The sequence below is a fragment of the Ranitomeya imitator genome, chromosome 5 (assembly GCF_032444005.1).
Source record: "Ranitomeya imitator isolate aRanImi1 chromosome 5, aRanImi1.pri, whole genome shotgun sequence".
NCBI classification, from domain to species: domain Eukaryota; kingdom Metazoa; phylum Chordata; class Amphibia; order Anura; family Dendrobatidae; genus Ranitomeya; species Ranitomeya imitator.
In genome coordinates this window covers 75,211,014-75,355,192 of record NC_091286.1, presented here as the reverse complement: position 1 = coordinate 75,355,192, position 144,179 = coordinate 75,211,014, and positions in this window count along the sequence as shown.

The following is a 144,179-nucleotide window of genomic DNA, read 5'->3' as shown; positions in this document are numbered from 1 at the left end:
AGCTTCCTGAAAGAAAACGGTATCTGCTAAAAGTGCTGCTCGTCCACAACTCATCTCACCAAGGATTGCAAGGTCAGTGTGAAATGCACAGAATGTGGCACCACAGATCATAACACTGCTCTACACCCTGGCCCAGCTCCATGGAGTACACAAAACACGCCAGCTGACAGTGAGAATGGCGGGGAGGAAAGGAGCACTGATACAGCTACGCCAGAGATCCCTTCACAATGTACAGAAGTCTGCAAAGGGACAATAGACAGTAGGTCCTGTTCAAAAATATGCCTCGTCAGAGTATACCCGAAGGGCCATAGAGACCAAGCTGTAAGACTGTATGCTATCTTGGATGATCAAAGTAATCGATCCTTGGCTAGATCAATGTTCTTTGACCTATTCAACATCAAAGGGCCAAGCACTCCCTACTCCTTAAAGATGTGTGCAGGTACTGTGACAACAGCAGGCAGGAAAGCTACTGACTACCAAATCGAGTCTTTAGACGGACAATTCTGCCTACCGCTACCTATGATCATCGAATGTAACCAGATCCCAGACAACAGATCTGAAATCCCTACACCAGATGTAGCAATCCATCACGCTCACTTAAAACGAATAGCACACTTTATACCGGAACTCGACCATCAGGCCCAGATAATACTGCTGTTGGGGAGAGATATCCTGCAGGTTCATAAAGTGAGACGTCATATCAATGGACTCCACAACGCTCCCTATGCCCAAAGGCTAGACCTAGGATGGGTCATAATTGGCAACGTATGCTTGGGACGCATGCACGCCCCATCTTCTGTGACAAGCATGCTGACAAATACATTGGAGAAAGGACGACCATCTCTGTTTCAACCTTGTAACAATGAGTTCCATGTCAGGGAACTGCCACACAGCATCCAACTACCTGATCATTTAATAGACTTTACTCATGACAGCAGTATAGTGTCGGGAAGCTATGAGGATCAGTTAGGGTGCACAGTCTTCCAGAGAACTAAGCAGGACAACCAAGTGGCAATGTTGGTAGAGGACAAGTTGTTCTTAGAGGTAATGGACAAGGGACTTGTTAAAGATGAGACCAACAGCTGGGTCGCACCTCTTCCCTTCAAAACCCACAGACCACGTCTACCGAACAACAGAAATCAGGCATTACAACGTTTCTCCTCTCTCAAACGTAATCTGCAAAAGAAACCAGAGATGAACGATCACTTTTTCTCCTTCATGTCAAAGATTTTTGAAAACTGTCACGCAGAACTAGCTCCCACTCTCAAAGACTCTGAAGAATGCTGGTTCCTACCCATGTTCGGAGTATACCACCCTAAGAAACCAGGCCAGATCAGAGTCGTGTTTGATTCCAGTGCTAAATTTAATGACGTCTCCTTGAATGACGTTTTTACTGACAGGACCAGACCTCAATAACAAACTATTGGGTGTACTTATGCACTTCCGTAAGGATTCCATTGCCTTCATCGTTGACATCCAGCAAATGTTCTATTGTTTCCTTGTGAGAGAGAGAGACATGAACTTCCTAAGATTCTTCTGGTACAGAGACAATGATCCTACTAAAGAAGTCACAGAGTATTGCATGAGAGTGCACATCTTTGGCAACAGTCCTTCACCTGCAGTCACCATTTACGGACTCAAAAGGTCGGCTCAGGAAGGAGAAGCAGAATACAGAGCAGATGTCAGACAATTCATAGAAAAGGACTTTTATGTCGACGACTGTCTAAAAGCCATGCCTTCAAATGAAACTGACATCAGTCTTCTCAGGAGAGCAAAGGACATGCTTGCCTGCTCGAACCTTAGGCTTCATAAAGTACCCTCAAACAGCCAAGAACTCATGGAAGCGTTCCCTTCTCAGGACCTATGTAATGGTCTCAGAGACCTGGACCTGGGGTCAGACCCCGCACCAATGCAACGCAGCCTAGGGCTTCTCTCAAATCTACAATCAGACACTTTCACCTTTCAGGTCAGCCAGGAAGAAAGGCTTTTCACACGTAGAGGCATCCTGTCTACCATCAACAGTCTGTACGATCCCTTGGGTTTCGCAGCTCCTGTTACTATACAAGGCAAGGCCCTACTAAGAGACTTAACTAGGGAATCATCTGACTGGGATGCACCTCTGCCACCTGATAAGAGGATCCAGTGGGAAGAGTGGAAGAACTCGTTAGCAGCACTCTCCAACCTGCATGTGCCGAGACCATACACCCCTGTGCCATCTACTGAGATACAGAGCCAAAGACTATGTATTTGCAGATGCTTCTATCAAAGCAATTGACGCTGTTGCCTACCTCAAAACTGTAGACTCCAAATGTCAGTGCCACATTGGTTTCATTATGGGAAAGGCCAAACTCGACCCATTCATCGACAACAGCGGCCTACTGAGAGTAGGAGGCCGACTCAAAGAAGCTGAGATGGAGTTTGTGGAGAAATTCCCTCTTATACTTCCCGGAAAATGTCACGTTGCCTACCTAATCGTACAACATTACCACAATCTGGTCAAGCACCAAGGAAGACAATTTACAGAAGGAGCCATCAGATCTGCTGGCGTGTGGATCATCGGTGCAAAAAGACTCATCAGTAGTGTCATCTACAAATGTATTACCTGCCGTAAGCTTCATGGTTCAACTCAAACCCAAAAGATCGCTGACCTACCAGCAGATAGACTCAGCCCAGACCCTCCTGTTACTAGCATTGGTCTCGATGTGTTTGGACCTTGGTCAGCTGTTATACGTCATTACGAGAGGCGGCCAAGCCAATAGTAAACGTTGGGCAGTCATGTTCACTTGCATGTCAATCAGAGCCGTCCACTTAGAGGTCATCGAGTCCCTTGACACGTCAAGCTTCATCAATGCCTTAAGACGTTTTATGGCCATCCGTGGTCCTATCAAGCACATACGTTCAGACAGAGGTACTAACTTCGTCGGTGCAGCAAAGAAATTAGGAATACCTTCAAATCTAAACTATAAGACTCTCGAGAGGTTCCTCAGTGACCAAGGCTGCACATGGTCATTTAACCCACCTCACTCTTCACATATGGGAGGATTTTGGGAACGAATGATTGGTCTAGTATGGAGAATTCTTGACTCCACTCTTCTTCAAGAAGGAGCAGCGAGGCTTACCCACGAAAGCCTAATCACCTTCATGGCTGAAGCTGCAGCTATAATCAATGCAAGACCCCTGGTTCCAGTTTCTAACGACCGTGAGGAGCCCTTGTTATTGACTCCATCTACTTTACTTACCCAGAAAACGGGACTGTCCAGTGCCCCTCCAGGAGGATTCGACGCTAAGGACCTCTACAAGTGCCAATTGAGACAGGTACAAAGTCTTGCAAATACTTTCTGGGACAGGTGGCGCAAACAATATTTGTCTACCCTGCAGCCACGTACAAAGTGGCAATCTACTAAACCTAATCTGAACATAGGTGACCTTGTTCTTGTGAAAGACTGTCAGATTCACCGGAACCAGTGGCCACTTGGTCTAGTTACCGCAATGTTCCCGAGCAAGGATGGCAACGTCCGCAAAGTTGAGCTAAGGATGACCAAAGGGAATGAACCTAAGACATTTTCCAGACCGGTATCTGAACTGGTCCTATTGTTGCCTTCAGAAGAAAGGAGTAGTGACATCCGTTGATGCCAGACGGGGAGTGTTCTGTCTCCGCCATCTAATTTGTTACCCTGATTATCTGTTTGCATAATTGCAGGTTTCTCAGTATTGATATATTCATACCTTTATTTGTTTGTAGTGCTTTGGCTCCCTCTAGCGGTCAGAGTTATGTTAGCAGTTCCATTTTCTGTTTTTGGTATTTTCCATTTCTCATTCTCCTCCCCCTTTGCAATGCATTATGGTAGCTCAGCCTCCATTTCCCTCCATTTCCCTTTCACTTCCTCGAGTTTGCTTCCAAGGAAAGACGCTTGCACTTCATCCCCTTTGCGATTGCATTGCCGGTATGTCTTTATGCTTTCTGTAGATATTTCTGCTCTATATTAGCCTAATTTAACCAGTTGTATGTTGTGAGTTCTGTTTTTGGGCTCCCTCTGGTGGTTACTGGTGGTACTGGGTGACTTGTGTTCTCTGCGGTCTCTGGTGTCCACCTGTTCCATCAGGATATGGGAGTTTCCTATTTAGCCTGGCTTTCTTGTCATTTCCTCGCCGGCTATCAATGTAATCAGTGTGTCTTTTTTCCTCTGCTACCCGCTTCTGTAATCTTCAGGACAAGCTAAGTTTTGATTTTCCTGTTCCACGTTTTGCTTTATTTTTGTCTTGTCCAGCTTGCAGATATGTGATTTCTTTTTGCTGGTTGCTCTTGTGGGCTGAAATTACTCCTCATGTTCCATGAGTTGGCACATGAGTTCAAGTAATTTCAGGATGGTTTTTTTGAAGGGTTTTTCGCTGACCGCGCAGTTCACTTTTGTATCCTCTGCTATCTAGCTTTAGCGGGCCTCATTTTGCTGAATCTGTTTTCATAACTACGTATGTGCTTTCCTCTCATTTCACCGTTATTACATGTGGGGGGCTGCTATTTCTGTGGGGTGTTTCTCTGGAGGCAAGAGAGGTCTGTGTTTCTTCTAATAGGGGAAGTTAGTTCTTCGGCTGGCGCGAGACGTCTAGAATCATCGTAGGCACGTTCCCCGGCTACAGCTAGTTGTGTGTTAGGTTCAGTATCGCGGTCAGCTCAGGTTCCATCACCCTAGAGCTTGTTTTGCTTTTGTGCTTGTCCTTTTGTGATCCCCTGCCATTGGGATCATGACAGTTGTACTCCTAGTTCAGTTACTAGCTTTCTAAATGTTATGCATAATGTACATCATGTGTAGCATGTATCTGTTCTATACCATGCACTGATTCTATGTATATCATTGTTCACAGTTTCACCGCATCAATATACCACTACGTTTAATAAAGCACAGACTCAACCACAGTCTCCTTATTGGACCCCGGGTATAGCGGTTTAGCTGACTGTATAGCTACGTATGAGCCTGCCTCATCTAGTGAGGACAGAACAGTGTGTTTTATGGCAGCTATGGTAGGAAGGAGTCAGAATACAGAGTAAGGCCGGGGTCACACTAGTGAGTTTTACGGACGCATGAGCGCAGAAAATACGTCCAGAAAATACGCATTGCACACGGCCCAATGATTCTCTATGGAGCAGCTCCTATCTGCCATATATTACGCATCCGTAATAAACGGTATGTTACGAGCGTAGAAAATCGCAGCATGCTGCGTTTGTCAGCGCATTGCGCAAAAAATAAATACGCCAATGAAAGTCTATGGGGGCGAGAAAATTACGGATTACACACGGACCATGCGTGTGACTTGCGAGAAATACGCAGCGGTGTTCTATAGAAAAGCCGGCAATTCAGTGCGGTGTACAGTAAAATCACACTGACAGAATAAAATAGAATAGGTAGAATAAATGTGTACACATAGTATAGGGGTATATAAATATATATGTCAGTGAAACACATATATATATATATATATATATATATATATATATATATATATATTTAATTCAGCGCTAGATAGCAGAAAAGCCGGTAATTCAATTGCTGGCTTTTCCTATCTCCTTCACAAACCCGACGTGATATGAGACATGGTTTACATACAGTAAACCATCTCATATCCCTTCTTTTATTACATATTCCTCTTTAGTAATGTAAGAATTGTCTTTGTGTCAAATTTGGGGTTTCTAGCTATTAAATTAAAGGGTTAAATCCCAGAAAAAATTGGCATGGGCTCCCACGCAATTTTCTCCGCCAGAGTGGGAAAGCCAGTGACTGAGGGCAGATATTAATAGCCTAGAGAGGGACCATGGTTATTGGCCCCCACCTGCCTAAAAACATCTGCCCCCATTCACCCCAGAAAAGGCACATCTGTAAGATGCGCCTATTTTGGCACTTAGCCACTCTCTTCCCACTCCCCTGTAGTGGTGGGATATGGGGTAATGAAGGGTTAATGTCACCTTGCTATTGTAAGGTGACATTAAGCCAGGTTAATAATGGAGAGGCGTCAATTATGACACCTATCCATTATTAATCCAATAGTACGAAATGGTTAATAAAACATACACACATTATTAAAAAGTATTTTAATGAAATAAAGACACATGGTGTTTTAATATTTTATTATACTCTTAATCCACCTGAAGACCCTTGTCACCTGAAATAAAGTTAAAAAAAACAAACAACAATATTCCATACCTTCCGTCGTTACAGTCTTGTCCCACGCTGTAAATCCATCTGAAGGGGTTAAATAATTTTACACCCAGGAGCTCTGCTAATGCAGCTGTGATCCTGACTGTAAAATTTGGTGAATGCATGGAATACAGGGGAATGTACTGTAGTTACCTCGAGTCGCGGTGATGCGCCCTCTGCTGGATGAACTCATATGAACTCGAGCATGGGAAAATATTCTGAAAAGTTCCCAGGCTCGAGCTTTGGTAGAAAATAGTTGGAACACACATAGCATGGCAATGCAGCGCCCCCACGTCTGGGCAATAGGGTACTCGGTAGCGGGTCCTTAGGTTCGGGGGATGTCACGGTGGCCCGACCCGGCCCATGGCTCTTTGAGGGGCGCACAAATAAAAGGGAGAATGTTTATAAGAATAATGTTCGTGATGCCACCTGTGGTATTCGGTCAGGTTGACCGACGCTGCTTAGGAGTCCGCTGGGATGATGTTATGGCAGCCAGATGGTATACCTTCCCACTGCTGAAGTGTTTCCCCAGGGCTTCCCAGAGGTGTAGATGTTGGATAGTGGATGATGTAAGGCACAGTGAATAATGAGGACACAAGGTTGCAGTCTCTTTACCTTTACTGAAGGCTTCAGCATCCACAGTCCAGGGTAGGGACCGCAGGGTAGGCAGAGTCCGGCCGGTCTGAAGGCAAATCCAGAGTCCCCTTATCCAGGTGGAATTCAATAGCCTTCCTCTAGCATCTGGGCATTGTAGTACCCCCTGCTGAGCAACTCGGTAAGGTCCTCACAACTATTGGAGATGTTAAGTCTCTTCCTCTCTGTCCCCCTGACGGACAGGACAAAACCCGTATGACTGGTGGCCTGGGGCTTTTTATAGGGACCCTAGAGACGCCCCGGCCCCCACAAGTTGCCACCGTGCCTCCTGGGTATGTGTTCGGGCAGCCAACGTGCAATCAACTGTCCTGCCAGTCTCTGAAGTAATGCATAGAGATCCTTACTCCCTCGGTGTTCTGGCTACCGGAACTGCGCTTCAGAAGGAGGCAGCCTGCTTCTAGCTGGTCCCCCTCTGATATTCTCCTTTTGCTATGACTTTGTTTCTCACTTACTGCAACACAATTCCTTTTAATGTGTCTTTCTTGGGATGCTGCCGCACGTGGGGAAGGCGCAGCTCCATGTACCCTCGTCTTCCGCAGACCGCAGTCTGGAGCTGGCTGGAACCCACTCCAGCCAACCTCTGCCGAACTCGGTCGGGATCTGACTGACTCTCTGTCCTGACCACCAGTTTTACCTATATGTGAGGAGTGCCCTAATAGATAGAAGCTTAGCTCCCCCTGGCGGACTGGAGTGTGAAGTGTGTTATGTGGTTGTGATACCTGGACAGAAGATCTCCTTCATTGCCTTCAGAAGTATCATCACTCCCCCTGGTGGAAGAATAACATTACTGCAATGACCAGGACTCTGGGGCGCTGCAGCAACCATGGTAGAAACAAGTCAGGACGCACAGAGCATGGCAGCTTCCTTCCTACCAAAACGCTGATTCTTGCAGTACCAGCAGGGTGGAACCACTCACTGGACCAAAAATTCATAAAACAAAAGTTTAAATGAGTGAAACACAGGTTATACTGAGTCTTGCCTCACAAAACTATGTAGCAATCTGCTCCCCCTGCCCTATAAGGCCGGCCTCACACTCAGCGTATAAAAATATGGTCCGTATTCTACGGTCGTAATATGCCTCAAAATTCGAAATACGGTGATCCGGAAGTACTCCGTAGGCAAGGTGTGGTCGCGTATTTTGCGCATGTAATGTTGCGTATGTAATCCGTATGCCCACCGTAATGCGTATTTTTCACGCAACCTGACAAAATGGACATTTAACGGTTTTGGAGGGTGAAATTGATTTAAATTACCCTCATCAACCCTATTTAAGGCCTCTACAACAGGTGGCTCACTCCCATATGGTCATTTTGTGGTTTGACATCTGTTGTAGTGTTGTGGTAACATTTTTACCATGTCTGACCACCTGCAGTTCACTCCAACACAGCGGGTTTTGTTTAACTGGCTATTGTCTCGTCGGTTTGGGCACCCATACCCTGTGATTGTGGATCCGCGAAGGAGGAGCAGAAGAATGTGGGTGCATCCTCTTTTGACTAAACGCCTCACTAAAGGCCATTTTCATAGGCTATATACAGCTCTGTGGGAACATCCAGAAAAGTTTTCTCTCTACTGTCGCATGTCAATCCAAAAATTTGACAGATTGTTGGAGATATTACGCCCAGGTATCCCATTTCAGGACACCAGGATGCGCAAAGCCTTCTCCGCCGAGGAGCGTCTTCTCCTTACGTTACGGTATGTATTCTACATACTCACATACTGTATGATGATGATCTTTTTTCTTTTTTTTTTGTTTTTCAATCTGTTTTTGGCCGGAATATGTGTACATTATGTCCCAAACAGATGTGACAAAGTGACGTAACTGTTATAGTTAAGCACCTTAAGGACATTTTTCCCTTTCCAGCGTTAATCTAGTATCCAAAAAATGCAAATATGATTGTGCTTATTCATGTTTTGTGTTCACTCTTGAAACATACCTTATTTTTTTTTTGTGTGTTTCACTTTCAGATTCCTGTCCACTAAATTGTCCTTTGCGGGACTCCACCTGGAATTTTTGATTGGCCGGTCCACAATTTTTGGCATTGTGCGGTTAACCTGTCAGCAAATATGTGATAGACTCAAGGACCTTGTGATGCCTGAGCCAAAACAGGCTGATTGGCTCAAAATAGCCCGTGGGTTCCAGGTCAATTGTGACTTCCCAAACTGCATTGGAGCGGTGGATGGGAAACATATCAGGGTGCGTAAGCCGCAGAACTCTGGCTCCCAATTCTACAATTATAAGCAGTTTTTCTCTGTAGTTCTGTTAGCTGTAGTTGACAGTAACTACAGGTTTATAATTGTAGACATTGGGGCCTATGGCCGAACTGGAGAATCTAGGGTCTTCAATTCGTCTATAATGGGTCGGCGGCTACGTGACAACCAGTTACATCTCCCACCACCACAACAACTCCCAGGCTCCACTGCAGAAGCACTGCCTTTTTTTTTTGTGGGAGATGAGGCGTTCCAACTCACCAGACACGTCATGAGGCCTTATCCCCGGCGCAACCTGGACCACCGTCGGAGGATCTTTAATTTGCGGCTTTCTAGGGCGCGGAGACTGGTGGAGTGCGCCTTTGGTATTCTGGTGGCCAAATGGCGTGTCCTACAGACTGCCATACAGCTCAGTGAGGCTACAGTAAATTAAGTTATCAAAGCATCAGTAATTTTGCACAACTATACCCGCATACATGATTGCTTCTCAGAAGGTAATGATGAACACATGTTGCGTAGTGTAATTAGGCCAACACCACATGGCCCTCCTCCGCGCCGTCCCCTTTCTGGACTAAAAGTTAGGGATGTTTTGACAAATTTTTTTGTTTCTCCTCAGGGTTCTACTACCTGGCAAGATTATGCTGTTTCTCAGTTGTGATTTCATTTTTTTCAACATATCTTTGAGAAATATACTATTTTCATCCACTGAAACAGTACTGTGTGTGTGTTGTGTTTCCTTAATGACCATATGTTTATGTTTTCGGAATATGTGTGTTATTCAAAAATGATTAATCCACAAACATCAATTGGCTTTTGTGATAACTTTTTAGTAACATACCAAGCCTTTTTTTGGTAACTTTAACCCCTTTACCCCCAAGGGTGGTTTGCACGTTATGGACCAGGCCAATTTTTACAATTCTGACCATTGTCCCTTTATGAGGTTATAACTCTGGAAAGCTTCAACGGATCCTGGTGATTCTGACAATGTTTTCTCGTGACATATTGTACTTCATTATAGTGGTAACATTTCTTTGATACTCTCTGCATTTATTTGTGAAAAAAATGGAAATTTGGTGAAAATTTTGAAAATTTCACAATTTTCCAACTTTGAATTTTTATGCAATTAAATCAGAGATATGTCACACAAAATACTTAATAAGTGACATTGCCCACATGTCTACTTTACATCAGCACAATTTTGGAACCAAAATTTTTTTTGTTAGGGAGTTATAAGGGTTAAAAGTTGACCAGCAATTTCTCATTTTTACAACACCATTTTTTTTAGGGACCACATCTCATTTGAAGTCATTTTGAGGGGTCTATATGATTGAAAATACCCAAGTGTGACACCATTCTAAAAACTGCACCTCTCATGGTGCTCAAAACCACATTCAAGAAGTTTATTAACCCTTCAGGTGTTTCACAGGAATTTTTGGAATGTTTAAATAAAAATGAACATTTAACTTTTTTTCACAAAAAATTTACTTCAGCTCCAATTTGTTTTATTTTACCAAGGGTAACAGGAGAAAATGGACCCCAAACGTTGTTGTTCAATTTGTCCTGAGTACGCCGATACCCCACATGTGGGGGTAAACCACTGTTTGGGTGCATGACAGAGCTCGGAAGCGAAGGAGCTCCATTTGACTTTTGATTGGAATTGAGATGGGACGCCATGTTGCGTTTGGAGAGCCACTGATGTGCCTAAACATTGAAACCCCCCACAAGTGACACCATTTTGTAAAGTAGACCCCCTAAGGAACTTATCTAGATGTGTGGTGGGCACTTTGACCCACTAAGTGCTTCTCAGAAGTTTATAATGCAGAACCGTAAAAATAAAAAATCATTTTTTTTCACAAAAATTCTTTTCGCCCCCAATTTTTTATTTTCCCAGGGGTAAGAGAAGAAATTGGACCCCAAAAGTTGTTGTACAATTTGTCTTGAGTATGCTGATACCCTATATGTGGGGGTAAACCACTGTTTGGGTGCATGACAGAGCTCGGAAGCGAAGGAGCTCCATTTGACTTTTGACTGGAATTGAGATGGGACGCCATGTTGCGTTTGGAGAGCCACTGATGTGCCTAAACATTGAAACCCCCCACAAGTGACACCATTTTGTAAAGTAGACCCCCTAAGGAACTTATCTAGATGTGTGGTGGGCACTTTGACCCACTAAGTGCTTCACAGAAGTTTATAATGCAGAACCGTAAAAATAAAAAATCATTTTTTTTCACAAAAATTCTTTTCGCCCCCAATTTTTTATTTTCCCAGGGGTAAGAGAAGAAATTGGACCCCAAAAGTTGTTGTACAATTTGTCTTGAGTACGCTGATACCCCATATGTGGGGGTAAACCACTGTTTGGGCGCACGGGAGAGCTCGGAAGGCAAGGAGCGCCATTTGACTTTTCAATGCAAAATTGACAGGAATTGAGATGGGACGCCATGTTGCGTTTGGAGAGCCACTGATGTGCCTAAACATTGAAACCCTCCACAAGTGACACCATTTTGGAAAGTAGACCAACGAAGGAACTTATCTAGATGTGTGGTGAGCACTTTGACCCACCAAAGTTTATAATGCAGAGCCGTAAAAATAAAACAACTTTTTTCCACAAAAATTATTTTTTAGCCCCCAGTTTTGTATTTTTTCCAAAGGTAACATTAGAAATTGGACCCTAAGTATTGTTGTCCAATTTGTCCTGAGTACGCTGATACCACATATGTGGGGGGGAACCACCGTTTGGGCGCATGGGAGGGCTCGGAAGGGAAGGAGCGCTATTTGGAATGCAGACTTAGATGGAATGGTCTGCAGGCATCACATTGCGTTTGCAGAGCCCCTAATGTACCTAAACAGTAGAAACCCCCCACATGTGACCCCATATTGGAAACTAGACCCCCCAAGGAACTTATCTAGATATGTTGTGAGAACTTTGAACCCCCAAGTGTTTCACTACAGTTTATAACGCAGAGCCGTGAAAATAAAAAATCCTTTTTTTCCCCACAAAAATTATTTTTTAGATCCCAGTTTTGTGTTTTCCCAAGGGTAACAGGAGAAATTAGACCCCAAAAGTTGTTGTCCAATTTGTCCTGAGTACGCTGATACCCCATATGTTGGGGTAAACCCCTGTTTGGGCACACGGGAGAGCTCAGAAGGGAAGGAGCAATGTTTTACTTTCTCAACGTAGAATTGGCTGGAATTGAGATCAGACGCCATGTCGCGTTTGGAGAGCCCCTGATTTGCTAAACAGTGGAAACCCCCCAATTATAACTGAAACCCTAATCCAAACACACCCCTAACCCTAATCCCAACGGTAACCCTAACCACACCTCTAACCCAGACACACCCCTAACCCCAACCCTATTCCCAACTGTAAATGTAATCCAAACCCTAACCCTAACTTTAGCCCCAACCCTAGCCCCAACCCTAGCCCTAACCCTAGCCCTAACCCTAACCCTAGCCCTAGCCCTAACCCTAATGGGAAAATGGAAATAAATACATTTTTTAAATTTTTCCCTAACTAAGGGGGTGATGAAGGGGGGTTTGATTTACTTTTATAGCGGATTTTTATGATTGGAAGCTGTCACACACTGAAAGACGCTTTTTATTGCAAAAAATATTTTTTGCGTTACCACATTTTGAGAGCTATAATTTTTCCATATTTTGGTCCACAGAGTCATGTGAGGTCTTGTTTTTTGCGGGACGAGTTGACGTTTTTATTGGTACCATTATCGAGCACGTGACATTTTTAGAGCGCTTTTTATTCCGATTTTTGTGAGGCAGAATGACCAAAAACCAGCTATTCGTGAATTTCTTTTAGGGGAGGTGTTTATACCGTTCCGCGTTTGGTAAAATTAATAAAGCAGTTTTATTCTTCGGGTCACTACGATTACAGCGATACCTCATTTATATCATTTTTTTATGTTTTGGCGCTTTTATACGATAAAAACTATTTTATAGAAAAAATTATTATTTTTGCATCGCTTTATTCTGAGGACTATAAATTTTTTATTTTTTTGCTGATGATACTGTATTGCAGCTCGTTTCAGCGGTACCATGGTTATTCATATCTGTCTTTTTGATCGCGTGTTATTCCACTTTTTGTTCGGCGGTATGATAATAAAGCGTTGTTTTTTGCCTCGTTTTTTTTTTTCTTACGGTGTTTACTGAAGGGGTTAACTAGTGGGACAGTTTTATAGGTTGGGTCATTACGGACGCGGCGATACTAAATATGTGCACTTTTATTGTTTTTTTTTATTTAGATAAAGAAATTAATTTATGGGAATAATATATATATTTTTTTTCATTATTTTGGATTTTTTTTTTTTTTTTTTACACGTGTGGAATTTTTTTTTTTTTACTTTGTCCCAGGGAAGGGGGACATCACAGTTCGATGATCTGACAGTTTGCACAGCACTCTGTCAGATCACCGATCTGACTTGCAGCACTGTAGGCTTCACAGTGCCTGCTCTGAGCAGGCTCTGTGAAGCCACCTCCCTCCCTGCAGGACCCGGATGCCGCGGCCACCTTGAATCCGGGTCTGGAGCAGGAAGGGAGGTAGGGAGACCCTCGCAGCAACGCGATCACATCACGTTGCTGCGGGGGTCTCAGGGAAGCCTGCAGGGAGCCCCCTCCCTGCGCGATGCTTCCCTGCACCGCCGGCACACCGCGATCATGTTTGATCGCGGTGTGCCGGGGGTTAATGTGCCGGGAGCGGTCCGTGACCGCTTTTGGCACATAGTGCCGGATGTCAGGTGCGATAGGCAGCTGACACCCGGCCGCGCTCCCCCCATGAGCGCGGCCGATCGCGCTGGACGTACTATTCCGTCCTTGGGAAGTAGGAACCACCCCACATGGACGGAATAGTACGTCTAATGGCATTAAGGGGTAAACCATATTTTTGGCATATGGTTTTTTAAAACCTTTTTTTTTGGTATTTTAAACAAGGAACCACTACAAAGTGGAAATGGTGCCCAAACACAAAACGAACATGGTAGGCAGCTCACAAAAAAACAACATAATGCAGCCAAAAAAAAAAAAAACATTACAGATCCTTGTAAGGTGGTGGGGGAGATGTTGACAGCTCTGGGTCCTGGTCAGGGGGCCTTTGTTGGGCCGATGGGACTTCATCCTGTGAGGATGCAGTGGCTTGTGGGCCAGAATACTGGCCTTGTCCATATTGGCCAGTTGTGTGGTGACCATAAGCCAATTGTCTCTGTGCCTCATGCTGACGGACATATTGGCTTGCATCATACCCCAACCCAAAATGGCCATGTTGTCCAAACCCAGGTTGGGACCAGCCAACATCACTGGGTCTGGAAAAGTGGCCATATTGGGATTGGGGGTTGTAGCCTGCCATTTGGTAGGCTGATGGCCTTTGTAGAGGCATACGTGGAGTAGGTGCTGCAAATCCTGATTGATTCTGCTCCTGTTGAGGGAATTGAAGGCGCAAGAGGTTGGTTTGGCCAAGCTGCCTTTGCCCAAGATATTCAAACACCTCATAGGGGTTATTTGGAGGGGTGCTTAAATCAATCAGGATTTGCATACACCCTCTCACACGTAGCCTCACCTCATGGGGAAGGGGTCTAAGGTAACGGGCAAGGCTGCGGGCAAAGGCCTCCTCTCCATCATCTGTGGCTGCCCTGGCCAAATAATTGAGGACCCCAGCATCAACATCAGTTCTTCTGGCTTCCAGCTCTCTCCTTCGGCGGGATCTCCGTAAAGGCCCAGCTGCCTGTGGGGATGAGACCAGTGGGCCTGTAGGGCTGCTGCTCTGGCCATGTTCCTCAAGTCTTTCGGCATCATGTGCTGCTGAGGGTGCTGGTGTTGCATCTTCCTCACTTGCTGCTGCCTGCAGTGATGATGATGCTGATGGGTCCTCAAGGATGGATGCTGAAGAATCCAAAGATGGGCCTGCCACCTCTTCGTCCACACTTACAGGATCTATGAGAGCCTCAGATTCCAACCCTTTTTCCCTCTCTGTGAAGTTAGACTTTGTTCTGTTAGTAAAACAATAAAAGGTTATTTTTTGTGGCCATTGTTTAATTACACATCTAATAATAATAATAATAATTTTTATTTATATAGCGCCAACATATTCCGCAGCGCTTTACAAATTATAGAGGGGACTTGTACAGACAATAGACATTACAGCATAACAGAAATACAGTTCAAAACAGATACCAGGAGGAGTGAGGGCCCTGCTCGCAAGCTTACAAACTATGGGGAAAAGGGGAGACACGAGAGGTGGATGGTAACAATTGCTTTAGTTATTCGGACCAGCTATAGTGTAAGGCTCAGGTGTTCATGTAAAGCTGCATGAACCAGTTACCTGCCTAAGTATGTAGCAGTACAGACACAGAGGGCTAATACTGCATAAAGTGTATGAGAACATGATGCGAGGAACCTTTTTTTTTTTTTTTTATTATAAATAGGCCACACAGGGATCGTTAGGTTAATGCATTGAGGCGGTAGGCCAGTCTGAACAAATGAGTTTTTAGGGCACGCTGAAAACTGTGGGGATTGGGGATTAATCGTATTAACCTAGGTAGTGCATTCCAAAGAATCGGCGCAGCACGTGTAAAGTCTTGGAGACGGGAGTGGGAGGTTCTGATTATTGAGGATGCTAACCTGAGGTCATTAGCGGAGCGGAGGGCACGGGTAGGGTGGTAGACTGATACCAGGGAGGAGATGTAGGGTGGTGCTGAGCCATGGATTGCTTTGTGGATGAGGGTAGTAGTTTTGTACTGGATTCTGGAGTGGATGGGTAGCCAGTGTAATGACTGGCACAGGGTAGAGGCATCGGTGTAACGGTTGGTGAGGAATATGATCCTGGCTGCAGCATTCAGGACAGATTGGAGCGGGGAGAGTTTTGCAAGAGGGAGACCGATTAGTAGAGAGTTACAATAGTCCAGACGAGAATGAATAAGTGAAACAGTCAGAGTTTTTGCAGAGTCGAAAGTAAGAAAAGGGCGAATTCTAGAAATGTTTTTGAGATGCAGGTAAGAAGAGCGAGCCAGTGATCGGATGTAGGGGGTGAATGAAAGGTCAGAATCAAGGATGACCCCAAGGCAGCGGGCATGTTGCTTTGGAGTAATGGTGGAACCGCACACGGAGATGGCAATGTCAGGCAAAGGTAGGTTAGTAGAGGGAGAGAACACGAGGAGTTCAGTTTTTGACAGGTTTAGTTTCAGATAGAGGGAGGACATGATGTTAGAGACAGCGGTAAGACAAACACTGGTGTTTTCTAAAAAGGTCGGTGTGATATCGGGAGCAGAAGTGTATAATTGGGTGTCGTCAGCATAGAGATGGTACTGGAAACCAAATCTACTGATTGTTTGTCCAATAGGGGCAGTATACAACGAGAAGAGTAGGGGGCCTAGGACTGATCCTTGAGGAACCCCAACAGTAAGGGGAAGGTGAGAGGAGGAGGAACCAGCAAAACATACAGTGAAGGATCGGTCAGAGAGATAGGAGGAGAACCAGGAGAGAACGGTGTCCTTGAGGCCGATGGAGCGGAGCATAGTGAGGAGGAGCTGATGATCCACAGTGTCGAATGCTGCAGAGAGATCCAAGAGAATTAGCATGGAGTAGTGACCATTAGATTTAGCTGTTAGTAGGTCATTAGAGACTTTAATGAGACTTTAATCTGTGAACAATATTCCCCCCCCAAAAAAACACACACACAACCTCAGATCAGCACAACATCTCCTTCTCTACTCCCCTCTTATCTCATATTCCCACAAGAATATACAAGATTTGTCTTGGGGATCACCACAAATGTACCAAAGACTATCACAACACATCATAATGATGCATATCATTTCAAGCTACAACAAAACCAAGAAGACCCACCTCTTCAAACAATCAGATAACCCGCAGGAACAACCCATCCAACAAACCACTACATGAACATCTCTAAACTCGCATACTACATTCTCACCCATCCCTTGTTGTAGCTTGGGATGCTTTGCAGGCAGGGTCCTCTCTCCTCCAGGACCCTTTTGGAATTTATGCTTGTTTACATTATTGTTTGCACTATATTGACACATCCTTACATGTAATTCGCAATCATGTATGCGGGTATAGTTGTGCAAAATTACTGATGCTTTGATAACTTAATTTACTGTAGCCTCACTGAGCTGTATGGCAGTCTGTAGGACACGCCATTTGGCCACCAGAATACCAAAGGCACACTCCACAAGTCTCCGCGCCCTAGAAAGCCGCAAATTAAAGATCCTCCGACGGTGGTCCAGGTTGCGCCGGGGATAAGGCCTCATGACGTGTCTGGTGAGTTGGAACGCCTCATCTCCCACAAAAAAAAAGGCAGTGCTTCTGCAGTGGAGCCTGGGACTTGAACCCCTCGACTGAGTTCGTCATCACCACCTCCTCAGGCAAGCAATTCCAGATTCTCACTGCCCTAACAGTAAAGAATCCTCTTCTATGTTGGTGGAAAAACCTTCTCTCCTCCAGACGCAAAGAATTGTGTCTGTCACCTTCCTTGGTATAAACAGATCCTCAGCGAGATATTTGTATTGTCCCCTTATATACTTATACATGGTTATTAGATCGCCCCTCAGTCGTCTTTTTTCTAGACTAAATAATCCTAATTTTGCTAATCTATCTGGGTATTGTAGTTCTCCCATCCCAGTTCCATTATATCCTTCCTGAGCACCGGTGCCTGTTGTGAATTCTGCTCTTGGGTTCCCTCCAGTGGTTGTAGGTGGGAATGCAGTTGCCTCTGAGTCACAGTCCTGGCCAGGTGTATCTGCTAATTGCTGTTCGGACTGGGATATTTAAGTGTGCAGGATTCATTAGCCCTTGCCAGTTGTCAATGTTTCTTTGGAAGTATTGGATCTCTGCCTGGCCTCACCTGCTTAGCTGCCAGTTCAGCAAAGATAAGTGTCTGTTTCTTTTTCTGAAGCACACTTGCTGTGTACTTATTTTCAGTGCTGATCTTTTGTTTCTATTTGTCCAGCTTAGACTGTGTCAGCTGTTTTTCTCAGTCTGGTTGGATTCTCTGGAGTTGCAGTTATACTCTCCACGTCTTTAGTTAGATGGTGGAGTTTTTGTATTTTGTGCTGTGGATATTTTGGAAGGGTTTTAATACTGACCGCACAAAACTCTGTCCTGTCCTTTTCTATTTAGCTAGTAGTGGCCTCCTTTGCTAAGCCTGTTTTCTGCCTGCGTGTGTCTTTTCCTCTCCAACTCACAGTCAATATTTGTGGGGGGCTGCCTATCCTTTGGGGGTCTACTCTGAGGCAAGATAGTTTTCCTATTTCCATCTTTAGGGGTATTTAGTCCTCCGGCTGTGTCGAGGTGTCTAGGTTTTGTTAGGTACACCCCACGGCTACTTCTAGTTGCGGTGTTAAGATCAGGGTTTGCGGTCAGTATAGTTACCACCTACTCCAGAGAAGGTTTTCATGCTGCTCCAAGGCTACCTGATCATAACAGGTGCCCAAAACTGGACACAGTACTCCATGTGCGGTCTTACTAGGGATTTGTACAGAGGCAGTATAATGCTCTCATCATGTGTATCCAGGCCTCTTTTAATGCACCCCATGATCCTGTTTGCCTTGGCAGCTGCTGCCTGGCACTGGCTGCTCCAGGTAAGTTTATCATTAACTAGGATCCCCAAGTCCTTCTCCCTGTCAGATTTACCCAGTGGTTTCCCGTTCAGTGTGTAATGGTGATATTGATTCCTTCTTCCCATGTGTATAACCTTACATTTATCATTGTTAAACCTCATCTGCCACCTTTCAGCCCAAGTTTCCAACTTATCCAGATCCATCTGTAGCAGAATACTATCTTCTCTTGTATTAACTGCTTTACATAGTTTTGTATCATCTGCAAATATCGATATTTTACTGTGTAAACCTTCTACCAGATCATTAATGAATATGTTGAAGAGAACAGGTCCCAATACCGACCCCTGCGGTACCCCACTGGTCACAGCGACCCAGTTAGAGACTATACCATTTATAACCACCCTCTGCTTTCTATCACTAAGCCAGTTACTAACCCATTTACACACATTTTCCCCCAGACCAAGCATTCTCATTTTGTGTACCAACCTCTTGTGCGGCACGGTATCAAATGCTTTGGAAAAATCGAGATATACCACGTCCAATGACTCACCGTGGTCCAGCCTATAGCTTACCTCTTCATAAAAACTGATTAGATTGGTTTGACCCTGTGTCCCCTTTATTGACTGCACCTCACACCATCACCATCCACATTACTGGGAAGTGGTGTGAATTCTGTGGTCGAACTCCCTCCTGTGGTCGTGAATGGTACTTCGGCGAGTTCTGTCCATGGACTCCCTCTGGTGGCTGTGAGTGAAGCTGCTGCTTCTGAGGTTCCTTACACAGGTGACGTGGTTTATCCTTTGGTTGGCTGCTCTATTTAACTCCACTCAGATCGTTACTCCATGCCAGCTGTCAATGTTCCTGCATTGGTTCAGTTCGCTCTTGGATCTTTCTGGTGACCTGTCTTCTCCGCAGAAGCTAAGTTCCTGATAGTTATTATTTGTTCATTGTTTCCTTGTCCAGCTGGTTATCATGATTTTGTCTTGCTAGCTGGAAGCTCTGGGATGCAGAGTGGCATCTCCGCACCGTTAGTCGGTGCGGAGGTCTTTTTGCACACTCTGCGTGGTCTTTTGTAGTTTTTTTTGCTGACCGCAAAGATACCTTTCCTATCCTCTGTCTGTTTAGTAAGTCTGGCCTCCTTTTGCTGAAACCTGTTTCATTTCTGCGTTTGTGACTTTCATCTTTACTCACAGTCAATATATGTGGGGGGCTGCCTTTTCCTTTGGGGATTTTCTCTGAGGCAAGGTAGGCTTTACTTTCTATCTCTAGGGCTAGCTAGCTCTTAGGCTGTGAAGAGGCGTCTAGGGAGAGTCAGGAACGCTCCACGGCTATTTCTAGTGTGTGTGATAGGATTAGGGCCTGCGGTCAGCAGAGCTCCCACATCCCAGAGCTTGTCCTGTGTGAGTTTAACTATCAGGTCGTACCGGGTGCTCCTAACCACCAGGTCATAACAGGGAAGCCCTGGGGACATACTTCACCTGTGGGAAGGTATACCATCCAGCTGCCATTCCATCACCCCAGCGGACCCCACAGCAGCTTCGGTCACCCTGACCGAACCCCACTGGTGGCGTCACGAACCCCTGACAGGCTGCACCACCTTTATTGGACGCCCCTTAGCAGGGTCTCGGACCGGGTCTAGCCACCGTGACAGCCTCAGAACCGAACCAGAGAGGTCTGGTACCGAGAACTCGTGGCCCTGTGTCTGGGGGCGATCCAACTTGGCGTCACGAACAGCATCCTACTTAAACCTGAGAAGCAGGTCATGTGTGCCTTAGAACTGTGATTGAAACATGTTGGACTGTGATTTGTTACAAGAACTGTGTATTGCTATCTGCCGCAAGATTCCCGCCAAAACTGCCGCCATTATAGCGCCACGAGGAGCGCAAGAGAAGAAGAAGGGCGTGGAAGTGGGCGTGAGTAAGCTGAAGAGCGCGAAAGATAATGGTCGCCCAGTCTAAGCATTGCTGTATCCTGAGGGCATGTCCGTCAGCGGCTGAGGTCCGCCTTCTCATTCTCCATGGAGGGTGGAGACAATGGAGACGGGACCGCCCTCGGAAAAGAGCCCGGGATGAAGACCCAGAGAAGGAGACAAAGATGGCGACGTCCAGGCCACCGCATGGCGACAACCCGGCCAGGCAGAGACCTGCACCCCCTGCAGCGACCTCGGAGTCATCACCGCTGCAGAGACTTCCCATCGCGGAGCAGCCGGAGGGAAAACCCGGCGGATGGATGCCCGACGGTGGGATGTCCGCGGCTGAGGCCTGGGAGCTGGCGCGCTGCCTGAAGGCCCAAGCTCGTGTGAGTTCCCGATTGGGCCACCCGACAGATTTGCCTGTCGCCCATGTCTCCTCCTTTACCCGTTCCGGCCACGGCGGACCCCCGAACCCGGCCAGGGGATCGTGTACCGCAGGGGTCGGATCTGAAGATCTTGACGGTGATGGAGCATCAGCGACACCTGGTGGCGGCCCGGAGGAAGCAGCCTCAACCCGTGACCGTAGTCGACCTCACGGAGGAAGTGGAGGTCTCGCCGTCGCACTGGGGAGTGGTGGTCCTTTTTGATCCCAGGGAGGAAAGAGGAGCTATCCAGGAGATCGGAGAGCCCGTGCAAGTCCATTTCAACCGGAGCGAGGTGGAGCCGTGTTATGGGACGGTCGAAGACCGCGACCTAAGACCTGGAGATGCGGTAACCTATACCCGATGGTCGAGGGGGACCGGCTGGATGGCCAGGGGCGTTCAGCGGTGCGCAGTCCTTCAGGTCGCAGCTGGGACTCCGGAAGATAAGGTTCCCGCTGTGGATCGCCGGGCTGACCAGGCCCTGTGTGCGACTGTGGATCCCACCCATGCTCAACGGAGAGGAGTGGTCTGCGAGGTAAGACCACAACCTTCACAGAACTAAACCTCGAAAACCCGAATATGTAAATAGTTGACTATTTCCTGCTTTTGCTGCTGCTTTAAACCCGACCAGGGTTATTTCTTAAAGGGATTCTTTGTTTACCCGGGATCCCTATTGTTTATAGTTCTTTTTCTACTTTTGCACAGAGTTATCATTGTCCCAAAGACTGCCGGATCATGGACGGTGAATGATTCAAAACTGTTTTTGTATATAGTTTGCACCTTCTCAAAGGTGCTCCCTACTGGTTTTACAAGCGAAAGAAGACTTTGCGAAGATAATGCTTCTGGACATGATGCAGAAGGTCTTGCTTTCAGTGGACTTGCAGACAGAGAGAATCTGCACTACCTCCTGGAGACTTGGGTCCCTCTTAAAGGGAATGTTTACATGATTGCTTTAATAAAAGTTGAAACGTTAATAATGTTGAAATTTAGAAAGTTTGATAATGTTGATAGAGACTGAGGACAGGAAAGCTTGAAAGCGAACCCATAGGGGTTAGAGAGAGAGTCCTCCTGAGAACTGTAGAAAGATGGTCGGCACAATGACAGTAGGCCCAGCCAAGGAGCTAGGCGGTCCTGCATTGGGAAAGTTAGAACGGAAAGAAAAGTTGAGTTATTTATATAGTATTTTATAGTAGGCCTTTAGTGGGTTCAGCTTATACGCCCTTAAAGGAAAAAGTTAAATTATTGTTCAAAGTTTGCACTTGGTAGAATACCCGGCTGGGTACTGAGAGTTATTTATAGTCAACATGTTATTTAAAAATATTTAATTTTGTTTGTAACGTTCAAGTGTACTCACCTCCCATAAAGGGAAGCATTGTTCTATTTACTTGTTTTAGCATTTCAAAAAAGTTGTATGTCTTTTGCTGCAATGTATTGTTGTTCTTCTTCCCAGTCCAGGAGTACTGGATTTAACCGGGGGTAAGTGCAGCGCCCCAGAGATCTGGTCGTTGCAGTATGACGCTCTGCCACTAAAAGGAGTGATGGTACGTCTGATGGCACTAAAGGAGTTCTCCTGACCAGGTATCACCAGAACACTTTACACTTCACACTCTGGCCACTAGGGGGAGCAAAAGGCTTTATTTATTGGGCCACTCCTCACACTGGTAAAACTAGGGGTCGGGGAGGAAGTTAGTCAGAAGCTGACTGGGTTGGATTCAGGCAACATCCCGTGGCAGGGGGTGTTTCAGGGAGAAGGGGGGTCCCTGTCAGGCGTGGGAACCTGGCAGGTGCCTAGCGAACAGAAAAGAACGTAACGGAACCGCGCCTGCACTACCTTGCGGCGGTATCCTAAGAAAGAGACACGAAGGGAAGGATATTGTGGAACAGTGTAAACGAGATCAAGCACAAAGGATAGCCAGTAGGAGTCGTGCCGTGAGACCGAGGCAACATCCTACTGAGGTGCGTAGGCCGGAACACCGCGGAAGTAACTGACTCTAGGCCTTACTTCGAACTCCACAGGACAGTTAATTATAGGTTGGCTGTCTACCTTAAATTTCCTACAAAGACATAGGGGGCAACAGTGGGAGAGGGGCGTCTCTAGGGTCCCGGAAGAGCTCCGAGCCTTCCCGTCATACGGGTGCCTCCTAGCCATAACATATCTGGGGGACGAGAAACTAGCAACATCTGGAACTAAAGAGAGAGAGAGCTGTAGAGAACGACGAACGAGAACAGCAGTTGTGAGGACTATTCCGAATGCTCAGCAGGGTAGGACTACAACACAAACAGGCGCTAGTGGTAGGCAACGATTTCCATCTGCGAAGGAAACTCTGGAAGTGCCCATCGGACTGGCCGGTCTCAGATAGCCCTGCTAAACATGCTCTGGGTTGAGGATCCTGAAGTCTTCAGTAAAGAGGTAAAGAGACTGCAACCCTGTGTCCTCGTTATTGACTGCACCTCACACCATCACCATCCACCTTACTGGGAAGCCCTGGGGCCATACTTCACCTGTGGGAAGGTATACCATCCAGCTGCCATTCCATCACCCCAGCGGACCCCAAAGCAGCGTCGGTCACCCTGACCGAACACCACAGGTGGCGTCACGAACCTGACAGACTGCACCACCTTTATTGGACGCCCCTTAGCAGGGTCGCGGACCAGGTCTAGCCACCGTGACAGCCTCAGAACCGAAACAGAGAGGCCCGGTACCGAGAACTCGTGGCCCTGTGTCTGGGGGCGATCCAACTTAGTTTCATTAAAAATGTGTTGGGAGGTTTTTACTTACTGCCTAAGATCCATACTGACATCCAAAAAGGAAAGATGGTCATAGTAAATATATTTGCGCTTCTTCAGTGGGGCTGCTGACCCACTTCTAGCCCGCTGCTGTCTTTCCCACTGATATTGGTCCCGGATGCTGCGCCATCGTGTCATAACATCATCCACTGCAATTACATGGTCAGAAATATTGTTCAATATCATTCAGAACATAGCTTATTCCAGTTGTCAGTGATTTTTTTGGGGGGGGGAAAATTTGTTTCTAGCACCATTATTTCCATGGTGCTGCAGATGATAAAGGGGTTACATGCAGAGGTCTATATATCGGCCACAGTTATTAACTTTACAGTCAGACTGGTAGAGAGGGGAGAGAACCCTGTTCTGGCAAACATACATTAGGTAAGATTTGGGATAGGAAAGGAAAATGCCTTGTGCAATAATGAGCCTAATGTGCGAAATTATGTCAAAATAAGACAAGGGTCAACACCCCTCTGGACGGGGTATGAGGCCAAGAAAATATTTAGCAGGGCAAGATCAAGATTACCTATGTCCAGAAACACTTTTGCATGTTACTCAGCTTTAGAAATTTCCAAAAATGGCCATAAATTACATATATAGATAAAAATGATTGCTCAAGTAATCATGTAGGGAAAGCATCTTGTAAAGTTCAATCTTGTGAATACATGAGTGTACTTACATAGACTTGTCTGCTCCGCACGTGGCCGTTGGGCATAATCGGGGAATAGGAGCCCACAGATGGCCCTCCAAGCTGCCTCTTTCTTGGCCCAGTTGGAGTAGTTGGGATCCCGCTGGTCCCATATTTCTGGCCTTTCTTGGACCAGGATGAGGAGCATATCCACATTTATTATGCTGGCCATGCTGCTTGGAACTCCGTGGAGGCGAGCACCAGACTTCCGGGATGTCTGTGTGGCTTTTTGAGCTAATTAGCATGTCTAAGATTCATGATTGAGGGTTTGGCTCAATTCCTTGCACCTGGCGATGTCTGGAGAAGTCATACTGTTGGTCCGTGTGTAATCCGTATTTTTCTCGCCCCCCATAGACTTTCATTGGCGATTTTTTTTGCGCAATAGCTCTGCTAATGCAGCTGCTCCTTGCTGCAAAACCCCGGAGAATGAAGGTAAAGTAGGTCAATGACCTATATTTACCTTCATTTGCGGTGAGGCGCCCTCTGCTGGCTGTTCCTGGAGCGTGGGAACTTTCCTAGAAAGCTCCCAGGCTCAAGTTCATATGAGGACAACCAGCAGAGGTGGAGCCGCCTATTCATTTCTGTAATGAGCGGTGCCATGTGACCACTCAGTACAGGAAGAATCTGCAGCGCCGGGGAAGCCAGGGACTGCAGGGACCGCGCCGCAGCAGGTAAGTATAACTACACAGCCCCCGCTCCCCCTCCCCCTCCCCTGCCGACCCCGGGTATATGACTCGAGTATAAGCCGAGAGGGGGACTTTCAAAAAAAGCCCAAAAAAATGGGCTGAAAATCTCGGCTTATACTCGAGTATAATATATATATATATATATATATATATATATATATATATATTGTGAGGATACGCTACCTGAGTGTGTTGGGGGACACTCGCTTGGCATAAGATTCAAGCACTCAGGCACGGTACCTCACATAAATCTGGTTTATTACACATCATAAACCACATGACGTACAGTCCATTGTGTTACATTTCATGAACTTATCACGACCCCCGGTCAGTTCATACAGCCAAAAGGCTTCTCTGTTTGTATATTACAATTCCCCCCGTCCGGGGTTACCTTTCAGGAGTCCATTGCTCAGGCTGACTTCATGTCAGACCCAGGTCCTCAACACAGACTGTCCAGGTCTACGGACACTAGGTGCTTCCAGGGTGACCCCACTCCTAGGAGTCTCCAACACCGACCGTCCAAGACTTACAGCACACAGGCCAGTCTGTAGTGTCCAGCCAGGACACATGGAAGTCTGTCCACAGTTGCATAAATAAGGCAGCACACTGCAGCGCTAGAACATACAAACTTGAAATACGAAATTTGAACTGCATTACTGCACTAGAAATATGAAAAATGAGAGCGTTTAGCGCATAAAAATGGCCAATTTTATGTGTACCTGGTAGCCACTTTACGGCATCTCTCTTATACCAGGTCCTACGCTTGCCTTACCTCGCTGAGAATAAACGTCTACATCTGAATGGGTACATGTGAAACCTCTTCCTAGACTAAAATTCTCTCTCTCTATGGAGGGGTTTTGGACCTGCTGTAATTAAAACACCTGTGGCTAGAAGGCGGAGTGCACGATCAGAAGGCTAGAGAATACATTTCAAAAACCTGACCTGCACATCCAAACATAGACTCAGTGTGAACAGGTGCTGAACCTAGAGTCGCCAACTCGTATATAGTTAAATAAATAAGGCAGCACACTGCAGCGCTAGAACATACAAACTTGAAATCCGAAATTTGAACTGCATTACTGCACTAGAAATATGAAAAATGAGAGCGTTTAGCGCATAAAAATGGCCAATTTCATGTGTACCTGGTAGCCACTTTACGGCATCTCTCTTATACCAGGTCCTACGCTTGCCTTACCTCGCTGAGAATTTTAGTCTAGGAAGAGGTTTCACATGTACCCATTCAGATGTAGACGTTTATTCTCAGCGAGGTAAGGCAAGCGTAGGACCTGGTATAAGAGAGATGCCGTAAAGTGGCTACCAGGTACACATAAAATTGGCCATTTTTATGCGCTAAACGCTCTCATTTTTCATATTTCTAGTGCAGTACTGCAGTTCAAATTTCGTATTTCAAGTTTGTATGTTCTAGCGCTGCAGTGTGCTGCATTATTTATTTAACTATATACGAGTTGGCGACTCTAGGTTCAGCACCTGTTCACACTTAGTCTATGTTTGGATGTGCAGGTCAGGTTTTTGAAATGTATTCTCTAGCCTTCTGATCGTGCACTCCGCCTTCTAGCCACAGGTGTTTTAATTACAGCAGGTCCAAAACCCCTCCATAGAGAGAGAGAATTTTAGTCTAGGAAGAGGTTTCACATGTACCCATTTAGATGTAGACGTTTATTCTCAGAGAGGTAAGGCAAGCGTAGGACCTGGTATAAGAGAGATGCCTTAAAGTGGCTACCAGGTACACATAAAATTGGCCATTTTTATGCGCTAAACGCTCTCATTTTTCATATTTCTAGTGCAGTAATGCAGTTCAAATTTCGTATTTCAAGTTTGTATGTTCTAGCGCTGCAGTGTGCTGCCTTATTTATTTAACTATATACGAGTTGGCGACTCTGGGTTCAGCACCTGTTCACACTTAGTCTATGTTTGGATGTGCAGGTCAGGTTTTTGAAATGTCCACAGTTGCAGTCTCCCAAACACTGCCTCCATGTGCTACACACACCTACTTTTCATAGGTGTAACCACACCCAGGTACCTGTCATATGGCCAGTCAGGTGAGCGTGACATCACCACAGGTCCTTCAACACAATTATGTCTCCAAGTGCATCCCGAAGTGCACATGCAGCGCCCCCTGGCTGCAACATTGGTCACTGCATCACATTATATATATATATATATATATATATAGACAGTATATGTTTTTTTTTTTTTTTACACATGGATCCCTTGTATATCCGTATGTCGTTTTTGCAAGCCTGCGAGAAAAACACGCAGTACGGATGCCATACGGATTACATACGGAGGATGCCATGCGCAAAATACGCTGACACACCCTGCCTATGGAGGAGCTATGGACCACTTTTTGGGGACTTTACAGCGTATTACGGCCGTAATATACGGACCGTATTGTCTTACGCTGAGTGTGACTCCAGCCTTAGAGTTTTTCTCCACACATACATTATTCAATAGCTTAGGTAATACATATATTAGCGCTTTTACGGTCACATAAAGCAATAAACAAAACAACAAACTTTGCATACAAGTCTGTACAATGCCAAAAATCCATCCTGCTAGGCCATTAAACCATCTTGCTGGATTTAAAAATGAGAATGTGTGACCCCACCAGGAGTCTCTGTTTGCACTGTGCTGCTTTAACCATTGGGCCGGGATCACGCTACAGCGAGTTACGGCCGAGTCTCGCAGGTTAAAACCAAGTTCTGGCACCGGTACTCCGGAGCGGAGCGGCCAGCTCCATGTATTGCTATGCGGTCGCATGCTCCGCTCAGGAGTGCCAGTGCCAGAGCTTGGTTTTAACCTGCGAGACTCGGCCGTATCTCGCTGTGTGTGATCCCGGCCTTGGTCTCTAAGTTCACCTATTTTCTCTATACCGGCTCTGGTCCGGAGATTGCCAGCAGGGTCAATGTAATTGCAACAGGTGGGACCAATTATTTGACACATTCCTCCTTCTTTTGCTGTCAGATAATCTAGTACTATAGTACGTTGGTTAGTAACTATGATTAATTGTCTCTGTATTGTATTAGTTTCATTAAGAACTTCAAGAACCTGGAAAATCTGATCATCCAGGTAGTCGGTAGCTTCCACTAATTTATCCCACATTTGTGTTATGAAGGGGTACATTAGCATACTACTGAATATTTTATTTGTTATCCGCATTTCTACCATTTGGATGGGGCTTATTGTCTGCAGCGCTTCTATACAAGGTGTGAATTGGGACCGCAGCTGTGTCCATTTTACTATACAGAACTATGAAAGTGGCTGGTGTCAGCTTGGCAAGAGTGCAAACCCCTCTAATGTTCGGGCTCACCCACCTGTAGGCATGATGTCCACAAACTAAGAGTACTCCTTCGGGGAGAATACAAATGTGACCAGGGGTCTGTATACATTGGTATAAACTCAAAAGTCCCAACATAGCTTTATGGGCACACCAAGTATTATTCATTTGTTTTCCATTTATACTAAATGTACATTTACCCCTTTCTTTCCTTAGTATTTTACCCATAGATGCTATACAGCCTTCAACACCATCTTGTTAAACCGTCTCATTGACCTGTGTTTGATCATGAGTGTATATACGGAAGCAATTATTGTCCTCACCACAGGTATTTGCTCCAGTGTGTTGAAGACTGAACCACAGTCCACCACTGGGAATGGGGTCTGAATGAGGGATTTCAGTCCTCCTCCTGGCGACCTCATTTCCGACGTCTGAATCATACTTCTGCCACCACATTTGTACCTTAGGCCGCGTTATATTAAACTGAACCAGGGATTAGCAGCCCATCCGATAATAGCCAATGAGGCAGATATGTCACGAGGCACAACTTTTCCCCAAAACCTAGATTGAGTCCAAGTCTCATTGTGTATGCAGTGTGGGGTTAATATCTTCCACGGTTCCAGAGGAAAGGTGAAGTATGGCATAGTCCTTGCAGATACTGGGCTGTGTTCAGATTCAACAGTCTTTCGGATTCTGTCCTCCCATATCCTTTATAAGAACAGCATGATGTTGTATAAGTTTGTTGTCCCAGTCAACATTTAAGAGTTGATAAGGTGTCTCTGTAGAGTGCAGTAAGGCTACGTTCACATTTGCGTCGGCGACACAACGCACAACGCAAATAAAAACGCACCAAAACGCACGCAAAAACGCTGCGTTTTGCGACGCATGCGTCGTTTTTTGCCGAAATTTGGACGCAAGAAAAATGCAACTTGTTGCGTTTTCTGCACCCGACGCTTGCGGCAAAAAAACCGCATGCGTCGCACAACGCAGCACAACGCATGTCCATGCGTCCCCCATGTTAAATATAGGGGCGCATGACGCATGCGTCGCCGCTGCGTCGCACGACGCAAACACGCAAAACGCTAATGTGAACGTAGCATTATCCTGTCACTGCCAGCAAGGTGATTAGGAGAACAGTCATTCTGCTGGTGAAAGGACCTTCTTGCAGTGACTGGCGTGGATCCAGGTGGGCTTTCCCTCAAGTTTTACTGAGGTGGATGTGATCAGCTGGGCTTAGAAGGTGCCGTCAAATCGTGGCTCCAGGCTCCTTCTTACGTGTCTGCGTATAACCACCCAATCACCTGGATTCAGCTGGTGCACATCTCCACTTTCATTAGGATCTGGAACACATGTTTATGTACCACATTAAGTCTTTCCTGTAAGGCCTGGACATAGGCTGTCATAGACCCGTGTTGTATTTGTAGCACCTATGGGAAGTACAGACCAGTCTTTGGTGCACTACCAAACAGGACTTCAAATGGAGACAAGCCTGTCTTTCTATTTGGAGTGTGTCTGACTGAAGAGAGTGCAAGAGGCAAGCACTCTACCCAGCTCTTTCCTGTGTCTGCCATGGCCTTTTGAATGTTCAGTTTAAGTGTCCCGTTTAGTCTTTCCACTTTCCCACTACTTTGTGGTCTATATGGTGTATGAAATGCTTGCTGTACTCCCAGGACCTGCATGACTTCCCTCATTATTTCTCCCGTGAAGTGTGTGCCCCTATCGCTTTCTATGGTTTCTGGGACACCATACCTGCAGATCAGTTATTTCATCAGTTTGTCTGGAGTCGTTTTAGCATTTGCACATTTTACTGGATAGACCTCCGGCCAACCAGAGAAGAGATCTACACATACTAGGACATTTTCATACACTCCTACCTTGGGTAGCTGTATGTAGTGAATCTGCAGTCTCTGAAACGGGTAGAGGCCTAGGTGTCGCTTTCTTAAGGTACCTTCACACATAACGATATTGTTAACGATATCGTTGCTATTTGTGACGTAGCAACGATATCGTTAATGAAATCGTTATGTGTGACAGCGACCAACGATCAGGCCCCTGCTGGGAGATCGTTGGTCGCTGAATAAAGTCCAGAACTTTATTTCGTCGCTGGACTCCCTGGAGACATCGCTGGATCGGCGTGTGTGACACCGATCCAGCGATGTCTTCACTGGTAACCAGGGTAAACATCGGGTAACTAAGCGCAGGGCCGCGCTTAGTAACCCGATGTTTACCCTGGTTACCATGCTAAAAGTAAAAAAAAACAAACAGTACATACTTACCTACCGCTGTCTGTCCTCCAGCGCTGCGCTCTGCACTCCTCCTGTACTGTCTGTGAGCCGGAAAGCAGAGCGGTGACGTCACCGCTCTGCTTTCCGGCTCCCAGACAGTACAGGAGGAGAGCAGAGAAGCAGAGCGCAGCGCTGGAGGACAGACGGCTGTAGGTAAGTATGTACTGTTTTTTTTTTTTTACTTTTAGCATGGTAACCAGGGTAAACATCGGGTTACTAAGCGCGGCCCTGCGCTTAGTTACCCGATGTTTACCCTGGTTACCGGCATCGTTGGTCGCTGGAGAGCGGTCTGTGTGACAGCTCTCCAGCGACCAAACAGCGACGCTGCAGCGATTCGGATCGTTGTCGGTATCGCTGCAGCGTCGCTAAATGTGAAGGGGCCTTTAGGGACTTTTACTGTTTTACCTGGGTTGTGCTGTGCTGTGCACAGATGAGGCATAACTGTACGAGTTTCGCGGCTGCAGAACTGAAACCAGAAGCAATCCAGAAGGCATTTTTCCATGGCACACATGTGACTCTTTGAGGTCTGAGTGGGGCCATGTTTTGCTGGCGCCATGATTGGGGACAGGGATCTTGGTAAACGCAATTTCTCCTTATTCTCCCATACTCCATTTGAGTTCAGCTCAGCTCCCATTCTCCCCCATTGTTCCTTCTCTGAGGGGGAGGCTTGTTGCTGGAGGGATTTCAGGACATCTAGGCTCAGTGTAGCTGGAATACGCTGATTCCCATCCACTGCTCCCTAGGCCGCCTTGCTGCTACGTTAGCAGCCTCGTTTGCCCTTCTGTTGCCCTCTACCTCCACGGAGACACCGTTTGTGTGTGCTTTCACCTTTATTATGCCAATCTGGACTGGTAACATCAATGCCGCCCTTCTTTCACCAGCTCTGCATTTTTAGTGGGCTTACTGGCTGATGTAAGAAACGCTCTGCTTCTCCAGATAGGGCTATAATCATGGGCTATTCCCCATGCATAATCTGGATCTGTGTAAATATTAGTGACTTTACCTGCAGCAGCTCTACACGCCTCAGTGAGTGCCTTCAACTCTGCCTCCTGCACCGACTTGTGAGGAGGCAGCGGTTCACCTCATGTGAGGATCGCCCATGCTGGTGGTATCTGGAGCCATCTACAAAAACTCAAAATCTGCATTAGGAACAGGTTTTTCATGAACGTGTGCAAACCCACTGTCTCCTGACTCATCAGTTCTATGTAGTCATGTTCATGCGTCATGTCAAAGTACTCTTCCTCACTTGCTAATGCAGTCACCAATTCCCCCTTTTCTGAATCCACAGGTAGGAGGGTGGCTGGATTCAGAATATTACATCTTTTTAGGGTGACATATTCAGGAGTTAGTAGAGCACATTCAAGTTTGAGCTGTCTGGCCATAGACAGATGTTTCGGTTGAACTTGTACGAGTTTGGAATGGATGTCATGTGGGGAATAAATTGTCAAAGGAAAAGTCAGTGTGATCTCACATGCCTTCCTAGTAGTAGTGCAGCTGCTCCTACCGAACGGACACACGTAAGTGAACCTCTGATCACTGGGTCTAATTGTGCTGAGTAGTAAGCTATTGGTCTCCGTTTCCCTCTATGTTGTTGTGTCAGTACTATGGTAGCATGTCCTCCCTGCTCTGTGCAAAACAAGAAAAATGGCTGATCATAGTTTGGAATGCCTAAGGCCAGGGCTGACACAATGAGCAGTTTGAGAGAATGGAAGGAATCAATTGCTTCTTGAGCGAGATTGCAGGGGTCTGACGACAAGCAGGCATAGAGTGGTTGCATCATTTGTGAAGCAGACCTTATCCAAGGCCTACAGTAGATCACCAAGCCAAGGAAAGTGCATAGATGCTGGTGTGACCTGGGTAAAGGGAGATGTTGAATTGCCTGTTTTCGGTCTTCAGTCAGGTGTCTTGTACCTTCAGCAATACAACATCCTAAAAATGTCACCTTTTGTTTGCAATACTGTAATTTGTCACATGAGACCTTGCAACCCTTTTCTGCCAAAAAGCATAGCAAGGAAACTGTAGCTTCCTTGCAGGACATCTGATCCGGGCAGCAGAGCAAGAGGTCATTCACGTACTGTAATAGTACAATCTGTGGATGAGGTGTTGCCCCTGCTCAAGGATCCCTGCCATTGCGGTTGACTAGATGGTAGGGGAGTTCTTTCACCCCTGTGGGAGGACCGTCCAACAATATTGTTTACCTTTGCGAGTAAAAGAAAAAAAGATACTGACAGTCAGGGTGCAGGGGTACAGAAAAGAATGCATTTGCCAAATCAATGACTGTGAAACATTTTGACGTCGCTGGGATCTGGGACAGTACGGTGTGTGGGTTAGGGACAATTGAGGTCACACTCTCTATAACATCATTAATAGCCCTTAAGTCATGAACCATTCTGTAAGTGGAAACACATGGGCTACTTGCACATTGAACAAGTCTGTAGGAACATGTTCACACCACCAAGAAACTTGAAGACACAAAAGAGCACAGTGAGGTCAAAAATACTCTGTAGTAAAAAAAAAAAAAATCACAGTAATAAGCAAGTGCTAGTCAAAAGATAGAATAAAACAGGGTATTTAGTTGATACTTTTTTTGCAAAAAAATGTACACTAAGCTGCTCCACCAATCGTCAAGGTATACCCATATAGAGCAGTCCTAACTAATATATAAAATCCCTATCTGATGTATTTAAAAACCTGATCATCTGTATAGTACCTGTATAAGCAGGGTTCAGAGAGGGAATATCCATGTGGACCTGCTAGATGGAACAGCTTTAGTGCAAATGACCCACAAAGGAGTGGTGGACTCCCCAGTCTTGTAGAAACAGGAGAACAACTATAGAACCAGAAACACATGGGCTACTTGCACATTGAACAAGTCTGTAGGAACATGTTCACACCACCAAGAAACTTGAAGACACAAAAGAGCACAGTGAGGTCAAAAATACCCTGTAGTAGGAAAAATCACAGTAATAAGCAAGTGCTAGTCAAACGGTGGAAAAAAACAGGGTATTTAGTTGATTCATTTTTTTTGCAAAAAAATGTATACTAAGCTGCTCCACCAATCGTCAAGGTATACCCATATAGAGCAGTCCTAACTAATATATAAAATCCCTATTTGATGTATTTAAAAACCTGATCATCTGTATAGTACCTGTATAACTATCAACTAAATACCCTGTTTTTTCCACCTTTTGACTAGCACTTGCTTATTACTGTGATTTTTTTTTTACTACAGAGTATTTTTGACCTCACTGTGCTCTTTTGTGTCTTCAAGTTTCTTGGTGGTGTGAACATGTTCCTACAGACTTGTTCAATGTGCAAGTAGCCCATGTGTTTCTGGGTCTATAGTTGTTCTCTTATTTCTACAAGACTGGGGAGTCCACCACTCCTTTGTGGGTCATTTGCACTAAAGCTGTTCCATCTAGCAGGTCCACATGGATATTCCCTCTCTGAACTCTGCTTATACAGGTACTATACAGATGATCAGGTTTTTAATTAGATAAGATAGGGATTTTAGATATTAGTTAGGACTGCTCTATATGGGTATACCTTGACGATTGGTGGAGTAGCTTAGTATACATTTTTTTGCAAAAAATCGTATCAACTAAATATCCTGTTTTTATCCACCTTTTGACTAGCACTTGCTTATTACTGTGATTTTTTTTTTTACTACAGAGTATTTTTGACCTCACTGTGCTCTTTTGTGTCTTCACCATTCTGTGTCAGGGGAACCCTTGGTTCCTTTTTTCTTAATGGGATACAAAGGGGTGTTACAGGGGAAAGATCTTTGCACCAGAATCCCTGCCTTAACATACTCTTTAACCCCTTCATGACCAGGGGTATTTTCATTTTTTTGTTTTTCGCTCCCCTCTTCCCAGACCATAACTTTTTTATTTTTCCGTTAATATGGCCATGTGAGGGCTTACTTTTTGCGGGACAAGTTGTTCTTTTGAACTACATCATTGGTTTTTGCATGTCATGTACTGGAAAACGGTAAAAAAAATTCCAAGTGTGGTGAAATTGCAGAAAAAAGTGTAATCCCACTCAGATTTTTTGTTTGACTTTTTTGCTAGGTTCACTAAATGCTTAAACTGACCTGCGATTTTGATTCTTCAGGTCATTATGAGTTCATAGGCACCAAACATGTCTAGGTTTTTGTTATCTAAGTGGTAAAAAAAAATTCCAAACTTTGCAAAAAAAAAAAAAAAAAAAGCGCAATTTTCCGATACCCGTAGCATCTCTTTTTTTCGTGATCTCGGGTTGGGTGAGGGCTTATTTCTTGCATGCTGAGCTGACATTTTTAATGACACCATTTTGGTGCAGATACGTTCTTTTGATCTCCCGTTATTGCATTTTAATGCAATATCGCGTCGACCAAAAAACCGTAATTCTGGCATTTCAATTATTTTTCTTGCTACGCCGTTTAGCAATCAGGTTAATCCTTTTTTTTTTGTTGTTTTATAGAACGGTCGATTCAGAATGTATGTGTATATTTGATTTTTTTTATTGTTTTATTTTGAATGGGGCAAAAGGGGGTGATTTGAACTATTATATTTTTTTTATTTTTTTCATATTTTTTTAAACTTTTTTATTTTTTATTTTTCTCATGGTTCAATAGCCTCCATGGGAGGCTAGAAGCTGGCACTACTCGATCGGCCCTGCTACATATGAGCATATACGACTATAATAATCCAATATATATGCACAAAAATTTTATTGCATATATAAGACAGAACAAAGAAGGGGATTCATGGGAAGCATGTGCAAAAACAAGCAGAAAGTGCAATCGTGAAAAAAATGCTCCCTGATGAAGGAGCAAGTCTCCGAAACGCGCGTCGGGCAGACGTGTAGAACAGGACTTCCACACCCTGTCGTCTGTGAGGTAAAATAAAAACTTTTATACTTCTATGGAAAGCTCTCTATATAGACCATGTGAGGGACAATGTGTATAATTCATGACACATCCTAAGTGGCGTGACCATAGGGGTATTTTGTCTATAGGAGACATGAATACAATGGCCATATGATCAGGCTATTAATGTAAGCGATTTCATTACTGGGCAATGCCCTTCACAGATAGCTTAATTTCAGGCATGGGATACTAAAACGTCTGGACACTTGTCTTATGAGGCGCATGTTAGTACTATTATGACACATTGTGGTCTTTAGTCCACCCCCTATACGTAAGACATATCACCTCTTTTGAATGACAATTTGCCGACCATTTGACCTAAAATCCATGATATGTGGTTCCTCTATTTAAGTACTACTGTATTTGTGGTTTGTCCTGGTCTAAAACGTCTTTTTTGCACGATTGCACTTTCTGCTTGTTTTTGCACATGCTTCCCATGAACCCCCTTCTTTGTTCTGTCTTATATATGCAATAAAATAACATTTTTGTACATATATATTGGATTGTTATAGTCGTATTTGTGGTTCCCACATCCCTCCCTCTTTGTCTAGTTTGGCGACCGATCTATATAATGTCCAGGATTGATAGCATATCTATTTTGAAAACATAGGTTTAATAAAATGTGATTGACATAATGCTGCGACATACCACTATCTTTTTATTACATCTGAGCGAAGCATAGATCGCTCCTCTGTAGCTAAATGACTGCATTGCTATGAGCGCCGACCACAGGGTCCATTGCTGCAATCTTACACAAGTGTTTCTCTGAGAGGGGACTTGTGACTGTAATTCCCTCAGGAGAGGACTGTATGGTGGCCTGGATAACGCAACACATCTGCTCCCAGCAAATTCATAGGGGTATTGTCACTAACAGTAAGTTTTGTAAGCAGCTCATGGCTATCTCGTAATTTTAGGCTTCTGTCACTTGTCCTTCTACCCCCACACATTCCACAATCTCGTCAGTAATTATGTCTGACATTATCAAGTCTTTGTGCCATTTCTGTACATCCAAACATCCACACTCTGGCACGTTTGCATTTTTCAATATCGGCCCCACATCTTTCACTGCAGACAAATTGTCTCTTCAGAGAGGAAGAGAACTAGAACTCTGGTGCCACCTATTGGAAGGTAGCAAACCTGCAAGGTCGACCCTTGACTTGTAGGATTGCTACCATCCAATAGGTGGCACTCGAGTTCTAGTTCTCTTCCTTTCTGAAGAGACAATTTGCATAATTAGCATATTTCCCAGAGGAGCATTGCGGCTTTAAGTCTCCTCATCTCGCATGCTTAGCATGTCAATCTCTGCAAGCAGAAATGATGCTTCTTGAAATACTGATATAAAATACTGACCAAATACTGAACTGAGGTCTCCACAATAAATAAACACATGCAATCAGCCCAGATTTTGCAGCAGTTTAGTGAGGGAAGAATCATCCACATCAAATATGCAATGTGTGATCTTACCCTTATAGAGACCATGTGAAGCTGTCACTGTGGCAGTGGTCAGGGTAATCAGTACATTTTGGGGTTGCCACTGGTGAAAAGTTTAACGTGAGTCTTTCAGCACATTGCACATTACTAATCCAGTAACAATCCTGGATAAGCCACATCCAACAAGTCTGAACATGCCCAATGTGACATTCATATTAATAAAATAAATGTGAATTGCGTCACATCTCAGGTCATGCTGGCAAGTGTCAAATGGGCGTGGCCAAGGCACAGAACAGTCTTTTCTTCAGTAATCCCGCCTCTTGCAACATAACCGACTTTGCTTAAAGGGCTTTTACAAAATTTTACAAAGTAACAAATTGTGCCCTAAGCTGGTAGGTTATGGATATTAATATAAAATTATCATATCTCTCGAATCCACATAACTCCCAGGACGGCTGCTCCCAGCTATACCAGTAGTTATAACATCCCATTCATCAAGCTTCTTAGGCCGGCGTCACACTTGCGAGTTTTACGGACGTAAGAGCGCAGAAACTACGTCCGTAAAACTCGCAAAAAATACGTCCCAATTATTCTCTATGCCCCTGCTCCTATCTGCCGTATTTTACTGATCAGTATTATACGGCTTTCTACGGCCGTAGAAAATCGCAGCATGCTGCGTTTGTCACCGTATTGCGCAAATAAAACGCCAATGAAAGTCTATGGAAGCCCCAAAAATACGGATTACACACGGACCAGCAGTGTGACTTGCGAGAAATACGCAGCGCTGTTAGAGAGAAAAGCCGGTAATTCAGCGCGGTATACAGTAAAATCACACTGACAGCTTCCAGTAGAATAGGTAGAATAAATATGTACACATAGAATAGGTATATATATATATATATATATATATATATATGTCAGTGAGACACATATATGTATATATATTCTTACTTCATACAGCCGCAAAATAGCAAAAAGCCAGTAATTCAATTACCGGCTTTTGCTTTCTCCTTCCTAAAACCCGACATGATATGAGACATGGTTTACATACAGTACAGCTCCCAGGCTTTCTAGGAAAGTTCCCACGATCTATGAACAGCCAGCAGAGGGCGCCTCACTGCAAATGAAGCTAAATATAGATCATTGACCTATATTTAGCTTCATTCCCCGGGGTTTTGCAACAAGGAGCAGCCTGCATTAGCGGAACTCCTTGCTGCAAAATGTTTTAACCCCTTCAGAAGGATTTACATCGTTGGACTTTACAGATCTGCGGAAGGTAAGTATATTGTTGGTGTATTATGTTTTTTCTTTTACAGAACGATGGTCTTCAGTAATTGGATTGGGCGTTAAATAAAATATTACAACAACCTTTATTTTTTTTTCATTAAAATAATTTTTAATAATGTGTGTGTGTTTTTTTTTAACCCTTTCATTCAATTGGATTAATAATGGATAGGTGTCAGAATTGATGCCTCTCCATTATTAATCTGGCTTAATGTCACCTTACAATAGCAAGGTGACATTAACCCTTCATTACCCCATATCCCACCGCTACACGGGAATGAGAAGAGAGTGGCCAAGTGCCAGAATAGGCGCATCTTCCAGATGTGCCTTTTCTGGGGTGGCTGGGGGCAGATGTTTTTAGCCAGGGGGGGCCAATAACCATGGACCCTCTCCAGGCTATTAATATCTGCCCTCAGTCACTGGCTTTACTACTCTGGCGGAGAAAATTGCGCGGGAGCCCACGCCAATTTTTTCCGCCATTTAACCCTTTATTTTAAGAGCTAGAACAGCCAAATTTTGCAGATACACACTACTAACATTAGTAGTGTGGATTATGCAAAAAAATGGTGATATGAGATGGTTTACTGTATGTAAACCAGGTCTCATATCATGTCGGGTTTTAGGAAGGAGAAAGCAAAAGCCGGTAATTGAATTACCGGCTTTTTGCTATATCGCGGCTGTATGAAGTAAGAATATATATACATATATGTGTCTACTGACATATATATATATATATATATATATATATATATATAGACAGTATATATGTTTGTTTTTTTTAACACATGGATCCCTTGTATATCCGTATGTCGGTTTTGCAAGCCTGCGATAAAAACACGCAGTACGGATGCCATACGGATTACATACGGAGGATGCCATGCGCAAAAAACGGTGACACACCCTGCCTACGGAGGAGCTACGGACCACTATTTTGGGGACTTTTAAGCATATTACGGCCGTAATATACGGACCGTATTTTCATACGCTGTGTGTGACGCCGGCCTTACTCCTGCAGCCAATGACTGGCCTCCGTGATTACATTCCAAACTATGATCCTGCGTCACTATGCAGCGTCAAACACGTAGCGTTTACTGCACGTGGAAACATACCCTTAGGCTACGTTCCCACAATGAACTTTTGATGTTTCGATACTTGTGGTTTTTCATCGTTTTTTATCGAGTGTTTGACGCTGCGTTTTTTGTCTCTAGTTGATATGTCGTGTTTTAAATAAAGCTGCTTTGTTTTGATACTTCCTGGTATTTGGCTATGACAACACTTTATTAGTATACGTATGTGCGGATTATATGGGGTTTTATGTGTTTCCGCAGTGGAAACGCACTTTAAACGCATGCGAATTTTAGAACTACTGATTTTCTGCATCTAATGCAAGTCTACAAGGAAAATCTGCACAGAAAACCCAGCGTACAGGAAAAGAATCTGACATGTTGTGTACTTGAAACACGCACCGCAGGTCAGTTTACACAGTGCTAAAAAGAAGCACAGCAAGCAGCAAAAATACACAGAAGCAAAAACTCGCCAAAAGCTCATTGTGGGAACGAAACCTAAATCTCTGCATATTAAAGGCAAAAAAATGCACTAAACTGAGCAGACTGTGTGTTTCAGTGCAGACACCTGTGGAAAACATACAGAAAAAATGCAGGATTTCTGCTAGTGTGAACTTGGCTTAACAGTTCAAGTAAGTAGATGAGATTTCATGAAGGATCAAGACGCTGTGGAACTGTGGGGGTTTATTTGCCTCTATGGAATTCCATGGGGAGCCTGAAAACACATGCTAAATAACAACTGTGCTTTTAAGTGCAGAATTGCAGCATTTTCTGTACTAAAAGAAATGCATTGAAATATAACGCTGCGTCAAATCAAACCAAAAAAGGATCATAAAAGGGGAAACTGCACAAAACAGCAACAAGACACAGGGCAAATAGCTATTCTGCATTTTGTGGGAAAATGGCCTTAAAGTCATAACATTACATGAACCCCCTCCGCTCACAGTCATCAGTCTGTTTTTTTATATTAAAATACTATGCAATGAAAAATGATGAGTTTTAAAAGAACAGCACCTATTATTGGTAATGTTTTCACGTACAGCGCACTGACAACCACTATTTGTAAAGAAGTCGTTATAACCTTACACAGAAAGGCCCTGGGGCTGTATCTCAGTATTGTCAATGTTGTCAGGTATGTTACAACAACTGCCTGCGGCCAAAGGACATTCATAGGGAATTACGACATATCATCCAGGTTCAGGAGGTCAAAACTGCAGAGGTCAATAAAGGGTTAAGAGACATTAAAAAAAAAACTGAAAAAACCCTGCTTATTTCTTTTCTACAGCCGTGTCATTTTCAGATATGAACAGTAGATGGCGCCAATCAGCAGTGCAGAAGTTTAGATTTATGTCTGGGAGCAGTGGACAGTGGGGGGCTGGGGACGCTGCAGCCTGAGGCCAGCGTCACACTTGCGAGTTTTACGGACGTAAGAGCGCAGAAACTACGTCCGTAAAACTCGCAAAAAATACGGCACAATTAGTCTCTGTGCCCCTGCTCCTATCTGCCGTATTTTACTGATCAGTATTATACGGCTTTCTACGGCCGTAGAAAATCGCAGCATGCTGTGTTTGTCACCGTATTGCGCAAATAAAACGCCAATGAAAGTCTATGGAAGCCCCAAAAATACGGATTACGCACGGACCAGCAGTGTGACTTGCGAGAAATACGCAGCGTTGTTACAGAGAAAAGCCGGTAATTCTGTGCGCTGTTCAGTAAAATCACACTGACAGCTGACATTAGAATAGGTAGAATAAATGTCTACACATAGAATAGGTATATATATATATATATATATATATATATACTGTATATATATATATATATATAAAAGAAAAAAATTGGAACAGCACAATGCTCACCGATGGGTGCCTGGCCTCCTGGGTCAAGTGGTCCGCTATCCCCAAATGTATACAAAAAAGCAAAGGAAGGCAGCACTCCAAATATCATAAGGTGAAAATAGTGAGGTTTATTCAGCCCACATCTTCATGCAGCGACGTTTCGGCTCACACTGAGCCTTTTTCAAGCAGTGAATGATACCAACAACCTTGTTTTTATATACATAATCTACAATCAATTACATCACTATTCATAAAATTTCATTGTATATACAATCAATCGATGTATAATAAAATCCCATATCTGTGCCGTAATTAAAGTGCATTGTGCTAAAGTGTTAATGTTGTTACTGTTATATGTCCTCCCATCCATAATCACAACTTTCTTCTTATACAGTTAGGTCCATATATATTTGGACAGAGACAACACTTTTCTAATTTTGGGTATAGACATTACCACAATGAATTTTAAACAAAACAATTCAGATGCAGTTGAATTTCAGACTTTCAGCTTTCATTTGAGGGAATCCACATTAAAATTGGATGAAGGGTTTACGAGCTTCAGCTCCTTAACATGTGCCACCCTATTTTTAAAGGGACCAAAAGTAATTGGACAATTGACTCCAAGGCTATTTCATGGACAGGTGTGGGCAATCCATTCATTATGTCATTCTCAATAAAGCAGATAAAAGGCCTGGAGTTGATTTGAGGTGTGGTGCTTGCATTTGGAAGGTTTTGCTGTGAAGTAAACATGCGGTCAAAGGAGCTCTCCGTACAGGTGAAACAAGCCATCCTTAAGCTGCGAAAACAGAAAACACCCATCCGAGAAATTGCTAAAATATTAGGAGTGGCAAAATCTACAGTTTGGTACATCCTGAGAATAAAGAAAGCACTGGTGAACTCATCAATGCAAAAAGACCTGGGCGCCCACAGAAGACAACAATGGTGGATGATCACAGAATAATCTCCATGGTGAAGAGAAACCCCTTCACAACAGCCAACCAAGTGACCAACACTCTCCAGGAGGTAGGCGTATCAATATCCAAATCTACCATAAAGAGAAGACTGCATGAAAGTAAATACAGAGGGTTCACTGCACGGTGCAAGCCACTCATAAGCATCAAGAATAAGAAGGCTAGACTGGACTTTGCTAAAAAAACATCTAAAAAAGCCAGCACAGTTCTGGAAGAACATTCTTTGGACAGATGAAACCAACATCAACCTCTACCAGAATGATGGAAAGATAAAAGTATGGCGAAGGTGTGGTACAGCTCATGATGCAAAGCCTACCACATCATCTGTAAAACACGGCGGAGGCAGTGTGATGGCTTGGGCATGCATGGCTGCCAGTGGCACTGGGTCACAAGTGTTTATTGATGATGTGACACAGGACAGAAGCAGCCAAATGAATTCCGAGGTATTCAGAGCCGCCATACCGTGTGCTCAGATCCAGCCAAATGCAGCCAAACTGATTGGTCGTCGTTTCACAGTACAGATGGACAATGACCCAAAACATAAAGCCAAAGCAACCCAGGAGTTTATTAAAGCAAAGAAGTGGAATATTCTTGAATGGCCAAGTCAGTCACCTGATCTCAACCCAATTGAGCAGCATTTTACTTGTTAAAGACTAAACTTCAGACAGAAAGGCCCACAAACAAACAGCAACCGAAAACCACCGCAGTGAAGGCCTGGCAGAGCATCAAAAAGGAGGAAACACAGCGTCTGGTGATGTCCATGAGTTCAAGACTTCCGGCAGTCATTGCCAAGAAAGGGTTTTCAACCAAGTACTAAAAATGAACATTTTATTTAAAATTATTGAATCTGTCCAATTACTTTTGGTCCCTTTAAAAACAGGGTGGCACATGTTAAGGAGCTGAAACTCCTAAACCCTTCATCCAATTTTAATGTGGATACCCTCAAATGAAAGCTGAAAGTCTGAACTTCAACTGCACCTGAATTGTTTTGTTTGAAATTCATTGTGGTAATGTCTATAACCAAAATAAGAAAATTGTTGTCTCTGTCCAAATATATATGGACCTAACTGTATGTTTCAATTAGTTCATCCACTTATCCATCACATGTTGTTATTAATATGCATATTTATTTCTATTACGCTATCTTACCCTGCCGCCCACAGAGCACACCACATGGAAGACGCTGATCGCCATTCACGGCGTTCACTGATTCCTACTGCGCATGTCTCAGTGTCATACTGTTCTGTCATAGCTTGCCAGCCAATCCAAACGCCTCCTGCAGCCATTTCCACTCGCGCCTGCGCACTCTGTTTCTATCAGTGCCGCGACGCCATCTTGAGTGTGGCAACCAATTCAAAGCTTCCTACGGGCACTGCATTTACGCCTGCGTTTTCAAGTTCCATCAGTGCCACCATCTTTAGTGTGGGTATATTTCAATATACCACTATATATCCTCAAAGACACTCATACGGCTAAACAGTTTACTATTGCACCATGGCACAACGGACGACACCTTACTCAGGCTGTCTCCGCTCACCCATGCCCCTTTGAGCTAGTTTAGTAGCCCATAAAGGCCAAAAAACCTCGCATCAGGGTACACAAAAGCGCTTTTATATTGCCAAGTGTCTATACTTATGAGGAAAAGACAGCTCCAATGGATTTCATTATGCTTTACTTTATTAGACTAAGCTATTGGCAGACAGTAGTGACACAAAAAATAAAAATTATAATGCTTAAGGAAAAAATAATAATTCAATATCCGCCTCCATGTGGTTGTGCTCCATACGCCGCAGGGGTAACCATGTTGTACATCTCCATAGATATGAGGACACATCTAAAAAACAAAAAAACGTTAAAAATTGGAATAGCATTATGAGACCCTGTCTCTACAATACATTCCAAATACTAAACTAGGAGTCCATATACACCTGATTCCTAGGTATACTTCAGTGGGACTAATACATACTAGGATTAATTCTAAATTCTACATTGAGTCCTTTTGGTTTTAAAGTATTTAACTCATGAATCCACTTCAGTTCCTGTTTCTTCAAGAGGGATACTCTGTCCCCTCCTCTTCTCTGTATAGGGACCTTATCTATTATTCTAAATTTTAAATCCTTCTCTGCATGGCCTAGTTCAGTAAAGTGTTTTGAGACCGGGAGGTAAAGCCGCTTTTTTCTAATTGAGTGTCGATGATTATTAATTCGTACTTTTAGCTCGCATGTTGTCTCCCCCACATACCACAATTTGCAGGGACATTCCAACAAATATATTACATGGTCAGAGTTACATGTTAGAAACTGTTTAATTGTATATTTTTTATTCGTCTCCGGATGCTTAAATGTGGAACCTTTTAGCATATAAGCACAGTTCACACACGACAAGCATGGGAAGCAGCCCTTTTGACTTATTCCAGTGAGTGTACTTTGACAACTGTTCTTTAAGGGACCAATGTCAGATTTGACCACATGATCTTTAATATTTCTACCCCGACGGTATGAGAATAGTGGGGGCTCTCTAAATTCTTTTATGCCTGGTAGGCAGTTTTTCAGCATCCCCCAATGTTTTTTAATTATCGCTGCTATTTTATCACTCTCCTCCGTATATGTCATGACACATGGTATTCTATTTGTAGATTTCTTATTGTTTTGTTGTCCTCCCCACAGTAATTCTTTCCTATCTTTATTCCGGACCACATTTTTTGATCTATAGAGTATATCTCGTGGGTAGCCTCTCTTCAGGAACTTTTCAACCAACATATCCATAACCTCATCTATCTCTTCCCTTCTTTTGACAATCCTTCGTACCCTTAGCAGCTGACTCAATGGAATTGATATAACCATACTATGAGGGTGCTGACTGTCATACGTCAATAAATTATTTCTGTCGGTTTCTTTAACGTATAAGGTGGTTATAAGCTCCCCATTCATTTGTCTAACTAGAACATCCAAGAACTGTAATTCAGTTCTGGATGAGGTCAATGTAAATTTAATAGTTTCATCTATTATATTAAGGTATTGATGGAAATCCTCAAGTTCCTTTTCCGTGCCACTCCATAGGAGGAAGACATCGTCTATGTACCTCCACCACACCAGCACATGCCGGAAGTGGTGGGACACATAGACGAGGTCCTCCTCCAAGGCACTCATCACCAGATTCGCATACGCGGGGGCCATATTGGCCCCCATCGCCGTACCGCGTTTTTGTGTACAAAATGTGTCACCAAATAAGAAGTAACTCCGCTTCAAAATTATTTCCAACAGATTGATAACAAACATTTTACCTATGTCTGATATTTCGACAGTTTCCAACTTCTTTTTTACCACCCTTATTCCAGAAGAGTGTCCAATTGAGGTGTAAAGTGAAATGACATCAAATGATGCCATAATCACCTCCCCCCCCAAATCAACCAACTCTAATTTTTTTAAGAAGTCCGTAGTGTCTTTAATAATATTAAAGAAATTAACACACACACACATTATTAAAAATTATTTTAATGAAATAAAAACAAAGGTTGTTGTAATATTTTATTTAACGCCCAATCCAATCACTGAAGACCCTCAAGGAAAGCTCCCACGATCTATAAACAGCCAGCAGAGGGCGCCTCACCGCAAATGCAGGTAAATATAGGTCATTGACCTACTTTACCTTCATTTCCTGGGGTTTTGCAGCGAGGAGTAGCGTTGCATTAGCAGAACTCCTGGCTGCAAAATGTTTTAACCCCTTCAGAAGGATTTACATCATTGGACTTTACAGATCTGCGGAAGGTAAGGATATTGTTGGTTTATTATGTTTTTTTTGTTACAGAACGAGGGTCTTCAGTGATTGGTCCTCAGAGCGGGAAGTGACCAGCTCCTCCCCCCACTCACCCCATACCCTCTCCAGTCCAGCATTAACCCTCCCCTAAGAGCTAGACTCCACGCCCCCTTTTTCCCTGCTCCAAACCCCCTGTCATGTCGGCTTTCACATATGCCGCCCGGGGAAGGGGGTGGGGCGGCTCGCTCCAGCCTGGTCTTGACATTGGTATTGTCGACCACTGTGAATAAGTGTCGCCCCAAGGGTCTCCGACCCCTTTCCTTCCCAGCATCTGGGAAGGGATCCTTGAAGCCAAGTCTGGTGTCAACCATAGTATAAACAAGTGGACAAGAGACCAACCGTAGATTACTCTCAGCCGTTACCCCACAGGATCGAGAGCACCAAAATACCCCGAAGGGTTACCCTTATCCACTTCCAACTTAGGAATCTGGCCCACCGTTACCAAGATTCCCCCAAATCACCAGACCCGCAACCAAAACTTATACCAACTGGAGAATCCGTATCCCGACGGACCCCCCAGGCCAATTTAGCACCAACTCCAATGACCCCTCCCCCCACCACCACGAGGATACTTGACCCCCTCAAGTATCCGAAACCCCACCAACCAATCGCTATGGCCCGCTCAATTCCAGACTGCAGCCCAAGGGCCCACAAGTTCAGATGAACGCCATCACCTAAAAGATATTGGTCACCACCACCCTCCAACTCAAAATGACGCACGGCAAAGCCCCCATTCCGTACGACAAAACCAGACATGGCCCGATTCACCTTGATGCGGGCCTTATTAATCTTGTCCACCGACCTAGCGTACCTCCAGGATTTCCGTGGAACAATCTCCAACCACACAATAGACATGTCCCGAAAAGAGACCCATAACCATAGCAAGTCATGTTTAATGTCCCGGATCAACTCACGGCAAGGACGAACTCCCAAGTCGTTTCCCCCAGTGTGTAAAACCAAAATGTCGGGAGGCTTGTCCAACCGCACGCCATTGTGTGCCTCCTCCAGGACACTGTTCCAACCTAAGCCCCGAAACCCCAACCACCTGATGACGGCCACGTCCCTAGAAAATCCGAGCTGTCTTCCATCCTGTCGGACGTCTGCTCGCTTTGCGCCCCAGTACACGTAAGAGTGGCCGACAATCCACACCAACAGCAAGGATGAACCTGAAAAACATAAACAACTTAGGCATGCGCCAACAACAGGAACAAAAACCGACAGTCACCAGCCTCTCACGGCCTCACGTAACTCCGATAACGACCAGACTCCCACCGCCCTATCCTCTGTACCACCGCAGGAGCCAAACCGCGCCGCCTCCGTAGCGGCCCCGATCCGAAAAGAATGCAAGGCGAACCTGGAAGAATCCACGCCAATGGCCTCTAAAGACTGCCGAAAAACCGCTACAAACTGGTATTTAGACAGAAAAGACCCGTCCTCATGACGTAACAAAGGCCCATCACCCCGCGGGTGAAGCCTATCAAAATCCTGCCAGCAACGGACAGGTCACATAACGGACCCGGGAACGGCGCCCCAAACCACCCTTTTACCCCATCCCGTCTGATCCGTCTTAGACTTCCGAATCCAGAATTGCAATGACCCCTCGGAAACAAAAAAGTCCCCCGCCCAAAGGCCCCCCTGATGAACTGTAGTGGCGGACACCAACTCCCCCACCCTCAATGCCCCGTAAAAGGCGCAACCTCAAAACCGGAAACACATATATCGCCCAGACGTGCCCCCAACCGCTCCAATATCTCAAAAGACACCGGGCGCCTGCAATCGCCACGGCTACCCATTCTTCTCAACCCCTTCGCAGCTTGCTTTACCAAAAAGGACTTCGTCAAGTCCCGCAGACCTCGGAGCCTGAAACCAAAAGCTAAAGCCGCTATCCTCCTATCAACCTTTGCTGCTGACCATCGCTGGTCCGCCCCGTGCCTCATCCACAACAACAGCGCCCCCACTTGTTCCCGACCAGTACCCGCAACGCCGCAAGACGCCAACCAGCTCTCCCACGAACTCCATACCGCCTGATAACACGACCACGTACTAGGTGCCAAGGACGCTTGAATTAAAGGTTCTGCAGCCCGGACACCACGCTCCAAAGCTCCGCTGGGCATTCAAGCCCCGTCTCCTTGGCCTCCGGAGCCAGCAACCGAAAACGCTCCCACTGGAAACGAGACAGAGAATCGGCAATGCAGTTATTAACACCGGGCACGTGTGATGTCGTGAAATAAGCGTTCAATGATAAACAAGACAAAACCAACTGCCGAAGAACTCTGATCACGGGGGGCGACGCTGTCGTCAAACTGTTAATGGCACACACGACCGCCATATTATCACAGTTAAAGTGCACCCTTTTGTTTCGAAAATCGTCGCCCCAAAGCTGCACCGCCACCAAAATTGGAAAAATCTCCAACAAAGTAATGTTCCGTACCAACCCTGTTTCAAACCAAGCTTCCGGCCATCGAGCAGCACACCAACGGCCCCTGAAAAAGGCCCCAAATCCAATACCGCATGACGCGTCGGTAAACAAATCCAAATCCGCGTTACCCACTGCTCCTCCATCAACAATGTACGCCCATTGTAACAGGACAAAAAACGGTCCCAAACCTCCAAGTCGGCCTTGTGTTCGGACGACAAATGAACAAAATGATGTGGGCCGGTAATCCCGGCCTTAGCGCTAGCCAATCTATGTGAAAAAAAATCCTCTCCATTGGGATAATTCGGCATGCAAAATTCAATTTTCCCATAAGCGACTGCACCTCTCGCAGCGGCAATTTCTTCAAACGTCTAGCACGGGCCACCTAGTCTCTCAAACCCAACACCTTGTCAACCGGCAACCTAAACTCCCACTTCACGGAATCGATAACAATACCCAAAAAAGACAGACTCGTGCACGGACCCTCAATCTTGCCCGGTGCCAGCGGGACCCCAAAATGCTCCGCAATCCAAACAACCATCCTCAACAGGACCTCACAACATTGCGACTGATCAGGCCCTATGCAATAGAAGTCGTCCAGATAATGAATCACTGAATCCAATCCGGACACATACCGCACCGCCCACTCCAAAAAAGAACTGAAGGCCTCAAAATAAGCGCACGACAGCAAACAGCCCATCGGCAAACAACGGTCAACATAAAACCCGCCGTTCCAATAACAGCCTAACAACCTCACGCTATCAGGGTGAACCGGCAATAAACAAAAGGCTGACTCAATATTGGTCTTAGCCAACAGTGCCCCTCTACCACAACTGTGCACCCACCTGGCTGCCTCATCAAACGACGTATACACCACCGAACAAAGCTCTGGATCGATCCCATCATTCACGGACCTCCCTTTCGGGTAGGACAAATGCTGAATGAGCCTAAATTTATTAGGCTCCTTCTTGGGGACCACACCTAAATCGTGCAAGGGAGGAGTGGGAAACGGTCCAGACATCCTACCCAAAGCCACCTCTTTGCCCAACTTTTCTGACACGACTGATTCGTGCAACAAGGCCGATCTGAGGTTCTTTAAACTCGGTGGTACCACAAAGGCCCCGAGGTATACGAAAACCAACACTAAAATCAACCCAGAGCAACTCCGCCCTCTCCCTGCCAGGAAACCTACTTAGATAGGGGGCCATCGCGTCCAACCTCACCGGAGTCACCCCCTTTGGAATTACCCTCTGGCTTCCCTTTTTTCTTAAAACACTTGGCGGCTCCGTGCGAAGCGCCGTTGCAGTTCGAGCACAAATGCTTGAACTTACAAGTCGCTCCGAACTTGCACTGGCTCTCATTGAACTGCTAACAAACCCCGTGCTTCTGGCCGCCGGATTGTCCCGACTGACCCCCGGCTCCTGAAGAGGAACCCTGCGAAGCGCTTTGGCCAGAAGTTCTGGCCCCGCTTTGAAAGGAGTGACCAAACTTTGTTGGCGCCATCACCCGTAACCACAAACCAATGTCCTTCTGATCCCATCGGATCGCCGGACGGACCGCCTTCTGCTGCCGGAACTGCTCATCGCATCGTAACTATGCTTGCCCACCATAGGCCCTATGCGCCTCACCTATGGAATCCATATAACAAAACAAGGCGGAGCAGTTCTTGGGAGCCTTCTCGCCAATAACGCTTGCCAAAATCGCAAACGCCTAAAGCCAATTCACAAACGTCTGAGGAATAAGGCGCCATCGCCGCTTTTCCTCGTCCTCCTTCTTACTATCTTCCTTTTTACTCTTATCAAGGTTAAATTTTTCCAACGGCAAAAGCGAAAATATCTCGACATACTCGTCCTTCCAAATCTTCTCATGCACCTCCTTTTTCAAGTGCGCCCCCAATGGCCCTTCAAAGCAAACATGCACCTCGCCCCGCGCCTTATCATCCAACCGAATGCTCCCTTCCTTCTCTTTCTCAGTCTGCACAGATACCGAGACCGGCTCGGTAAACCTGCCCGATTCGGCAGACCCGCTGCCGGATAACGCCAACCCCGGACCAGACGATCTGACCCAAGCTGACAAAGGGGATGGCCCTGGCCTACCATTGCCCAACCGTGACAACAGCTCACGTACACCCGACAACAACTCCCCCACCCCCTCACGACTCGCATCAGCCCGCATACCGACTCCATCACCCTGCTCCACATACCCCTCAACCCGATTCACAGAAGTCAAAGTCGGCGTCGAAAATGCCGGGGACAAACAATACATAGATGGATTATCAGAAGGCAACAAGGGAGCTGTGATCCCCCCAGCCGCAGACGCTGTCGCCGTCCAGCCGTCTCTCGATCCCGAAGCAGTCCTTGGGCCCTCCCGGATGTGAACTTCGCTCCGCAATACCGCTCCAACCGATCCGCCCCCTGCAGAGGGGACCATGCCGAATCCGTCAGCCGAGGTGACCGCCTGATGTCCTGTAGGCCCAGACCCGGACCCGCCGTCCGAAACGCTGCCATCTGACTCCCCCACCCGAAAGGATGCAGGCCCGGTCGCCGGTGCTTGAAGGGAATGGTGCCCCCCGGTCGTGTCCAGCAGCCCCGCTGGGTCTGGGGCGCTGCCCGCCGCTGCCGCTGGGATGCTCCCCCGCCATCTCGCGCTGCCGCAGGAAGCAGGCCGCCTGGCCTGGTCATCACCGCGGCGGCCCGCCATGACGTCGCTCCGGCCGTTAGGAGCTCTGGCGCGCATAGGCCCCGCCCCCCGGAGTGCTGGGGAGAAGGCCTAACTGCCGCCGCAGGCCTCAGTGCAGCTGGCGGATTCCTCCCAGACCGCGGCCTGCTGGGGCGCTTCTGAGCAGGCACGTGGCCTGGAGGGTACCCCAAGGGGCTCCTGCGCCGCCGCTGAGACACCGGGGTGACATCGGGGATAAGCGCTCCGGGGGCCGCACTCGCCTGGACCGCCGCTCACCGGGCCCGACCGCCAGGGGATCCACACCGCTGCTGCCGCTGCCACCGCCGAGGATGCTGGACACCTGAGCTTCCAACCAGCCTGGAGGCTGTGACGCCGCCCGCAGCTGTGACAGGACTCCTTCAATGGCTGCCATGGTAAGCTGCTGGTGCTTGGTGCTTCCTGCTCACAGGTCCTCAGAGCGGGAAGTGACCGACTCCTACCCCCCACTCACCCCATACCCTCTCCAGGCCAGCATTAACCCTCCCCTAAGAGCTAGACTCCATGCCCCCTTTTTCCCTGCTCCAAACCCCCTGTCATGTCGGCTTTCACGTACGCCGCCCGGGGGAGGGGGTGGGGCAGCTCGCTCCAGCCTGGTCTGGAGACGTGTCCATTTTTTATCGACGTCATGGATGAAAATCACTAATACAAGTCTATGGGTCGGTGAAAATCCCAGAGCTCGGATGTCATCAGTGAACGATCCGTGTCCTGTCCATGATTAACACTGTAATGTACAGGAGAAGCTATGTACTGATGGTAAAAACTGGCCAAAGTAGTGATGAAGCTCAGATCCAAAACACTAATAATACTCGGAATGTTTCTTTTATGTATGTGAAAAATCATGTCCGTCTGAATGAGGCCTAAGGCCACGTTCAGTATTTGGTGAGTTTTTTTACCTCAGGATTCGCAAGCGAAAACCAGGAGTGGGTGAAAAATACAGAAGTGCTGACACGCTGCTATTATACTTTTCCTCTGATTGTTCCTCTACTGATTTTGGCAAATACTGAGGTAAAATACTGACCAAATACTGAACCTGTGACCATGGCCTTAAAAGAGCTGTCCAGGAAAACAAATGAATAAGGAGCTGATCGGTGGGGATGCCAGTTATTGGATTCCAACCAATCACATTGATGATCTTTATTAATACTGGACAAATCCATTAACTTATGTAAAAAAGAAAAAAAAAGGGTTTCTCATACCTTGCACCACATGTGTTTAAGACACTTTTTTCTTATTATAATGCCCAACAAAGGGGTGTTGTCCATTTAGTCAGTGGCTGAAGAAAGGGCGCAGCCTAAACTACAATCCCGTGCACAACCATTTGAGCCAAAGAGGGACACAATTTGGTGAAGCTTAGTTGACTAATTTAAGCCAATAGGTGGTGTGAACTAAAACTAGACCATGCATCAAAAACATGAGCTACCCTAATAAATAAGGTGCATTTTAGGAATGTCTAGTCTGAGTTTCTATAATGTAAAAGTCAGTTATAAGAAATCTGCCCCACTGAGTGTATGATAAGGAAACAGATCGCTAAGAAAATTAGCAAAGAAAATAAAAAGGTTTATAAAAAAATTATCATTCAATTACTGGATTTAGATATTAAATTAAAATTTTTTTTCCCTACCATCGACTTCAGAAAGCAAGCCTATTGTCATCATATCTCATACACCTCACTGAAATCTGGAGTGAAGGGTTAAGCTCTCTGGTACTATGGACAATTATTCCGAATGCTGAAGAGTAACTATATATTTGGCACATACAGTCAAGCTGTCCGATGTGCTCAGTTTGCCTCCTGCTGTCTCCTCCACAAGATGAGCATTTCATTTCTCCAGCACCAAAATGGCCACTATGCTGACATGGGCTGCACAGATCTAAGGCTGAACCTTGTCTCCAGTCTTTTCTGTGCTGTGGAGAAGTGGTTTAGATTTATCACTGAAGCTGCCAGGATTAGAGTTGAGCGACTTTTAGTCAACTTTTAGTTTTTTAGGGTCGAGTCGGGTTTCTTAACAGTCGAGTCGAGTGGAATCGGCCGATTATCGTGAAAAGTCGGGGATCGACCGAAACACGAAACCCAATGCAAGTCAATGGGGGAGCATAGTCGGCAGTGAGTGGAGGCCAGGAAAACATGTACAGTGCCCATTTTAATGGCAAAAACATCCATTCTTGTTACTGAAGCTTGTCAATCTTAATTTACCTTATAATAATAGTAAGGCATTGGAAATTGGGGGTCATTTGGCTACAGTTTGTGGGGGGTAGGGCTGGTTCAAGTATTTAGTGGGCCCAGGAAATCTGGACCACGTCACGGCAGTGGAGCAGGGAGAGGTAAGTATTTCAACTTTGCAAGTGCTGTGATCCTGAGCAAGCAGGGGGGGCCCACTCGTTGGCATTGGCACTGGCACAGGGCCCCTCAATGTACGGCGGTGTGTTTGCACGGCGGGGGCGCCTCCCACCGGCAGCGACACTTTTGCGTACTATGAGGGGCCCTGTGCCAGTGACATCGCCAACGAGTATTCCTCCCCCCACCTGATGAAGGAACCTGCACTTTCATCTGCACCTTCCTCTTTGTCCCCGTGTAAGGTGGTATGGTATGCGGGAAGAGGAACCTGACTTTCAGCAGCGTCACAATCTTGCTGTGTAGCGTACACGGGGAATGTTGCGTTATGGGTCAATGTACCAGCAGACTCATCTATCACTAGCTGGGCAATGGGCAGGATAAGGAGGAAACACAGATATAGGCCCAAAGAATAAAGTGGGCTAAATGCAGTTCAAAATTGGTAACAGGACTAACCAGGGGGCATTGCAGTGGAGGACAACTGTAATGAGAGGCTGACACAGAGAGTAGGCCCAAATCAGTAAGTAGTCTAAATGCAGTTCAAAATTGGCAACAGTAGTAAACAGGCGGCACAGCTTTGTTCAGTGGAGGAGAACAGCAAGGAGAGGCAGACACCGATAGTAGGCCCCAACACAACTAGTAGGCCAAATGCAGTCTAACATTAACAACTACTTAACGAGAGCCTGAAAATGGAATTTCAGGACAGGAACCCAGGAGAACAGCAAGGAGCGGCAGACACTGTTAGTAGGCCCCAACCCAACTAGTAGGCCAAATGCAGTTGTTCCTTTAACAACTATTTAACAAGAGCCTGAAGATAGAAGCTCAGGAAAGGCAACCTGGAGAACACCTTGGAGTGGAAGACACCGTCTCTACAACCCAGACCCAACTTGTAGGCCTAATGCAGTGTTGTTTCAACAACTACTGAACGAGAGCTAGAAGATCGAAGCTATGGAGAGTCAACCTGGAAAACACCTTGGAGAGGCAGACACCGTCTCTACAACCAAGACCCAACTTGTAGGCCTAATGCAGTGTTGTTTCAACAACAACTGAACGAGAGCTAGAAGATCGAAGCTATGGAGAGGCAACCTGGAGAACACCTTGGAGCGGAAGACACCGTCTCTACAACCCAGACCCAACTTGTAGGCCTAATGCAGTGTTGTTTCAACTACTTAACGAGAGCTAGAAGATCGAAGCTATAAGAGGCAACCTGGAGAACACCTTGGAGCGGAAGATACCGTCTCTACAACCCAGACCCAACTTGTAGGCCTAATGCAGTGTTGTTTCAACAACTACTGAACGAGAGCTAGAAGATCGAAGCTATGGAGAGGCAACCTGGAAAACACCTTGGAGCGGCAGACACCGTCTCTACAACCCAGACTCAACTTGTAGGCCTAATGCAGTGTTGTTTCAACAACTACTGAACGAGAGCTAGAAGATCGAAGCTATGGAGAGTCAACCTGGAAAACACCTTGGAGAGGCAGACACCGTCTCTACAACCAAGACCCAACTTGTAGGCCTAATGCAGTGTTTTTTCAACAACAACTGAACGAGAGCTAGAAGATCGAAGCTATGAAGAGGCAACCTGGAGAACACCTTGGAGCGGAAGACACCGTCTCTACAACCCAGACCCAACTTGTAGGCCTAATGCAGTGTTGTTTCAACAACTACTTAACGAGAGCTAGAAGATCGAAGCTATGGAGAGGCAACCTGGAGAACACCTTGGAGCGGAAGACACCGTCTCTACAACCCAGACCCAACTTGTAGGCCTAATGCAGTGTTGTTTCAACAACTACTGAACGAGAGCTAGAAGATCGAAGCTATGGAGAGGCAACCTGGAGAACACCTTGGAGCGGCAGACACCGTCTCTACAACCCAGACCCAACTTGTAGGCCTAATGCAGTGTTGTTTCAACAAGAACTGAATGAGAGCTAGAAGATCGAAGCTATGGAGAGGCAACCTGGAGAACACCTTGGAGCGGAAGATACCGTCTCTACAACCCAGACCCAACTTGTAGGCCTAATGCAGTTTTGTTTCAACAACTACTTAACGAGAGCTAGAAGATCGAAGCTATGGAGAGGCAACCTGGAGAACACCTTGGAGCGGCAGACACCATTAGTAGGCCCTACCGAAGTAGTAGCCCCAATGCAGTTTTCAAATTCCTATAGGCTGAAAACCAGACTATTGATGCTCAGCTTTTTTCAGAGGAGGTCAGCTGTATTGAGTGGCGTAGACAGACACAGGTAGTAGGCCTTAAACAAAAAAATTGGCTCAATGCAGTTTAAAAAAAGGTTACAGGGGTACACAGGCAGCATTGCTCTGGTCAGTGGAGGACAATTTCAATTATGGACCGCAGACAGACTTAGTACGCCTACAATTAAAAAAAGGATGCTCTATGCAATTTAAAATAGGTTCCAGGGGTACACGGAAAGCAGTGGTGTGGTCAGTGGAGGAGTATTGGAAGGAGGGACCGCAGACAGGCTTAGTAGGCCTAACATAACAAAAGTAGGCTGTAGGCACTTTAAAATAGCTTCCAGGGGTACATGGGCAGCAGTGGTGTGGTCAGTGGAGGACTATTGGAAGGAGGGACCGCAGACAGGCTTAGTAGGCCTAACAACAAAAGTAGGCTGTAGGCACTTTAAAATAGCTTCCAGGGGTACAACATGTCGTATGCTGGACAAACAGCTGCTGCAAATTACGAGATTGGAAAACTCAGTCAGAGCAGTCCACAAGCAAGACCTTTTCATTGGAAAGCTAGGTGTCAGCCGGGAAAGGTGGTGCAAAATAATTCGAAATCCAGTAGTGGTTCATTTTAATGAAGGTTAGATCATCAACATTTTGGGTAGCCAGACGAGTCCTTTTTTCGGTTAATATTGAACCAGCAGTACTGAATACTCTTTCTGATAGCACACTAGCTGCTGGGCAAGCAAGCTCCTGCAATGTATATTCTACCAATTCTGGCCAGGTGTCTAATTTGGATGCCCAGTAATCAAATGGGAATGACGGTTGAGGGAGAACATCGATAAAGGATGAAAAATAGTTAGTAACCATACTGGACAAATGTTGTCTCCTGTCACTTTGAATTGATGCTGCAGTACCTGTCCTATCTGCGGTCATAGCAAAATCACTCCACAACCTGGTCAGAAAACCCCTCTGTCCAACGCCACTTCTGATTTGTGCACCTCTAACACCTCTGGTCTGCTGCCCCCTGCAGCTCGTGTGAGAACGATCACCGGCACTGTGTGCTAGGAATGCCTGAATCAAACGGTCAACAAGAGTTGATTGTTTGGTTGCTAATATTTGTTCCAAGTTCTCATGTGGCATAATATTTTGCAATTTGCCTTTATAGCGAGGATCAAGGAGGCAGACCAACCAGTAATCGTCATCGGTCATCATTTTAGTAATGCGTGTGTCCCTTTTGAGGATACGTAAGGCATAATCCGCCATGTGGGCCAAAGTTCCAGTTGTCAAATCTGCGGTTGTGCTGAGTTGAGAGGCAGTTTCAGGCAAATCTACGTCACTTGTGTCCCTCAAAAAACCAGAACCCGGCTTTGCCACGCCACCAATTTCCAGTGGCCCCGGAGAAGCTTCCTCATTAAAAAAAATACTCATCCCCATCATCCTCCTCGTCCTCCTCCTCCTGTTTGCCCGCTACCTCGTCCTGTACACTGCCCTGACCAGACAATGGCTGACTGTCATCAAGGCTTTCCTCTTCCTCTGCTGCAGACGCCTGCTCCTTTATGTGCGTCAAACTTTGCATCAGCAGACGCATTAGGGGGATGCTCATGCTTATTATGGCGTTGTCTGCACTTACCAGCCATGTGCATTCCTCAAAACACTGAAGGACTTGACACATGTCTTGTACCTTCGACCACTGCACACCTGACAACTCCATGTCTGCCATCCTACTGCCTGCCCGTGTATGTGTATCCTCCCACAAATACATAACAGCCCGCCTCTGTTCGCACAGTCTCTGAAGCATGTGCAGTGTTGAGTTCCACCTTGTTGCAACGTCGATGATTAGGCGATGCTGGGGAAGGTTCAAAGACCGCTGATAGGTCTGCATACGGCTGGAGTGTACGGGCGAACGGCGGATATGCGAGCAAAGTCCGCGCACTTTGAGGAGCAGGTCGGATAACCCCGGATAACTTTTCAGGAAGCACTGCACCACCAGGTTTAAGGTGTGAGCCAGGCAAGGAATGTGTGTAAGTTGGGAAAGGGTGATGGCAGCCATGAAATTCCTTCCGTTATCACTCACTACCTTGCCTGCCTCAAGATCTACAGTGTCCAGCCACGACTGCGTTTCTCTCTGCAAGAACTCGGACAGAACTTCCACGGTGTGTCTGTTGTCGCCCAAACACTTCATAGCCAATACAGCCTGCTGACGCTTGCCTGTAGCTGCCCCATAATGGGACACCTGTTGTGCAACAGTGGCAGCTGCGGTTGGAGTGGTTGTGCCACTGCAGTCTGTGGATGAGCTCTTGCTTCTGCAGGAGGACGAGGAAGAGGGGGGGCGAACGGCTACAGCCAACTGTTTCCTAGACCGTGGGCTAGGCAGAACTGTCCCAATATTGCTGTCCCCTGTGGACCCTGCATCCACCACATTCACCCAGTGTGCCGTGAAGGACACGTAACGTCCCTGGCCATGCCTACTGGTCCATGCATCTGTTGTCAGGTGCACCTTTGTACTCACAGATTGCCTGAGTGCATGGACGATGCGCTCTTTAACATGCTGGTGGAGGGCTGGGATGGCTTTTCTCAAAAAGAAGTGTCGACTGGGTAGCTCATAGCGTGGTTCAGCGTAGTCCATCAGGGCTTTGAAAGCGTCGCTTTCAACTAACCGGTAGGGCATCATCTCTAACGAGATTAGTCTAGCTATGTGGGCGTTAAAACCCTGTGTACGCGGATGCGAGGATGAGTACTTCCTTTTTTTAACGAGAGTCTCATGTAGGGTGAGCTGGACTGGAGAGCTGGAGATCGTGGAACTAGCGGGGGTGCCGGTGGACATGGCAGACTGAGAGACGGTTGCAGACGGTATTCTTGCCGGTGCCCTACATGCAGTGTTTCCTACTACGAAACTGGTGATTCCCTGACCCTGACTGCTTTGGCCTGGCAACGAAACCTGCACAGATACTGCAGCTGGTGCGGAAAATGGTGGCCTTACAGTGACGGAGGGATGTAGCGTTGTTGACTAGCTTCATTGGCTGAGGGTGCTACAACCTTAAGGTAGTTAGTCCAGGCTTGCAAATGCATGGTTGTTAAATGTCTATGCATGCAACTTGTATTTAGACTTTTCAGATTCTGACCTCTGCTTAAGGTAGTTGAACATTTTTGACAGATGACTTTGTGCTGATCAATTGGATGTTGTTTAAAAAATGCCAGACTGCACTCTTTCTACCATCTGATACCTTTTCAGGCATTGCAGACTGAGCTTCTTTAACCAGATGGCCACGCTGTCCTCCAACTGGTTTTGGCTTTGCCACGCGTTTTGGGCCAGATACGGGCCCGGCAGATGGAACCCGCTGCGATTTTGATGCCTGCTGCGGCCCTCCCCCTCCGCTTCAGAACTACTGACACCTGCACCCTGTTCCCCTAATGGCTGCCAATCGGGGTCAACAACTGGGTCATCTATGACCTCCTCTTCTATCTCATGTGCAACTTCGTCTGTGTTACCGTGTAAGCCGGTGGTATAGCGTTTGTGACGGGGCACCATAGTCTCATCAGGGTCTGATTCTGGATCAGTACACTGTGAGGGCAATGTGGTGGTCTGAGTCAAAGGAGCAGCATAGTAATCTGGCTGTGACTGTGCATCTGTGCACTCCGTGTCCGATTCAACTTGTAATGGGCATGGCCTGTTAACTGTTTCACTTTCTAACCAAGGAACGGTATGTGTAAAGAGCTCCATGGAGTAACCCGTTGTGTCGCCTGACGCATCCTTCTCTGTTGTTGTTTTTGCTGAACAGGACAATGGAGCGACTTGTCCCTGAGCGTGAACATCCACTAACGACGCGCTGCTTTTACATTTACCAGATTCAGAAGAGGAGGCAAAAGAGCTAGAGGCTGAGTCAGCAAGGAAAACCAAAACTTGCTCTTGCTGCTCCGGCTTTAAAAGCGGTTTTCCTACTCCCAGAAAAGGGAGAGTTCGAGGCCTTGTGTAGCCAGACAACGAACCTGGCTCCACAGCTCCAGACTTAGGTGCTATATTGTTTTTCCCACGACCACCTGATGCTCCACCACCACTACCATCATTACCAGCTGGCAATGAACGCCCACGGCCACGACCTCTTCCACCAGACTTCTTCATTGTTTTAAAAACGTAACCAAAGTAACGGTATTTGCTACTGTAAAACAACTTACAAGGTGAACTCAAACTTCTGTAGGATTTAGATATCCCTTTATAGGTGGGTGAGACTGCAAGGAAAATCAGGCACAATGTTACACACTCGGTTTTCTGTGGCACAAAATGAGACAGATGCCACACACGCAGGACTGGCGCTGAAGCACAAATGCCAATATTAATCTAACACTTTTGGTTTTTAAATTCTCCCTGAAAAAAAAACAAACCAGACACTAGGCTTTCTGTGGCCCACAATTTGAGAGAGATGGCACACACGACTGGCACAGAAGCACATATGCCAATATTAATCTCCCACTATTTATTTTTTTTCAGGGAGAATTTAAAAAACAAAATAAAAAAAAGGCACTAGGCTTTCTGTGGCCCACAATTTGAGAGAGATGGCACACACGACTGGCACTCAAGCACAAATGCCAATATTAATCTCCAATTTTTTTTTTAAAGGGAGAATTAAAAACAAAAAAAAAAACAGTATTGCAGACACTACGCTTTCTGTGGCCCACAATTTGAGAGAGATGCCACACACGCAGGACTGTCACTCAAGCACAAATGCCAATCTTAATCTCCCACTTTTTTCTTGTTTCTGGGAGAATTGTCAAGAAATCAGGGCCAGTATTATACACTAGGCTTTCTGTGCCCCAAAATTGGAGAGAGATGGCACACACAGGACTGGCACTCTAGCAGAAATGCCAATCTTAATCTCCCACTACTTTTTTTTGTTAGGGAGAATTGCCAAGAAATCAGGGCCAGTATTACACACTAGGCTTTCTGTGCCCCAAAATTGGAGAGAGATGGCACACACAGGACTGGAACTCTAGCAGAAATGCCAATCTTAATCTCCCACTACTTTTTTTTGTTAGGGAGAATTGCCAAGAAATCAGGGCCAGTATTACACACTAGGCTTTCTGTGCCCCAAAATTGGAGAGAGATGGCACACACAGGACTGGCACTCTAGCAGAAATGCCAATCTTAATCTCCCACTACTTTTTTTTGTTAGGGAGAATTGCCAAGAAATCAGGGCCAGTATTGCACACTAGGCTTTCTGTGCCCCAAAATTGGAGAGAGATGGCACACACACGACTGACACTCTAGCAGAAATGCCAATCTTAATCTCCCACTATTTTTTTTTAGGGAGAAGTAAAAAAAAAAAAAAAAAACAGGGACTGTCCTACAATTACTATCTCCCTGCAGTAATCTCAGCAAGGTATGGCAGGCAGCAATAACAAGGAGTGGACTGCTGCACAAATTTAATAAAAGTGTGGACAAACAAACAAGATAGCTGTGCAGAAAGGAAGGAACAACAGGATTTGTGCTTTGAAAAAAGCAGTTGGTTTGCAGAGCGGCGTACACACAGCAATGCAGCTATCAGGGAGCCTTCTAGGGCAGCCCAATGAGCTACAGCGCTGAGGAAAAAAAATGTAGCTTCCACTGTCCCTGCAAACAAAAGGTGGTGTTGGACAGTGGAAATCGCTACAGCACAAGCGGTTTGGGGGTTAATGGACCCTGCCTAACGCTATCCCTGCTTCTGACGAAGCGGCAGCAACCTCTCCCTATGCTCAGATCAGCAGCAGTAACATGGCGGTCGGCGGGAACGCCCCTTTATAGCCCCTGTGACGCCGCAGACAGCAAGCCAATCACTGCAATGCCCTTCTGTAAGATGGTGGGGACCAGGACCTATGTCATCACGCTGCCCACACTCTGCGTCCACCTTCATTGGCTGAGAAATGGTGCTTTTCGCGTCATTGAAATGCGACTTTGGCGCGAAAGTCGCGTACCGCATGGCCGACCCCACACACGGATCGGGTCGGGTTTCATGAAACCCGACTGTGCCAAAAGTCGGCGACTTTTGAAAATGAACTATCCGTTTCGCTCAACCCTAGCCAGGATGAATGAGACCCAAAAATGGTGTCAAGCAGAGAAAACAGCAGAAGCAAATAACGGGCACGAGGTAGGGTGCATGACTAACGCATGGTCTCTTCAGGTGGACGCTCGCATTAACTGATAACTTTAGGAACAGATACAGAGTCTTATTATGTGGATAACAAACTTTAAAGGACTTGTCCAAGAAATTAATTAACATACCTGTAGGAAGTGACAAAGTAACATATCAACTATTACTCGCTTCTCAAATCTAGCACCGACGCTCTAGTGGTTCCCACCGGTATTCTTATTTACTGCAGCAGAGACAGGCCACGCATCCACTTGACTTCTGCAGCCAAAATCTGATCTCAGCGGTGGTCCTCACATGGACGTTATGAGGCACTGGGACCAGTGATCGGCTGTGACGTCACGTGGAAGCAGCTCTGTAGGAAAAATATAGAGAATGAGAACCACCAAAACTTCAGTGCTGGATCTTGGGAAGTGAACAGAGTAGTTATGGTTCATGCACTTTATTATCATTTTTTCCACATTTCCTGTACTCTCAGACAGCCCCATTAATGGTTTGGGTCAGAACTCTATTTCTACTGAAGGAATCTAGTGCTCCGATGCTGATGATGACGTTTAGAGAGAATTGTGGCATCCATTCAGTAATGATCCTCAGAGAACGGAGGTGATGACATCCTTCTCAGGACTCCATAATAAAGACCATAGGTGGTCTGGAGCGACACACAGATGTAATGGGCAAGAAGAGAGATTGTAGAATCCTGGATGTCACTCATTAATGTAAAGTATATCCAACTTTGTAACAGAAATCTTACCCGGATCCATCCTGATAAGTGAAACAGGCCGGCCATCCCAGACATCCTGCAAAGGACAGAGTCCACATTACAGACGTGACACACAATCAATAGTCACAATTTACAGCTAGTCTGGATGTGGCCAGAGACAGGGGCTAATGTGACGTCCTGGGCCCGGCAGACATGGATTACAACAACTCCCACAGCTGCCGTCTGACTTGGAAACACACAGTACCGGCATCTTTGTTAATTCACAGGACTAGACATAAAGGGAAGTTCCATCAAGAAATAACCTAATGTTTATTCTCTGGCATTTATGTTACAAGGATTTTCTATAACATTTCATCTAAAGCTTGTTTGCCTCAAAAGGGCGTTTTCAAAGAATAAGGCCTGCACTCACCTCCCTGAGGATCACCGCTCTTCTGTTCTTACAGGTTAGGGTCACATGACAGCTGCAGACAATCAGCGGTCACTTGAGTGGTTGCAGCCTTTTCATCCTGTCAATCTTGGCTCAGATAGAATCAGAAGGCAGCAGGTGCTGATTGTCTGCAGCCGCCTCGTACCACCCGTATTGGATGTTGATGCCAGCAGAGCGACAGGGGACACGGTTGCGAGTTAGAGCACAATAGTAGCGATCTTCAGGGAAGAGAGAGAGAGAGCGCATTTCACATGTCAGTTTCATCCGTTTATCGCTGGAACCGTCGCTTGGCGTTTTTTTGCCGGACAGAAAGAAGGTTCCTATGAACGTTTTCTCCGTCCGCCGAAAAACTAATTTTAGACAGAACCGGCAAACAACGGATGAAACGTGTGGCCTTCAGGTGCAATCCGGTGCTAATACAACTCCATAAGAAAAAAACTGATCCGGCGGAAAAAAAACAATCCGGCGAGTTTTGAAAAAAACGGATGTGCCTGATTGCAAAAACCTGATGTGTGAAAGTAGCCTTACTTCATTACACCCCTTAGCCCAATGATATTTAAACAAAATGTAATGGAAAACCCTTTAAAAATGTTTCTTTTCAGTTTTCACATCTGTCACCAGTAGACTTCATGCAAATTGATTCTCTGGACACGACTCATCGGCCACGACAGTTACCAGTGGCCACTGGATGTGAACCCTGCAAACCACTTATGTTGCACAGAGCGCCAGGCAGGCTACCAAAAAAAGAGCCGCAGATGTGGTCAGCTAGACGGAGGCTCTCGGGCTCCAGTCCAGATTAGTGATGTGGCTGATGGTCCAGGTCTGGCACATCAGTAGGCACTAGGCCTAATACTAGACTCATACTTCATTCATGTTCTGTAAAGAAGATGGAGTGCCCCCCCCTTCCCCAGTAGGGCAATGGGGTACTCGGAGCCGGGCCCTTCGGTTCTCGTCAGGGATGTCACGGTGGCTGACCTGGTCCTTGGCCCTAGGGGAACGTTCGTTGTAAATGGGGAAAGGTCTTTAAAGGCATAGTGTTTGTGAAGCCACCTGTCCAGAGCACCGGGTCACAGGGCAGGCAGAGTCCGGCCGGTCCGAAGGCAAATCCAAAGTCCCCTTATCCAGGTGGAAATCAGTAGCCTTCCTCTAGCGCCTGAGTGTTGTAGTTCCTCCCTGCTGAGCTTCTCGGTGAGGTCCTCACAACTATTGTAGATGTAATGTCTCTTTCTCTTTGTCCCCCGGATAGATAGGATAGGACAAACCCGTATGACTGATGGCCTGAGGCTTTTTACAGGGACCCTACAATGCCCCAGCCCCCACAAGATGCCACCGTGCCTCCTGGGTATAAGGTCAGGCAGCCAACGTGGAATTAACTGTCCTGCCAGTCTCTGAAGTAAAGCATAGAGATCCTTACTCCCTCGGTGTTCTGGCTACCAGCTTCTGCGCTTCAAAAGGAAGCAGCCTGCTCCTGGCTGGTGTCCCTCTGATATTCCTCTCTTTTGCTATGACTTCGTTTCTCACTCACTACAAGACAATTCCCTCCTGATGTCTCTTTCTTTGGATGCTGTCGCACGTGGGGCAGGCGCAGCTCTGTGGACCCTCGTCCTCCGCAGACCTCAGTCTGCATCTGGCTCCCTCTCACTCCAGCCAGCTTCAGCTTCCATCTGCATCTGCCTAACTTTATGTCCAGACTCCCAGTTTTACCTAATTACCCCTGGTGACCTGGAGTGTGAAGTGTGTTGTGTGGTTTGTGATACCTGGTAAAGTGATCTCCTTTATTGCCTTCAGACGCAACATCACTCCCCCTTGTGGAAGAACAACATTACTGCAACGACTAGGACTCTGGGGCGCTGCAAAGACTTTTCAGGAGTCTTAATATCATCACAGACAGGATTACAATGAACGGTAACATCTCTATATAAAGCGGATAACAAAGGATCCACTATTCACAGTAAGGGACGTGACAGATCACCTACACCCCCTGCTTGTATCATGACTTCTGCCTGAATTACAGCATGCTCAGATAATGCATTTATACAAACAAATAGGGTCTCATCCTATTGCTGCTAATGCTCACATTAAAAAGAAAAAAAAACAAGATGTAGGAGTCTATTATTATACATAGTGTCAGTGGGAATATTGCAAGATTTTTCTTTATAAAAAAAAAACCATAAAAACCTAATTTAAATAAATGATCTCCTGATGACACATTTCCTTTAAGGAGAACATCCTGTCAAAATGATCATCTGGTAACACATCACGCCTGACCACGGACCCCGACAACATAACTTCCTCTTCTGTAATTCTGGCACGAGGTTCTGAGCAAAATGTAATTGTTCTGAATATGGCTCAGTGCCGTATCCAATACTGAATGACAAAAATATCTAAACCGTGTCACAGGGGTTTCTAATCATTGATGGAGTCCTTTCCTTTATAAGTGATGAGCTGATGTTACCGCACCATATAATAATAATAATAATCTTTATTTTTATATAGCGCTAACATATTCCACAGCGCTTTACATTTTTGCACACATTATCATCACTGTCCCCGATAGGGCTCACAATCTAAATTCCCTATCAGTATGTCTTTGGAATGTGGGAGGAAACCGGAGTGCCCGGAGGAAACCCACGCAAACACGGAGAGAACATACAAACTCTTTGCAGATGTTGTCCTTGGTGGGGTTTGAACCCAGGACTCCAGCGCTGCAAGGCTGCTGTGCTAACCACTGCGCCACCGTGCCGCCAATGTGGCATCGTTTTGTCACTTTACCAGTCATAACAGTTTTGGAAATCTTTGATACATTAGTTGTGTATCTGCCACTTGGCCTGGACCATGTTTTACAATGCACTGAATACTCAATAATCAAACTATATAGGTTTAGATCCCTCGTAAACTGCTCGCTGCAAGTGACTGACAAAATGAGCGCCAGGAGGGTCTTCAAGTGCCAGAATGACTTCAGCCGGCGACTCTGAGCTGTGTGATATTCACCATCAGCCCCACCGCTGCATTAGGCCGGCGTCACACTAGGTGTATGAAAATACGGTCCGTTTTTTACGGCCGTAATACGCAGAAGTGTTCCCAAAATAGTGATCCGTATGTCATCTGTAGGCAGGGTGTGTCAGCGTATTTTGCGCATGTCATCCTCCGTATGTAATCCGTATGGCATCCGTACAGCAAGATTTTCTCGCCAGCTTGCAAATCGGACATACAATGGATCCATGGGCTCAAATATTCGTTAAAACATATATACAGTCTATATTTGTATATATATATATATATATATATATATATATATATATATATGTCAGTGAGACACACATATATATATATATATATATATATATATATATATATATGCACATTTCATACAGCGCTATATAGCAGAAAAGCCGGTAATTCAATTGCCGGCTTTTGCTATCTCCTTCCCAAACCCGACAGGATATGAGACATGGTTTACATACAGTAAACCTTTTCATAACCCTTATTGTTTTACATGTTCCTCACTACTAATGTTAGAAGTGTATGTGTGCAAAATTTGCGGACTCTAGCTGTTAAAATAAAGGGTTAAATCGTGGAAAAAACTGGCGTGGGCTCCCGCACAATTTTCTCTGCCAGAGTGGTAAAGCCAGTGACTGAGGGTAGATATTAATAGCCTGGAGAGGGTCCATGGTTATTGGCCCCCCTGGCTAAAAACATCTGCCCCCAGCCACCCCAGAAAAGGCACATCTGTAAGATGCGCCTATTCTGGCACTTGGCCACTCTCTTCCCACTCCCGTGTAGCAGTGGGATATGGGGTAATAAAGGGTTAATGTCACCTTGCTATTGTAAGGTGACATTAAGCCAGGTTAATAATGGAGAGGCATCAATAACACACCTATCCATTATTAATCCAATAGTAGTAAATGGTTAATAAAACACACACAAATTAGTAAAAAAGTATTTTATTGAAATAAAGACACAGGGTGTAGTAATAGTTTATTATACTCTCAATCCAATTGAAGACCCTTGCCACCTGAAACAAAGTTAAAATAAAAAACCAACAATATCCCATACCTTCCGTCGTTCAGTCTTGTCCCACGCTGTAAATCCATCTGAAGGGGTTAAATCATTTTACAAGCAGAAGCCTGCTAATGCAGCCACCCCTGCCTGTAAAAACCCGGGGAATTAATGAAAAGCAGGGGAACGTAGCTACCTAGACTTGCGGTGCTGCGCCCCCTGCTGGCATAACCTCAGATGAACTCGAGCATGAGAAAATATTCAGAAAAATTCCCACGCTCAAGTTCATCTGAGGTATGTAAACCATGTCTCATGTCATGTCGGGTTTGAGAAGGAGATAGCAAAAGCCAGCAATTGAATTACCGGCTTTTCTGCTATCAAGCACTGTATGAAATATAAATTATATATATATATATATATATATATATATATATATATATATATATATATATACACATGATTTTCTCCCATGACTGAATCGCAGCACAGGAGCAGAGTAGATGGAGAACCTAAGATTTCCATTGTCTGTGTCCGCGATAATCGGACTGCAATGGGATGACATCCGAGTGCAGTCCAATGTTTCACACGCACCCATAGACTTCTATGGGTGCGCGTGATCCAAATATCCGAGCCACATGCAGCATCGTTCGACTGTTTTCTCATGCCGAATTGGCATGAGAAAATAATCGCAGATCTGAACATCCCCGTAGTATAACAGTGGACGGAGTGCTATCCCTCATTGTGACATCTAACATTATTTTGTCCAGGACTCAGATACAGGAAAAAATTGTCAATATCAGATCCATTGGGGTCCGACAACCCGGTGACCACCTGTCTGCAGGTTCCAATTTAACATTGATGACCCAAGACCCGGACAAGCCCTTTATATTCCCCACCAGAGGATTTTTGAGCATTTTTCCTCCTTGGTTAGATTAGATTAGTAGAGGATTTTTGGAGGTGCGGTTCACTTGCATCACAAAAATCTTGAATTCATCCCAACTTTGTCCGCTTCCTAAATATAACTCGGGATCCCATTCTTTCTGCCGTTTGTCTTTTGTCTGAAGATTACAATCAATTTGTAAACTAAAATAAAGTCCTGCTGATCATAATTGTAGGAAATGCCTGAGAGCGGTCCGGGCCAACTATGAGCGAGACGCATGCAGTTACTACAGGCTGTTATTACTGTAAGTTATTATTATATGACCGGTCTTAGATATTGGCCACATAAATGTGTATGGAGACTATGGTTTATCCTCACGCTTTCTTCTCTCTGCCTAAGTACAGACCAGAAGACAAGTCCTCTCTAAATCTGACAGATGACTTTGTAGAGAAAAGTCTGGGCCAGCAAGTCATTTTCCCCATAGCGTCTGAAAGGACATGAGACCACTGCAGCCAATCACTGGATGTAGCGTTAATGTGTTATTCACTACTGTGGCCAGTAAATGTCCAGCAAGTGAACCAGAAAGCAGTGAAGCAGGAGGAAAGGTGATCAGTTTGGCAAGTATTATTACTACTTTTATTACTTTCCACCATATAAAGCAGGAAAAACCCTTACCCAAGGGAAATGTATTGCTTCACTATCAATTAATTCCTACATTTCCATGATTAATAATAACAGAGGAACAGCATAATTAATTAATTTTGCTAGGGAATGCTAGTATTTACTAAATCCGGTTACACACATCCATGTTTTGGGCTCAGAGTACAGACCACCGTGCATGGAAGGACTGTAGATCTCCTGACCCAAGCTTGACAGCTCCATATATGCCTATGAGGAAGTTAAGCTTGGGTCAGACCGGTCATCGCAGCCAATACTCGGACCACAAAACTTGGATGTTTGAATCCAGCCTAACACAGACATGTCAGGGGCCAAATATACAGGTGAGACTTGGTACACACTGCATTCAGCACTGGTATTGATGGCTTCCATCCACGCCCTGTGTCAGAATCCCTGAAAAACTGGATTCAGATGTGGCCCTGATGGAGCCACTTATTATCATGAGACAAACCGAATTTGAATGTGCAGCGCCCCAGGGTCCTAGTCGTTGCAGTAATGTCATTCTCCCACCAGGGGGAGTGATGCTACGTCTGATGGCAATAAAGGAGATCACTTTACCAGGTATCACAAACCATGCACCACACTTCACACTCCAGTCCACCAGGGGGAGCTTTGCTCCTATCTATTAGGGCACTCTTCACAATTAGGTAAAACTGGTGGGCTGGATAGGAAGTTAGGCAGAAGCTGACTGGGCTTCACTTAGGCAGCACCTGTCAGGCAGACAGGGGGAAAGGAGGAACATCTAAGAGCTGCAGACAGAGTGGTCCCTGACAGGGGTGGGATCCTGTCAGAGGCCTAGATAGAAGACCACAGAGCTGCGCCTGCCCGACGTGCGGCAGCATCCTAAGAAAGGACTCAAAGAGAATTGTGTTGTAGCGGGTGAGAAATGAAGTCATAGCACGGGAGAGGAAACCAGAAGGAGTTCTGCCCTGCAAAAGGTTGCCTCCTTCTGAGGCACCGAAGCAGGTAGCTGGAACACCGAGGGAGCAATCGTCTCCAAGCCTTGCTCCAGAGACCGGCAGGACAGATAATTCCACATTACCTGCCCGCACCTACACCCAGGAGACACGGTGGCAACTTGTGGGGATTGGGGCGTGATAGGGTCCCTGTAAAAAGCCTCAGGCCATCAGTCATATGGGTTGTTCCTATCCATCTGGGGGAGAGAGAAAGACTTAACATCTACAATAGTTGTGAGGACCTCACCGAGAATCTCAGCAGGGAGGGACTACAACACTCAGGCGCTAGAGGAAGGCTACTGATTTCCACCTGGATAAGGGGACTCTGGATTTGCCTTCAGACCGGCCGGACTCTGCCTACCCTGTGATCTGGTGCTCGGGACTGTGGACGCTGAAGCCTTCAGTAAAGGTAAAGAGACTGCAACCTTGTGTCCTCGTTCTTCACTGCGCCTCAAACTATCCACCATCTAATCTCTGGGAAGCCCTGGGGACATAATTCACCTGTGGGAAGGTATACCATCTAGCTGCCATCACATCACCCCAGCGGACTCCTAAGCAGCGTCGGTCACCCTGACCGAATACCACAGGTGGCGTCACGAACATTTCCCCTTTAAAAACCTTTCCCCTATTTATTTAACGGACGTCCCCTAGGGCCACGGACCGGGTCAGCCACCGTGACATCCCCCTCGAGAACCGAAGGGCCCGGCTCCGAGTACCCCACTGCCTTACTGGGGGGCGATCCAAACAGACTGTGTTAATGCTCCTTCACTGACGGTGCCGAACTTCTCGCCACCCCCTCCCCCCCCCCGAAAAGAAAAACACCGCCTCTAAGGAGCACAAGTGGGGTCCAATCCTGTTTGTCTCAATGTAATGAGTGGCTCCATCAGGAAGACAACCGAATCCTGTTTTCAGGGATTCTGACAGAAGGACATCGAACCACTGCAGAATGCATTATGTACCAAACGTTACCTCGAAGAGACAATTTGCATATTTCCTAGAGGAGAATTGCAAAGCTTAAAAGTCTCCTCACATTGGTATGTCACTATCCGCAAAGGAAAACATGACCCCTTGCATCCGTTTCATACAAGGACACACCGGTCCCAAGACTCTGCTCAAAAAAGCCACTGGTGGGAATTTATAGGGCTTGTCCAGGACTAAGGTCATCAATATTAGATTAAAACCTACAACAGCTCGTCAGTGGCAGTGTCAGACCCCAATGGATCTGATACTGACGATCTCCCAGAGAGATAATCTATGAGCTCGGTCATCTTACTTACGCACTGAATCTGGAGGTCTGCATGAGAAAAGGTAAAACAAGAAATCAGAGCAAAATTTTGGACCTACAAAGATATGGTGTTAATCTGGACTGTTACTTTATGGGAGGCTTTTAATTTATTTTTGTCTTACAAGACAGATGAAGGCGATTGCCATCCTGCCACCGGCTCTATTGCTTTCCATTTCTGCTCTACAATGAATGTATGAAGGTCTTCGGCCATCCTTGAGCCATGATAACGTCGGAACGCTCCATCCATCACACTAGGAGGCAAAGGTTACATATAAGCCACAGCTGCAGAATGCTCACGGATCAAGTTCATCTCCATCTTTTATATTTTAGATTTATTTCATCGTATAAAACAATTTCTGAACATTGAACTGAAAAGTAACAACTACATCTTATGTTATCATCTTTAAGGACATGTTCACGCAGAGGTCTGAAATATCTGCTATGTGCAGTGAAATCTGAAGCAGAAATATGAGGCTGAGCCTCTGATTTCTGCTACGGATGTGCACTTCTCACAGATGGTCCTCACGAGAATTAGCCAGAAAAAAATTGTGCCAAATAGGTCGGTCCGGTACAGTAACATTACAGAGGTCATCATGGCATAGAACCAAGTATAGGTAATCAATATCAGATCTGTGGCTGTCCGGTACCCACACCGATCAGCTGTTATCAGCTCTGGTAGCAGCCGAGTATAAACAGTGAATGGAGCGGCACGACGTAGTTCTTTACAACGTGTAGAGGCCGCTGATGGTTACTGCAGATCAGCTCCTATCCTCCTCTTTTATAGCAACTGATCTGCAGTACTCTGCAACGGTCACTACACATTACACCATCTGCTACTGCCGGAGCTAGTAACAACTGATCGGTAGGGGTGCGGACGGAGGTCAGATTCCCACCGATCTGATATTGATCACGCATCCTGAAGTCATCAATATGCTCGGGAATTTCCTTAAACCAGTAATATACCTGGGAACTTTCTTAAATCTTTGGATCCTAATGCTATCGCTGTTAAAGTAAAAGAACACAGGATGTTAATATTACTGCTGCCATTTTATGTGGCAGAGGATGCTCAGTGTGCCTTGATTTTAGGAAGAATCATTATGACATGTATACGTTTAGTACAAGTATATTTTAGAGATATACGGCACCACCCCCCCCCCCCCTCTCCCCGATTAGGGGATGAGGTGCTCAAGTAAGGTTCCAACTCTTTAGCAAGCGAGTACTAGTAGATGCCCTTTTTCTGGGTGACTGTGTGCTGCTATTTTTACGCTGGGGATGGCAATATTCAAGGCCCCTTGCCAGCCTGAGAATACCAGCCCAAAAGCTGTCTGCTTTAGCTTGGTTGGTTGTCAAAATGAGGGGGGAACCCAATGCCGTTTTTTTAATTATGTATTTAAATACTTAAAAAATGTGGTATGAGGACCCCTCTATTCTTGATAACCAGCCTTGCTGAAGCTGACAGCTGAGGGTTGCAGCCCCCAACTGTGGGTTTTGCCAGGCTGATTAGCAAAAACACAGGGAAACCCACACTTTTTTTTTTAAATGATTTATTTACAGAACAGGAGCCGACTGATGAATACTCTCATCAGCCACTCATGCTCTCACTATTATTAGCAGCAGCAGGGGTCGGCTGATGGGAGCAGTAGTCCCATCAGCCGACACCAGTGACCGAAGGTAAACTTTATACCTCTGATCACAGCTGCCTGTTCACGCTGTCTTTTGACAGCATGGGAACTGCGGCTGTCTGACCGGCGGGGATGATTTTACTGCCAATCAGAAGCTGTGTTTGCCGCGCTATCATGCACATGACAGCGTGGTAAACATTGGATGTTCGGGTCCTCATTCAAGTGAATGGGGTCCGGGTACAGTCCTGGTACCAGAACCCGAACTTTTGGAAACTGTTCGGTCGAACCCGCAGGACCCAAACATCCAGGTGTCTGCCAATCTCTAACTACAAGACATAAGGTGATGTGCTTGATACACAATGAGGGGTGCTGTATGTGCCTCCATCGTTCTGCTAACTTCAGTGTTGAAACTACCACTGTACTGATTATGGTCTATCCTAAGAACAGCTTAAAGTCGATCTGTCACCAAAATTCACAATACAATGATTATGAAATAGATATCTTACACCTGAAGAGGCTGGTGCACTTACTTTGAAAATACAAAGTCAGAATAGCTGTATAATCCATATAGTCCAGGTACTGAGTGAGAGCTTGTGAGTCCAAGTGTATTCAGTCTCTGTCCATCCAGCCTCACTGATAGTTGCAGCTTGTACTGAGCATTGTGAAATCTCCGCAGCTGCAGGAAGGAGGGACAGTAAGGAGCTGTCAATCAGGCTGAGTGGGCGGAGACTAAGATTAACATTTCACAATGGATTATACAGCCAGTCTAACATGGATTTTCAAAGTAAGTACACCAGCCTCATCAGGTGTAAAAGAAAATCTATTTTAAGAATATATGTAATTTGTAGTGAGAAATCTGCTAATAGATCTGCATTAATCCAGAGAGGGGTCTGTTGGGCCACCATGGCACATTACAAGAATAAAGTAGCCAGCGCTAGGCATTACATGGGGCAGATGTAATATCCTTGGCATCGTAGCTCTGCAAGCAACTATAATGGTAGGTTCACACTAGGCATTTTTTTAGCATTTTTTTGTGCAGAAAAACCTGATCCCTTGGGAAGAAACAAGCATTTTTCCCTTGGTTTTCCTTGCGTTTTTGCGGCGGTTTTGGCATGCTAGATTTGTCTCTTGTACATGCTGATAAAGTTTAGTGTTGGAAAAAAGTCATTTTCTATAGAATCAGGTTTTGGCACAAAAAAAAAAGCAGCAGAACTTGATAACTGAGTTCTTGGGGCGTTTTTAGTGCGTTTTTGTCACCACCCATTCATTTCAATGGGTCAAAAATGCTGAAATACGCTAAAAAAAAGTGACATTCTCCATTGTGCAAAAAACATGCAAAGCACAAAACCCTGATGACAAAAAAAAAAGCCGTGTGCATGAGATTCCTGAAATCTCATTGACTTTGCTGGCACTGTAAAACGCAGCAGAAAATTTGCATTAAAAAAAGCACAAAAAAACGCTGCAAAAACACCTAGAGATAACCTAGCCTAAGTGCCACGTAACACAAGGCTGAATGTGAACACAGCAAGCACACACAAACCTAAAATGGACAACAAGTACAGATATTGCGGGCAGAAATGTATAGGAGCGCATTACTGTACGAGCGCATGCACCTGGCTCTTCAGTCACATCCACCTTTGCCACATTTATATCAAGGACAGGACTTCTCCTTGCAAAATCTTCCCACTCAGGTTTCATCTGCTGACATGCCGGGCACCATGGAGCAAAGCTGAAATGAGACACAAAGCATTGTTAATGCAATAATACATTGTTTTATTAGTCTATGAAGTGCCACCGCATTCTGCAGCACATTCTGCAGCACATTCACATGCAGCCTACTTTCCCTCTTGAGTTAACAGCGTGAAAAACCAAATAACCTATCAGTATAAAAGAATCCAGAGTGTGATGACAAAACCTACACAAGCAAACGCACAAACAACACACAGAATAGGCGATAATTGTATAGACTGTGAGGGTCAGACTGATGAGACATCTACCGGCCCCAACAATGGAGGGGTAGTGCGCATGCGTGACCACCGCTCCCGTACACAGGGAAGGCAGTAGTGGTTAAGCATGTGCACTACTGATTTATAAGGCTCTCCTAAAAGTCAGCTAGGATCACAGTGGTTTAGACCCCTTTGATCATACATTTATCACATTGATTAACACATCGCCGATTCATCAACGCAATTTCCGGAGAAAATTGCTTTGAAAAGTCGAAAAATGTTGTGCCTTTTAGCGTTTTCAAAATGGGTGGATTTGTGGCATTCCTCAAGCCAGAAATCTTCCTCCAGTCTCCAGCACATGGAGGTGCACACCACTCGTAAGATGCTCCCGATTCCTTAAAAGGTGTGCGCCTCTCTTACTGAATCATTCGCATCTGCTGTAACTGTGCCCCCGGAACTGACCGACAGCCGGCCTTAATGCAGAATGAGTTTTCAGTCAGAGCTGGGGACACAGTTACAGCCGCCGGTCTCTACACAGAGCGAAGACTGAGCATGTGTTGAGAATCACACAATCTCAGAAGTGGCCATCTTTAAATAGTGTGGAGCCCACATGGGCACCAATCACCATCAAGGGGCGGCCTTTATTAAATATACATAAAAATAAAAAAAATAGTGCTTAAATCACTTTCGACATCTAATCACAGACCCAATGATACCCCAATCACATAACCCATAACAGAAAATATATACAGAAACAGAACAGAAAACATAGCATCCATTCACAGCCCAATAGCTGTGTTCGTTGCTCCATTGTCATGGTGAGGCTTCATCCAATCATATGCATTTGATAGGGCAAACCCCTTCCTTGTCCAATCACCAAGTGTTAAAGAAAAGTGCGCAAAGTCTATGACCCTCCAATCATAACCAACCTGCAGGAGAAAATCCACATGGCCATAGAACGCCGGCGCATGCGCACGAAGCACACCACACGGCCGATCATGTGACCACCCCGTGGTGTCGCCCAGCGCGCACGCGCCAGACATCACAGGCCAGGCGCCGGCGCTGGAGAGAGAAGGCACAGCGAACGCCGCATGGCCGACCCGGAGACACCACAGCGTATCAACGCCAGGGTCTCCGGTCCGCCCACACGTGACACTGCGCCTGTGCTCCCAGGATAACCGCGGACATAGCCAAATCCATGGCAACTACATTCCCTGCATAAAACAATCAATGGTTACATAGCGATTTTGACAGACAAGGAACACAGGGAGGAAAAAACACCCAAAAAGAAGGGAGAATTTACACAATAATGATAAGCAACCTCCGTCTGTTCCCAGGATGCCAAATCTCAGACTTATCTGTAACAGAAGAAGGGAGAGGGGGGGAAAAAAGGGGGGGGGGGAGGGGAAAAAAACAAAGAAGAAGAGAAAAAAGGGGGAAGAAATATAAAAATTAATAAAATTTGCAAAAATAGCACACAATTAAAAATACAAAGAGGGGAAACACATACCCTAAATGAGTACGGGGGAGCAAGATCATCATTTATTGAGACTAAATCTACAACCTACCTCATATACCAGATATCTATCTTATTCAACTATGTCATGCAAATCGGTAGGCTATAATCTAATCTTGGCTATGTCCGCGGTTATCCTGCGAGCGCAGGCGCAGTGCCACGTGTGGGCGGACCGGAGACCCTGGCGTTGATACGCTGTGGTGTCTCCGGGTCGGCCATGCGGCGTTCGCTGTGCCTTCTCTCTCCGGCACCGGCGCCTGGCCTGTGATGTCTGGCGTGTGCGCGCTGGGCGACACCACGGGGTGGTCACATGATCAGCCATGTGGTGTGCTTCGTGCGCATGCACCGGCGTTCTATGGCCATGTGGATTTTCTCCTGCAGGTTGGTTATGATTGGAGGGTCATAGACTTTGCGCCCTTTTCTTTAACACTTGGTGATTGGACAAGGAAGGGGTTTGCCCTATCAAATGCATATGATTGGATGAAGCCTCACCATGACAACGGAGCAACGAACACAGCTATTGGGCTGTGAATGGATGCTATGTTTTCTGTTCTGTTTCTGTATATATTTTCTGTTATGGGTTATGTGATTGGGGTATCATTGGGTCTGTGATTAGATGTCGAAAGTTATTTAAGCACTAATTTTTTTATTTTTATGTATATTTAATAAAGGCCGCCCCTTGATGGTGATTGGTGCCCATGTGGGCTCCACACTATTTAAAGATGGCCACTTCTGAGATTGTGTGTACTTGACAAAGGCCACCATGGCCGAAACGTTGTAACCTTTGATGGCAGAATAAATCGTTTCTTGGATCTCTATCACCCGGTATGGATGCTGCTCTTCTTTTCTATTTGTGACTATTTGGTCCGATTGGATCCTTGGACTTTGGAGCGCGCATCCCCCAAGCTGAGTGCTGATGGTTGATTTTCTTGTATTTGAGCATGTGTTGAGGTCGCCCCCAGTACCGAAACCTGAACACTACCGAGATGCATCAGGGGTCTAAGTGCCATCACCAGGCATTTTAATAACCCTATTAGCCTGCAGAATAACGGCTTATCTGCAGGTTAATAGCACTTTTTCAAGTGACAAGTTCCCAATAATATGTAAATATATATTTTATCACCTATTTTATTAGTAACTTTTTTTATTTTTAGAACTATTGTTTTTTTTCCATTAAACAGGACTACCATATAACACAGATAACTGACATGAGTATAGAAGTCATCTGTATTATCATTAATGTTCAGAGACATAAAAGCTGATAAGTGTAAAATGTGACTTTCCTGGTCAACAACACCAAAATAAACACCGATCTGTCCCCAGTGCCGCATTATAAATCCCGATGCATGTAAAGAAGCTGCGGAGACACCATCACGTGTTTCTCGACGCAATCAGTGAATAGCCAGGCCTTTCCCCGGGAAGGAACAACCACGGGAAGGGCAGCATCCTATGAAGGAAAGCCACCTATGCCAAGCATGGTATCCATCCACAGACAGCTGTTTCGGGGTTTTTGCCCCTCATCAGTGTGGAGTAGGAATCTGGCTATTAGGAGCAGTGCCTAGTAAAAAGGCTATAAAGGCACAGATGATTGGCCTCGGGGAGACCAAAACATCCAACACCGCGGAGACACCATCACGTGCATCTGCATATTTCCCATAAGGGATGGGGGCAGTGTTCTGGAATCACTGCGTTGAGAAACACGCCCTCTGTCTGCAGCTTTGTGGTGTTCCTCCCTTTCCCGCTTTCTGCCTGACAGGAACTGACTGGGTAAAGTCCAGTCAGCGTCTGACTAACTTTCTATCCAGCAGTGACTGATAGCAGATTTCCGCTACCACTATAAATAAATTGTTGAGTGACATAAATCAAATCTGTTTGCAAAATATAATCAACAAGCTTTGAAAGTGAGATTTCTTTTTCTGTGATGCTGTAAGGGCCGATGAGCACAACATAATTAAATGTCTCCCAAGGCTCTAACATCTCTGCAATCTGCCCTTTGGATTATGAATGTACATCTCCGAGATAAAACAATTTGTGCGACTTTAGGGGAGAGGAGAAAAGGCAGAAAAGAAAACAATGTACTTCAATTTTGCTGAATCTTAATCATACTCCCAAAAGTAGCTCCGAGCAAGACATTTATTACAAGAACAATGCATTATAATCAGCCACGGAAAGGTCATTGGTCTCTAAAGTCAGATTAGGCCTTAAAGGGAATCTGTCACCCCCAAAATCGAGGGTGAGGTAAGCCCACCGGCATCAGGGGCTTATCTACAGCATTCTGGAATGCTGTAGATAAGCCCCCGATGTATTCTGAAAGATGAGAAAAAGAAGTTATATTATACTCACCCAGGGGCATTCTCACTGCTGGTCTGGCACCTCCTATCTTCATCAGATGACGTCCTCTTTTTGTCTTCGTCTTCAGGCTGCGACTGCGGCTCCGGCGTACTTTGTTTGAGGGCAGAGCAAAGTACTGCAGTGCGCAGGCGCCAGGCCTCTCTGACCTTTCCCGACGCCTGCGCACTGCAGTACTTTTCTCTTCCCTCAACAGAACAAACAAAGTACGCCTGCACCAGAGCAGCAGCGTGAAGACCAGAAGAGGACGTCATCGTAAGAAGATAGGAGGCCCCGGACTGTGACGGCCATCGGATCGGACGGCCCACCCAGGTGAATATAATTTAACCTTTTTTCTCATCTTTTAGGATACATCGGGGGCTTATCTACAGCATTACAGAATGCTGTAGATAAGCCCCTGATGCCGGTGGGCTTAGCTCACCAATAATTTTGGGGGTGACAGATTCCCTTTAACTCTTTCTCCTCAGAATGGATGAAGAATATATGGTAATTCTATGTCCAGAAAAGTGTCCACCAAAATGTAGAAAAAGCAAACATGGCTTCCTAATACTGCATTTATTATGTATGGGCAGTACAGCTTCAAGAAAGCCTCCGAAACTTCAAGAAGAGACCAAAATATAAAACTTCCTCAAATACAGACAGTATATTATTAGGAAACCAAAAAAATCCTGCCAAATACAGTGATAATGGCTCTGGCCCTTTAAGAAAAAGACTGAAATGGACAGGTCCACAGCTGTGGGAGACTTCATGCCCATGAGCATGAAATACTACTGGGGGTTGGCAGTGGGAAACCCAGTGGATGTCGGCTGCTGCGTTAGCACTCGCTCAGAGGAGCGCATTACACAGCTGGGTGCTCTCTGATGTTTCATCAGAGACCATTCGGCCCAATCTTATACTATGGGGGAGTGCAGATCTGATCTTCAGATCACGTGCAGCCATAAGGGTATGTGCACACGTTGCAGATTTGCCTGCTGATTTTTCTGCACTAAATCCGCAGCTCTTGGCAGAAAACGCAGATGCGTTTTTATGCACGGTTTTGATGTATTTTTTGATGCGGTTTTTTATATGTTTTTGAAAGCTAAATAAAGATGTACTATTGAACCAAAAAAAAAAAGATTTGTGATGTCATGTCTTGTCCAACCTCCTCTTTTACATTTGTCCAACCCACACTCCATTACAAACATAGGTAGACAGGTAGATAAATAGATAGATAGATAGATAGATAGATAGATAGATAGATAGATAGATAGATAGATAGATGGAATGAGATAGATAAATCTAGATACATATATGGATAGTTAGGCTACTTTCACACATCAAGTTTTTGCCGTCAGGCATAATCTGGCGAGTTTTGAAAAAAACGGATTTGGTTTTTTTTTTTTTTGCCGGATCCGTTTTTTTTCTCATAGAGTTGTATTAGCGCCGGATTGCGCCTGATGGCCACATGTTTAAACCATTTTTTTGCCGGATCCGTCAAAAGAAACTGTTTCCAGTGGACGGAGAAAACGTACAGAGGAAAGTTTTTTCTGCCCGGCAAAAAAATGCACAGCGACGGATCTGGCGAAAAACGTATGAAACAGAGATGTGAAATGATGAATCCGGCCTCCGAATCCGGTTTTTCATGCATTTTTTCCATTGAAATCATGCACATTTTCCGTTCTCTCTCTCGCGCTCTCTCTAAGAAAACAAACGGATCAGTTGCATCAGTTTTTCACTATTTGCAACGGATCCGTTTTTTCAAAAATTCGCCAGATCCTGCCTGACGGAAACAAACTGATGTGTGAAAGTAGCCTAACTATCCATATATCTATCTACATCTATCCGTCAGGCAGGATCCGGCAAATTTTTGAAAAAAAGGATCCGTTGCAAATAGTGAAAAACTGATGCAACTGATTTGTTTTTTTGAGAGAGAGAGAACGGAAAATGTGCATGATTTCAATGGAAAAATGCATGAAAAACCGGATTCGAAGGCCGCATTCATCATTTCACATCTCAGTTTCATACGATTTTTGCCGGATCCGCCGCTGGAGGTTTTTTTGCCGGACAGAAAAAAAACGTTTTTCTGTACGTTTTTCTCCGTCCGCTGGAAACAGCTGTTCTGACGGATCCGGATCTCTTCAACCTATCGCTATCTTCTGGTACTTTCCCCTCTGCCTTCAAACATGCCACCATCACACCCATCCTCAAAAAATCTAACCTTGACCCAACTGCTATGCCCAGCTATCGTCCCATATTACTGCTCCCATTTACTTCTAAACTCCTTAAGCAGCATGTCCATGATCAACTTTCCTCCCACCTCTCATCTAACCCTCTCCTTGACAACCTCCAATCTGGCTTCCACCCCCACCCCTCCACCAAAACTGCTCTGACCAAAATAACTAATGACTTACTCACAGCCAAAGCTAACATACAGTACAGTTCTTCATCCTCCTCCTTCTCAACCTGTCCTCTGCTTTCGACACAGTCGACCACTGCCTACTGCTACAGATTCTTTCTTCCCTCGGCATCAAAGGCCTTGCCCTGTCCTGGATTGCCTCATACTTTTCCGACAGCACATTTAGCATTTCCCACTCCCATACTACCTCCTCAACCCGCCCCCTCTCTGTTGGAGTCCCTTAAGGCTCTGTTCTAGAGCCTCTACTTTTTTCATCTATACCCTTGGCCTTGGACAACTCATAAAGTCCCATGGCTTCCAGTACCACCTATATGCGGACGACACTCAAATCTACCTCTCTGGCTCAGATGCTGCCTCTCTTCTGTCCAGAATCCCGGAGTGTCTGTCAGCCATATCTTCCTTCTTCAACTCTCGCTTCCTAAAACTCAATGTAGACAAAACCGAACTCATCATCTTTCCCCCATCTTGCGTATTCCTCCTACCTGATCTATCTATTATGGTAAACGGCTCACGCTCTCTCCTGCACCTGAAATCTGCTGCCTCGGGGTAACTCTCGATTCTGCCCTGTCCCTCAAACTGCACGTTCAAACTCTTGCCACCTCCTGTCGCCTCCAACTCAAAAATATTGCCAGAATCCATCCCTTCCTCAGCCCACAATGAAATAAAACTCTTGTGCATGCCCCATCATCTCCCGCCTCGATTACTGCAACACCCTCCTCTGTGGCCTCCCCGCTAACTTCCTTGCACCACTCCAGTCTGTCCTCAACTCTGCTGCTCGGCTAATCCACCTCTCTCCTCGCTACTCCCCTGCTTCACCCCTCTGCAAATCCCTCCACTGGCTCCCAATTCCTCAAAGAATCCAGTTCAAACTACTAACACTGATCTACAAAGCCATCCACAACCTGTGCCCTCCCTATATCTCTGAACTAATTTTCGATCCTCCCAAGACCTCCTACTCTCCTCCACACTTATTCGTTCCTCACACAACCGCCTCCAAGATTTCCCCCGAATATCCCCCATCCTCTGGAATTCCACGCCTCAACACGTCCGATTATCCACCACCCTCGGATCCTTCAGACGGAACCAAAAAACCTATCTCTTCAGGAAAGCCTACAGCCTGCAATAACCACTCTACTGCCTCACCAACCACCCGAGCTGCAGCCTCGCCAACCACCTGAGCCACTGCCTCCCCACCAACCACTCGAGCTGCCGTGTCGCCACCGCCAGAGCTGCCGTGTCACCATCACCAGAGCTGCCTCCCCACCACCACCAGTGCTGCCGCACACCAACCTCCTGTCTCTTCCCCATTATCCCGAAGAATGTAAGTCCGCAAGGACAGGGTCCTCTCCCTTCTGTACCAGTCTGTCATTGTAAATTTGATTACTGTTAACGATATCTATAACCCTGTGTGTAACCCCTTTTCACATGTACAGCACCATGAAATTAATGGTGCTATATAAATGAATAATAATAATAATAATAATTTCAGGTTTATGTAGTCGTTTGACCTTTATTGTTCTTTTCATTACAGATATTTTTGAAAGATTACTTTACAGCTGTAGTGCTTGGATTACGTGACTAAGTCAATTCTTAAATATTAATCCTTGTAAAATGCAGGACAAGATTTTGGAAGTCCAGGGTCACATACATGGAGCCAAATACATAGAGTTACAAGCTGTCACTGAAAGCATCAAGCGTCATCTCTCCCAGAATACACTGATGCATGAGGCATCAATAATTGTGATTACTAAGGGGTGCTGCTGTGACTTCTAATTTGGGGGGGAGGGGAACTACCAGGTCTAGTATGGAGATCCTCTGAATAATGGGAAAAGTAGAAAGAGCTTCTGTGATTACTGGAAAGCGGGTCCTCCTAGGACTACTGGAGACATAAGGCAGGGGCAGCTGTGATTACTGGGAGAGGCAGCATAGACCTGCTTTGACTACTAGGGAGATAAGAAAGTCTACTACATAGGCAGTGTTATATACTATGTGGGCTGTGTGATATACTCCGTGGGCTGTGCTATATACTGCGGGGGCTGTGCTATATATTACATGGCCACTGTTATATACTGCGTGGGCAGTGTTATATACTACGTGACTCGGCAATATACTACGTGACTGGGTAATATACTACGTGGCTGGGCAATATACTACGTGGCTCTGTGCTGTATACTACATCACTGTGCAATATACTACTTGGCTGGGCAATATACTGCGTGACTGGGCAATATACTATGTGGCTGGGCAATATACTACGTGGCTCTGTGCTGTACACTACGTGACTGGGCAATATACTACGTGGCTGGGCAATATACTACGTGACTGGGCAATATACTACGTGTCTGTACTGTATACTACGTGGCTCTGTGCTGTATACTACGTCGCTGTGCAATATACTACGTAGCTGGGCAATATACTACGTGGGCTGTGCAATATACTACGTGGACATGCATATTCTAGCATACCCGATGCGTTAGAATCGGGCCACCATCTAGTATATATATATACACATATATATATATATATATATACAGTACAGTACAGACCAAAAGTTTGGACACACCTTCTCATTTAAAGATTTTTCTGTATTTTCATGACTAATACAGAATTTTCTGAAAATACAGGCATATCTTTAAATGAGAAGGTGTGCCTAACTTTCGGTCTGTACTGTATATATACATGTACATATATATATATATATATATATATATATATATATATATTTAATACAGGCTAGATAGCAGAGAAGCAGAGAAGCCGTTAATTAAATTGCCGGCTTTTGCCATCTCCTTATCAAACCCGACAGGACATGAGACATGAATTACATACAGTAAACCATCTCATATCTACTACCATAAAGGCAACAGGTTTCTGCTAATAACCAAGAAAAATTATCTTTCACAATTGGTGCAGAATCCAACCAGAGGAGCAGCACTTTTAGACCTAATACTATCTAATAGACCTGACAGAATAACAAATCTGCAGGTGGTCGGGCATCTAGGAAATAGCGACCACAATATTGTGCAGTTTCACCTGTCTTTCACTAGGGGGACTTGTCAGGGAGTCACAAAAACACTGAACTTTAGGAAGGCAAAGTTTGACCAGCTTAGAGATGCCCTTAATCTGGTAGACTGGGACAATATCCTCAGAAATAAGAATACAGATAATAAATGGGAAATGTTTAAGAACATCCTAAATAGGCAGTGTAAGCGGTTTATACCTTGTGGGAATAAAAGGACTAGAAATAGGAAAAACCCAATGTGGCTAAACAAAGAAGTAAGACAGGCAATTAACAGTAAAAAGAAAGCATTTGCACTACTAAAGCAGGATGGCACCATTGAAGCTCTAAAAAACTATAGGGAGAAAAATACTTTATCTAAAAAACTAATTAAAGCTGCCAAAAAGGAAACAGAGAAGCACATTGCTAAGGAGAGTAAAACTAATCCCAAACTGTTCTTCAACTATATCAATAGTAAAAGAATAAAAACTGAAAATGTAGGCCCCTTAAAAAATAGTGAGGAAAGAATGGTTGTAGATGACGAGGAAAAAGCTAACATATTAAACACCTTCTTCTCCACGGTATTCACGGTGGAAAATGAAATGCTAGGTGAAATCCCAAGAAACAATGAAAACCCTATATTAAGGGTCACCAATCTAACCCAAGAAGAGGTGCGAAACCGGCTAAATAAGATTAAAATAGATAAATCTCCGGGTCCTGATAGCATACACCCACGAGTACTAAGAGAACTAAGTAATGTAATAGATAAACCATTATTTCTTATTTTTAGGCACTCTATAGCGACAGGGTCTGTTCCGCAGGACTGGCGCATAGCAAAGGTGGTGCCAATATTCAAAAAGGGCTCTAAAAGTGAACCTGGAAATTATAGGCCAGTAAGTCTAACCTCTATTGTTGGTAAAATATTTGAAGGGTTTCTGAGGGATGTTATTCTGGATTATCTCAATGAGAATAACTGTTTAACTCCATATCAGCATGGGTTTATGAGAAATCGCTCCTGTCAAACCAATCTAATCAGTTTTTATGAAGAGGTAAGCTATAGACTGGACCACGGTGAGTCATTGGACGTGGTATATCTCGATTTTTCCAAAGCGTTTGATACCGTGCCGCACAAGAGGTTGGTACACAAAATGAGAATGCTTGGTCTGGGGGAAAATGTGTGTAAATGGGTTAGTAACTGGCTTAGTGATAGAAAGCAGAGGGTGGTTATAAATGGTATAGTCTCTAACTGGGTCGCTGTGACCAGTGGGGTACCGCAGGGGTCAGTATTGGGACCTGTTCTCTTCAACATATTCATTAATGATCTGGTAGAAGGTTTACACAGTAAAATATCGATATTTGCAGATGATACTAAACTATGAAAAGCAGTTAATACAAGAGAAGATAGTATTCTGCTACAGATGGATCTGGATAAGTTGGAAACTTGGGCTGAAAGGTGGCAGATGAGGTTTAACAATGATAAATGTAAGGTTATACACATGGGAAGAAGGAATCAATATCACCATTACACACTGAACGGGAAACCACTGGGTAAATCTGACAGGGAGAAGGACTTGGGGATCCTAGTTAATGATAAACTTACCTGGAGCAGCCAGTGCCAGGCAGCAGCTGCCAAGGCAAACAGGATCATGGGGTGCATTAAAAGAGGTCTGGATACACATGATGAGAGCATTATACTGCCGCTGTACAAATCGCTAGTTAGACCGCACATGGAGTACTGTGTCCAGTTTTGGGCACCGGTTCTCAGGAAGGATATCATGGAACTAGAGAGAGTACAAAGGAGGGCAACAAAATTAATAAAAGGGATGGGAGAACTACAATACCCAGATAGGTTAGCGAAATTAGGATTATTTAGTCTAGAAAAAAGACGACTGAGGGGCGATCTAATAGCCATGTATAAGTATATTAGGGGACAATACAAATATCTCGCTGAGGATCTGTTTATACCAAGGAAGGTGACGGGCACAAGGGGGCATTCTTTGCGTCTGGAGGAGAAAAGGTTTTTCCACCAACATAGAAGAGGATTCTTTACTGTTAGGGCAGTGAGAATCTGGAATTGCTTGCCTGAGGAGGTGGTGATGGCGAACTCAGTCGAGGGGTTCAAGAGAGGCCTGGATGTCTTCCTGGAGCAGAACAATATTGTATCATACAATTATTAGGTTCTGTAGAAGGACGTAAATCTGGGGATTTATTATGATGGAATATAGGCTGAACTGGATGGACAAATGTCTTTTTTCGGCCTTACTAACTATGTTACTATGTTACTATGTTACTATATAAAGCTGAATGTGTGTGTGTGTGTGTGTATGTATGTATGTATGTATGTATGTCCGGGATTGGCATCTGCACCGTCGCAGCTACAGCCACAAAATTTTGCACAGTCACACGTCTGGACCCCGAGAGCGTCAAAGGCTATGTTGTGAGGCGAAATTTTAACCCCGCGCGTTCCAATTCACCAAACAATTTTTCCCCTATCTACATAATGGGGAAAAAAGTGAAAGGAAAAGTGTTGGAGGCGTCGTAGCTACAGCCACAAAATTTTGCACAGTCACACGTCTGGACCCTGAGAGCGTCATAGGCTATGTTGTGAGGTGAAATTTTAACCCCGCGCTTTCCAATTCACCAAACAATTTTGCCCCTATCTACATAATGGGGAAAAAGTGAAAGGAAAAGTGTTGGAGGCGTCGCAGCTACAGCCACAAAATTTTGCACAGTCACACGTCTGGACCCCGAGAGCATCATAGGCTATGTTGTGAGGTGAAATTTTAACCCCACGCTTTCCAATTCACCAAATAATTTTGCCCCTATCTACATAATGGGGAAAAAAGTGAAAGGAAAAGTGTTGGAGGCGTCGCAGCCACAGCCACAAAATTTTGCACAGTCACACGTCTGGTCCCTGAGAGCATCATAGGCTATGTTGTGAGGCGAAATTTTAACCCCGCGCTTTCCAATTCACCAAACAATTTTGCCCCTATCTACATAATGGGGAAAAAAGTGAAAGGAAAAGTGTTGGAGGCGTCGCAGCCACAGCCACAAAATTTTGCACAGTCACACGTCTGGACCCCGAGAGCATCATAGGCTATGTTGTGAGGTGAAATTTTAACCCCACGCTTTCCAATTCACCAAATAATTTTGCCCCTATCTACATAATGGGGAAAAAAGTGAAAGGAAAAGTGTTGGAGGCGTCGCAGCCACAGCCACAAAATTTTGCACAGTCACACATCTGGTCCCTGAGAGCATCATAGGCTATGTTGTGAGGCGAAATTTTAACCCCGCGCTTTCCAATTCACCAAACAATTTTGCCCCTATCTACATAATGGGGAAAAAAGTGAAAGGAAAAGTGTTGGAGGCGTCGCAGCTACAGCCACAAAATTTTGCACAGTCACACGTCTGGACCCCGAGAGCATCATAGGCTATGTTGTGAGGTGAAATTTTAACCCCACGCTTTCCAATTCACCAAATAATTTTGCCCATATCTACATAATGGGGAAAAAAGTGAAAGGAAAAGTGTTGGAGGCGTCGCAGCCACAGCCACAAAATTTTGCACAGTCACACGTCTGGTCCCTGAGAGCATCATAGGCTATGTTGTGAGGCGAAATTTTAACCCCGCGCTTTCCAATTCACCAAACAATTTTGCCCCTATCTACATAATGGGGAAAAAGTGAAAGGAAAAGTGTTGGAGGCAAATTGACAGCTGCCAGATGTGAACAAGGGGGACTTAAAGAGTGAGAGCGATGGCGCCAAAGAGTATATACCGTACAGTTGCTAAGGTGGGGCCCCGACATGGGATACTCACCACACACGGGGATATGAACACACACAAAAAATGCGCCACACACTACCACATGCTTGAACACATATACCACCCTCAGCACACATTTCACCACACATACACCAACCTCGCCACATAAAAGTCGAAACACAAAAGTTGCCGCTCAAAACTCGCCACGCGCAAAACTGGCCACATGCAAAAACTAGGCTCACGCCTCGCCACAAGTGCAAAACTCACCTCATGGAAAACTCGCCACATGCAAAACTTGCACACGCGGAAAAATTGTCACATGTACAAAAGTTGCAGCACATGCAAAAGTTGCCTCACACACAACTTGCACATACTCAAAAGGCACCACACATAAAACTCACCATGCGCAAAACTCGCCATGCGCAAAACTTGCTGCACACAACTTCCTACACTAACCTGTCACATGCAACTCGACACACAAAAAGTTGCTATATGCATGTTGCCACACAAAACTCATCTCACAAAAGTCGCTAAATGCATGTCTCCACACGCAACTCAACACACACAACTTGACAAACGAAACTCGCCCTAAAACACACACAAGTCTGGTATTATCCTTCAAAAATAAAAATTAGATTAATAAGCAGACAAACTACAAGAGCATCAAATGTACCATATAGGAAATACGGCAGCTGTCAGTCACATGACCTGTCTATTATGTGTATGTGTGAGCCAATATATACTGCCAGGGGGAGGGCTTCCTGTTGGCTGGGGATTTATCAGGCTGCCAATTCAGCTTACAAATACTGAGGTAAAAATACTGAGCAAATAATGTGTGAACGATGTCTAATACAGGAGGAGATGACACACAGGTATATACTATATACAGGGGAGATGACACACAGATATATACTATATACAGGAGAGATGACACACAGGTATATACTATATAGAGGAGATGACATACAGGTACATACTATATACAGGAGGAGATGACACACAGGTATATACTATATACAGGAGCAGATGACCTACAGGTATATACTATATACAGGAGGAGATGACATACAGGTATATGCTATATATAGAAGATGACATACAGGTATATACTATATACAGGAGGAGATGACACACAGATATATACTATATACAGGGGAGATGACACACAGGTATATACTATATACAGGAGGAGATGACATACAGGTATATACTATATATAGAAGGAGATGACATACAGGTATATACTATATATAGGAGGAGATGACATACAGGTATATACTATATACAGGGGAGATGACACACAGCAGGTATATTATATATACAGGGGAGATGACATACAGGTATATACTATATACAGGAGATGACATACAGGTGTATACTATATATAAGGGAGATGACAAACATGTATATACTGAGGTGAAAATGTAAAGGTGTGAGTGCAAAATGAGAGGAGTGAGGGAAAATAGTGGAGTGATCGGAAAATGACAGATGTGGGGTCGAAAGAGGAGTGAGGGAAAATAGTGGAGTGATCGGAAAATGACAGATGTGAGGTCGAAATGACAAGTGTTAGGGGGGAATGAGAGGAGTGAGGGAGAAAATGAGAGGTGTAAGGGAGAAAATGAGAGATATGAGGGGGAAAATGATTGGGAAAATGAGAGGCGTGATGGGAAAATAAGAGAAGTGAGGTGCTATAACTAACCACAGATATTTACTATGCCCAGGCAACGCCGGGCTCTTCAGCTAGTCTAATATATAAAGCTGAATGTGTGTGTGTATGTATGTATGTCCGGGATTGGCATCTGCACCGTCGCAGCTACAGCCACAAAATTTTGCACAGTCACACGTCTGGACCCCGAGAGCGTCATAGGCTATGTTGTAAGGCGAAATTTTAACCCCGCGCGTTCCAATTCACCACACAATTTTGCCCCTATCTACATAATGGGGAAAAGTGAAAGGAAAAGTGTTGGAGGCAAATTGACAGCTGCCAGATGTGAACAAGGGGGACTTAAAGAATCAGAGCGATGGCGCCAAAGAGTATATACCGGACAGTTGCTAAGGTGGGGCCCCGACATGGGATACTCACCACACACGGGGATATGAACACACACACAAAATGCGCCACATACTACCATGTGCTTGAACACATTTTACCCTCAGCACACATTTCACCACACACACACCAACCTCGCCACATAAAAGTCGAAACACAAAAGTCGCCGCTCAAAACTCGCCACGCGCAAAACTCGCCACATGCAAAAACTAGGCTCACACAAAACTCGCCACAAGTGCAAAACTCACCTCATGGAAAACTCGCCACATGCAAAACTTGCACATGCGGAAAAATTGATACATGCACAAAAGTTGCAACACATGCAAAAGTTGCCTCACACAAAACTTGCACATACTCAAAACGTACCACACATAAAACTCACCACGTGCAAAACTCGCCATGCGCAAAACTTGCTGCACACAACTTGCTACACTAACCTGTCACATTCAACTCGACACACAAAAATTTGCTACACGCATGTTGCCACACAAAACTCATCTCACAAAAGTCGCTACATGCATGTCGCCACACGCAACTCAACACACACAACTTGACAAACGAAACTCGCCCTAAAACACACAAGTCTGGTATTATCCTTCAAAAATAAAAATCTGATTAATATGCAGACAAACTACAAGAGCAACAAATGTACCATATAGGAAATACGTCAGCTGTCAGTCACATGACTTGTCTATTATGTGTATGTGTGAGCTAATATATACTGCCAGGGGGAGGGCTTTCTGTTGGCTGGGGATTTATCAGGCTGCCAATTTAGCTTACAAATACTGAGGTAAAAACACTGACCAAATAACGTGTGAACGAGGTCTAATACAGGAGGAGATGACACACAGGTATATACTATATACAGGGGAGATGACACACAGATATATACTATATAGAGGAGAGATGACACACAGGTATATACTATATAGAGGAGGAGATGACATACAGGTACATACTATATACAGGAGATGACATACAGGTATATACTATATACAGGAGGAGATGATACACAGGTATATACTATATACAGGAGCAGATGACCTACAGGCATATAGTATATACAGGAGGAGATGACATACAGGTATATGCTATATATAGAAGATGACATACAGGTATATACTATATACAGGAGGAGATGACACACAGATATATACTATATACAGGGGAGATGACACACAGGTATATACTATATACAGGAGGAGATGACATACAGGTATATACTATATATAGAAGGAGATGACATACAGGTACAGTATATACTATATATAGGAGGAGATGACATACAGGTATATACTATATACAGGGGAGATGACACACAGGTATATACTATATACAGGAGATGACATACAGGTGTATACTATATATAAGGGAGATGACAAACATGTATATACTGAGGTGAAAATGAGAGGTGTGAGGTGAAAATGAAAAGGTGTGAGTGCAAAATGAGAGAAGTGAGGGAAAATAGTGGAGTGATCGGAAAATGACAGATGTGAGGTCGAAATGACAAGTGTTAGGGGGGAATGAGAGGAGTGAGGGAGAAAATGAGAGGTGTGAGGGAGAAAATGAGAGATGTGAGGGGGAAAATGAAAGATGTGATTGGGAAAATGAGAGGCGTGATGCGAAAATAAGAGAAGTGAGGTGCTATATGTTGTGAATTCTGTGGCAGAGCTCCCTCCTGTGGTCACAAGTGGTACTTCGGCTGGTTCTCTCTGTGAGCTTCCGTTGGTGGAGGAAAGTGGTACTGCGGCTTCTGAGTTTCCTTCCTCAGGTGATGTGGTGAAGTCGTTAGGTGCTTCTCTGTTTAACTCCACCTAGTGCTTTGATCCTGGCTTCCAGTCAATGTTCTAGTATTGGACCTGTTTCCTCCTGGATCGTTCCTGTGGCCTGCTGCTCTGCATAGCTAAGTTCCTCTTTGCTATTTGTTTGCTGTTTTTTTCTGTCCAGCTTGTCAATTTGTTTTTTTCTGCTTGGTGGAAGCTCTGGGACGCAGAGGGTGTACCTCCGTGCCGTTAGTTCGGTACGGAGGGTCTTTTTGCCCCCTTTGCGTGGTTTTTGTAGGGTTTTGTGTTGACCGCAAAGTTACCTTTCCTATCCTCGCTCTGTTCAGAAAGTTGGGCCTCACTTTGCTAAATCTATTTCATCTCTACGTTTGTCTTTTCATCTTAACTCACAGTCATTATATGTGGGGGCTGCCTTTTCCTTTGGGGTATTTCTCTGAGGCAAGGTAGGCTTATTTTCTATCTTCAGGCTAGCTAGTTTCTCAGGCCGTGCCGAGTTGCATAGGCAGCGTTAGGCGCAATCCACAGCTGCCTTTAGTGTGGTTGGAGAGGATTAGGGATTGCGGTCAACAGAGTTCCCACGTCTCATAGCTCGTTCTTGTTTTTTGGGTTATTGCCAGGTCACTGTATGTGCGCTGACCTCTATGTCCATTGTGGTACTGAATTACCTTTCATAACAGTACTGGAAGCCAAAGTACTAATGATTCTCAATAGAGGGAAAAAAGAAGTTCTGAGACCATTTTTTTTTCTTTGCACTGTGTTTTGCCTTTTTTTTCCCCTAGACATTTGGGTGGTTCAGGACACAGGTGTAGCAATGGACATTAAAGGTCTGTCTTCATGTGTGGATCAGCTCACGGCAAGAGTGCAAAGTATTCAAGACTTTGTGGTTCAGAATTCTATGTTAGAACAGAGAATCACTATTCCTGATTTGTTTTTTGGAGATAGAACTAAATTTCTGAGTTTCAAAAATAATTGTAAACTATTTCTGGCTTTGAAACCTCGCTCCTTTGGTGACCCAGTTCAACAAGTTAGGATCGTTATTTCTTTTTTGCGTGGCGATCCTCAGGACTGGGCATTTTCCCTTGCGCCAGGGGATCCTGCAGTAAGTAATATCGATGCATTTTTCCTGGCGCTCGGATTGCTGTACGATGAGCCTAATTCTGTGGATCAGGCAGAGAAGAATTTGCTGGCTCTGTGTCAGGGTCAGGATGAAATAGAGGTATATTGTCAGAAATTTAGAAAGTGGTCCGTACTCACTCGGTGGAATGAATCTGCGCTCGCAGCTATTTTCAGAAAAGGTCTCTCTGAAGCCCTTAAAGATGTCATGGTGGGATTTCCTATGCCTGCTGGTCTGAATGAGTCTATGTCTTTGGCCATTCAGATCGGTCGACGCTTGCGCGAGCGTAAATCTGTGCACCATTGGTACGGTACAGTCAAAATTTCTTCTGTCCGTTATCTTGATCTGCTCTTTGTCATCATATTCTGTCATGGCATTTGTGGACTCAGGCGCTGCTCTGAATTTGATGGACTTGGAGTATGCTAGGCGTTGTGGGTTTTTCTTGGAGTCCTTGCAGTGTCCTATTCCATTGAGAGGAATTGATGCTACGCCTTTGGCCAAGAATAAGCCTCAGTACTGGACCCAGCTGACCATGTGCATGGCTCCTGCACATCAGGAGGTTATTCGCTTTCTGGTGTTGCATAATCTGCATGATGTGGTCGTGTTGGGGTTGCCATGGCTACAAGTCCATAATCCAGTTTTAGATTGGAAATCCATGTCTGTGTCCAGCTGGGGTTGTCAGGGGGTACATGGTGATGTCCCATTTCTGTCTATTTCGTCATCCACCCTTTCTGAGGTTCCTGAGTTCTTGTCTGATTACCGGGATTTATTTGATGAGCCCAAGTCCGATACCCTACCTCCGCATAGGGATTGTGATTGTGCTATCGATTTTATTCCTGGTAGTAAATTCCCAAAAGGTCGACTGTTTAATTTATCTGTGCCTGAGCACGCCGCTATGCGGAGTTATGTGAAGGAGTCTTTGGAGAAGGGGCATATTCGCCCGTCATCGTCGCCATTGGGAGCAGGGTTCTTTTTTATAACCAAGAAGGATGGTTCACTGAGACCTTGTATAGATTACCGCCTTCTAAATAAGATCACGGTTAAATTTCAGTACCCCTTGCCATTGTTATCTGATTTGTTTGCTCGGATTAAGGGGGCTAGTTGGTTCACCAAGATAGATCTTCGTGGTGCGTATAATCTTGTGCGTATTAAGCGAGGCGATGAGTGGAAAACTGCATTTAATACGCTCGAGGGCCATTTTGAGTATCTAGTAATGCCATTCGGACTTGCCAATGCTCCATCAGTGTTTCAGTCCTTTATGCATGACATCTGTTGTGAATTCTGTGGCTGAGTTCACTTCTGTGGTCACAAGTGGTATTGCAGTCTCTGGGCTTCCTCCCTCAGGTGTTTTGGTGAGCTCGTTGGCTGCCTTGCTATTTAGCTCCACCTGAGTCTGTCTTCCTTGCTCCTTGTCAATGTTCCAGTGTTGGATCTGAGCTACTGCATCTTTCCTTGGGCCTGCTGCTCTGCTAGATAAGTGCTTCTAGTTTGTTTTTTGTTTTTTTCTGTCCAGCTTGCTATTGTCTTTTGCTGGAAGCTCTGAGAAGCAGAGGGGTGCACCGCCGTGCTGTTAGTTCGGCACGGTGGGTCTTTTTGCCCCTTTGCGTGGTTTTCGTTTTAGGGTTTTTTGTAGACTGCATAGTTCTCTTTGCTATCCTCGCTCTGTCTAGAATATCGGGCCTCACTTTGCTGAATCTATTTCATTCCTACGTTTGTCTTTTCATCTTGCTAACAGTCATTATATGTGGGGGGCTGCCTATTCCTTTGGGGTATTTCTCTGAGGTAAGTCAGGCTTGTATTTCTATCTTCAGGCTAGTCAGCTCCTCAGGCAGTGCCGAGTTGCATAGGTAGTTGTTAGGCGCAATCCACTGCTGCTTATAGTTGTGTGAGGATAGATCAGGTACTGCAGTCTACAGAGATTCCACGTCTCAGAGCTCGTCCTATTGTTTTTGGTTATTGCCAGATCTCTGTATGTGCGCTGATTACTGCACGCTGTGTTGCCTGATTGCCAGCCATAACAGTACAAGGAGCCCCACCAATGATTCCCAATAGAGGGAAAAAAGAAATCCTGACATCATTTTTTTTTCTTAGCTCTGTCTTCAGTCTTTTTTTTCCCCTAGACATTAGAGTGCTTCAGGACACAGCTGTGGACATGGATATTCAGGCTCTGTGCTCCTCAATGGATAATCTCGTTGTAAATGTACAAAAGATTCAAGATACTATTGATCAGAAATCGATGCTAGAACCAAGAATTCCGATTCCTGATTTGTTTTTTGGTGACAGAACTAAGTTCCTGAGCTTCAGAAATAATTGTAAGCTATTTTTGGCCTTGAAACCTCATTCTTCTGGTAATCCTATTCAACAGGTTTTGATTATTATTTCTTTTTTGCGCGGCGACCCACAGGACTGGGCGTTTTCTCTTGCACCAGGAGATTCTGCATTGAGTAATGTTGATGCATTTTTCCTGGCGCTCGGATTGCTTTACGATGAGCCTAATTCAGTGGATCAGGCTGAGAAAAATCTGCTGGCTTTATGCCAGGGTCAGGATGATGTAGAAGTATATTGTCAGAAATTTAGGAAATGGTCAGTACTCATTCTGTGGAATGAATCTGCACTAGCGGCTTTGTTCAGAAAGGGTCTCTCTGAAGCTCTTAAGGATGTAATGGTGGGATTTCCTATGCCTGCTGGTTTGAATGAGTCTATGTCCTTGGCCATTCAGATCGGTCGTCGCTTGCGCGAGCGTAAATCTGTGCACCATCTGGCGGTACTGCCTGAGAGTAAACCTGAGCCTATGCAGTGCGACAGGACTATGACTAAAGTAGAACGGCAAGAACACAGACGTCTGAACAGACTGTGTTTCTATTGTGGTGATTCTACTCATGCTATTTCTAATTGTCCTAAACGCACTAGGCGGTTCGATAGCTCTGCCGTTATTGGTACTGTACAGTCCAAATTCCTTTTGTCCATTACCTTAATGTGCTCTTTGTCATCGTATTCTGTCATGGCGTTTGTGGATTCAGGCACTGCCCTGAATCTGATGGATTTGGATTATGCTAAACGTTGTGGATTTTTCTTGGAGCCTTTGCGGTGTCCTATTCCGTTGAGAGGAATTGATGCTACACCTTTGGCCAAGAATAAGCCTCAGTACTGGGCCCAGCTGACCATGTGCATGGCTCCTGCACATCAGGAAGTTATTCGCTTTCTGGTACTGCATAATTTGCATGATGTGGTCGTGTTGGGGTTGCCATGGCTACAAACCCATAATCCAGTATTGGATTGGAACTCTATGTCGGTAACCAGCTGGGGTTGTCAGGGAGTACATGGTGATGTTCCATTTTTGTCTATTTCGTCATCCATTCCTTCTGACATCCCAGAGTTCTTGTCGGACTTTCAGGATGTATTTGAAGAGTCCAAGTCTGATGCCCTACCTCCGCATAGGAATTGTGATTGTGCTATCGATTTGATTCCTGGTAGTAAATTCCCTAAGGGTCGTTTATTTAATTTGTCCGTACCTGAACACACCGCTATGCGCAGTTATGTGAAGGAGTCCCTGGAGAAGGGACATATTCGCCCATCGTCGTCACCATTGGGAGCAGGGTTCTTTTTTGTAGCCAAGAAGGATGGTTCGCTAAGACCGTGTATTGATTACCGCCTTCTTAATAAGATCACTGTTAAGTTTCAGTATCCCTTGCCATTGATTTCTGACTTGTTTGCTCGGATTAAAGGGGCTAGTTGGTTTACTAAGATTGATCTTCGTGGTGCGTATAATCTGGTGAGAATCAGGCAGGGAGATGAATGGAAAACGGCATTTAATACGCCCGAGGGTCATTTTGAGTATCTGGTGATGCCGTTCGGACTTGCCAATGCTCCATCTGTTTTTCAGTCTTTTATGCATGACATTTTCCGTGAGTATCTGGATAAATTCTTGATTGTTTACTTGGATGACATTTTGATCTTCTCAGATGATTGGGAGTCTCATGTGAAGCAAGTCAGAATGGTTTTCCAGGTACTGCGTGCTAATTCCTTGTTCGTGAAGGGATCAAAGTGTCTCTTCGGTGTGCAGAAAGTTTCATTTTTGGGGTTCATCTTTTCCCCTTCTACTATCGAGATGGATCCGGTTAAGGTTCAGGCCATCCAGGATTGGACTCAGCCGACATCTCTAAAAAGTCTGCAGAAATTCCTGGGCTTTGCTAATTTTTATCGTCGCTTCATCTGTAATTTTTCTAGCATTGCCAGACCATTGACCGATTTGACCAAGAAGGGTGCTGATTTGGTTAATTGGTCTTCTGCTGCCGTGGAAGCTTTTCAGGAGTTGAAGCATCGTTTTTGCTGTGCCCCTGTGTTGTGTCAACCTGATGTTTCTCTTCCGTTCCAGGTCGAGGTTGATGCTTCTGAGATTGGTGCAGGGGCGGTTTTGTCACAGAGAGGTTCTGGTTGCTCAGTGTTCAAACCATGTGCTTTCTTTTCCAGGAAATTTTCTGCTGCTGAGCGTAATTATGATGTGGGCAACCGAGAGTTGCTGGCCATGAAGTGGGCATTCGAGGAGTGGCGTCATTGGCTTGAGGGTGCTAAGCATCGCGTGGTGGTATTGACTGATCATAAGAACTTGACTTATCTCGAGTCTGCCAAGCGCTTGAATCCTAGACAGGCCCGTTGGTCGTTATTTTTTGCTCGTTTTGATTTTGTGATTTCATACCTTCCGGGCTCTAAAAATGTGAAGGCGGATGCTCTGTCTAGGAGTTTTGTGCCCGACTCTCCGGGGTTATCTGAGCCGGCGAGTATCCTCAAGGAAGGAGTCATTGTGTCTGCCATCTCCCCTGATTTGCGGAGAGTGTTGCAGAAATTTCAGGCTAATAAACCTGATCGTTGTCCGGCCGAGAAACTGTTCGTCCCTGATAGGTGGACTAGTAAAGTTATCTCTGAACTTCATTGTTCGGTGCTGGCCGGTCATCCAGGAATCTTTGGTACCAGGGAGTTGGTTGCTAGATCCTTCTGGTGGCCATCTCTGTCACGGGATGTGCGTGCTTTTGTGCAGTCCTGTGGAATTTGTGCTAGGGCTAAGCCCTGCTGTTCACGTGCCAGTGGGTTGCTTTTGCCCTTGCCGGTCCCGAAGAGGCCTTGGACACATATTTCGATGGATTTCATTTCTGACCTTCCCGTTTCTCAAAAAATGTCGGTCATTTGGGTGGTCTGTGATCGCTTTTCTAAAATGGTCCATCTGGTGCCCTTGGTCAAATTGCCTTCCTCCTCTGATTTGGTGCCTTTGTTCTTCCAGCATGTGGTTCGTTTACATGGCATTCCTGAGAATATTGTTTCTGACAGAGGTTCCCAGTTTGTCTCGAGGTTCTGGCGAGCCTTTTGTGGTAGGATGGGCATTGACCTATCTTTCTCCTCGGCCTTCCATCCTCAGACTAATGGCCAGACCGAACGAACCAATCAGACCTTGGAAACATATCTGAGATGTTTTGTTTCCGCTGACCAGGATGATTGGGTGTCATTTTTGCCGTTGGCTGAGTTCGCCCTTAATAATCGGGCCAGCTCGGCTACCTTGGTCTCTCCATTTTTCTGCAATTCTGGGTTCCATCCTCGTTTCTCTTCAGGACAGGTTGAGTCTTCGGACTGTCCTGGTGTGGATTCTGTGGTGGACAGGTTGCAGCAGATCTGGACTCAGGTAGTGGACAATTTGACCTTGTCCCAGGAGAAGGCTCAGCTTTTCGCTAATCGCAGACGCCGTGTGGGACCCCGACTTCGTGTTGGGGATTTGGTTTGGTTATCTTCTCGTCATATTCCTATGAAGGTTTCCTCTCCTAAATTTAAACCTCGTTTTATTGGTCCGTATAGGATTTCTGAGATTCTCAATCCGGTGTCTTTTCGTCTGACCCTCCCAGACTCCTTTTCCATACATAATGTATTCCATAGGTCGTTGTTGAGGAGATACGTGGCACCTATGGTTCCATCTGTGGAGCCTCCTGCCCCTGTTTTGGTGGAGGGGGAATTGGAGTATATTGTGGAGAAGATTTTGGATTCTCGTGTCTCTAGACGGAAACTCCAGTATCTGGTCAAATGGAAGGGTTATGCTCAGGAAGATAATTCCTGGGTTTTTGCCTCTGATGTCCATGCCCCAGATCTTGTTCGTGCCTTTCATGTGGCTCATCCTGGTCGGCCTGGGGGTTCTGGTGAGGGTTCGGTGACCCCTCCTCAAGGGGGGGGTACTGTTGTGAATTCTGTGGCTGAGTTCACTTCTGTGGTCACAAGTGGTATTGCAGTCTCTGGGCTTCCTCCCTCAGGTGTTTTGGTGAGCTCGTTGGCTGCCTTGCTATTTAGCTCCACCTGAGTCTGTCTTCCTTGCTCCTTGTCAATGTTCCAGTGTTGGATCTGAGCTACTGCATCTTTCCTTGGGCCTGCTGCTCTGCTAGATAAGTGCTTCTAGTTTGTTTTCTGTTTTTTTCTGTCCAGCTTGCTATTGTCTTTTGCTGGAAGCTCTGAGAAGCAGAGGGGTGCACCGCCGTGCTGTTAGTTCGGCACGGTGGGTCTTTTTGCCCCTTTGCGTGGTTTTCGTTTTAGGGTTTTTTGTAGACTGCATAGTTCTCTTTGCTATCCTCGCTCTGTCTAGAATATCGGGCCTCACTTTGCTGAATCTATTTCATTCCTACGTTTGTCTTTTCATCTTGCTAACAGTCATTATATGTGGGGGGCTGCCTATTCCTTTGGGGTATTTCTCTGAGGTAAGTCAGGCTTGTATTTCTATCTTCAGGCTAGTCGAGTTGCATAGGTAGTTGTTAGGCGCAATCCACTGCTGCTTATAGTTGTGTGAGGATAGATCAGGTACTGCAGTCTACAGAGATTCCACGTCTCAGAGCTCGTCCTATTGTTTTTGGTTATTGCCAGATCTCTGTATGTGCGCTGATTACTGCACGCTGTGTTGCCTGATTGCCAGCCATAACAGACATCTTCCGAGAGTACCTGGATAAATTCCTGATTGTGTACTTAGATGACATTTTGATCTTCTCGGATGATTGGGAGTCTCATGTGAAGCAGGTCAGAACGGTGTTTCAGGTCCTGCGTGCTAATTCTTTGTTTGTGAAGGGATCAAAGTGTCTCTTTGGTGTTCAGAAGGTTTCATTTTTGGGGTTCATCTTTTCCCCTTCTACTATCGAGATGGATCCTGTTAAGGTCCAAGCCATCCATAATTGGACTCAGCCGACATCTCTGAAAAGTCTGCAAAAGTTCCTGGGCTTTGCTAATTTTTATCGTCGCTTCATCTGCAATTTTTCTAGTATTGCTAAACCATTGACCGATTTGACCAAGAAAGGTGCTGATTTGGTCAATTGGTCTTCTGCTGCGGTGGAAGCTTTTCAAGAGTTGAAGCGTCGTTTTTCTTCTGCCCCTGTGTTGTGTCAACCAGATGTTTCGCTTCCGTTCCAGGTCGAGGTTGATGCTTCTGAGATTGGAGCAGGGGCTGTTTTGTCGCAGAGAAGTTCTGATTGGTCGGTGATGAAACCATGCGCTTTCTTTTCCAGGAATTTTTCGCCTGCTGAGCGAAATTATGATGTTGGCAATCGAGAGTTGCTGGCCATGAAGTGGGCATTCGAGGAGTGGCGTCATTGGCTTGAAGGAGCTAAGCATCGCGTGGTGGTCTTGACTGATCATAAGAACTTGACTTATCTCGAGTCCGCCAAGCGGTTGAATCCTAGACAAGCTCGTTGGTCGTTGTTTTTTGCCCGTTTTGACTTTGTGATTTCATACCTTCCGGGCTCTAAAAATGTGAAGGCGGATGCTCTGTCTAGGAGTTTTGTGCCCGACTCTCCGGGTGTATCTGAGCCGGCGGGTATCCTCAAAGAGGGAGTAATTGTGTCTGCCATCTCCCCTGATTTGCGGCGGGTGCTGCAAAAATTTCAGGCTAATAAACCTGATCGTTGCCCAGCGGAGAAACTGTTTGTCCCTGATAGGTGGACGAATAAAGTTATCTCTGAGGTTCATTGTTCGGTGTTGGCTGGTCATCCTGGAATCTTTGGTACCAGAGAGTTGGTGGCTAGATCCTTTTGGTGGCCATCTCTGTCGCGGGATGTGCGTACTTTTGTGCAGTCCTGTGGGATTTGTGCTCGGGCTAAGCCCTGCTGTTCTCGTGCCAATGGGTTGCTTTTGCCCTTGCCAGTCCCGAAGAGGCCTTGGACACATATCTCTATGGATTTTATTTCAGATCTTCCCGTCTCTCAAAAGATGTCAGTCATTTGGGTGGTTTGTGATCGCTTCTCTAAGATGGTCCATTTGGTACCCTTGTCTAAATTGCCTTCCTCCTCTGATTTGGTGCCATTGTTTTTCCAGCATGTGGTTCGTTTGCATGGCATTCCGGAGAATATCGTTTCTGACAGAGGTTCCCAGTTTGTTTCGAGGTTTTGGCGAGCCTTTTGTGGCAGGATGGGCATTGACTTGTCTTTTTCCTTGGCTTTCCATCCTCAGACTAATGGCCAGACCGAACGAACCAGTCAGACCTTGGAAACATATCTGAGATGCTTTGTTTCTGCTGATCAGGATGACTGGGTGTCCTTTTTGCCTTTGGCTGAGTTTGCCCTTAATAATTGGGCCAGCTCGGCTACCTTGGTTTCACCGTTTTTCTGCAACTCTGGGTTCCATCCTCGTTTCTCTTCAGGGCAGGTTGAGTCTTCGGACTGTCCTGGTGTGGATACTGTGGTGGACAGGTTGCAGCAGATTTGGACTCATGTGGTGGACAATTTGACTTTGTCCCAGGAGAAGGCTCAACGTTTCGTTAATCGCAGACGCTGTGTGGGTCCCCGACTTCGGGTTGGGGACTTGGTTTGGTTATCTTCTCGTCATATTCCTATGAAGGTTTCCTCTCCTAAGTTTAAACCTCGTTTTATTGGTCCGTATAGGATTTCTGAGGTTCTTAATCCTGTGTCTTTTCGTCTGACCCTTCCAGATTCATTTTCCATACATAACGTATTCCATAGGTCATTGTTGCGGAGATACGTGGCACCTATGGTTCCATCTGTTGATCCTCCTGCCCCGGTTTTGGTGGAGGGGGAGTTGGAGTATATTGTGGAGAAGATTTTGGATTCTCGTGTTTCAAGGCGGAAACTCCAGTATCTGGTTAAGTGGAAGGGTTATGCTCAGGAAGATAATTCCTGGGTCTTTGCCTCTGATGTCCATGCTCCTGATCTTGTTCGTGCCTTTCATATGGCTCATCCTGGTCGTCCTGGGGGCTCTGGTGAGGGTTCGGTGACCCCTCCTCAAGGGGGGTACTGTTGTGAATTCTGTGGCAGAGCTCCCTCCTGTGGTCACAAGTGGTACTTCGGCTGGTTCTCTCTGTGAGCTTCCGTTGGTGGAGGAAAGTGGTACTGCGGCTTCTGAGTTTCCTTCCTCAGGTGATGTGGTGAAGTCGTTAGGTGCTTCTCTATTTAACTCCACCTAGTGCTTTGATCCTGGCTTCCAGTCAATGTTCTAGTATTGGACCTGTTTCCTCCTGGATCGTTCCTGTGGCCTGCTGCTCTGCATAGCTAAGTTCCTCTTTGCTATTTGTTTGCTGTTTTTTTCTGTCCAGCTTGTCAATTTGTTTTTTTCTGCTTGCTGGAAGCTCTGGGACGCAGAGGGTGTACCTCCGTGCCGTTAGTTCGGTACGGAGGGTCTTTTTGCCCCCTTTGCGTGGTTTTTGTAGGGTTTTGTGTTGACCGCAAAGTTACCTTTCCTATCCTCGCTCTGTTCAGAAAGTTGGGCCTCACTTTGCTAAATCTATTTCATCTCTACGTTTGTCTTTTCATCTTAACTCACAGTCATTATATGTGGGGGCTGCCTTTTCCTTTGGCGTATTTCTCTGAGGCAAGGTAGGCTTATTTTCTATCTTCAGGCTAGCTAGTTTCTCAGGCCGTGCCGAGTTGCATAGGCAGCGTTAGGCGCAATCCACGGCTGCCTTTAGTGTGGTTGGAGAGGATTAGGGATTGCGGTCAACAGAGTTCCCACGTCTCAGAGCTCGTTCTTGTTTTTTGGGTTATTGCCAGGTCACTGTATGTGCGCTGACCTCTATGTCCATTGTGGTACTGAATTACCTTTCATAACACAGGTCATTCCGTGTGCTCTTAACCACCAGGTCCAGGAGAGAACTACACCAATACTGGAACATTGACAGGTGGCATGGAGCAATGATCTAGGTGGAGTTAAATAGAGCAGCCAGCTAACGAATTAACCTTTTCACCTATGGAAGGAACCTCAGAAGCCGCAGCCCCACTCACAACCACCAGAGGAAGCCCATGGACAGAACCAGCCGAAGTACCATTCATGACCACAGGAGGGAGCTTGACAACAGAATTCACAACAGTACCCCCCCCCTTGAGGAGGGGTCACCGAACCCTCACCAGAGCCCCCAGGCCGACCAGGACGATCCAAATGAAAGGCACGAACCAGATCGGCAGCATGAACATCGGAGGCAAAGACCCAGGAATTATCTTCCTGACCATAACCCTTCCATTTGACCAGGTACTGGAGTTTCCGTCTCGAAATACGAGAATCCAAAATCTTCTCCACCACATACTCCAACTCCCCCTCAACCAACACCGTGGCAGGAGGATCAACGGATGGAACCACAGGCGCCACGTATCTCCGCAACAATGATCTATGGAATACATTATGGATGGCAAAAGAAGCTGGAAGGGTCAAACGAAACGACACAGGATTGAGAACCTCAGAAATCTTATACGGACCAATGAAACGAGGCTTAAACTTAGGAGAGGAAACCTTCATAGGAACATAACGAGACGACAACCAAACCAAATCCCCAACACGAAGTCGGGGACCCACACAGCGCCGGCGGTTAGCGAAACGTTGAGCCTTCTCCTGATACAATGTCAAATTGTCCACCACATGAGTCCAAATCTGCTGCAACCTATCCACCACAGTATCTACACCAGGACAGTCCGAAGACTCAACCTGCCCTGAAGAGAAACGCAGATGGAAACCAGAATTGCAGAAAAACGGCGAAACTAAAGTAGTCGAGCTGGCCCGATTATTAAGGGCGAACTCAGCCAAAGGCAAAAAGGACACCCAATCATCCTGATCAGCAGAAAAAAAGCATCTCAGATATGTTTCCAAAGTCTGATTAGTTCGTTCGGTTTGGCTATTTGTCTGAGGATGGAAAGCCGAGGAAAAAGACAAATCAATGCCCATCCTAGCACAAAAGGCTCGCCAAAACCTCGAAACAAACTGGGAACCTCTGTCAACAATGTTCTCCGGAATGCCATGTAAACGAACCACATGCTGGAGAAACAATGGCACCAAATCAGAGGAGGAAGGCAATTTAGACAAGGGTACCAAATGGACCATCTTAGAGAAGCGATCACAAACCACCCAAATGACTGACATCTTTTGAGAGACAGGGAGATCCGAAATAAAATCCATAGAGATATGCGTCCAGGGCCTCTTCGGGACCGGCAAGGGCAAAAGCAACCCACTGGCACGAGAACAGCAGGGCTTAGCCCGAGCACAAGTCCCACAGGACTGCACAAAAGAACGCACATCCCGCGACAAAGACGGCCACCAAAAGGATCTAGCCACCAAATCTCTGGTACCAAAGATTCCCGGATGACCAGCCAACACCGAACAATGAACCTCAGAGATAACTCTACTAGTCCATTTATCAGGGACAAACAGTTTCTCTGCTGGGCAACGGTCAGGTCTATCAGCCTGAAATTTTTGCAGCACCCGCCGCAAATCAGGGGAGATGGCAGACAAAATTACCCCCTCTTTGAGAATACCCGCCGGCTCAGGAACACCCGGAGAGTCGGGCACAAAACTCCTTGACAGGGCATCAGCCTTCACATTCTTAGAGCCTGGAAGGTACGAAACCACAAAATCAAAACGGGAGAAAAATAGCGACCAACGAGCCTGTCTAGGATTCAACCGTTTGGCAGACTCGAGATAAGTCAAATTCTTGTGATCCGTCAAGACCACCACGCGATGCTTGGCTCCTTCAAGCCAATGACGCCACTCCTCGAATGCCCACTTCATGGCCAACAACTCTCGATTGCCAACATCATAATTGCGCTCAGCAGGCGAAAACTTTCTAGAAAAGAAGGCACATGGTTTCATCACCGAGCCATCAGAACTTCTTTGTGACAAAACAGCCCCTGCTCCAATCTCAGAAGCATCAACCTCGACCTGAAACGGAAGCGAAACATCTGGCTGGCACAACACAGGGGCAGAAGAAAAACGACGCTTCAACTCCTGAAAAGCTTCCACAGCCGCAGAAGACCAATTGACCACATCAGCACCCTTCTTGGTCAAATCAGTCAACGGTTTAGCAACACTAGAAAAATTACTGATGAAGCGACGATAAAAATTAGCAAAGCCCAGGAACTTTTGCAGACCCTTCACAGATGTCGGCTGAGTCCAATCATAAATGGCCTGGACTTTAACAGGGTCCATCTCGATAGTAGAAGGGGAAAAAATGAAACCCAAAAATGAAACCTTCTGAACTCCAAAGAGACACTTTGACCCCTTCACAAACAAAGAATTCGCACGAAGGACCTGGAACACCATTCTGACCTGCTTCACGTGAGACTCCCAATCATCCGAGAAGACCAAAATATCATCCAAATATACAATCAGGAATTTATCCAGGTACTCTCGGAAGATGTCATGCATAAAGGACTGAAATACTGATGGAACATTGGAAAGCCCGAATGGCATAACCAGGTACTCAAAATGGCCCTCGGGCATATTAAATGCTGTTTTCCTTTCATCGCCCTGTTTAATACGCACAAGATTATACGCACCACGAAGATCTATCTTGGGGAACCAACTAGCCCCCTTAATCCGAGCAAACAAATCAGAGAGCAGCGGCAAAGGGTACTGAAATTTGACTGTGATCTTATTAAGAAGGCGGTAATCAATACAAGGTCTCAAAGAACCATCCTTCTTGGCCACAAAAAAGAACCCTGCTCCCAATGGTGAAGACGACGGGCGAATATGACCCTTCTCCAAGGATTCCTTTACATAACTCCGCATAGCGGAGTGCTCTGGCACAGATAAATTGAACAGTCGGCCCTTAGGAAACTTACTACCAGGAATCAAATTGATAGCACAATCGCAATCCCTATGAGGAGGTAGGGCACTGGATTTGGGTTCATCAAATACATCCCGGTAATCCGACAAAAACTCCGGGACTTCAGAAGGGGTGGATGACGAAATAGACAAAAATGGAACATCACCATGTACTCCCTGACAACCCCAGCTGGACACAGACATAGATTTCCAATCCAATACTGGATTATGGACCTGTAGCCATGGCAACCCCAAAACGACCACATCATGCAGATTATGCAACACCAAAAAGGGAATATCCTCCTGATGTGCAGGAGCCATGCACATGGTCAATTGGGTCCAGTACTGAGGCTTATTCTTGGCCAAAGGCGTAGCATCAATTCCTCTCAATGGAATAGGATACTGCAAGGGCTCCAAGAAAAAACCACAGCGCCTAGCAAACTCCAAGTCCATCAAATTCAGGGCAGCGCCTGAATCCACAAATGCCATAACAGAATAGGATGACAAAGAGCAGATCAGAGTAACGGACAAAAGAAATTTCGACTGTACCGTACCAATGGTGGCAGACCTAGTGAAACGCTTAATGCACTTAGGACAATCGGAGATAGCATGAGTGGAATCACCACAGTAAAAACACAGCCCATTCCGACGTCTGTGTTCTTGCCGTTCAGCTCTGGTCAAAGTCCTATCACATTGCATAGGCTCTAGGCTATGCTCAGATAATACCGCCAAATGGTGCACAGCTTTACGCTCACGTAAGCGTCGATCGATCTGAATGGCCAAAGACATAGACTCATTCAGACCAGCAGGCATGGGAAATCCCACCATGACATCCTTAAGGGCTTCAGAGAGACCCTTTCTGAAAATTGCTGCCAGGGCACATTTATTCCACTGAGTGAGTACAGACCACTTCCTAAACTTCTGACAATATATCTCTACCTCATCCTGACCCTGACACAGAGCCAGCAAGATTTTCTCTGCCTGATCCACTGAATTAGGTTCATCATAAAGCAATCCGAGCGCCAGAAAAAACGCATCAACATCACGCAATGCCGGATCTCCTGGCGCAAGGGAAAATGCCCAGTCTTGAGGGTCGCCACGTAACAAAGAAATATTGATTTTCACTTGTTGAACAGGGTCACCTGAGGAGCGAGGTTTCAAAGCAAGAAACAATTTACAATTATTTTTGAAATTCAGAAACTTAGATCTATCCCCAAAAAACAAATCAGGAATTGGACTCCTAGGCTCTAACATTGGATTCTGAACCACAAAATCTTGAATGTTTTGTACCCTTGCAGTGAGATTATCCATACAAGAGGACAGACCTTGAATGTCCATATCTACACCTGTATCCTGAACCACCCAGAGGTAAAGGGGAAAAGAGAGACAAAACACACTGCAAAGAAAAAAAAATGGTCTCAGAACTTTTCTTATCCCTCTATTGAGATGCATTAGTACTTTGGGCCACCTGTACTGTTATGACCTGGTGGTCAGGACAATAATGGACCTGGTGGTTAAGAGCACACGGAATGACCTGATAGTTACTGATAATATAGGACGAGCTCTGAGACGTGGGAACTCTGCTGACCGCAATCCCTAATCCTATCACACACACTAGAAATAGCCGTGGATTGCTCCTAACGCTCCCTATGCAACTCGACACAGCCTAAGGAACTAGCTAGCCCTAAAGATAGAAAAATAAAGCCTACCTTGCAGGGCCGGCTCCAGGTTTTCGAGGGCCCCGGGCGAAAGAGTCTCAGTGGGCCCCCCCTTTAACACATACCCCGATTTATGATGCACAGAAACGGCAGAGAAATGTATAGTACAATGCCAGATTTCACTTCTTACATGAGTGACAGCTATTGTAAATTCTGCAGTGTATATATACAGGACAGGAGGAGTGGTACTGTGCAGTGTATATATACAGGAGGAAAGGTGCTGTGCAGTGTATATATACAGGAGGAAAGGTGATGTGCAGTGTATATATACAGGAGGAGCGGTACTGTGCAGTGTATATATACAGGGGGAGAGGTGCTGTGCAGTGTATATATACAGGAGAGGTTCTGTGCAGTGTATATATACAGGAGGAGCGGTACTGTGCAGTGTATATATACAGGAAGAAAGGTGCTGTGCAGTGTATATATACAGGAGGAGCGGTACTGTGCAGTGTATATATACAGGGGGAGAGGTATATATTCAGGAGAGGTGCTGTGCAGTGTCGTGAGCAGGGCGTTGTATCAGAAAATCTTTTCTGTTTTGAGTATTTCTATGAAACAAAGACTTTTCTACATAAACAACGTTGTTTGGTTTTGCGGCCCCAACAGATCTGTGCTACAAAGTAACAGGCGGCTCGGGCATTAATGAGGGACCTGATGCTGAATCCTTTCCACAAACCCTAATGACCCAATTAGTGCCCCATCATTAGAACCTCATTAAACACCTCCCTGTCCTGAGTAGTCATGTACAGTATGGGGGGATCCTGCAGCCCACCCCCTGACTGCTCCATACCATACACTGCCCTCTGTCGCGCTCACTATTATCCTGTGCATTTCTCCTTCATCGTTACCCCATTTTACACTTGTCACCCTCCACTACAGAGTAGCAGGTCAGCCAATGTCACCCCCTCCCGGACCCTAATGGCAGCAGGAAATGTCTGCTCCTCTATTGGGTTGGAACCTGATTTAATCAAGGAATAATGTGGATTTGTTGCCGGAGGCTGCAGGGGAAGGGTTAAGTGATGCCATGTCCGTGGTGGGAGCAGTGGCAGCTGCTGGGACCTGGACAGACACAACCAATGTTGCTGTGACTGCACAGTGTGACCTGGAGGAGAGAAGCTGAGACTCCGGAGCAGAAATCACCCACATGCCAGCACTGGGCAGAGTCCCTCCAGTCACCAGCCTGGGGCCACGGGGCCCCAACGTACAGCCCACAGCTCAGTTTTATCCATGGCAGCAGCTCCCCTTCCTCCTGGCATCTGGTTAACCCCATTTATACGGGTCGGATTGTTATCTTTAAGGTTTAGCAATAACCTTCATACAGATGGGATGGGGTTAAGCTTCTTCCTACCCCACTGGTGCAGGTTTGGTGCAGCATGCATGTATTCTGGGAGAGCTGGGTGGCTGCAGGTTGCAGGCTGCACCCCACCAGCTGCTCCTCCAGACATCACCCACATTTTTAGGCAGCGGAGACAGACAGCAGCAGACTGAGCCACAAGTCCATCTGCAACCACTGCTGGATACCATAGCACTCACTCAGTCACTGGTAGGAGCTCCGGAATCTGCCTGATAAGTTCAGCTCAGCATTGCAGCCAGCGAATGTGCTCTCTCCGCCCACAAACAATGTCACGCTGGCTGCCTTCTCTTAACCCCTATGTGTGCCTGCCTGGCTGCACTGACTGAGTGAGAAGATGCTTGTGTCAGAGCTGGCACATAGGGGTTAAGAGAACGCAGCCAGCAGTGACTTTGTGGGCGGAGAGAGCACCTTATCTCCTGCTCTGCTCTCCCAGCTGTATCTATGACAGCGTGAGTGGGCCCCCCTCTCTCCCCAGGGCCCCGGCATTTGCCCAGGTGCGCCGGGTGCTGACGCCGGCCCTGGGTCCTATCCAGTATGCTAATAAACGTCTCCCATTTTCTTTGTGTATTTTTATGTCTCAGGATATCGTCCCAGTTAATTGCACTAAGATCATCTCTCATCCGTTGGAAATTTGCCCTCCTGAAGTTTAGTGTCCTTGTAACCCCTCTACTACACATATTTTTAAAGGATACATGAAAACTTATTATTTTGTGATCACTATTCCCCAAGTGACCCCCAACCCTTATATTTGATATGCGGTCTGGCCTGTTGGTTAATATTAGGTCTAGCAGTGCCCCCCTTCTTGTTGGGTCCTGAACCAGTTGTCAAAGTTAATTGTCTCTCATAGTTGTCAAAAACCGATTACCTTTGCTGTAACTGCAGATTTCCGTTCCACAATCTATTTTAGGGTAGTTGAAGTCCCCCATAATAATGACTTCTCCTTGAGTCGCAGCTTCATCTATTTGCTTTATGAGGATATTCTCCGTTGCTTTCATTATTTATTGGAGATTTATAACAAACCCCTATCAGTAATTTATTATTTTTCCCCCTCCCCTTATCTCCACCCACAGGGACTCCATATTTTCATTAGATTCACCTATATTATCACGCAGGATGGTTTTTAAGGATGATTTTACTTATAGACCCATACCTCCCCCTCGCTTATCCACTTGGTCATTTCTGAACAGAGTATAACCCTGCAAGTTAACAGCCCAGTCATGGCTCTCATCCAGCCATGTCTCAGATATCCCCACCATGTCATAATTATGCTCCAACACCATTAATTCTAATTCGTTCATTTTGTTGGCAAGGCTTCTGGCATTAGTATACATACATTTTATGTATCTCTCTGCACCGCTATTCTTTCTTAAATTATTAATTGATTTAACCCCACCCCCCATGCCACCGCCACCCCCAACTTCCTTATTTGTGCCCAGGTCTCTATCTACACTATCTTCTCCTCCTATAAAATGAATACCCTCCCCCCATTCCCTAATTTAAACACTCCTCCAACCTTCTACCCACCTTCCCCATTGAGGTGCAGCCCGTCCCTAGCATAGAGCCTGTAGCCAACTGAGAAGTCGGCCCAGTTCTGCAGGAACCCAAACCCCTCCTTCCTACACCAATTCTTGAGCCACTTATTAACCTCCCTAATCTCCCGTTGCCTCTCTGGCGTGGCACGTGGTACAGGCAGTATTTCGGAAAATACCATGTTGGAGGTCCTTGCTTTCAGCTTGCAGCCTAATTCCCTGAAATCGATTTTAAGGACCTTCCACCTACCTCTAACTTTGTCATTTGTGCCAATGTGCACCATGACCGCTGGGTCCTCACCAGCCCCTCCCAGTAATCTGTCCACCCGATCAGCGATGTGTCGGACTCGAGCGCCAGGTAGACAGCACACCGTTCGACGATCCCTATCTTTGTGGCAGATTGCCCTGTTTGTTCCCCTAATAATTGAGTTCCCCACTACCAGCACCTGTCTGGCCTGTTCTGCTCTCCTATTTCAGTAGGACTATCAGCTGTGTATCCACCAGACTTCTGCACAACACAACTGATGGTCCCAACCCCATTTATAAGGCAAGAAATCCCACTTATTAAACCTCACAGGGCACATCTGTGAATTGAAAACCATTCCCGGTGACTAACGTAATTCCCGGCATATAAGACGACTTTTTGACCCCTAAAAATTGTCCCAAAAGTCGGGGGTCGTCTTATACGCCCTTATACGCTCATGTGACCGCGACGTCACTGAGGGTCCTTCACTCACCGCATTCTAAGGAACAGAGGGAGACGCTAGCAGCGCTGTGATCCAGGGCCCGTCCGAGGGTGAGTATATCCATGTTTTTTATTTTTACTCTTTATTTTTAACATGAATATGGATCCCAGGGCCTGAAGGAGAGTCTCCTCTCCTCCAGACCCTGGGAACCACACGCCGTATAAGATGACTGGGAGTATAAGATGACCCCCGTCTTATACGGCGGGCATATCCCAAATTCCATATTTTATATGGAAAAGTTGGGGGTCGTCTTATACGCCCAGTCGTCTTATACGCCAGAAAATACGGTACCTCTTGAAGCTCATCAAGAGAATGCCAAGAGTGTGCAAAGCAGTCATCAAAGCCAAAGGTGGCTACTTTGAAGAACTTAGAATATAAGACATAATTTAAATTGTTTCACACTTTTTTGTTAAGTATATAATTCCACATGTGTTACTTCATAGTTTTGATGCCTTCGGTGTGAATGTACAATTTTCATAGTCATGAAAATACAGAAAAATCTTTAAATGAGGTGTGTCCAAACTAGGGTTGAGCGAAACGGATCGGACAAATTCAAAAATCGCTAACTTTCGGCAAAGTCGGGTTTCATGAAACCCGACCCGATCCTAGTGTGGGATCGGCCATGAGGTCGGCGATCTGCGCACAAAAGTCGCGTTTCATATGATGCTTTCAGCGCCATTTTTCAGCCAATGAAGGAGGACACAGAGTGTATGCAGCGTGATGACATAGGTCTCGGTCCCCACCATCTTAGAGAAGGGCATGACAGTGATTGGCTTGCTTTCCGCGGCGTCACAGGGGCTATAAAGGGGCGTGCACGCCGACCGCCATCTTACTTCTGCCGATCTTAGCATGGGGAGAGGTTGCTGCAGCTTCATCAGAAGAAGGGATATAGTTAGGGAGGGAAGATTAACCCCCAAACTGCTTGTGCTGTATCGATTCCCACTGTCCAACACCACCATTTTTTTGCAGGGACAGTGGAGGCTAGATTTTTGTGCATCAGCTCTGTAGCTTATTAGGCTGCCTTATAAGGCTGCTTGATAGCTGTATTGCTGTGTGTAGTGCTGTGTGCACGCTGCTGTGCAAACCAACTGCTTTTTTAAAAGCAAAAATCATGTTGCTCCTTTCTGCACAGTTATCTTGTTTATTTGTCCACACTTTTGTGTGCAGCAGTCCTTTTTATTGCTGCCATACTTGTCCTGAGATCATTGTAAGGAGATTGAAATTGTACTACAGTCCTTGTATTTTTTCATATATCTTCCAGCCACTTTCTGCCACTTACATTGTGTTGTTTTTATACACTGGGCCTGAGTTTTGGTTCAGTCTCCCCCCAAGAAAGTGAGATTCAAATTCTCACAAAGTGGATATACTTCAGTCCTGTTAGTTTGTCGTATGTCAGCTAGCCACTTTCTGCCACATAGTTTGCGTTGTTATATACACTGGGCCTGAGTTTTGGTTCAGTCTCCTCCCAAAAAAGTGAGATTAAAATTCTCACAAAGTGGATATACTTCAGTCCTGTTAGTTTGTCGTATATCAGCCATCCACTTTCTGCCACTTACAGTGTGTTGTTTTATGCACAGGGCCTGAGTTTTGGTTCAGTCTCCCCCAAAAAAAGTGAGATTCAAATTCTCACAAAGTGGATATACTTCAGTCCTGTTGGTTTGTAGTATATCAGCCAGCCACTTTCTGCCACTCACATTGTGTTGATTTATGCACAGCGCCTGAGTTTTGGTTCAGTCTCCCCAAAGAAAAGGGAGATTTAAACTCTCAACAAGTTTATATACACCTTCTACCTTGTTTTACAGTACCATATAACGGTTGTTATTTTGGTTAGATTTTCCAAAAATTGAGGAAGTCTGGTGCAAGAGCCTGTGGGCGGTGGGTGCCAGCTGGTACTGATGGTGGTGGTGGTGCATCTGGTGGTAGTGTCAAAAGCACAATAGCACCTAAGGCTGGAGTTGTTGAGCTAGCGTCATCGTCTGGCTACACAAGGCCTCGAAGGCTCCCTTATCTGGGAGCAGGAAAACAGCTTTTAAAGCTGGAGCAGCAGGAAAAAGTTTTGGCTTTCCTTGCTGACTCAGCCTCTAGCTCTTTTGCCTCCTCTTCAGAAAGTTTCAAATATAAAAGCAGCGAGTCGTCAGTGGATGCTCCCGGTCAGGAACAAGACATTTCCTTGTGTCCTTCACCCAAACCAAAAGTGAAGGATGCGTCAGGCGACACTACAGGTTACTCCATGGAGCTCTTTACAAATACCGTGCCTGGGTTAGAAAGGGAAATTGTTAACTGCCCATTACAAGATGAATCGGACATGGAGTGCACTGATGCACAGCCACAGCTGGATTATTATGCTGTTCCATTGACTCAGATCACTACATTGCCCTCGCAGTGTACTGAGCCAGAATCTGACCCTGATGAGACTTATGGTGCTCCGTCCCGAACGCTATAGCACCTTACATGGTGACACAGAGGAAGGTGCACATGACATTGAAGAGGAGGTGATAGATGACCCAGTTGTTGACCCAGATTGGCAGCCATTGGGGAAAGAGGGTGCCGCTGCCAGTAGCTCAGAAGCGGAGGAGGATGATCCGCAGCAGCCATCTACATCGCTACAGCTGTCATCTGTCAGGCCCGTATCAGGCCAAAAACGTTTGTCAAAAACAAAAACAGTTTTAGGACAGTGTGGTCATCCGGTGAAAGTAGCACAGCGTGCAATGCCTGAAAAGGTATTCCATAGTAGGAAGAGTGTAGTGTGGCAATTTTTTAACCAAGATCCGAATGATCAGTCAAAAGTTATCTGTAAGAAATGCTCAAAGACCTTTAGCAGAGGGAAGAATCTTCAAAATTTAAATACAACGTGCATGCGTAGACATTTAACTAGCATGCACTTGCAAGCCTGGACTAACTACCAAACGTCCCGTACCGTTGGTGCACCTGCTCAGAATGAAGGTAGTCAGCAACGCTACATTGCTTCCCTTAATGTAAGCCCACCGGTTAGGACACCAGCAAATGTGGAGGTATCGTCGCAAGGCCAAAGCAGTCAGGGAATCACAAGGTTATTGGTAGGAAACACTGTATGTAGGCCAACATCAAGAATACCATCACCATCCCTCTCTCAATCCGCCATGTTCACCACCACCACCGCTAGTTCCACCATATGCAGCTCTCCAGTCCAGCTCACCCTACAAGAGACTCTCGTTAGGAAAAGAAAGTACTCATCCTCTCTTCCACGTACACAGGGTTTGAACGCCCACATTGCTATACTAATCTCTACCGGTTGGTTGAAAGCGAAGCTTTCAAAGACCTGATGGCCTACGCAGTACCACGCTATGACCTACCCAGTCGGCACTTCTTTGTGAGAAAAGCCATCCCAGCTCTCCACCAGCATGTCAAAGACCGCATTGTCCATGCACTGAGGCAATCAGTCAGTGGAAAGGTGCACCTCACAACAGATGCAGGGACCAGTAGACATGGCCAGGGACGTTACGTGTCCATCACGGCGCACTGGGTTAATGTGGTGGATGCAGGGTCCACAGGGGACAGCCATAGTGGGACAGTTCTGCCTAGCCCACAGTCTAGGAAACAGTTGGCTGTAGGCATTCGCCACCCCTCCTCCTCCTCTTCCAGAAGCGAAAGCTCGTCCTCAGAGCGCAGTCGCATGACCACTCCATCCACAGCTGCCAGTGTTGCACACGAGGTGTCCCATTATCGAACAGCTAGTGGTAAGCGTCAGCATGCTGTGTTACAAATGAAGTGTTTGGGCGACAACAGACACACCGCGGAAGTACTGGCCGAGTACTTGCAGCAACAAACTCATTCATAGCTGGGCAGTGTCATCTTGAGGCGGGCAAAGTAGTCAGTGATAACAGAAGGAATTTTATGGCTGCCATAGCCCTTTCAGAACTTAAACACATACCTTGCCTGGCTCACACCTTGAACCTGGTGGTGCAGTGCTTCCTCAAAAATTATCCGGAGTTACCAGCCCTGCTCCTGAAGGTGCGAAGACTTTGCTCGCACATCCGCCGGTCGCCCGTACACTCCAGCCATATGCTGAACCATCAGCGATCGCTGAATCTTCCCCAGCACCGCCTAATAATCGACGTTGCAACAAGGTGGAACTCCACACTGCACATGGTTCAGAGGCTGTGCAAACAGAGGCGTGCTGTAAATAATTTGTGGGAGGATACACATACACGGGCAGGCGCTTGGATGGCAGACATGGAGTTGTTTGGTGTGCAGTGGTCAAAGCTACACGACCTCTGTCAAGTACTTCAGTGTTTTGAGGAATGCACACGGCTGGTAAGTGCAGACGACGCCATCATAAGCATGAGCATCCCACTAATGCATCTGCTGATGCAAAGTTTGACGCACATTAAGGAGCTGGCGTCTGCAGCCGGGGAGGAGGGAAGCCTTGATGACAGTCAGCCATTGTCTGCTCAGGGAACTCTCCTGGACGAGGTGGCGGACGAAGAGGAGGAGGAGGAGGATGATGGGGATGAGTATTTATGGGAGGAGGATGCTTCTCAGGGGGCAATAGAAACTGGTGGCATTGCAAGGTCAGGTACAGGGTTTTTGCAGGACACAAGTGATGTTGATTTGCAAGAAAGTGCTCCTCAACCCAGCACAAGCAGTGTATTGACACCTGGAACAATGGCCCACATGGCTGAGTATGCCTTGCGTATCCTAAAAAGGGACCCCCGCATTATTAAAATGATGACCGATGACGATTACTGGTTGGCCTGCCTCCTGGATCCACAATATAAAGGAAAATTACAAAACCTTGAGCAAATATTGGCTACCAAACAAGCAACTCTTGTAGACCGTTTGGTTCAGGCATTCCCAGCACACAGCGGCGGTAATGGTTCTCACATGAGCCGTAGGGGGCAACATGGCAGAGGTGTTAGAGGTGCACAAATCCGAAGAGGTGTTGGACAGAGGGGCTTTATGACCAGTTTGTGGAGTGATTTAGCAATGACCGCTGACACGACAGGTACTGCTGCATCGATTCAAAGTGACAGGAGACAGCATTTGTCCAGTATGGTTACGAACTACTTTTCCTTCCTTATCGATATTCTCCCTCACAGGTCATTCCCCTTTGATTACTGGGCATCTAAAATAAACACCTGGCCTGAATTGGCAAAATATGCATTACAGGAGCTCGCTTGCCCAGCAGCTAGTGTGCTATCAGAAAAAGTATTCAGTGCTGCTGGTTCAATACTGACCGAAAAAAGGACTCGTCTGGCTATCCAGAATGTTGATGATCTAACCTTCATTAAAATGAACCAATCATGGATTTCAAATTATTTTGCCCCACCTTCCCCTGCTGACACATAGCTTGCCTGAAAAATGTATTTCTTTTTGCCTCCTCTTATTGAGTTCTCAAATTCCTCCATTTGCAGCTGCTGAATGTCCACCATAGGCCATTTTTATACCTCCCTAAATGGGCTGACTCCCCCCACAGGGCCGTGGTCACCACCTGGCGCAAGCACCCGTGCGAGTGCCGTTTGCCTGGACAGGTGGGTGTGACCACTCTTGGGCGACTGCACTGGCACAGGGTCCCTCATAGTACAATGAAGTGTCTCTGACGGTGGTGGTCACAACCAACGTCAGACACACTGTCGTAATATGAGGGGCCCTGTGCCAGTACTGCCGCCCACTAGAGAGTGTTCCCCCCCCAGCACGAACAGTGCTCTACCACTTGCAATACTTACCTCTCCTTGCTCCACCACTGTGTAGTCTGTTCTGTTAAATCCTTCAATGGCACTGCCAATACACATTTGTTGAAATGATAGATAATAGTTAAAATATACAGGGGCCCTGGCCTCCATTTACACCAGTTAATACTTTGCGCCTACTACCACTGTCTGCTACTCAGCAGAGGAGCCCACCCCTGTACCTAGCTATGCCACCTGTTTATTTATGAACAATTTTTGGCAGACATTTAGCCCGCTTTATTATTTAGGCCTACTAACTGTGTCTGCCACTCATTACAGTTTTCCTCCACTGAACAAAGCAAGGTTGAAGGAAGACTATAAGTCCATCTAGTTCAACCCATAGCCTAACCTAACATGCCCAAACATGTTGATCCATAGGAAGGCAAAAAAAAAACTCATGTGGCAAAGAGTAAGCTCCACATTGGGGAAAAAAATTCCTTCCCGACTCCACATACGGCAATCAGACTAGTTCCCTGGATCAACGCCCTATCAAGGAATCTAGTGTATATACCCTGTAACATTATACTTTTCCAGAAAGGTATCCAGTCCCCTCTTAAATTTAAGTAATGAATCACTCATTACAACATCATACGGCAGAGAGTTCCATAGTCTCACTGCTCTTACAGTAAAGAATCCGCGTCTGTTATTATGCTTAAACCTTTTTTCCTCCAAACGCAGAGGATGCCCCCTTGTTCCTGTTTCAGGTCTATGATTAAAAAGATCATCAGAAAGGTCTTTGTACTGTCTCCTCATATATTTATACATTAAAATAAGATCACCCCTTAGTCATCGTTTTTCCAAACTAAATAGCCCCAAGTGTAATAACCTACCTTGGTATTGCAGACGCCCAAGTCCTCTAATAACCTTGGTCGCTCTTCTCTGCACCCGCTCCAGTTCAGCTATGTCTTTCTTATAGACCGGAGACCAGAACTGTGCACAGTATTCTAAGTGTGGTCGAACTAGTGACTTGTATAGAGGTAAAATTATGTTCTCCTCATGAGCATCTATGCCTCTTTTAATGCATCCCATTATTTTATTTGCCTTTGTAGCAGCTGCCTGACACTGGCCACTGAATATGAGTTTGTCATCCACCCATACACCCAGGTCTTTTTCATTGACGGTTTTGCCCAGAGTTTTCGAATTAAGCACATAATTAAACATCTTATTACTTCTACCCAAGTGCATGACCTTACATTTATCCCCATTAAAGCTCATTTGCCATTTATCAGCCCAAGCTTCTAGTTTACAAAAATCATCCTGTAATATAAAATTGTCCTCCTCTGTATTGATTACCCTGCAGAGTTTAGTGTCATCTGCAAATATTGAAATTCTACTCTGAATGCCCCCTACAAGGTCATTAATAAATGTTAAAAAGAAGAGGGCCCAATACTGATTCCTGTGGTACCCCACTGCTAACCGCTACCCAGTCCGAGTGTGCTCCATTAATAACCACCCTTTGTTTCCTATCCCTGAGCCAGCTCTCAACCCACTTACACATATTTTCCCCTATCCCCATTATTCTCATTTTATGTATCAACCTTTTGTGTGGCACCGTATCAAAAACTTTTGAAAAGTCCATATACACTACATCCACTGGGTTCCCTTGGTCCAATCCAGAACTTACCTCTTCATAGAAACTGATCAAATTAGTCTGACATGAACGGTCCCTAGTAAACCCGTGCTGACACTGGGTCATGAGGTTATTCCTCTTCAGATACTCCAGTATAGCATCCCTTAGAATGCCCTCCAGGATTTTACCCACAGTAGAGGTTAAGCTTACTGGCCTATAATTTCCGAGTACAGTTTTTGTCCCCTTTTTGAATGTTGGCACTACATTTGCTATACGCCAGTCCTGTGGTACAGACCCTGTTATTATGGAGTCTTTAACTCCTTAATCCCATATGACGTACTATCCCGTCGAGGTGGGGTGGGCTGTAATTCCCACCGACGGGATAGTACGTCATAGGCGATCGGCCGCGCTCATGGGGGGGGCGCGGCCGATCGCGGCCGGGTGTCAGCTGCCTATCGCAGCTGACATCCGGCACTATGTGCCAGGAGTGGTCACAGACTGCCCCCGGCACATTAACCCCCGGCACACCGCGATCAAACATGATCGCGATGTGCCGGCGGTATAGGGAAGCATCGCGCAGGGAGGGGGCTCCCTGCGGGCTTCCCTGAGACCCCCGCAGTAACGCGATGTGATCAAAGACCGTATGGTCAAAACGCGTAGCTTTCTTCACTTGTGATATGGCATTGTCCCAGGAGTGTGTCTTCTACTATTTTATATGATGGATTAAAGTTTTACATTTTATCAAGAAGCTGGAACATTTTTTTCTTTTACTGCTCTCTTGCACGTTAGCAAGGGACCGCTGCAAGTCTTGCACTACCTGGACCAGCACCTCTTGATGGTTTGGGTCCCCTCAGGAATTGGCGCCCTGGACACGCATCACTCCAGACGCATAGCTTTCTTCTTTACTTCGGGCCACTGTTTCCGCCAGAACTTGACGAAACGTAAGGGCTGGATCTGCCCGGACCCGTTCTGACAGTGCTCACCTCAAGGATGTGCTGTGTAGTCCCAGAATGAATTGCTCCCGGAGTATCCGGTCTTTAGAGCCCATGCCGCCAAATCCATCTGCCTCCTTTCTCTGCACCTCTTCGAACACTTCTTGCAGTGCTGTTGCATACTGAGAAATTCCTTCTTCTTCCCGCTGCAGCCTAGAGAAAAATTTGGCGCGAAGATGTCCAGCGCTAGCAGTCTCGCCGTAGATCTCTTCCAGGAACTTCACTAGCTCCTTCAGGGTTCTGCGGGTGAGTTCTGGTTGTAGGCAAACGTTTCTGTGGGCTTTCCTCTCTAGGGCAGTTAAAGCAATGTCCGCTTCAAGGTCTAGGCTGATGTTATAAATCTTCAGGGTGCATTGCAGCCGGGACACCCAGTCGGACAGTGGCATATTCTTGCCGTCAAACTTTGGGAGCACACTAAATATGGTGCCCATAGGGAGTGTCCTTGCAGGGGTTCCACCAATGCCCACAGCATCTCCATTAATGTTAGCATTCCCGCCATTGCTGTCTGCTGCCTCCATCTTGGTGACAGTACCCTGCTCGCAGCGCCACTTGAAGCGATGGCCGGGGGACCACCACGGTGCAGGAAGACTACTGTACACAAGATAAGGTGCAAAAAACAAAGGATAGATTTATTAGGAGACAGGGAATGGAAGGGACAAGGAAGGTGCAAACAGGGGTTTACAATAACAAAAGATAATGCACATGAGTTATCTTGTCTGTAAAATAGCACCGTGCTTCACCAATTACAAACTCAGAGTCTGTCTCAAAAGCAACTTTACACAACAAAACAAATATAAATGCTACTCTGCATATAACCTCCCTGGCCTTTACTACGCAGGCCACATGGCTACCGTGCTCTAACTACTGAAGCCTGCACTAGGCCCTCACTGGTGCACCATACAGGAACAAACTCACGGTGATGTTGGGGGACACAGGTCCAGTCCCAGGGGGCCCCAGAAGTCCAAAACGGTGATGCGCACGGATTCCTGTCAGCTCTGCAAAGCGTGGTCTTCTCCTTGCTCCTGGAAACTGTAAGTCCCCTTCTCAGTATCTTCGTGGCTTCACAAACCAGCACAGAACAGCCACCCTTTGCTGTAACCAGGAAAGTCTATTTAGCAATCGCAGTTCGTCTCAAGCTGTGTAATCTTTCTTGCAGCCAAAGTTCCTTCTTCCGGCCAGAACAGCACAAAGTTCTCTCAGTCCTCTCTAGAAACTTCCTCTCTCCACGTTGCTTCAGCTCTCTGCACACAGCACCGACCAGCTCATAACACCCATAAGAGTAGGGGAGAAAAGCAGAACATACCATCACACCAGACAAGGGGATGCAGCCTCTTAAAGTGATAGCGTGTTTCTTATTGTCCATAACAGCACCACCCTCTTACACTGATGTGAATTGGGGATCTTTATCTTGTCCGTGGTCATTATAAATGGACAGGTTTTACATTTTTTCTGGTTGCAAGGAAAGGTACCTGCAGCTGTTGGAGAGGACAGGGAGCTCTTTACAATGATGCTTCTTAGATTTGAGGTCTGCCTAAAAACACAGTAGTGGGGGGTCTGGAAAAATTCATTGTAATCGGGCATATTTTTGTAGTAAAGGTTGTAATTTCCGTGCAGCTCCCCTTAGCACCTCCAGATTTGGATTGTAGGTAACTCCTAGAGGTAACATAGTAACATAGTAACATAGTTAGTAAGGCCGAAAAAAGACATTTGTCCATCCAGTTCAGCCTATATTCCATCATAATAAATACCCAGATCTACGTCCTTCTACAGAACCTAATAATTGTATGATACAATATTGTTCTGCTCCAGGAAGACATCCAGGCCTCTCTTGAACCCCTCGACTGAGTTCGCCATCACCACCTCCTCAGGCAAGCAATTCCAGATTCTCACTGCCCTAACAGTAAAGAATCCTCTTCTATGTTGGTGGAAAAACCTTCTCTCCTCCAGACGCAAAGAATGCCCCCTTGTGCCCGTCACCTTCCTTGGTATAAACAGATCCTCAGCGAGATATTTGTATTGTCCCCTTATATACTTATACATGGTTATTAGATCGCCCCTCAGTCGTCTTTTTTCTAGACTAAATAATCCTAATTTCGCTAATCTATCTGGGTATTGTAGTTCTCCCATCCCCTTTATTAATTTTGTTGCCCTCCTTTGTACTCTCTCTAGTTCCATTATATCCTTCCTGAGCACCGGTGCCCAAAACTGGACACAGTACTCCATGTGCGGTCTAACTAGGGATTTGTACAGAGGCAGTATAATGCTCTCATCATGTGTATCCAGACCTCTTTTAATGCACCCCATGATCCTGTTTGCCTTGGCAGCTGCTGCCTGGCACTGGCTGCTCCAGGTAAGTTTATCATTAACTAGGATCCCCAAGTCCTTCTCCCTGTCAGATTTACCCAGTGGTTTCCCGTTCAGTGTGTAATGGTGATATTGATTCCCTCTTCCCATGTGTATAACCTTACATTTATCATTGTTAAACCTCATCTGCCACCTTTCAGCCCAAGTTTCCAACTTATCCAGATCCATCTGTAGCAGAATACTATCTTCTCTTGTATTAACTGCTTTACATAGTTTTGTATCATCTGCAAATATCGATATTTTACTGTGTAAACCTTCTACCAGATCATTAATGAATATGTTGAAGAGAACAGGTCCCAATACTGACCCCTGCGGTACCCCACTGGTCACAGCGACCCAGTTAGAGACTATACCATTTATAACCACCCTCTGCTTTCTATCACTAAGCCAGTTACTAACCCATTTACACACATTTTCCCCCAGACCAAGCATTCTCATTTTGTGTACCAACCTCTTGTGCGGCACGGTATCAAACGCTTTGGAAAAATCGAGATATACCACGTCCAATGACTCACCGTGGTCCAGCCTATAGCTTACCTCTTCATAAAAACTGATTAGATTGGTTTGACAGGAGCGATTTCTCATAAACCCATGCTGATATGGAGTTAAACAGTTATTCTCATTGAGATAATCCAGAATAACATCCCTCAGAAACCCTTCAAATATTTTACCAACAATAGAGGTTAGACTTACTGGCCTATAATTTCCAGGTTCACTTTTAGAGCCCTTTTTGAATATTGGCACCACATTTGCTATGCGCCAGTCCTGCGGAACAGACCCTGTCGCTATAGAGTCACTAAAAATAAGAAATAATGGTTTATCTATTACATTACTTAGTTCTCTTAGTACTCGTGGGTGTATGCCATCCGGACCCGGAGATTTATCTATTTTAATAGATTTTAATAGATTTTAATAGATTTTAAAAGGTACCCGGTTATTTTCTTCATTAGCTTTGTAATGTAACAGGTAGGGTTTAGCGACCTTGACCTTTTTAGAGTCGAGCCATGTTTCGCGAAACCCGACTATCTCTAAAGTCGGGTCGAGTGATATCGGCCGATTATGGCGTAAAGTCGGGGATCGGCCGAAATACGAAACCCAATGCAAAGTCAATGGGATTATTTTTTTTTATTTTTTCTCTCTCTCTCTCTCTCTCTCTCTCTCTACAGAAAAGCTGGTGTTACACATTTCAGAAACGCGACTTTGGCGCCAAAGTCGCGTACCACATGGCCGACCCCACACAGGGGTCAGGTCGGGTTTCATGAAACCCGACTTTGCCAAAAGTTGGCGACTTTTGAAAATGAATGACCCGTTTCGCTCAACCCTAGTAAAAAAAATCTGCAGACATCCTAATCAGAATGCAGTTCCATGCGTTTGCATCCGTTTGCAGAAAAAATACGGATGCAGATAAATCTTATCAAAGAGGGAATGACTACAGCAATGTTCAAAAAACGCCACATATTAGAAAGTAATATGCTAAGACTGGTTTCACATTTGCGTTTAAAAACGCAGCGTTTTAAACGCAAACGCATGTGGTGAAAAATACGCATGTAAACGGGTTAAAACGCCTCATTTTTTAGACGCATGCATTTTTGCATGTTTTAATACAAACGAGGCGTTTTGACGTGTTTACATGCGTTTTTTCCTGCGTTTGCGTTATTAAAATGCATGATGAGAAGTGTCTGACAGCCGCCAATCATCAAAATCAACAAGAAAACCCACTTTAAATAGAAATAGCTAGGGTTAGGGTTAGGGTTAGGACCCCTATTAACCTTAGGGATCCTAACCCTAACCTTAACCCTAACCCTATCCCTAACCCTAACCCTAAGATATCTTAACGCTAACCCTAAGGGATCCTAACCCTAACCCTTAGGGTTAGGATCCCTTAGGGTTAGGATATCTTAGGGTTAGGGTTAGGGTTTGGGGTTGGCTTATTAGTGTGCATTCTTGTGTTTTTCTATTAAAACGCATGCGTTTTTAAACGCATGCAAACGCATGTGCGTAAAAACGCATGCGTTTACATTGACAGCAAAAGGTTTTTTTGCAGCAAAAAAATGCCGCTAGAAATTACTACATGTTGCATTTCTGCAACACAACGCATGCATAGAAAAGACGCATGCGGCAGCAAAACGCGGCAAAACGCATGCAAAAAAACGCATGCGTTTTTAATGTTAAGTATAGGAAAAAAAGCATGCTTTTTTGCGCTAAGTAAGGAGGGTGGAGGGCACCATCATCCTTATAACAGACTGGGATCTACCCGGGGTATGTCAGAAAAAGTATTGTCAAAAACAAAAAGAAAAAGAAGACATACAGCTACCGGGGATCTCCAAGAAACTCAATAATAATAATACTAAATGGTTTTTATTAGGGTCAAAAAACAGGACATAGCACACAGTAAAAACATTTAAAAACAGAACAGGTATATCCCAAAATAGGGAATACCCCCCGAGACCAGACCAAAGCTAATATTCTAATTGTAGTGCAAACATATCACAGCTGATACATAGCATAATAGACAGATAATGTATATGAAAAAAAGCGCATAAAACATATACAAACAATTGTTGAAAAGCAGAGAAAAATAATCTGCCCTATAAGTACGAAGTTGTTATGGCCATAACAAATATAAATATAGAAAGGGTATAATACAATAACTCAACAATTGTACTAATGTGCGTATAGACAAATGCCCAACCTACTCGACAAAGGCCCCAATAGAAAAATATCAGAATATCATGTGCAGGGTATATAACATCAGTAATATAAAATAATACTGGACCCTAGAAAAGACATGGGTAAAAAGCCCCCAATAGAGAGTATATAAGTACAACACCTGCCTGTCAAGGTAAACTAAATGAAGCGGACACTTGTGTATACATACAATGAACACTAACTGGTAGAGCAAGAGCTAATGTATACATGCATCTGAAAATGTATAGATAAATAACTGGCATATACCCCATAACATGATCTATGACATTTAAATGAGGGAAATAGCATAAGCCCTATAGACTAAATATACAAGCCATGCAGATGTCAGATAAAGAAAGCCCTTGTCACTATCCTAACTTGCCAACAGGCAGTAGTAAATGGAGAAAGAGGCATACAGATACGCACAACAATACGAACAAAAGAAAAGGCCAAATGCGCCAAAAAAGGATAGCTGCCAAAAGCAGAGACTGGCGCTAGAGCAGCATACCACTGGTCAAGGGGGGACAAAGAGGACTACAGGGGGGACTAAAACGCAGCGGCAAAAAACGCAAATGTGAAACCAGCCTAAGACTACAGCTGAGTAGCAGGGCCCTGCTCAAAAGAGCTAACAATCTGAGGAAACAGCAATGCTAAAAACAGTCTTTACTGCTTCACTAGATACTTATACAGATGTATCATGAGGATCTCACTTTACAGGCAAAGACCTGGAATGATGACTGTGTAAAACGTATTTCTATTTAAAAAAAGAGCCGGTTTGTGAGCCGAAAGAGCCGGATCACCAAAAAGAGCCGGACTGCCCATCACGAGGAGGTGACTGCACGCCATAGTTGTCGCCCATAGCACCGTCTGTTCCGCCCGGCAGCGCTCGCCCAGTGCCACCAGCAGGGGGAGTCACCACTGGCAGCGCTCACTGCCTCTGTGTACATGATGATGGTGGGCTCCGGGAGGCCGCGTACAGGACGTGCAGAGGCGGCGGCGGATGTTGCTGGCTGTGGTGTTGGCGCTGTGCTGGGCCGCACTGGCTGACATTCTGCCTATAAGCCACAGTGGGGTTTGGGATGCGTGTGTGACTATTCATATACACTGCTCAAAAAAGGAAAGGAACACTAAAATCCCACATCCTAGATATCACTGAATGAAATATTCCAGTTGTAAATCTTTATTCATTACATAGTGGAATGTGTTGAGAACAATAAAACCTAAAAATGATCAACGTAAATCACAACTAATCAAAATCAAAGTGGAAAATGAAGTTACAGGCTGATCCAACTTCAGTGGAAATGCCTCAAGACAAGGAAATGATGCTCTGTAGTGTGTGTGGGCTCCACGTGCCTGTATGACCTCCCTACAACACCTAGGCATGCTCCTGATGAGGCAGCGCATGGTCCCCTGAGGGATCTCCTCCCAGACCTGGACTAAAGCATCCGCCAACTCCTGGAAAGTCTGCGGCGCAATGTGATGGAGGATGTCCCAGATGTGTTCAATCTGATTCAGGTCTGGGGAACCGGCGGGCCAGTCCATAGATCTTCAATGCCTTCATCTTGCAGGAATTGCTGACACACTCCAGCTACATGAGGTCTGGCATTGTTCTGCATTAGGAGGAACCCAGGGCCAACCGCAACAGCATATAGTCTCACAAGGGGTCTGAGGATCTCATCTTGGTACCTAATGGCAGTCAGGCTACCTCTGGCAAGAACATGTAGGGCTGTATGGCCCTCCAAACAAATGCCACCCCACACCATTACTGACCCACTGCCAAACAGGTCATGCTGAAGGATGATGTAGGCAGCAGATTGCTCTCCACAGCGTCTCCAGACTCTGTCACATCTGCTCAGTGTGAACCTGCTTTCATCTGTGAAAAGCACAGGGCGCCGGTTGTGAATTTTCCAATCTTGGTGTTCTGTGGCACATGCCAAGCGTTCTGCACAGTGCTGGGCTGTGAGCACAAGCCCCATCTGTTGACATAGGGCACACAGACCATCCTCATAGAGTCGGTGTCTAACCCTTTGTGCAGACACATGCACATTTGTGGACTTCTGTAGGTTATTTTGCAGGGCTCTGACTGTGCTCCTGTTCCTCCTTGCACAAAGGCTGAGGTAGCGGTCCTGCTGCTGTGTTGTTTCCCTCCAACGGCCCCTTCCACGTCTCCTGGTGTACTGGCCTGTCTCCTGGTAGCACCTCCAGAAACTACGCTGACTGACACAGCAAACCTTCTTGCCACAGGTCACATTGATGTGCCATCCTGGATGAGCTGCAGTACCTGAGCCACTTGTGTGGGTTGTAGAGTCCGTCTCATGCTACCACGAGTGTGAAAGCACAACCAATATTCAAAAGTGATCAAAACATAGTATTGACTCGAGTATAACCGAGTATGCTTTGAACTCTAATCCCAATTCTGGTATGCATGGCTCATCATCTCCATCCTTGTATGCATGGTTCCTCATCTCCATCCTTGTATGCATGGTTCCTCATCCCCATCCTTGTATGCATGGTTCCTCATCCCCATCCTTGTATGTATGGCTCCTTATCCCCATCCTTGTATGTATGGCCCCCATGAAAAAGGTATAAAAAAATCCTACTTACCTTCCCTGTGCGTCCTCGCAGCATCTCATTCCGGTGCCAGCAGGTCCTGTGGCTGTTCGATCACGTGTCCCCGCTCATTAAGGTAATGAATATTCACCTCTTTGCACAGCTATGGGAGTGGACAGAGGTGAATATTCATTACCATAATGAGCGGGAACACGTGATCGCCCCGCCGCAGGACTTGCTGGCACCGGAACGAGATGCTGCGAGGGCGCGCAGGGAAGGTAAGTAGGATGCTTTTTTTTCTTTTATACTGGATCCAGCAGCTGCGGATGTAACTGTGCCTGTGCTATAAGATAAATTTATATTCATTGCCAGTGCAGTGAAGATTCATTTATCTTTAGCAGTGGGCACAGGATTTTGTCGCAGCCGCTGGCTCCTGCCTCCTGTGACCTGCTGCTCTGCCACTCCCACTCCCCCACCGTAAACTGGGACAATAACTTGTGTATAAGCCGAGGGGGGCAATTTCAGTACAAAAAATGTGCTGAAAAACTCAGCTTCTACACAAGTATATATGGTAATAAAAATGCCTTAAGTCATTACTCTGATATTTGGCAAATATTAATAATTATGGTTATCCTAATTAACCTAAAATAGTAAATAACTGTGGTTAGTTATAACAAATTATAATGATTATATATACGCAGGTTGGGCCATTTATATGGATACACCTAAGGGTATGTGCACACGATGCGGATCAGCGTTTCCGCAGCTGTGGATCCGCAGCAGTTTCCCATGAGTTTACAGTACAATGTAAACCTATGGGAAACAAAAAACGCTGTGCACATGCTGCTGAAGAAAACGCGCGGAAACACAGCGATTTCCATTCCGCAGCATGTCACTTCTTTCTGCGGATTCCTCAGCGGTTTTACAACTGCTCCAATAGAAATCCGTAGTTGTAAAACCGCAGGGAAATCCGCAGAAAAACCACGGTAAATCCGCAATAAATCCGCAGCGGTTTTCCACTGTGGATTTTTCAAATCTACTGAAATCTGCTGCTGAAAAATCTGCAGTAGACCAGAATACGTGTGCACATACCCTAAATATAATGGGAATGGTTGGTGATATCAACTTCCTGTTTGTGGCACATTAGTATATGAGAGGGAGAAAGCTTTTCAAGATGGGTGGTGACCATGGCGACCATTTTGAAGTCGGCCATTTTGAATCCAACTTTATTTTTTCCAATGGGAAGAGGATCATGTGACACATCAGACTTGTTGAGAATTTCACAAGAAAAACAATGGTGTGCTTGGTTTTAACGTAACTTTATTCTTTCATGAGTTATTTACAAGTTTATGACCACTTATAAAATGTGTTCAAAGTGCTGGCCATTGTGTTGGATTGTCAATGCAACCCTCTTCTCCCACTCTTGACACACTGATAGCAGCACTGCAGAATAAATGCTAGCACAGACTTCCAGTATCCATTGCTTCTGATGCTGCACATCTCGTATCTTCACAGCATTGACAAATGCCTTCAGATGACCCCAAAGATAAAAGTCTAAGAAGGTCAGATCGGGAGACCTTGGTGGCCATTCAACTGGCCCATGACGACCAATCCACTTTCTAGGAAACTGTTCATGTAGGAATGCTCAGACCTGACACCCATAATGTGGTGGTGCACCATCTTGCACCGGAGAATCTTATTTCTCATAGTCTGGGAGTCCTTCATGTGCATTTTAGCAAACTCTATGCAGGCTTTCAAATGTTTTTGCTTCCGTCGGGCCACTCTGCAATAAAGGCCCTGGTGGAGGGCTGCAGTGATAGTTTACTTTGTGGAACTTTCTCCCATCTCCCTACTGCATCTCTGGAGCACAACCACAGTGATCTTGGGGTTCTTTACCTCTCTCACCAATGCTCTTCTCCCACTATTACTCAGTTTGGCTGGACGGCCAGGTCTAGGAAGACTTCTATCCATTTAAGGATTATGGCGGCCACTGTGCTCTTAGGAGCTTTGAGTACTGCAGAAATTATTTTGTAACCTTGGTCAGATCTGTGACTTGCCACAATTCTATCTCTGAGCTCCTTGGCCAGTTCCTTTGACCTCATGATTCTCATTTGGTCTCACAAATTAAGTCGTATTAGTTTAAGTAAACACAGCTCTACTCCAATGAAGGAGTAGAACCATCTCAAGGAGGATCACAAGGTAACGGACAGCATCTGACTTAAATATGAGTGTCTGAGCAAAAGGTCTGAACACTTATTATGACCATGTGATATTTCCGTTTTAATGTTTTAATAAATTTGCAAAAACTTCTACATTTCTGTTTTTTTCTATCAAGATGGAGTGCAGAGTGCACATTTATGAGAAAAAAAATAACTTTTTTGAATTTACCAAATGGCTGCAATGAAAGAAAGAGTTACAAATTTAAAAGGGTCTGAATACTTTCTGTACCCACTGTACATGGCAGGCTCCTGCTGTATGTCATGAAGAGGTTAGCGTGCGTCACTCTCAATACTAACCCTGTCACCGTTGTATTCTCTTTAAGCACCTTTGAATGTTACACTGGCCCTAATGGATAGGGTTCACTGATATTTCCTGCTAGGCCGCAAATCCTAAATATGTGAGTGCCAAAAATATAGAAAAAAAGACATAGACCACACATCCAAAAATCATATATTGATTTAATTACGCTAGGCATAGATTTACAAAACTGAACATGAGGTTCTTAGTTTAACATTCTGAGCAGACTTTATGAAGCCCACTACCATGTCACAGTGAACCTCTCAGTGGGTCCCTAGACTAAAAGGTGCAGCATGGTGTTCAAACCATCATCGCAGCGACGATATATCACCAATGGTGGGTGACCTAGAGCCTGACAGCACCCATGCTGCGAGGCTGAGTTCCCATGACTTCAGGCCGCAACACCTCACAAGCACAACACCACAGCAACAATGACCGCCACACAGCACAAACACCAGCAATTAATTGTAAAAAACTTGCATTCCTCAAGCTCTCAGACTGTGGACTGAGAGTAAAAATAGGCAGAACTCTTGCAGTCTCCTGCTGATTTAAAAACACCTACACTTTTGGTCTAAATATGTGAGTTACTTTGTACACAGCCTGCTCCTCACACTGGCCATCTTTCTTCCATTAACCATGGCCCCTGCTCACACCCTGTACCATATGTCTAAACTGGAAGTAACATCTCAGTTCACTCAGCGTCTTCTTTTAGGAATGACAGGTGTTTTTCTCTGGCCGGCGTTCAACATCTGACTTTTATGGTTTGATCTGCAAAGTCGGTCTTCAATGTTTTACCTAAAAAGTCAGTCTCCGGTGCTTGAACTACATAGTCGAGACGTCCCCAGGATCAGACCGCTCTAAGGTACAATGAGCACAATATCTTCCACGAGCCCGACCTTTTGCCCTGACTTGTGCTTCGCCGTCCTGGACTTTTATATTTAGCAACTGTGCCACAGATGTCACTTGACCCAGTGCCCCCTCAAATTATTTCATCTAGGGAACACACTCTCCGTCCTTCAGTTCCTGCCTATCCACTGCAGCCAGCAGATGGTGGCATTTACTTGCAGGTGCTGTGCAATGTTGACGGAATGCATCTTCCATTTGCCACCCCTTTACAACTGAATATAGATTTGATAGAATTTTGATTGAATTGAGATTGAAAGGTCAGTCCAGGGGAAGAAGCACATTTCTCTGATAATATATATTGCATTTTCATTAGTATTATTGATTAACAAACTTAAAATGACGGTTACTCTTTGAATACTGTGCAATTTATGTTCTAGCAACATTGAAGTATATAATGCCACCTAGACTGATAAAAAACCAGTTCTACATTTTGTGTGTCACTTTTAAATCTTTTTTAATCATCTTCATTTTTTAAAACAACACAAATGTACCCCAATTTACATCTTTGTAAGGAAAGATGCTTATAAGCAGCCAGTTGTTCAATGACTATACGAAATAATCCCTCCTCACAATGCAATGTATAATCTGTGTTATAAAGATCCATAGAGGCTCAGATACACTGATACATATTATTCACTGACTTCTTTATTAACTTTATTCAAGATGTTTAATGTAAAAGTTCTCATAGAAGCCAAGGCAATAAACATTTAAAATGTGTCCCTGATGAAGATGACAAGGGGTTCTTGACTCATGAAGAGTCAACCTTCAGCAGTCAGGAAAGGAAAACCCCCAGTGGAGGAAACCTCTAGCAAACCATGGCTGAAGGACTGCCTTTCATTTAGGCTTTGGGTGTTTTCATTGATGAGAATAGACACCGAGCCCGGAATCTGCCTCGTTCTTCAGTAGGAAACTCAATTATTCAATGAGTGCTTCTAGCTGCTGAATGTCCAGTAATGTCATATCCAGTGGTGGAGAACAGAGACCGAGCCCGGAATCTGCCTCTCTTTGCTGTTGTAAATTCGTCTCCAGCTGGATCCCATGTTCTTTGTGGGTTCACAGCGAGACCCCGCCCTGCCTCAACTGCAAAATAAATGTCACAACATTAGCAAAACAGTAAAGATGACTATATGGATATGTAGACAGATTTTAATGAGCAAGACAGCTGGAAAAGTTTATATGTCATTCATTATTTCCAGATTATATTGCTTGTGGAGAACAACAAGTTGGCATATGGAGACTTAAAGGCCATGCAATGCTTCCCAGGGAATCTGAATAAGTAAATAAGTAAAGAGGACGAGTAAGTAAGTAAAAAGAACGAGAACGCTCTCAAATTCCCAGGGAACAATTGTCTACAAGAAGAAACCTAAACACTTAAACCCCATGTCAGACGTCTCTCACACAGGAAAATCAGATCTCCTGTTTTACACTGATGAGAAGCAAACACCCCGAAACATATCTGCAATGGGAATTTCTGCTTTGGCTTCTTTTCCCAAATTATGTGGCAAGGTTTTTAAAGAGTTGATATTGACTTTTAAGATTGCTACTTGGAATAGGTGGCACTACTGTCCATGTCCTCTGCCTCTCTGAAGCGGCATACATTATATTACAGCACTAGTCTTTACACGCAATGAACTGATCCTAGCCTTACAGGCCATCCTCTGACAGATTGACTACTAGATTATTGATTAGTCTTTTATTGAAAGGAAATAGATTTTAGAAACATTAACAGAACCAGTATGGAAACTCCCCTCGGTATCACTCTGTCACTGTTAGTTTGCTTACTGTAAGTGATAGCTGTAATTTGTATATAACCCCTTCTCATGCACTGCACCATGGAATCAATGGTGCTATATAAATAATAATAATAATAATAATAATATGTTGCTGGTACCAGCTAGACTCCTTACAAAGACCGGTTTTGGCTCCCAGTCTGAAGCTTTACCTTGTACAAATAAAAATATCGCTATCAACATTTAGATCTCGAGTGATCAATTTCTTATTAGTTATGCCACTGCATGTTAATGCTAGAACATAACACACTGTATATCATTAACCCCTTCCCGCCGCGGCCCTTTTTCGTTTTTTGCTCCCTTCCTCCCCAGAGCCATAACTTTTTTATTTTTCCGTCAATATAGTCATGTGAGGGCTTATTTTTTGTGGGACGAGTTGTACTTTTGAACAACACCATTAGTTTTTCCATGTCTTGTACTAGTAAACGGGAAAAAAATCCAAGTGCGGTGAAATTGACAAAAAATTGCAATCCCACACGCTTTTTTACTAGCTTCACTTAATGATAAAACTGACCTGATATTATGATTCTCCAGGTCATTACGAGTTCATAGACACATTACTTGTCTAGGTTATTTTTTATATAAGTGGTGAAAAAAATTAAAAACTTTGCTAAAACAAAAAAAAATGCGCCATTTTCCAATACTCGTAGAGTCTCCATTTTTCGTAATCTGGGGTCGGTTGAGGGCTTATTTTTTGTGTGCCGAGATGTCATTTTTAATGATACCACTTTTGTGCAGATATGTTCTTTTGATCGTCCGTTATTGGATTTTAATGCAATGTTGCAGCGACTAAAAAAACATAATTCTGGTGTTTCGAATTTTTTTCTCGCTACGCTGTTTAGCGATCAGGTTAATGCTTTTTTTTATTGATAGATTGGGCGATTCTGAACGCGTCAATACCCAATATGTGTAGGTTTGATTTTTTTTTTATTGTTTTATTTTGGATGGGGCGAAAGGGGGGTTATTTAAACTTTTATTTTTTTTTATTTTTTTTCATATTTTTAAAAACATTTTTTTTTACTTTTGCCATGCTTCAATAGCCTCTATAGGAGGCTAGAAGCAGGCATCACGCGATTGGGTCAGCTACAAAGCAGCGATCATCAGATCGCTGCTATGTAGCTGAAATGCAGGCTTGCCACAGGTGGCGCTCACAGCAGGCCTGCATCAGTAACCATAGAGGTCTCAAGGACCTCTATGGTTACCATCCTGATGCATCGCCGACCCCCGATCATGTGACGGTCATCTGCGATGCGCTCATTTCCGGCCGCGCGGCCGGAAGCGGTAGTTAAATGCCACTGTCAGCGTTTGACAGCGGCATTTAACAGGTTAATAGCGGTGGGTGAATCGCGATTTCACCCGCCGCTCTTGCATGCACATGTCAGCTGTACAAAACAGCTGACATGTTGCAACTTTGATGTGGGCTTACCGCCGGCGCATATCGTAAAGGGGTTAAACATATATTTAAGTCTTAAGAACTTACTGTCGGTTTTGGCGGAGACAGGCTTCATCTTCCGAGAAGCCATTAGGACGTTCAGATGCTTTAAGAAAAATAAGCAGAGGAGGTGGAAGATGTTTTTTGTCCTCTTGATGTTCTGTAAAATACACGGTTAGTGAGACTAGTTGATCATGAAAAGAACATTGATTCTACTCTACAGCCATCCTGGGATTGGAGACCCCCAGCATACTAGGAAATGACTTCAGGGGAAACTGTCACCATGAAAACGCAGTTCTATCTGCAGACATCATATAATAGATCTGGGGGATGAGTAGATTGCTATATAATGTAGTTGTGTGAGAAAACATTCAGTATTACCTGTGTTTTAATCATTGCTTCCTTTGCTTTTTCTTGGATTTTCGGACCAGTTGGCGGTACTATCACTAACTGACACATTTCTTTGTACAAGTATGTATACAGAGGTAGCTGTGAACCACGGATAGGACTGCCCACTGGACCACAAGTCCCAGAAAGAGCAGAAGTTTAAATGATTGCCTTATTTTTCGGATTATAAGACGCACTTTTGTTCCCCCAAATTTTGGGGGAAAGTTGGGGGTGCGTTTTATAATCTGAATCTTTGTGCTGTGCTGTAGAGGAAAGGGAGCAGCTCTGGAGTGGTGTCAGGGGGCTGGAGTGGGTTGGTTGCGGGCTGCAGAGACAGCAAGACGTCACATGCTCCCGCTCATTAGTCTTATGTTATATTCACTGAACCTGCTGTCCATCACCTCGGTGCTGAAGCTAAGTGAGTTGATTCACAGGGGAGCAGCGAATATTACATGTGCCTGCATCTTCCCCCCTCCCATCATGGATATGGCCCCCCGGTCACTCATATATGCCCCCCCTTGCTGCTGGCAGGCACATGATAAAATAACAAACACTTAACTCACCTTCTGATGATGGCTCCGTGCTCCGACCTCCTTTGTTGTGCTTCCTGGGTTTGAGCTGACATCCGTTTATGTGATCGGCACAGCACAGTGATGACATCACTGTGTGCCCAGATCACATGATCCGATGCCTGGGAAACAGGAAGCACAACCAAGCAGCTGTGAGCATGGAGCCATCATCAGAAGGTGAGTTAAGTATTTGTTATTTTATCATGTGCCTGCCAGCAGCACAGGGGGGCATGTGCCTGCCAGCAGCACAGGGGGGCATGTGCCTGCCAGCAGCACGGGGGGATGTGTCTGCCAGCAGTATAGGGGGGACATGTGTCTGCCAGCAGCAAGGGGGATGTGTCTGCCAGCACAGGGGGGCATATGGTGACCAGGGGGGCATGTGTCTGCCAGTAGCACAGGGGGCATATAGTGACCCAGGGGGGCATGTGCCTGCTAGCAGCACAGGGGGCATGTCCCTGCTAGCAGCATAAGAGGACATATTGTGACCAGGGGGGCCTGTGCCTGCCAGCACAGGGGGGGCATATAGTGACCCAGGGGGGGGCATGTGTCTGCCAGCAGCACAGGAGGGAATATAGTGACCAGGGGGGCATTTGCCTGACAGCAGCACAGGGGGGCATGTGCCAGCACAAGGATGGGGGTTATATAGATACCGGGATGAGGGACATATGATTGTAAGACTGACACTGGAATTATAAGACAGACCCCCATTTAACATCAAAAATTATTTTTTTCTCTTTTTCTTTATCAAATTTGGGGGTGCGTCTTATAATCAGGTGCGTCTTATAAAGCGAAAAATATCAGAAAAAGAACACAGCCCCACAATTGCTTAAAGCAGGATTCTCAATGTGTGACATGTGAGGATACAACCCTAATGTCCTGGTCTATCCTTCTGCATGAGCCAGTGTGAAGGCAGAGGCAGCACAACTGAGTTTATCTGTGTCACATTACAAACCCTTTCATCAGCTTTCATCCTTCTTTCATAGCACAGTCACCATCTCTGCTGTCCTGCCTCTTCCCCACACTGTCTATCCAGAGATGCATCAGTCATCACACTAATGCAAAAATAACAAAATCATTTTATTTCACTCTGCAGTCACTATTACATCATGTGACCCATTCAACCAGAAAACTTTGGTGAAAAGTCCACTTTAAACTGCAAATTAATAGCATATTGTTATAAAGTATTTATTTTTTGCAAGCAAAGAAAAGTAAAATAACAGCTATTTTGTTTTTTGGGGGTGGGTGATGTCAGCAATCTTTTCTATCAAGGCTAAGACAAAATTAACGTACTGTCAGGGACGGTGACCGCGTCCTCATCTGGGTCCATACTAATCACTTCATCACCGGCATCAGGCATAAGGATCATGGTGCTGTTGAGGATTTCTCTCTTTTCCACCATGAGTCCGTGAGGAGTAACATCAGTCACAATATTTGTTTGTTCCTCATGCTTTCCTGTAATGTAGAATATTGAAATTAGTATTAAAAGCTTCCCAAACATAAGTTTCCAAATGTTTATTGAAAAAAAAAAATGAAACATTGGCTCAGTGGTTTGCACTACAGTCTTGCAGCACTGAGGTCCTTTGTTAAAATCCCACCAAGGACAACGTTTGCAAGGGGTTTGTGTGGGTTTCCTCTGGGTTCTTCCCACACTCCAAGACATATTGATGGGGAATCTTGATTGTAAGCCACAATGGGGACAGTGATGGCATTGTAAGTAAATTGGTAGTACTGTTTTATTAAGCTCTTTTTATATTAAAAAATATGTCATAAAAGCCCTGAGAACTTACTGTCAGAGGAAATGGCCACATCCTTATCTGTTTCAATGTTGATGACAACATCAGCTGGACCGGGAGTAGAGATGTTGGTGTACTCAAGGACATCTCCCTCTTTGACCATTGGTCCATCCTCATGTTTTTCTGTTAAAGAGATCAAATAAATCATAATTTTTTACAATAACATTTTCTCCATGTTTCTTATAGATTATTAAGACTACTGTTACTGCTTATCTATGACAAGATACTTTAACAGCACCGACGTTTGTAATGACATAGTCGGTGGTCCCGCAGCACTCATGAACCCCAGAGTCCTGCAAGCACTGTAATTCCAGTGCAGAGCGATAGCTCTGACAGGTGTCATCATTCCTGTGAAACTCCTGAAGGGTTTATAAACTTTTTGAATTTGGTTGTGAGCACTTTGAGGGGTGCAGTTTTTAGAATCGTGTCACTTTTGGGTATTTTCTGTATTAAATGTTCCTCAAAGTAACTTCAAATGTGATGTGGTCTCTAAAAAAATTGTTTTTGCAAATTTAGTTGGAAAAATGAGAAATCGCTGATCAACTTTTAACCCCTTTAACTTCCCGAGAAAAAAAATTATGTTTCAAAAATTGTGCTGATGATAGCTAGACATGTGGGAAATGTTCTTTATTAACTATTTTGTGTGACAACACTCTGGTTTAAGGACTTAAAAATTTAAAAAAATTAAAATTGCTAAATTTTCAGAATTTTCTTCACATTTCTGATATTTTCAAACATAAACGCAATTTATATTGAACAAATTTTACCACAATAATGGAGTACAATATGTTACGAAAAAAACTCTCAGAATCGGTGGGATCCGTTGAAGCTTTCAAGAGCTATTACCACATAAAGTGACACTGGTCAGAATGAAAAAAATTGGCCTGGTTATGAAGGTGAAAGAAGGCTCTGGCGCAAAAGGGTTAAGAGACCATTTTTAAACAGATTAATTGCATATCAAACATCCCCAGAGTAAGTCATCGACGTCATAAAGCTGTTACCAAGTTATAAAAAAATCAAAACAATAACTATTGGCATATAGATTTTATAGTCTTGTCCAGTATTAGAAAAACATAATTGGTTTGTTTGAAAAATAAGAGCACCCCTGTCTACAGGTTGTGCCTGGTATTGTAGTTCAGCTCCAGTGGAGGGAATGCTACAGAGCTGCAATACCAGGAACAAGCTGAAGATTTTGAAAGCACAGGGTTTTTTCTTCTTTTTATGGCAGCCCTGTTTTTCTTATCCTGGAGAACTGCTTTAGTGTCAGATTGGTTAGGCTGTACTTACCGAGAGGTTTAGCCGTAGTCTCTCTGTCTCCATCATCTCTCCGAGATTTATCCTTTTTCAGATATCTTTAAAACAGTAAAATATAAGGTATATTGTGAATTACAGAGTAACATATCTGTATTCTGCAGAATGAAATATAGACTCTTATGTTTCTTCATTCATTTTGTCTGTTACATTCTGCAGAAACATTGGCAATAAGTAACATTTTGGTATTTATCAACCATTTTTCATGTACATGAAAGTTCAATATGTGTGGATCATACTGGATTGTAAGGTAATATGAAGATTAGCCATGAGTGGATTTATTTGAGTGGAATTGAATTTTGCTCATATTTACAAAACTCAGAATTTTGGAGAACACGGATTTTTTGTAATTCACTCCACGTAAATAAGACAAAGTGGAAGCTAGCTGCAGCCGCCAGCTTCCGGAACAGTAGAGCGCTGGCAAAAAGTTTAGCTCTCCTCTCTGACCGACTTCTGCTGCTTTATTCTCGATGGCCAGTTTTCCACACGATCATTGTACCGCGCCTCTGGCCAAGTGTTCCCTTTGGATTGGAACGTTGGCTACAAGTGGGCCCTGAAAGGTCTTTGCTCATGTAAGCCCCAACCAGAGAGCAGTGGGGGCTTCCGGAGAGGGGCTTGGTGATATATTAACTTTATTTTCTTCTTTCCTCCATTTATTATGATCTGGGACTGGGGAGACCCCAGAACATAATAGGGAACAATCAATTTGTGAAGAATAATTTTGCTGTGAATCGAATCTCTAAATAAAACCTGCATGATTTGGCAGAATTTTGTCAGAGCCTCTCATCTGTAATAGAGATGTAATTTAATTTTTTTGCAAACTCCCATGTACAATATAAATCATCCTTTACAATACTCACCTACATATGTTACACCTACGTATGTTACACTTACATATGTTACACCTACATATGTTACAGCTACATATGTTACAGCTACATATGTTGTAACAGAAGAAAAAAAAATTTACTCCAAGGAAGAATAAGACGATGGAAACTATACTATAAACGAGGTATTCAATCCAAGAGATCTTAGGCTCCACTGAAAAAGAAGAAAGAATATGTATATTATATATATTCAATAACTTGTCTGTAATACACTATGCCATTATTATCAAAGCAGTCCTATGAATGGAATCTATCACCAGGCTTTTGCCATGTTATCTGAGACAAGCATAATGTGGAAGCATAGACCTTTATTATACCAATGTGTCAATTACTGGACTTTTCAATAGAATCACTGTTTTTCCAGCAATTGATTATCACCACAGGACAACTGGTCTTGCGCCTCCTAGTCCAGCCAGGCCTCAGCACTGATTAGCTGCTTTCTGTCAATATACAATGTAAACACAAAGCTGTGGTGGGGTTATACACAGCTCAGAACCTGAGCTCTGCTCAATCTGCAGCATAGAAATCTGGGACTATTATATATTCTATTGGACTGTAGGACCCGGCAAGACGATTAAAAATATGGGACTTTAGTTTTGTAAAATTATGTCTCGGGGATGATGCCATATTGATATATAATAGATATAATGGACAATATAGAGATCTATCCAGTTGCTTAGGTAGAGGCCGATGTGTTCCGGTGAAAAATTTTGACCTGGGCCCTCACCTGCATATTTCTCAGATCTATGGTCCCTTGTAGCATTCCAGATCCTGTGAAGACATACGCATTTGCCCCCTCATGTACAGTGTCCCCATCCTATAATAAAGTCCCTAATTCTGGCCCTTCCTATAATAATATCACCCATCATGGCCCATTCCTGCAATAATGTTCCCCATCCTGGACCTCATTCAGTAATATCCACCATCTTTATATAAAGTCTTGATCCTTGGCTCCTTCCTGGTATAATGTCATTCATCTTAGGCCTCTTCCAGGTTATAATGTCCTCCATCCTTGGCCCTTTCCTGGTATAATGTCTCCCTTTCCCGGTATAATGTCCTCGGTATAATGTCTCCCTTTCCTGGTATAATGTCCTCAATCCTTTGCCTCTTCCTGGTATAATGTCCTATCCCATTCCTGTAATAATGTTCCACATCCTGAGCCTCATTCAGTAATAATATTCACCATATTGATATAAAGTCTTTATCCTTGGCCCCTTCCAGGTATAATGTCCTCCATCCTGGGCCTTTTCCTGGTATAATGTCTCCCTTTCCCGCTATAATGTCCTCGGTATAATGTCTCCCTTTCCTTGTATAATGTCCTCAATCCTTTGCCTCTTTCTGGTATAATATCCTAACTCATTCCTGTAATAATGTTCCCCATCCTGGACCTCATTCAGTAATAATATCCACCATCTTGATATAAAGTCTTTATCCGTGGCCCCTTCCTGGTATAATGTCTCTCTTTCCTGCTTTAATGACCTCAATCCTTTGCTTCTTCGTGGTATAATGTCCTCCATCCTGGACCCTTTCCTGGTATAATGCCCCCATTCTGGGCTCCTTCCAGTTATATATATCCCCCATCCTGGTATATTTTTTTAGTAATAATGTCCTTGTTCTACAGCTCTTCTCTAGCAAAAGTAAAAAAATGAAATGATTCTATTCAAATTCCCCCACTCCTACTACTTGTGACATCTTCTTCCATAGATGGAGAAGCCGGCAGCTGACTTCAGCGCGCCAGTGACAGGAAGCGCATGACATCGCTAGCATGCGCCACTCGGTGAATATTTGTGCCGCAGTGAATTTCAGCTCAATGTATGTCTGCAGGACCCACCTACCCAGGCCTGGTCGCACTCACTGTGACCTCGATCGTTAGGCCCCGGATCTATCTATATCCAGGTATGTAAACATATCAAAAGGGCCTCTGTGTCTAGAGAAAAAAAGGTTAAAAGACATCTGGAGGCTTTTCCATAACTAGATAATATTACTAGATATCTGCTCTAGATTACTGGAGAACAGGGATTGATCCAGGAGTGGAGTCTAGTTGCAGCATTTATTAGGAAGGAACATTGGCTACAGAACATCGGGTTTACTTCATATTAACTCTGACAGATAACCTACCCACGTAACTATGTGACTTACATACACAATCCACAGGTGCTTTGCACTCTTCCATGTAGAGCGGACACTTGTCCTCTCCGTTTGGGCAGCCTCTGGTGTCATAGACCACCCTATGACCAACGCCTGAAAAAATGAGACATCAATTAGTTGTAGGAAAACACTGTAGGAACTTTTCTCAATGTATCAGTGTAATTCTCGGTAGTCTTCTAGTGGAGAACATCAGAGGTCTACAGACCTAGGACCATTTCTTATAAGTAACTCTAGGACTGCACAGATCACAATTATAGGAAACCCCAAGGTGTTGGACAAATTAGTCCCTGTTAGTCATAAAACTATATTATTTCCCCTGTGGTAATGATGAAATCACACGATTGATGATCACAGACACAAGTGACTCCATTATTCCTTACAGGAAGATCTACATTTACTTAATTAGTTTGAGAGCCTAGAATAGGGAATACAGGATGGGAGGGGGTAACACATGAAGACTCCTCCATGAAAAGTATCATGTGACTTATGTTAGGGCTAGCGGAACGCACCGAGTAAATAGATGAAGTTATTCGTACGTTCGCAGCCCGGGATCCACCGTGCAGGAGGAACCTGCTGCTAGCAAATGGCACTATATGGTGGAATAAGCGAACTCTTACTTCACAGAGTCGCCAACAAAAGAAAGCACTGTGCCCTGTTAGACTCACAGGAGTACACAGCTAACTGCTGAGCTGATAGCAGTAAGTGGTTTTGCACACACACAAACTCCTCACCGGAGGTGCCGGTATACTAGGGGCTTATTTCAGCCAGGACCCTGAATACATACACACAAAACTCCTCACCGGAGGTGCTGGTATTCTAGGGGCTTATTTCAGCCGGGGCCCTAAATACATACACACAAGACCACACTGGCGCAAAGCACATAACATAGATTGATACTAGCGCATGGCTGTGCGGTCATGCAAACTTTTTATAGCTGCAGCAACTTCAGGACCTTCCCAGAGGGACCAATGGGAGGCTGCCACAGAACTTGAGCAACTTCAGGACCTTCCTAGAAGACCAATGGGAGTTGCTGCAGTACCTGTGCATGTGACCCTTGATCTCCAATGAGAGATCTTACCCTGGACATGCTCAGAAGGGGAAAAGTAGGACTTAGTCCCAAAGACGTCTGCTCGCCGCTGACCAGTACTGGCTACAATGGCAGAAGCTGGAAAGACAGCAGTAACCCTTTGCACAGTATCAGGCTGAGCGAGACGCTGGGACCTACGCCTCCGCTGAGCAGGCTCCACTGCAGCAGGAGAAGAATGGGAGACCACAGCGGAGATGTCTCGAGGTTCCCCCTGTGCAGAGGCGGGAACTCGACCCCTAACAACCTATTAACAATCTCAGCCACTCAATAAAAGTTATATAAGAGCAAATATTCGGTATCTCTAATGAAGCAGAGTCTTACACCCGTCATATTACACTGGGTCCTATTAGTGATTGTCAGTAGGTTCTGGTGCCGTATGTAATGGTTATATCTTAATTGTGAGTTACTTACCGCATGTTCTTGAGCACGGACCAAAGATCAGGTGATCATCGCTGCCTAGAAATTAAAAGTAGACATTAAAGAATATCTCTGCTGAGAAAATCAGAAGTGACATGTATTTCCTATACCTCCCTTTTGTTATATGTAGAAGTTATTGTATCCAGCCCGCAGTATTACACCTCTATGTCTTATCTATATATTATTTGACTAAACGCTTGTATCAGTCCTGGCCATTTATTTAGCACTAGATGGTGGTCCGATTCTAACGCATCGGGTATTATAGAATATGTTTGTATGTATTTGAAAAATAATCCCAAAGACATTCTTCCTACAAAAATACCATGCATGAAGTAGCATTAATGCTAAATTGCATATTATAAAGGGCAGAGCTACTCAAATATATATAATAATACAGGAGAAAAAACGAGTCAGAAGCTCATAATATACAAACGTACACAAAACTTTTATTAAATATCCATATACATAAAACTAGAACTGTTAGTATGCAAGTGCATACAGTTCTTGGAGCAATCAGTAATGTTTATAACAATATGAGGTACATGACAAAAATTCCAAATAAGTGAGTGCCGGTGGGTCGTGCCTGCACAATTGGGCCAGCACAATATAGTAAACATACCAAATCAAAGTGCCATGGTAAATTTATAAAAATATCACAGCAGTAACAATAAGTTTAAAGCCTATCTGTATGCTGGTAGCACAAAGGGTTAAATTTGGAAGCACATTATACATCCCTGTGAATGCCAACCACTCCCATTAGCTCCTAACAGAACCTGCATAGCATGCCGAAAAAGCTGAGAGAAATAGAGGAGTTAAAGGATACCATATGTCCCTGTGGACTCCAACCACTCTCACCTACTCCCAGATAGTTCGGCATGTGCACATACCAGACTTGTCAGATCATGCCAGCTACTGATGCAAGAAACATGAATAAAAAAAATGGCACTGCAGTTAAACATAGTATTTACCCATAGCGTGTTAGGCAGGTGTCCCGGGACTCACTTCGGTGCGAGTCCACATTCTTCAGGAAGGCATTCACAGGGATGTATAATGTGCTTCCAAATTTAACCCTTTGTGCTACCAGCATACAGATAGGCTTTAAACTTATTGCTACTGCTGTGATATTTTTATAAATTTACCATTTGTGTACGTTTGTATATTATGAGCTTCTGACTCGTTTTTTCTCCTGTATTATTATGTATGTATGTATGTACATCGCGCTGAGTGCGGGTTAAATTCCGCGCCAATATTGCTGATTGGTCGCGGCCAGCTCGGCGCAGCCAGTGTCAATTCGCGGCTGGACTGCATCTGTCGCTGATTGGTCGCGGCTGACCGGACGCGACCAATCAGCGAAGCGTGGTTCAAATCCCGCACCAATTCGCGGCTGGACTGCGCCTGTCGCTGATTGGTCGCAGGATATTGGGGGTTCGGGGTGCCGGATGTCGCGGGTTCTGGGCACAGGATGTCGGGGGTTCGGGGCTCAGGATGTTGGGGGTTTGGGGCACAGGATATAGTACAGCAACGTAGTATATAACACAGCCACGTAGTATATAACACAGCCACGTAGCATATAACACAGCCACGTAGTATATAGCATAGCCACGTAATATATAGCAGCTACATAGTATATCGCAGCCACGTAGTATATAGCACAGCCACGTAGTATATAACACAGCCACGTAGTATATACCACAGCCACATAGTATATAACACAGCCCATGTAGTATATAGCACAGCCCACATAGTTTATAACACAGCCACGTAGTATATAGCACAGCCCAAGTAGTCCATTTATTTAGCAAAAGATCCTCCATGACCTTTGACGTACAAGTACGTCAAAGGTCGTGTCCTTGTCTTTAATGCCGTTCACATGTCAAGCCTGCATGTCTCCTGGCTTTTAATGGCTGATTCATGTGATTTTAACAGTCGCAGGCAGAGTAGAGCTCCACCGATGGGTGTTAACTTGTTTAATGCCGCTATGAATCTCTGACATTTGTATTTAACAGGTGCCGTGGGGGGTCGCATCAGAAGCTGATCGGCGTACCCGTGACATGTTGGGGGGGGTGACGATGGGTTGCCATGACAGCCGAGGATCTGCTGAAGATGCCATGCTTGTTGTGCAGATCCTCTTGTGAAAGTCAGCCTGTAGCTGTTCATAGGAGAACGTGGCTTTAGCTATACATAGAAGTGTTTATCCACTGTTATGGATAGCACAATCAACCAGACAATCACAGCTTCAAGTCAGTAAAAAGGACTATTGAGTACAGTAAAAATACAGTAAAAAAATGAAAAAAAAGTTCATTAAAAATCAAACACTTCAAAAAATAATTCTAAATTCACTTTTGTTATCGCTGCATGTGTCAATGGAGATCTCAATGTGAAATCATGACAAGCGGAACAC